This window comes from Centruroides vittatus, unplaced genomic scaffold (assembly GCF_030686945.1).
Source record: "Centruroides vittatus isolate TY-2023 unplaced genomic scaffold, ASM3068694v2 scaffold_861, whole genome shotgun sequence".
Taxonomy (NCBI): domain Eukaryota; kingdom Metazoa; phylum Arthropoda; class Arachnida; order Scorpiones; family Buthidae; genus Centruroides; species Centruroides vittatus.
This window is the reverse complement of record NW_027122718.1, coordinates 1,531,451-1,635,477: the sequence shown is the minus strand read 5'-3', so window position 1 is coordinate 1,635,477 and position 104,027 is coordinate 1,531,451. Positions and strand designations below refer to the sequence as shown.

Here is a 104,027-nt window from a genome sequence, read left to right as displayed (position 1 = left end):
CTCCAGGAACCCTATCCATACACCATTCCTCTTTTATTTTCCTTGTATTCCAGATCATCCTTATCTTCTGCCATTATCACTTGATCATCTGCGAATTGCAGTGTAAATGTCGGCTTACCGTTAATATCTATTCCCTTTTTGCAACATTTCTTTTTCCATATTTTCAATACTCCTTCTACGTAGATTTTAAATAAAGTTGGTGAGATACAACGTTCCTGTCTTAGTCCTTTTGATACCATAAATCCTGATATTTTTTCCAATTTTTATTTTCGTTATGAATTCTCTATATAATTCTTTAACTGCTGTAATAAGTGTGTTATTAATATTTATCTCTTTTAATGTCTCCCATAGTTTTGATGTTGGGACATTATCATATGTCTTCGTTAAATCTATAAACAACAAATGAGTTTCCTGTCCTGTTGCTAATGTTTTCTACATAATCTGTTTAATACAGAAAATTATTGACATCATTTCGTGATGAGAGGAGGAGTTGTAGCGTATCGAGGTAGAATACTTCGGGTTGGAGGCTGTTCGACGTTGTGTAAAGATGGCGCCCAGTTTCGTTTGAATAATCTATTTGTATTATATCGGGAAAAAGTGTAGTTTGTAGGACGATTTCGTTGACGCTATTTGGAGAATATTAAAGGACAGTGTTAAGGAATCCTCAACGGAAATACTGCATAAATCGTAGTGCCATTCGAGTTTCGGTTCATGCGTTAATTTTTTTTTTTTTTTTTTTTTTTTTTTTTGTTACCCTTTTAGTACCCTGTGGGTACTAAAAGGGCCTCTTATAGCAAGCCCATTATGGATTCGGCCAGGACCACAATGGGGCGGCCGGATGGTGAGGGACTGGGACCGACATATCCGGATACACCACCCTCCGAAAAATTCCTAGGGATTTTTCGACCCGTCCGGATTCGATCCCGGGTCCCCCAGGGCAGCAGGCTGCTAACCTTGACCGCTCGGCCATCCGGCCTCATGCGTTAATTTGTACGGGATTGGGTGGAGCGAAACTCGAGATTCAGCCGTCACTTCGTACTGAGTTCTGAGTTGCTGTCTGCAGTAAAGACAAATAGCGAGCGAAGAGCTGCATAATAAATACATTTTTTCTTGCGTTATAGAGTGTCATATGAATCTTTAGCCCTCAGAATCACGGCCAAGACCTATACCAAGCGAGCATCGTGCAGGTCTTGGCCGTGATTCCGGTTTCTTTAGCTTTCCACTAGCTTCAGCCAAGAGTTTAATTTTTAATTACGGAATTTTGAGATACAGCCGATACAGAGGCCATTTTAAACTTTATTTATGTAAAGTAACAGAAATGCTTCTTTTGGTTGTGTGATCGTCATACCTGATTCTAGCATTATTTTTCGGATATATTAAATGTCAATTAACCCTGCGTTAAGCGCGCGGGGGGTTGAACACGGTTGAGCGTGGGGGGTGCACCTGCACCCCGCGCGCCTAAAGTTGTTACTGAAAAAATCAAAATATTTTTTCGCGATTTTTTCGTTTTTGACGTTAGTGAGATTGTGTTTCTGATGTATTAATCAACAATACTACTTAAAATATATCATTTTTGTTTATTTATAACGAAAACCAAAAAGTACAGTCAAACCTGTTTTTATGCGGTCTTTTTATGTGCGATTTTTATTTGTGCGATTTTTTTATGTGAATTTTTAATTTGTGCGATTTTTTATTTGTGCGGTATAGTTGGCGACTAGTCTCGTGCGATTCGTCATGTCTCACATTGACTTATTATAGCTAAATAAACTTATTATAGTAATATTATTGCATGAATATGCGAAAAATGAAATAATTTACTTTTTAAGTCAACAAAACACCACCTGAACAAAAATATGTAAAACAGACGATAGACCAGACGATGCAGTCAAGTGCTGACATCTGTTGTCAATAAATTCTATTTCGTACGGTTTTGAGTTTTTCTATGTGAGACTTTTTTTATGCGGTCCCTGTTGACCGCATTAAAAAAAATATTTTTTTAAATTGTGTTGCGAAAACTATTATTTTCAGCCATTCGTGAAGTTTCGTGAGATTTTTTTATGCGTTTTTTTAATGCGGTCCCTATCCACCGCATAAAAACAGATTTGACTGTATTACGTTTCGCGAATTTTTCGGGGAAAAAATCGTCAACTTCAAAAGTCTATTTTTCAAACTGTAAACAAGTCTGTTGCTATCTAATCGTTGAATCGTATTTCCGTATGTGTTTTTTAACTGTTCCAAGCATTAAATGCTTTGTCACAAACCCCGGGCCAAAATATTTCAGTATTTCCAAAAGTACACCCCCCGAAACTACAGCGACTAGAGATAAAAAGGCGAATTATTGCCAGATAACATCGATAGTTAACTTCTTTTACACTGTAATTGGTTACTTTCTTTGTTTGTTATTAGATCCACCAATAAAAACAATTGTCGGTAAAATTCCCGCGAAATGCCACGCCCCCGCAGACTACCACTTTGACTTATGTAAACAGTCGCTATAAAATCGCTTGTTTTAATCGTTTTTTTTACTTCTATTTTGGTAACGAGAAATTGTTTGACGTTATTTAGACAAATAAACATGTTTTCAAGACAATTTAGCAATAAATATTTCCAAAAACGTCACTTTTCAAACTTTCAATGCTAAGTCTATGGGACACTTTTTTTCCGTTTATTGGCCTTAAAAATCTTATTTACACGCCTTCTATGCTCTTATTCGTCATTTGTATTATGACTGATTCGATATCAGGCAATGACCGTTTTTTCAGTACACTAACTCGGGTCCACTCCCTCCAGTGGTCGCGCTAAAAAAACTTCCTCCGTTAGGCGCGCGGGGTGCAGGTGCACCCCATGCATTTTGCTGTTTTTTTTTTTTGTAAAAAGTTTTTTTTTCCTGGAATTTTAAACATTTTCAGTGCGATCTTCAGTACTTTGAAGGAAGGTACTGAGGGCATTATTTTTGAGCATTCATTACATGAAAAAATACACGCGTTTAAAAGTGTTTGGGGTGCTCCTGCACCCCGCGCGCCTAACGCACGGTCGTATTACCCATAATTAGTGAAATGTTGATATATCCTATAGTATATAACATACAATATTATTATTAATTCTGGTAATGCATTCCATTTTTAACTCTTTGCTCTGTGGGCACGAAGATTTTTTTCCAAGCCCATTATGGGTTCAGCCAAGCCCACACTGGGACAGCCGGATGGTGGGAACGAGGCCGACTGCCCATGACCATAAAATTTGTGACAAAATATTCCTGGGATTCTTTACCCGAATTCGATCCCAGATTCCTCATAGCGGCAGGCTGACGCTTTTACCGCTTCGGTCTCCGCTACACACATACTACGTAAAAACACAGTATGTGTGTATTGAATACAAATACAAATTGTTCTTCTGTAACTACTACTATTCAATCTCACTACTTGGCCACTCCTTCTGTGAGCATGGTCGAATCTACTGGGCCTAGAAGAAAGACCTGAATGTTCATGGGGCGAAAAGTGTTAAGAGAAAACGATTATGTAATAAAGACTCTAGACGAGTAAAAAACTAATCTTAAAAATTCTAAAATATGAAAAAGGAACAAAAGTATAAACAAATGGACAAATTATTTGAAAAGTAACAACATTTAAAATGTCAATAATATAATGTATAATTATACAGGATATTTGGAAAGTAACTAGGTATTGATAAATTGCGATAACTTCTATATTTCTAATCCAACGACGATTAAAATTGTTTGACATGTACCGTATTAAATGGAAATGCGGATGTAAGCCTTAAAATTGAATGTGTATACGACACTTTCCATCAACGATACGTTTTCCTCAGATCGTGATGTAGATGGACAGCCACTTCTCTGTAGTCCTCAACCAAAGCTGTGTTCATTTTAGCTTCGAATGACAATTTTTGATTGTTTCCCGACCGACTGTGGAATGACGTCCCTTCACCGTACGCATCATCTTTGCACAGCAACCACTGATATCCACATCGCACGGCGTGCAGCAATCTGCGATCGTTCCTGACAGACAAGCGATCGATCATTTTTCGTTTTTCCACTGCGCATACAGCCTCTCTCGGTCACTGCCTACACCACTTATGAAGAAATATAATATTCCATTGATCTGTGCGTATACACATAAATTTTATTATGATTACATTATCGTTACAAAAATTATAACTTTTTTTTAATGCCTAGTTACTTTCAACCCACGCTACAAGAAATGTGGTTCGCTTTAGTTTTTCGATATGTCAGTTCATTTTTCTAGTCCCCATTTCGTAGCGCAAGCACACAAACGCCAATAGACAACTCGCACGCGATGTATTGGAGTGCCGGATATATTGTTTTGCCCGGCGCCATATTTGTGACGTTTCCGTTCCGCCGGGTGGATCAAGGAGTCGCGGCATCCTCAAAAATAAAAGGAAAAGAAACACCAGTAAATTTTCCAAAAATATTTTCCTAATTGAAATTCCTTTTTTTTTTTTATTTATATTGTGTAGTGTTCTATTTCCGTATTACTTAAGAATTAGCGGTCGCATAAGATAGTAATTTTGACGGCCGGATGGCCGAGCGGTGAAGGTGGCAGCCTACCGCTCTGGGGGACCCGGGATCGAATCCGAACGGGTCGAAAATCCCCAGGAATTTTCGGGGGGTGGTCCGTTCGGATATGTCGGGCCCCGTCCCTCACCACCCGGTCGCCCCATTGTGGGCCTGGCCGAACCCATAATGGGCCTTCTAAAAGAGGCCCTCTTAGTGCCCACAGGGCGGAAAGAGTTAAAAAAAAAAAAAAAAGATAGTAATTTTATTGAATTCTCATTAAAGATTTTTATCGAATTCTCTCACCAGGTGTCCTTTTATACGTGGCCAAATTAAACCGGGGTAAGTACTCGCACGAGACGGAAAAGCGGCTTAGTTTTAAAGTAAATGTTTAATTTAAATTGTTTCGTTGTGTATTGGCGATTCTATTACGTTCTAACTCGATATCGACAGGTGTCCACGCGGTTTTCTGTTTCCCTTAAGTTTTTCTGAACGATTAATGATATAAAATTGTAGTGGTAAACTTGGTTTCGCATTCTGTGCCACAATAAAAATGAAACAGGAAATTTTTTAAAAATAGAAACCGCGGTTAATAATTACCGAAATGGATGCTGGGTACCAGCTGTTCAAACAATGTGTATTGAAATCGACACATTTTTTTGTTTACATATTTTCAATTTCAAAGTTTAATTTAATTAATTAATTAGATTTTCAGAATTAAATAAAAATTCTATTTCGTAGTTAAACCTTAGCCCTAAGGACATTTTTTGATCGCACAGGGGGGGTCTATCGTTTGGGGGGTTAACCCCCCTTCCCCTCTCCTAGAATATTACCATTTTGTGTTAGCATTTTCAGTATGTAATAACTAATTTAATAAATTGATCGTTGACGTATTTTTCCTTGTTAAAGTATGGTTAAATCTTTTACGGTTTAAAGTAGGCAAACGTTATCGGTTTTTCGTCTTAGTAATTGTATTTAATATAATCCAATTTATGTCGGAATAAAAAACGTGTAAATGAATTCCGAATACCTTATTTTATGGCACGTAAGATGTGACTTTTGTTAAAGAGGGGAGCTCGAAAAATTGCCGCGCGTCTCGTGTGTGAAGTTGCGATCTCGGCTCGATTCGAGCTCCGAACGAGACGGTCGGGCCCTTGTTAGAACCGTGCGGCGTATCCGTGGGAGCAAAAAAGTCGAAGGAACCGTACCTCTACGGGCGACCCTTTGCGAGATACGACCCCTAGAAACTGGGTCGCAGAGATCGCCGGTCGCGTCACTCTGGTAAGACTATCGTCTTTAACTATTTGGCCCACGTGACTATGCCGGCTTCGAGAAGCCCATTTTACTGTTTGTGGAGTACTCGACGTTATATAGTTTCGGAGGGTGTGGGGGCTCGTTCCCGCCGGGCACCGAAGCACGTGACTATGCGTGGAGCGTCGGTCGAGGCTTGCCGTCACTCGCCTCGATGCGGAGCGTGCAGAATAGGTAGTATACCGATACGCGTTAAAAACCGACCTTTGGCAGTGAATATCTCACGAAAGGTCACATGTAGGGGTATGGTTCCTTTAGCTTTTTTGCTTGTATAGGGGTCTACAGTCTTGTTCTTGGGGGCACAAAACTTCTCGTTCGGAGCTTGAATCTTACTGCAATCTCCCAAAGGCTAATGAATTCTCGAAATGGTCTTTGGTAGTCTGTGGATGACCTCTACCTAATCAAACTCTTGAATAAAAATGCTGTTTAATTTAACATATTATTATTATTTGTTTTTTGTTGGAGCTAAGTTGCTATTCGTGTAGACTATTTTCTGTTGTTATATATAAATGACTTCTTTTAAACTCCTGTTTTTCCCTGCTAAATAAATGTGCATTTTAATTTTATGTTTTTCTAACCAGAATACGATTAAAAAAAATGGTGTCGAGTGCCAAAAGTGTGGAATGGCTTAAATATGCTAAATACTTTTATCGTAAATATTTTTTGCCGAAATGGAGGTGCAGTGCATATGCCATAAAATAGAGTAAATAAAATTTTACATTTGCATATTATTTTATTTTTAAAAGTAATGACTAGGTTCACTATACCAAAATATTATCCAATTAAAGAATGAGATAACTGTTAAACTATTTTTATTACATGTAGCATCAGTGCAAGAACTTTCACTATTTTAGAAAAATCATCTTCGGGTGAAGCAGAGATCTTAATTTACGAACATTAGAGTAAAATTTAAATATAAATGCTAATCATTTTAAAAAGGAATATAAATAAAAAATTTTTGAAAAGTGCAGTTACAAAGTGCTTGCAATGATGATATCTATATCTATATTATATATATAAAAATGGACATCTTTGTGCCTATATTTCACTCTGCAGCCAAAACTACACATTGCACATGAATGGTGTTTGTGTGTGGTAGTAGTCCCAAGTCTCTCATCGTGCACTATGGTGGTCGCGTCTCGATAGTTATAAGGGTGTGGGAGATATGGAGTTAAAAGTGGTTGACTTCGAAAATGTGTGACGCTTTAATGAGAATGTTCCAGTTTTTTCTAGAAAGTTCCAGAACCTAGAGGTGAAATTTGGTACGCAGTTAGGGTATGTCATGAAAATGCACACTAAGAAAGAATTTTTCGAAATTTCCCCCACAGGGAGAGGGAGAGCATTAACCTAAAGAACGGCTTTTACTGTACTATTTTAGATGCGATTTTTTGTTTTTAATTATGTTTAGTCTTAATTGAGTACTTAGGGGTATTAAATTGATAACATTTCAGACATTGTTATAAATATTTTTTATATATTTTGATTTTTTAACTAAATGTCTGAATTGTTTTAAATTCGAATTTCTTTTTGCATATTGGTTCGATTATAGAACGAAGTGGGTACTTGCAGCTAAAAGTCAAATTAAAAACAGTTTGTTTGATTCTCAGCAATTCTCATCATTCTTGGTGGTAGGTGTTAAATAACAATTATTATGGTTGTTGAAATATTGAATGTAAATAGGGTTTGCTTGCAAAATCCGTGCGAGCGAAGCCGCAGGTAACAGCTAGTAAGTAATAAAAATCTTTTAATGTCAATAGTGGTTATCTCATTTGTTAATTGTTTTATTTTTATTTTCTGATTGTATTACATTAGAACAATGATTAGCAAATCAATAGAAACTTGACTGTTTGTTACTTACAATAATTTTTATTTATAGATGATATAATGGTAGTAGCAAGTAATTGAATTATACGATACATATCATCAGCACTGGCTCAATGGTAATTTGCATCTGAAGTAAAACTGGTTTTTGCCATCTCCTACTTTTGGAATGATTGCTAATATGTTACAGAACACTGGCACACTCGCTTGAATTGTTTATAAACATCTTTAAAGTATTTTTATGGAACTTCAGTGTATTCAGCTTATTTTTTATTGTTGTTTTTATTTTTTGAATGTTTCCTAACTACTTGTTTTGCTGCTTAAATCAGTTACCTTGTCACCTCATCCATCAAGCTGGTTCCACATATCACTAATTTTACATAAGGTTTAAAAATATCAAGATTAGTGATGATAAAAATCATTAAATTTTAAGTTTATGAATACAGTGAAACAAATATGAAATATGTAAAATAAAATAGTAATATACACTGTATTAGTGATAATATATTGTTACCACTAATCTACCACTAATCATTAATATATATTTATAGCATTTATATATATTAATGACAAAAATAATTAAAAAATTAAATTATTACTTTATCTAATTAAAACAATTATATTTTAGGAATATGGATAACAAAGATTATAAGAATCGTTTTTGGAGTCACACACTCTCAAAAGCAAAGTATATTGTTGCGCCTATGGTTGATATGAGTGAATTAGCATTTCGTCTTTTATGTCGGAAATATAATGCTCAGTTATGTTATACTCCAATGTTAAACAGTGTGCAATATCTACAAGATCCTTTGTATAGAAAAGAAATGTTTACAACGTGTAAAGAAGATAGACCACTTATTGTACAGGTATTTATGGCTGATAAGTTTTTTACTCTGATTATAAGCTACCACCCCGACAAAAACCTCGGACAGCATATTATTTTAATCACTCTAGCTTATCCTTCAATAATATTAAACAGAAAAATTTGTACACTTATAATTATTTTATACTAGTAAACTTTTATTATAACTAAAGATTTTACATAAAAAATTTTCACGTTGATAATACATAAAAAAGTTATGGGAACTTGAAAAAAACAAGTGCGACAAAGAAAAAAGCTTGGACCAGAGCCATTTCTGACAAATAATACCTCGGACAATACATTAAATGATTGTTCCTAAATGTTTAAATGAGCTGGCAGGTGATATTTGCATATTTTTCTTGTTAACATTATTGAGATGTATTTGTTTAATGAAAATGGCACTTGGTAAGACTAAGTGTATATGAAGTAATTATCATCCTCCATAGACAGGGCAAATCCTTAAGAAAAAATTGTAAAGGAATTAAAAATCGGTAATTCCATAGTATAGGGATTTCCACAGTATTGTTTCAAAATATCAGGAAGCTGGTAAAATTCATCTAGAAAAATCAACTGGAAGGCCAGCAACCACAACAAGGACTGATCACAAGCATCTTTATGAAATAATTTAAAAAATTGAGGGGCAGTGAATTAGTTGAACGAATGGAATGAAGTTACTGGAAAGGATGTTACAAAAGAAACTTGTATCCATCAGCACAAACTTGGTTACAGTTTCTACCAGGTAAGAAAGACTTTTTTACTTAACAATTGTGACAGGTGACATTTCTTAGACAAAGGCAAAACCTCCTTTTACCAAAACACAAATAAAAAACCAATTGAAGTAGGCTAAAGAGCACCAATGCTGGACACGACAGTGGAAGCAGGTTGTTTTTGGTGATGAGGCAAAGTTTGATGTCTGCATTGGAGGCAATAGAAAAAGTCATTAGAAAGCAGGAGGCATTCCATCGTGACTGTCTACGGTGCACTGTAAAATTTCCAGCAGTGTTATGATTTGGGGTTGTGTGTCAGCTTAAGGTGTGGGAAACTTGCATTTCATTAAGGGATCAGTAAGTGCAGTAGAATATCAACAAATCCTTGAGGAAACACTATTACCAACATTAGAAAAATTACAATATCACAGATATTTTATTTTTCAGCAGGATGATTCAAGTTGCCTTAGTGCTGAAACCACCAATTCTTGGCTGGTCAAACATAATATTAACACATTAAAATGGCTATTGAGCAGTCTCAACCTTTCCCCTATAGAAAATATGTAGGGTAAAATTTAAAAAAACATTAAGAAAATGTCCTCAACAAACTGTGGATGGTTTAAAGCAAAAAATCAAGCAAATTTGGATGAAATGACTCAAATCGATGCTCTTGTTGATACGACGAATTAGTGTACGAATGCTGTTATACGAGCCAAAGGTTAAATATTAATGTACTGTACCATTCGAGGTATTATTTGTCAGAAATGGCTCTGTCCAAGCTTTTTTCAACTGCACGTAACTTTTTTTTATGTATTATCAACATTAAAACTTTTTGTGTAAAATCTGCAGTTATAATAAAAGTTGACTAATATAAAATAATTATAAGTGTACAAAAGTTTTCTATTTGACATTATTGAAAGATAAGCTAAAGACAGATTAAAATAACATGCTGTTTGAGATTTTTTTTTTTTTTGTTGGGGTTGTATATACTTTATAATCTTTATTTTCGTTTAGTTACAAATAAATTTTATTCTAATCTACTTCCCAACAATACTGGACTTACTTAAAATTAATAATTTTAAATGCTACCTAGGGCAGATGAGTTGTCTGACACTGCTTACAAAAGACAGTGTTACAAAAGTAAATTTTTGTACCTTTTGTTCTCTTCAAAAAATAGAAAATATATAAAATATCAATATCAAATTTATGAGAAGGAAAGACTAAATTCATAACTGGAAATTTTGATAAAATGAAAGAAAAGACATTACCTTGCCCACCAGAAAAATATTTTTATATCTTCTATAATATATTTTTGATTTATTTTTAAAAATTTTCTAAGTGAAATTTGGAAAAGAAATCTTTTGTAAATTTTATGGTAGCCACTTAAAACTGGATATCTGTAAACACTATATTACAAATTGTATGCAGTATCAGATTAGATTATGATTAATCTATCTAATTTTTTCATGCTGTTAACAATATTCAAAAATCATTGAAATTGAAGAGAAATAATTAAGTACATTTTCTAATTAACTTTGTCTAAAAAATAAAATAAAATATAAACTTTGAAAACTAAATTCAAATAGCTTAATTTATGGTAAGTATTTCTAGAAATAATATAAAATCATTTTCTCATGCATTGTGATTAACTAATTGTAGAAATGTAGCACCTATGCTGAAGCAGGTTTGACTGTTTTGGCTAAAACACAATGTCAAAATGGCATCGACCACTTCGTACGTAGGCTCTGTAATCGAGCCAGATCTCGTAGGCCACACCACCTTTTGGATAATTTAGGAAACACCGTTGGGAGTCGTGTATTAACTGCCACGTTATCCAGACCATAGTGACTATTATCTGTTTGAACTCTGATGACTTCTCTATGCTCCACCTACTCCAAATTTGCCAAGCACTAACTAAATTGTGTGAAAAATATGACATTATAAGAATATGCAACGATGGATCACTTCTCGACTTTAAAATTAACCTAAACTTCATCAGCAGAAAAGATGCCCATAAAATTTGTTACTACTTTGTTAAAATCACTGAAAAAAATTCTTGGTAACATCTAATTATTTGTTGTTGTACGTTTGGGCAAATTCTTTATAACAATTTATCTTAAAGGTACTAACAGTGCCTTGCAATAAATTATGTTGGTTAATAATCACTACAAAATTATGTAATATGTATCTTTATCATGTATTAATTCTTTAAGTAATACATGTATTTGTACCACCCCCTTATAGGGAAACTTTCCCTGGCAAATAAAATTAATTAATTAATTATCTGTTTGAACTTCTAAAACAGCATTTCCCAATTTAATTTGTCTTAGAACTGTTTTGAACAAAACAAAATTGCAGAACCCCTCATATGAAGTTAAAATAAAAGCTAGAAAAATATAAGGATAATAGTTTTAAAAAACGACGAAATATGTAATTTTATTGCAAATATTGAGAAAAGACTCAAAAACTCATTTCATTTTAATGTTTCTATATTATAGTATTTGATTTATATAACTACAGAGATTATCTTAGGTAAGGGTTTATCACGTATTAATTCTCATTATTTCATTAATTCATTATATTAATTCATTAATTGTCATTAATTCTCATTATAACACATTTTAAAAATTCTTTATTCCTCTACTGTACACAATTTAAAAATTTTTTTAAATGTGTTAGATTGGTCACTCGGTGTGATAAACCCTTACGTAATATAACCTTTGTAAATATAAATCAAATACTACATAATATAATAGAAAGGTTAGAAGTACAAAATAACTTTTTATTTTTTGCCCGGGCAACGCCGCGCTTACCTGCTAGTTTTTTATAAATGATGCAACTGTTTATACCTACTTTTGAACCATTTAGTAGAATGAGTCTTTTAAAATTTAAATATATTTACAGTATTTATAAATATAACTTATTCTGTTTATAACATTTTTCAGTTTAGTGCTAATGATCCAGATATATTTGTAGCAGCTGCAAAACTTGTAGAACCATATTGTGATGCTGTAGATTTAAATATTGGATGTCCTCAAGCAATTGCAAGAAGAGGTAACATTGAATATCTTATATTCTCTCTCTCTATCTCTCTCTATACTATGTTTTCAGAATGTTCTTATAAATTACAATATTTGTAATGGTATGAAAGTTTCATTTAGCTTCATTTTCATGTCTAGTGTATTACCATTATGACCCATACAAAATTCTTTGAAATTTAATTGAAAACTAAATAGAACATGTTTCTACTTTTCTTTAGCATACAGTAGAAATATCCAGTCGTTAAGTGTCACTAGGTTGTTATTATGATAAGCAAAGTAGTTATATTTGAGTTTGGCTAATTATGATTTTATTTATTGGCTAGTATGAAACTAATTGAAACCAAATGTTTTGAGTTAATTTGGTTCTAGTAAATGAAATAGTTTTCATTTACTAGAACTGTTTGTTAAATGCTAGTTTTGATAAGTAAACTTTACTACTTATCAAAATTTCACAGTTTTTAATGTTTTTTCAAAGATCTAACCAGGACCAAATCAAATATTTTGGCTCGGCTCTAGCTATAACTAGAATGTATTATATAAGTAGAATATTTTTTGTATGTATGATTTAATAAATATTTCATAAAGCTACATAATTTGAAAGAAACATTGAAAATTATAAATGCATTTTCTCTATGTTTGATTTCTCTACTCATTCTCAATCTAAAACAAATAGTTCTGCAATGAGCATATAATTTTATCTGCATATGTTGAGCCTGAGAAATGTTTTGCAAATTCTGAATGTTCTATGTCATGGTCTCCAACTTGTGGTCTATGGGCCAAATTTTACCCCAAAAATGCCAACTGCATGTCATCCAGACATGCAGTTGGCATTTTTTCATTGCACAAAGTTTTTTCAAAGCACTCAAAAAGTATCAAGTGTCTGATGTGTATTTCATTAAAAACTCAGTGGTCTAAATTATAAAATGAAATAGCCATATAATCCAGTAGAAAAATGTGACGTCCCCATCTCAATGTAGTCATTTCCATTATATGTATGCACCAAGTAAGATGCATTGAGAAATGGATGTTTTGTAGCTGACAACCCAATAGATTTTAATGACAAACCCATTGAATCATATATGTTTGTTCTAAAATATTATTCAAACTGTTTTCTGAAAGGTGCAAAATGATATATCACAGTTTTAAATTCAATAATTATCTTTAGGTCAGTATGGTGCTTTTCTTCAAGATAAATGGGATTTATTAAGAAGAATATTACGGCAAGCCTCTACGGAATTATCTGTTCCAGTAACCTGCAAAATAAGGATATTATCTGGTAATGCTCATCATTCGGTGGATTATGCAAGGTGAAATTTAAATATAGACAATACTAAAATTAGTAACTTAATTTTATCTGTATTATTAAATCTTACTTAAATATGCACATGTAATTAATATTTTTTAAATTAAGGATCATTATTATTAGTCAATAATAATTGTTTATGAACTATATTATGTTGTTGTTACTTAAATATGTAAATTTTTATAAATTAGAAATGTCTCCCTTTTTTAAAAGAATGATTATGTATTTTTTATTTGGTGGTTAATGAATTAATGACTTTGTGGTTTTTTTTTTTCTTTAACTCTTTCCACCCTGTGGTCACTAAGGGGGTCTCTTTTAGCAAGCCCATAATGAGGCGGCCAAGCGGCGAGAGACTGGGCCAAACATATCCGGACGGACCACCCCCCGAAAAATTCCTGCCATTTTTTTTGACCCGTTCGGATTTGATCCCGGATCCCCCAGAGTGGTAGGCTACCGCCTCGACCGCTCGCCCGTGACTCGGTGGTTTTATCCGTATCTAGAAATTAAATAATTTATTCAGTAATTTTTTATATTGCTATATAATTTGGTCAATAAATTTCATTTCATAATAGCAACTTCCAAATATAGATTTTAGTTAAACTCTAGATGTATCATTCTGCTCAGTTTTAAAATTTTCATTGATGAAATGGTGAAATAAAATGAGAAGTTAAATATCTTTTAAATGTATTATCTGTTGGTATCAATTAAACAATCACTCAAAAATCCTCATTTCATTTCTATGTCATTGTTTTATATTGAATGAAAATTAAATTAATTTTTATATCAAATATAACTGAAATTGTTATTTATTTTGAATATTGCTATTATTATTTTTTAATACAAAAATTACAAATGGTTTAATGTTCTGACAAACAGAAAACTACTTTCTCCAAATAACACACCTGATAAAAATTACAACAAATAAAAGAAATACATAAAATTCAAAAGATAGATTTATATACCAGGTTATATACCCTTTTGACAACCTGGTATATAAATCTGGAACCCAGGCCTGGAAAAAATTTAGGGGTCCATAATGGTACCTATCTCTATAAATTCTTTATAGTTCTTTTTCTAATAAAAAGTAAAAACTTTAAAACTGCTTTTTATTAATAAAAAAAGAAAATTCTACTCTGTGTGTTTCATTTATTTGCGAAAACAAATTGCAAAATGGGCCCACTAAGCCAAGTGTGAGATCAGATGTTTGTCTCTCATATATTTTGATGGCTTTGTGTTTATATATATATACAGTCAAACCTGTTTTTATGCGGGGGATAGGGACCGCATAAAAAAAAGTCTCGCGTAGAAATAACTCGAAACCATACAAAATAACTAGGAATTGCTTTTTTAACTCCTTGGGCCTTTTTCTGCAACACCTAATGGGGAAAAAATCCTCTAAGAATTTTAATTTTTATATTAATTAATTATTTCCACTTAAATACGAATCTAACTAAAAATTAAAAATCATTAAATAATGATTTTATTTGATAAATATAGCTGCAGGAAGTGTTATTTCATTTAACAAGGCATGAAATTTCACACCCGCAGTCTAAAGTTGGAGGGGAGCTAACTTACAGCATCTGTTCAAATATAACATAATATTTATGGTTTTTATGCTATTAAAATAAGAGGGGACCGAAATAAACGTATGAGAAAAAAATTTTACTGAATAAAAAATGAAAAAACCTGCTGATGTCATAGAAAACAACCAATAGAGTTTTTAAAAATTTTACAGGAGTCAATTATGTTCCAATTTGATTGAAATTTTCGTATACTGCACAAAAAAAATCGCACAGAAAAAGACTGCACAAAAACAGATTTGACTGTATATACATACAGGGTGATTTAAAAGTCACAGAAATTTTTAAAAATTAATAACTCGCAAACTATTTAGAGTAAGATGATGCTGTTTTCACAGAAATGCTTAGAAAGAAGTGAGATTTTTTTTATGTGTAATAAAAATTTTAGTACTAAAATAGTTACATTTCTTGCCATAGATGGTGCTGTAGCATTTGTAAATTTGTTAAAATAAGAATAAAAAATAAAAATGTTTTTAGTGTAAGCTTTAGTAACAACTACACGAATTATGTAATCTTATTAAGTCTATTATTTCTTGCCATCTATGGCAAGAAATGTAACTATTTTGGTACTAAAATTTTTATTACACACAAAAAAATCCCAATTCTTTCTAAGCATTTCTGTGAAAACAGCATCATCTTACTGTAAATAGTTTGAGTTATTAATTTTTTTAAATTTCTGTGACTTTTGAATCACCCTGCATATATATATATATATATCAAAACTTTTATACAAATTTAAATCATTTTTCATTAACTAATTTTGAATTTAATTACCATTTCAAAAGAAGATTGTATATTTTTTCAACTTTTTATATATGCATATATAAAAAGTTGAAAAAATATACAATCTTCTTTTGAAATGGTAATTAAATTCAAAATTAGTTAATGAAAAACGATTTAAATTTGTTTGAAAAGTTTTGATCTAATGTACTTATCATATTTTGAGTTATATATTTACTTATTATCTAACATAGAAAAATAATATAAGAGTTATACAGGAATGTTACTAATTTTAAATGAATAAAGACATTGAAAATTATGTAATAAGATATTACATTTGTCAAACAATAAAACTTCGATTAAAACAAACTCAAAGTATGCATGGAGCAAAGATAATAAGTGTGATGGATAGAAATTAATATGAGAGAGATCCATTTACTTAATTAAGAAGAAATGATTATTATATTTAAATCATAATTATTTCAGTTAATAGAAAAAATTTTTCTTGTTGAGAAATACTGTATGGTTTAGTCTTTCTTACTCGCACGAACACACTTGAACACTATGACTCTAATCCCTTGATTACGCCTTACAGTACAGTTCGTAGCAGGCAGATATGGCTGCATTGAGGAAAAAATCCAGTTGTGTTAAAAAAAACTGGAGTTGAAATACCAAAAAAATAAGAATTAATAGTACTAGTAACAGTAATAAGGTTTAATGGCAAAAGTTAACAAAAAACCAATATTAATGATAACGATGACAATAATTAGTTAAATTGGTACTGCTTTATTGCTATAACACAATGGTTATTACCAAACAAGGTTAAATGCTAATCGATTAAACAAAGATTCAACAATTTCTCACAATACAGAACTCTAACCAAACATCTAGCAAGGCTAGGAAAACTCTTCCACTGAGTACTCATCAATTTATACCCTTTAGTATAACAACAGAAAACTTGCTGCCTATCTCATTTGTATAGTTTCATAGACCAATACTTTTCATGTTCCCTACTGGAAACAACTCTACTCCTAACAATTCTTTAACACCTATTTATTGAGAAAATAAATTACCGTATTTTACGGACTATAAGACGCACCTTAATTTTTAAGCAATTTTTAAAAAAAAATACCTATAAGACGCACCTGAATTTTGGAGGCAATTTTTCGAAGAAAAAAGTGCATCTTATAGTCCGTAAAATACGGTAGTTTTATTTGGTTTGTTTTGAAGTTTTTTCTTTTTGGAAGTTGGAGGTTACATGGTTTATAGTATTTTTCAGGTAGACGAACTGTGGATGGTAACTTTTAGAATTTTCTGTCTTTCTGGTCAAGAGTATGAAGTAGTCTCCATAAATTAAAAACAATTCCCAAAATAAATGTAACTAAACAAAAATACTCAATTTATGAGCTCTATGACGGCGTTTTTTTTTTTTTTTTTTTTTTTTGCTAGATTTATTATACCGTCATTTAGAAACGGGACAAACTTTAGAAAATCACGTTTTTATTTCCTAGAGTGTGCATTTCGTACTTCGAGTCCCTTATCGACTCTTTGTGATGTAATTGGTTATGAGAAGTACAGAAATGGTGACGATTGATAAAATACGGATGACAATTATTAATTTACAGGTATTTGATTAGATATGATGGTACGATACGTAAAGTAGTATTAACAGTGAGAGGCAAACAATATACATAATAAAGTACACTGTTAAAACCATAACATTTAAAACTGTGATATTGCAAACTGTTTTACCATTAAAACAATAAAATAGAATGATGAAGTAAAAAACATGTTCGCCGTTAAAACAACAAGACTATAAACTTATTTACAGTAGAATCGTAACATGATGAAACGATTCACAGAAATAACAAGTAAACAAAAATAATCAAGAATGAAAACAAGTCAGGTTTCCCCTTACAATATCACAACTGAAATTATAAAATGTAATTAATAAATATTTTGGAAGATATGGAATATCAAATTTCATTGCATCAAAGAAGAAATTTATTTTTGTCTTACACTATACAAATATAAACATCTTAAACCCAATAGTTATATATGAAAGCCAAATGATTGCCAGACTATATCTGGCTACTAGCACTAATACCAATACCACTATTATTAATTAAATACTGAATAATTTGGCACTAAAGGCAGCCATTAGCCACTATATCTTGCTAACTTTAATAATTATAATTAAATTAATATTTTGATAACTGTGGTAACAGAGTACAGTTATATCCAAATTACAGCTTTCAGAATCTATAATTTAGATATAACCATTTAATTAATAATAATAGTATCGTATTTTTCCGAAAATAAAACCTAAACGGAAAATAACCCCTAGCACGATTTTTCGGGATGCTCGTAATATAAGCCTACCTCTAAAATAAGTCCCAGTTAAGATTGTCAGCCAGATGGTCATATTTAATACGTCCATTGCAACCCACAATGGGATTGAATTATAAAGTAATAATATATAATTAAATATAAATAAATCTTATTATTGACATTATATTATCATTTATTTTAAGTATTAAAGTATAATTAAGTATTTGTGAATATCCAAGACAGTGCCTTTGGACAAGACATCCCCCGAAAATAAGACTTAATGTGTCTTTTGGAGCAAAAATTAATATAAGACCCGGTCTTATTTTCGGGAAACACCGTAGTAGTTCTGGAGGTGAGGATTGGACGAAGGTTCAGATAGTGTAACTGGCAATGCAACTGCAGAGTCTGATAGAGTTGCAGGTTTCAGTCCTGCTTTGGGTCAATTCTTTACTTTCAGAACCTTCTAAATTAATTATTAAAATATTAATTTAATTATAATTATTAAAGCTAGCAAGATATAGTGGCTAATGCCTGCCTCTGGTCCCAAATTACTTAGTATTTAATTAATAATAGTAGTAGTAATGCAGCCCTATATAATTTGGCAATCTTTTGGTTTTGATATACCAACCACCACCATCTCTAAAATTTAGCACAACATAGTATGCCGTATCATCTGTAGTTATCTATAGTTCATAATTAATCTGTTCAGCCAGTCAATTCATATTCATAAAAATATTATTTTAATAGTAAATTTATATACTTTATCAACGCTTTCTGTTAACACACTGAAATCTATGATGGTGATATTTTTCAATCATGAAAATACATTTTTTCATCAGTCTGGATATTAGATGAAGTTTAAAGGTGTAGATAAAGTTCTTGCTAGTATTGATATTACTTTTTCAGTGTGTTATTGAGAAATTGACTTTATATAATAAAAGAAAAAGCATAGTTCTTGTGGGTGGTAATAGTTATCAACAGAATATCTGTAATTTCTGTACAGACATTCATCTATTCAAGATTTTATAAATAAGAATTAGTAATCTTAAGAGTTATTACTATATTTAATGAAAATGTCAATTTCCCATCTCATGACTTAAAATTATCCTCAGAAATGCAGGAAAAAGATATTGGTCAAACAAGTAAAGTTTTCTTTTTTATTGATATTTTATATAAATGTATGGTTAATTGATAAAGACTGTATATGTGCATGTATTAAAATGTTAGAGCACAAGCTAATGAGTTTGATTAATCATTTTTTTTATGTATCATATTGAAGATGATATATAATAAACTTATTAAATGACTTCCATAATAACCTATGTTCTGAGAAAATGTGATTAAAAATCAATGATAGCTTATAATAGAGATTTCATTGTGACTTATAATTTAATTACAAACTGACATTGTTTTAATATTTCTTATCAGTATTTTATAGCATTTGATAGTAATTTATAATACATTTAAACAGAATGCTGGAAGAAGCTGGGTGTTCATTACTTGCTGTACATGGAAGAACTCGAGATCAGAAGGGTGATTTAACAGGTATTGCTTCTTGGCAAGTTATTAAAGCAATAAAGGAAGGTGTATCTATACCTATTTTTGCCAATGGAAACATACTAAGTTATGAAGATATTCAAAACTGTTTAGATTATACTGGAGTGGAAGGAGTAATGTCTGCTGGTAAATTTGATTATTTCAAATAAATTAAATTACAATAATACTAATAATTATTATTATTATTGTTGTGGTGTTAGAATGTTTCCTACATGGCATATATACAGTGCCTAGGACATAACTACAGAAAAAAATATTTTGTTTATGTGCTGTGTTTATGAGTTTCCTGACTATGACATGTATTTAGTATGGCAACCTTCAGTAGTGTTATATATGTGCTTTTGTTAAGCCCTGTGTTGTGTATGTGGTATGATGTCTGTGCAAGAACTATTGGTACAGTAAGTACTTGTACCGTATCCATTCTTCACAGATACTTTATTTCATGGGTGAGTTCTGGGTATTTATTAATTTTTTCAGCATATGTATTTTGTATGTTGTGAGTACTTGCTACAGTTATGTCTATTATGTATGTAATTTTGTTTTATTTGTCAATGAATGTTGCATCTGGTCTATTGTGAATGTATTGTTTCTTCTATGATTATGGTTTGGTCATAGTATATTTTGTGTTGTTTTCTATGACTGTCTGAGGTGTGTACTTGTTTGGTTTCTGGATGTGTGCAAGCTTTTGATGTATTGTAGTTGCTATTTGGTTATGTCGATGTAAGTGATTAGTTCGTACTAAAAGCTTGCAAGCTGATATGATGTTTTACAGTCTAGTGCATGATTTGGTATTTCCTACAAATGTTGTCTGTGAGTGTTGTCTTTTAAGATGTGCTGTCTGTAATTTCTTGAATTTATTGTCTGGTCTTGTATGGCAATCATAAACCCTTCTATCTCTTCAAAGAGAGATATCCATGAGTCAGCCAGCAGTTTTTATGCAGTTCTGTCTGTGTGATTCTGGTATATGTATTGTGTGTTGAATGTAGCAAATGTGTTTGATGCAGTATCTATACTTAAGTTGGTGTTACATTTGCTACATTTGGTGGCCAAGAGAGACTGTGGCAGTTCTTGAATGCGAGCCTCTGTCTAACCCATAAATAGATTTTGTTAATTCAGGCAATGTCCAAGTAGGTATCATGCTGTGAACATGTGACAAGGAACTATTAAACTCTTTCACTTGACAAGATGGTGACTTGTGAGAGAGTTGTTGTTATTATTATTGTATAACTTATTAAACTTATTAATAGGAGTATGATAAGAAGAGGGCACCTTTTAAAACAGGAAAATATTTTATTTGATTAGTATCTTCAATCCAAATACAAATTATTGTCAGATCTATTCTTTTTTGGATCTGATCTGTATTTGAATTGAAAGTATTAAAATTGGAATGGTGAATCTTACAACATCTTAAAGTTCTCATCCTTTTCCATTTGGGAGTTTTGGGTCCTTTATATCCACCTAGAAATAGCACTGGAAATGTAGATTGTGCCTCAACTTTCCAAATGGAAAAGGATGAGAACTTTAAGACATAAGATTCACCATTCCAATTTTTTTGAAAATTTTTAATTTTAATTAGTATTAGTTAAGTAAAATAATAATTTCTTGCATATGCAGAGAACCTGTGATAAAATATGGATTATTTAATTTGCAATATTTGTTTATCATCAATTAATAAGTAGAATAAAGACAACAGGTTTTATTACATGACACAAATCTTTACCCTTCACCATTTTCAAAATAAGCTTCTCCTGCACCTACATCTGTTAGCATCTTTACACAACATTTGTCAAAGTAGAGACCATTTTTTTTTATAATTTATCTTTCTGCTTCTATTCCATTTTTCAAATATTAACATGTAATCGGTTCAAACACTGTTATTCTCTAGGAATTATCATATCCACAGACTCCAAAGATACTAGCCAATTAACTTTATTTTACCCAGATGTATTTTGGAAATTACAGTATTTCCCTCCTAAGTGAGCTTTCTTTCAAACAAGCTTAACAAAGCACAAACACTTTTTTATACTCTTACACAATATTTTATCCATTTTTTTCTTTTTTCCATAATAAAATCATTTTTTCCTGTGTGTTCTTTCCCTTAACCATACGCATTCTGCACAATCCTTTCTGTCAGTACTTTCATTCGTTGTTTCTCACCGCAGGAGGTGAGAAACAACGAATGAAGGTAATGACATCAAGCTTTTTTTGCCTTGTATATAAGGCAAAAAAGCTGCTGACAGCTAAGCTTATGATCTAAATATTATTTGTTATTGGTTTTTATCATTTTATTATTATTATTTTAATGATATGTGGTTTATGAATGTGTGAGTGTTGTAATGTTGTTAAATATTTTTTGCCTTATATATAACATATGATTACCTAACTGATGAGGACCAATTAACACCAGAGGTTGAAATGCATTTTAGGAGGCATATAAGGCTGCGACTCCACTAGCCGTAAAACCCCTCGTCGTAAAAGCTTTTAATCATGTGACCTATTTGCATTTGCGCTCAGATTGCGGTGGAGGTCCGGCTAGCGAAGCTTTTTACGGCGACAGTACTATTACGGTGTATACGTGATATATCGATATAAAGACAATAATTATATTCTACGAGTTTTCTCTGTACTATAATTACAAATGTAGTAAAAGTAATATCTTTACTTTCATATATTGACTTTTATCATTATATTATTAAGATAATATACAGCACTTATAAGCTTAGCTTTATTATATACTTCTCTAAATTGAAGGATTTTCCTTTGGCCGTTCATATCGCGTGTTTTAGGCATCCATTATTATAATCGGGATACCTCTTGTCGTAGATACATGAATACTTTCGGATGTTTTCGATAAATCTTTCCAGATCTTCTAGAGTAGCCACGAGAGAACGTACACAAAAGCTCATTTTCCGCCATTTTTGCACCATGTCACGATGACCTATATTTCACTGACTTCTGATTGGTGGATGGTACCGGTTTACGATCGTATTCACTTCGAAAGTTGAACACTGCTCGACTCGCTTTTACGTTGGTTTTACGACCTGCTCAGGCGTAAAATATCATGGTCACGTGATTAAAAGCTTTTACGGCGAGGGGTTTTATGGCCCTTTTACGGCTAGTGGAGTCGCAGCCTAAGGCAATAATGGTTTCAATTTGTGATACCCTTCAATAAAATTATGTACTATGTATTTATAGAAAGTATATTGTATTATATATAAAAAGAGATTAAGGGTTAGTTGATAAATAAAACTTTTAATATAACCTTTATTACATTAGTACGAGGTAGTATAAATTTGGTTTATTTTCAATTCTACTCCATATAGGTATATCTATTAAAAGTTTCTATTGATAAAAAGATTATTATTAATATCTAGAATTTAAACTACATTTAAATTTATAACAGGGAAAGAAATTATCTTCTAATAATAAGTTGTATCTAATTAGACCAGGCTTGCACAACATATGGCCCACTTGCAGCTCACCAAAGGATTTCAGGCAGCGCACAAAAATGTAAACAATATAAAAGAAAGTAAAGATGTAATGAGTGCATTAATGTGATTTCATGATAAAAATCTTAAGTAATAAGTGATTAATTGATATTAATTGAAATTTCTCTTTTTTATAATATGATTCATTTGCAAAATAGTTTAATTATTAATTATACCTTTACTTGTAAAGTAAGCTGATAAAAACCTATCAGTGACTCAAATATAGCCTATTTTAATTTTAGCCCTCTACTTACTGTAGGTCTGAGTTAATGATTATATCAGATGAGACATTTTATTAAATAGCACAATTACAATTGTTATTTAATTTCTTTATAGAAGGAATACTTCATAATCCCGCTCTGTTTACTGGTACCAATCCATATGTATGGCAGATGGTAGAAGAATATTTAGATCTTGCCGAATATCATAATACACGTCTTAAGCATGTTCGTACTCATCTTTTTAGACTAATGCAACACAGGTAATTGTGAATTTTATGAGTATTACTTAAGAAAATAACTTATCTGGAAGAATTCTTTATTGAATAATATTACTAATAGTTTTATTTTTCATTATTTTAATAATTCAATAAAAATTAATTTCATTTATTTAGACTGAAACAGATTATTCAAAAGATTTTGAATTTAATTCATTTGTTTTGCTTATTATAATTTTTAATTGGTTAAAATTAGAAAATTCTATAGTATAACAACAATTTATAAATTTTAAATTATAAAATTATAATTGTGTATATGTATAGAATATTATCATGAATAATATTTATCAATTTAATATGCAATATAAAAATATTTGACCCTTTACATAAGTTACAAATATACACATCCAAACCCGATAGTTATATATTAAAGCCAAATGGTTACTGGATTATATCAAAGCCAGGTAGCGACTTGGATGAAGATCCAAGTAGTGTAACTGGACCATAACCACGTGGAACATGGGTTCGAGTCCCACTTTGGGCCAATTTTTTTCTTCCAGAACCTTCTAAATTAATTATTAAAATATTAATTTAATTATAATTATTAAATTTAGCAAGCGATGACACCTAATGCCTGTCTCAAGTGCCAAATTGCTTAGCATTTAATAAGTAATAGTAGTAGTAGTAGTAGTAGTAGTATAGCTCGATATAATCTGGCAATTGTTTGGTTTTAATATTTTTGTTTTTTAATGTAATAACAGAAACCATGCTTATTGAAAGTCAACATCTTTTGTGATTGGTTTTAATTTTAGTATTTTATACTTTGACTCTTGAACCTTGTTGGAGGTCATAAACTGAGAGGTTAGTAAATTCATTCACATGGAAAGGAATTGACTTTCTGCATAAACTTCAAGTTAAATTTGATAAAATGTTGAAAGAAGTTAGATACTTTCTGGTTATTTAGATACTTTCTGGTTAGCAGGACGCCGTTGAAATTCCAACTATTTTTAGCAAATACGAACTTTTATTTTGTGATTTTTAAATAAATCTAATTTTGAACATAAATTAAATAAATACAAAGAGTTTTTTTAATTACAACAGATTAACAAAACTTCTCATTTTTTATGACTCGTGCGTATCATTTAGGTGGCAATGTCGCTTAACATAGCTGAAAAAGCTCCCTGTTTAGAATGTTATCTTTCCACATATATTCAATAAGATAGGACTCTTAAGTGATGATGAGAAGTTCCGTGTTGTACTACAGATAAGACGCATAGCATTTATCAACGATATGCGTGATGCTAACCAGTTGGTGGTTCTACTTCCCTTCTTTTCATGACACGTTCTTATTTGACATCTCCATTTTGGACTTTTTGTTGAACAAAAATACAAAGACATTTGATGTTTATTACTGCACAGCCTTTCCGTATGCCAAATTTCTCATTTTTGAAATAGAGCACTAGCACCTTCTTCATCGTGAGGAATATCCCATAATGTATATTCCATTTTCAAATATTTTTTAAGAAAGCAACTAGAAAAGACACAAACACATTCCACAAACAGCAATCACTAAGAGAGTATGATAAATTACCACTCTTCTCACCAATGCACAAAACCACTTTGCATATTCACGTGTACTCAATGACGTAAATTTGATGACATCACATTGTCAGATTTGTAAAAATTATTTTAAAAAATAATAATAATAAATATAAAATCAAAATTATTCATGTAATAAAGGTTTATAAATAGTTACAACAACAGATGTAGTAAAATATAACAAATTTTCACTCATTCAGCAAAAAAAGCACATGAATATGCTAATTGTTTTGTCAAACTTAGAGTAAAGATAGCATGAGTGTTAAATTCATTCATTTTTCTTAAATTTTTAACTTCTAATAACAGAAATAGTAAGTTTGCTTACTTTTTATCTTAAAACAACTTAGGGTAGATGTACCAGTTTTGGCCAGCGTACCAGTTCTGGCCAGAAAACAAATTTAACTTAAAAATATAATAACCACATATTCAAATCTGTCCAATGAAACAAACTTTTATTGTTAACTGTTCACATAGTTAACAATAAAAGTTTGTTTCATTTGTGATTATATTTTTAATTTAAATTTGTTTTCTGGCCAGAACTGGTACTACACTGGCCAAAACTGGTACATCTACCCTATCTGTTGTAACAGAAAATTTTACACAAATTTGCGATTTTGATCGCAAATGCCCACTGGCGTCCTGCTAACTGGAAAGTACCATTATTTATTTTATGTTTAACCTATAAATTCAGAAATATTTTAATATATAACAACAAAAAATAAACTTCATTAAAAGTATTGAAAATATTTGGTTATATTTATTTATATATTTTACATCTATATTTATATATATAATGTTTGAATAGAATATTATTTGAAAGTAATTCTATTTTTTTTAATCTATAGTTTAGAAGAATACCCTATTCTTCAAAATGAATTGGCTGTGTCGCATAGCTTTACAGAGTTTCGAGATGTGAGCAATAAAATGAAAGAGAACTTATTATCAAGAATTACATCATGTACTAATGAAAATATTGAATCAGTAGGAAAGTTATTGAATAGTATTGATTTTAATGATAAAAATAATTTAAATCAAATAAATGATAAAGATTGTAAATTATTAATAAATGATAATGACGACGATGACGACAACGATAAGGAATATTTTCAAAAAAGAAATAGAGATTATGATTTACCTATTTGGTTATGCCATTCTCGACCAAGAGTAGTTACAGACAGGTAATCTAATTTTGATTGTCCTTTTGGTTTTCTTGTAAAGTATAAATTAATTTGATTTTTCTAAAAGAATTATATATATATTAACAATACACATTCAAACATTCAAGGCATTCACACAATATTCAGAACATTTGAAGAATATTCAGTCAGAATAGAATTCAACTATTTAAATACTAATTTCATTGTGAATATATTATAAACTTAATTTTAAGAACTATTCAATAGTAAAAAAGGTCATTAAAAATGCTTTAATATAAACGTGTACGTAAATAAAACATATATGCATATACTACTAAACAAGAAAAAAAGGAAATTTTAAAATACATTTCTAAATTTCAGATATTTGTAAGATATTGCAGGGATCTTATAAATTGTAATCAATTAAACTAAAAATAAACATTTAATGTTAATTGGAGAAAACAAAATTTTTTAAAACCAGAATAAAATTTTTTTCTTAGACTAATTTAGCTAACTGAATGATACTTTTGTTGAATTCAATCTGTCTTGTGTTCAATTTACCTTTTTTTAATGCTCTTTGTGACATTTATATACTGTAGGACAAAATATTTTTCTAAATTTTTAAAGGATTTTATACAGGGTAGATTTTTCTTCTAAATGCTACAGATTTCTATCATTTGCAATATCCTACATAGTATTGGCAATAAATCTATGGGCAAGTTAAAAGAATATTTATTTACAAGTTTTAATAATTTTTAGCTTAGATTTCCTACAAATGTTACTAGAATTGGGGGAAAACTTAAATTATTTTTATATGGATTCAGTTTAGTACATGAATATAATAAACAGTTTTATACATTTTAACCAAAATAATTTTATTTCTACAGTTTTACTTGTTCTACCTCACAGTTTTTATAATTAGTTATTTTAGTTGTCATTATAATTATTTCTAGTTTTACTGATATACATAATAAAATAAGGACTGAAGAGGGGCATAAAGCCTGAAATGCATAGCCGTTGCAAATTATAGAAAATAAATCTATTTTTTCCATCAGAAGGAGTGTTCCTTTATGCTAAGTTCCAAAGAACATACAATGAATATAATAAATTTCTAACTTTAAATTTATTTTCTTACATAATAGCCTTTTTAAAGCCACTATCTAATATTATTTGTTTAACTATATATAACTGTTGGTTCAAAGATTTAATTGTAGAAGAATAAGTATATTGGGTTGTTCGGAAAGTAATTTCGTTTTTTCCATAGAAAAATAAACGCAATATTCTTATAATAAATAAATATTTTATTGAATTATGTATTGACCACTCTAGTCAAATACCTGTTGTCAATGTTTCTGGTAGTAGCATGATTTCACATTCATAAAAATTTTGATCGTTGTTTACAAAAAACTGATCCAAGTGATTTTTGACATTGTCATTTCAAGTAAATGGAATAAGGAAAAATGAGAAGAAAAGTTTAAAAAAAATTGTATAGACCGGAACAAGTAATAATCTGAGTGTGCCCGATCTGGCGAATACAGTTGGTGCGATAACGCATCCCATCTAAGCTACAACAGTTTCTGACTAGTTACCAAACTCGTGTGAAATTTGGCATTATCATGGTAAAACACTACGCTTTGTTTGTCAATCAATTCTGTCCTTTTCTGTTTGACAATATTACTCAATTTGTTTACTCGATGGCAGTACACTTTCGAATCAATTGTTAAATTGTCTGGTAAAAGCTCAAAAAAAATTTTTTAAAATCCCACCATAGAGAGCATCTCTCGTTAATAATGTGTGGAACCCATATATCGAACTTTGAAACGAAACCAATTCGCTTTAGGTAATAATGAACGGTTCAATTTAACAGATTTAATCTCAGTGATTTCATGTGTTGTTATACGGCAGATCGCTTCAATCGGTACCTTTATTTTGTTTTTGTTGGCTTCAAATGGCCATCCGGAATGAGGTGTATCTTCGATATTAAAATTGCCAGAACGCAATTTTGTAAGCCAGTTTTGTCACTGTCTTTCTCTCAATACATCTTCTCCAAACATGTACCACAATTTTTCTCTTGTTTGAACAGCATTTTGATTTTTTAGTTATAAAAAAGCAAAATATGCCGAAAATTATGCTTTCGATTTTCCGTATTTGATGGGTCATCGAAAAAAAAAATTGTACAGAATCAAACAAAATTTTTTACAAATAAGCCTTAAAATGTCAGCTGTCGAAGTATATAATGAAACTGTGGTTTAAAATAAAATTGGCTGGTAAAAATACATCTAATTCCTCTAGTAATAAAAAAACGAAATTACTTTCCAAACAACCCAATAAACATTATGTAAATCTTTTGTCAACTTGGCCTTTATGGCACATTTACACAGGGCTTATCATTTTCTATCTGTCATTTAGCCATCATCATCCTTTCTTCTCTCATTTTTCCTTATTCCATCTTCTAACCTTTCTTCAAGAGTTTAAGGGCTACACCATTTGAATAATAATCAATCTTTTATATGAAAAAAATGTTTAAAGTGAACACAACTTTCAATTAATTGAATTTCTTTTCTAACTGCATATGTCTGAATGTAGTTAAAAATGAACATTTTTTTAAAACTTTTATATATTATATTATTTATTTATGTAATTTCTTTAGAAATTTTATTCCTTTTTCAGTTTTAAACAAATTATGCTATGTGGTGTTATTAATTTTATTTAAACATAGCCAATTCAATGAAATTAAAAATAAAATCTAGTAAGTGTTGTTACAATTCATTTACAGACAGATTAAAACTTAATTTTGGTTATTACAAAAAACAGGAAAAATTTTTCTTTCAATAAGATGTTATTAGATGGATAGCCCTATCTACCTACCTAATGATGCATGTTCAGATTTGGAATGATGCAAACTGTAGTCTATTAGTTTTGAGTGCTATAAATTCAAAAATTCAGATTTTGAAATTATCATTTTTTTTATGGATTAAATCATTATTTAATGTAAAATATTATAATTTATACAAACAAGGGACCACCTTCCTTACTTTTCCAGCAAACAATTTTATTATAACAAATGTTTTCAGCCTCATTTAGGAGCTTATTCGGGTTTTTAAACAGTAAAAAACTGAGTGTTTCAAACTGCTGAAAATGTGTGTGTGTTATAATAAAATTGTTTGCTGGAAGAGTAAGGAATGTGGTCTCTTGTTTGCTATAAGAAAGTTCCAGCTTTTGAGAGTCTTTACTTATAAATTGATAATTAGATGCATATAAATTATATTATTAAATATCCATAACTTAATATTTGAAATAACTCTTTCTATTTATTAATTCAGATTACTCAAGCTTTATTGTAATTTAATGTCTATCCTAATAATCCTGTATTTTTCTTATTTGCATTGAAAATATAATATTTGATTAGATTCTATCTTGAAACCAAACTATGGTGCAATTGAACTTTTTTCTAAAATAAATGTGAATAAATAATTTTAAAAATGTTGTTTTTATTTTTTCTGTCAATAGCAAAGGAAATAGTTGTTACAGAAAGCATATTGAATTAGGAAGAAATGAAGATGTCGATTGCGAAAGTCAAAATAATGTTTCGGTAAAATTTTTAAAAGTAATATACCCTTAAATAATTCGAATTTCTTTCTAATAGGCTTTCGTTTTACAATTTAGAAAAATGTAGAACGAAAAATCAGAAGACACAAGAGAATAATAGAAGCAAAAAAAGCCAGAAGAAAAAGAAAAAAGGAGTGCAGGAAAGAAAAATTGGCAGAATTAAGAAAAGCAGGTTTGTATAAAATTTTTAATGTAAAGTAATTTAATTTAATTTATTTAAAAAATTTGAGCTTAAAAAATATTACAAGGATTGATTTGATAAATATGGTTTCTGTTTTTATTAATCCGGCATTTCTTGCGGTTGGATTTATAACGCCATTACTTGAGGCTGAGCACTGCACTCACCCTACATATTTTCATATTCTTAGTAATTTGTCTTGAGGAAGTTTTGCTATGAATAATACACATTTAATGTTTACCTTACTTTACTTTAGTTAGAATACATTAAAAGTAATTTTGATATAGAAACAGAAAATTGATATCTGATCAGATCAATAAAAAGAAATATGATATCTGAAATTATTGTTAAAGTTAATTATAATTTCTATTCAAGTTCTGAATCTGTTTAGTCTAGATTTTTAAAACCGTATTGTTTGTGGATTGTTATTATGTGATATCTGTAGATTGGTGCAGTAGGCTACACTCTTGGATATTTTAACCAATGAAATTGTAAAATTTTTGAAAATGCAGAGTACATAATTATAGATCACGTGGCAAGGAAAGCACATGTTCAAATAAAGCATGTAATTTTGATGAAGTTGTTTTTTGTTTTATAACGTTTTTACAGATTATTATATCAATTTGTTTTTTAACAAATAAAAATTTTAATAACCTAAGTTAGAAAAGCATACATACTTAGATATTTTTCGAAATATTACCCCATCTAATTTCTCCTTAACTATCTAAGTAAGATTAACATCATATTCAATAGTTCAGTAATTGATGTAGGATAATAAAAAAAAAAAGAATCGGTGGCATTTCCGAGTAGACACTGGAAAAAAATCTGAAGCCTTTTCTCTCTCAAAATATTCTTTCCCAAGATAGAGAACGTTCTCTAATACAATTGTTCAGTGTGAGTAGCATCCAGTCATCCATATTGGATATAATGAAATCAAGGCAAAAGACAAAAAACAACTATCCACTCGCCGAGAAACGAGAGAATCTTCGAGAGAAAAAGTTGTCCAGAATCGTGTTTGGAGAGAGACAACGATCTCTTGAGATGTAAACAAATGATTAGCCAATCAGCGACCGGCTTGTGAGAGACGATGATCAGAATACGGCTCCTGGTTTCTTTCTCAATACTTTCAGGATTTTTATACAGAGATTATCACTCATCGTCTGCGAGGAAGAAGCCTACATATTCTTTCTCAGACTCTTCATTGAGCCATTTCAGAAATATTTCATCACATTATAAAGTTTTATACTAAAATTTTTAGAAATGTATTTTATTATTGTTTTCTATATTCAGTACAAATAAAATCAAACATGTACGTACAGGAGGGTCTAATGATGTGTTCACTTGTTTATAATCGATCAGCGCCGCCGTAACTTATCCGTTACAATTCCCAGACACACACCTGTTATCAAAGAGTTGACCGTTACGATTTGACCGTTACGAGATTGACGGTTGCGATTTGCGCTGATCGATTATAAACAAGTGAACACATCATTAGACCCTCCTGTACTGTGTATAACATTGTATTTTATAATTATTTTTCATTCTTCTTATTACTTGTAATCATTTAACATATGTCATGTCAATAAATTTATTTTCATTTTATGTTTTCTCATTTTTTCGTTTTTAAATTATTTTTAAAGCTAACCTACGAATGGCAGCTTTCCAGCACAATAAAACACTTATGCAGAGAAGCCACCCGTTGCCCCTGTAGGCCCCTGTAAAGTTGGCTATCCAAAGGGAAAGGTGCCATTTAGGAACCAATTTTTCCATATTGAAAAAAATCGAATGACACGTTTTTCAAATAAAATAGTTTTAAATAAAAATGAAAGATTTTTTCATCTGAAGTCATTTTTTTAAATAATTTGTACTTTGAGAGGTTAATATAATATGTATATACAATATCACTTCACAATTAGAATTATACCACTTCAAATGTGAAAAAAAAGACACTGCATTACTCATGAGTGAGTGCCGTGTAACTTGCTGAACATGACTGAAACAAAAGTGGCACTGAAAGCATTAGCAATAACTATTATTTTCAATTCTGTATCTTGTTGAAGGGTATACTTGGTAAGGAAAATAAACCAGAATTTGGCCACAAAACTTCCAATAAGCCCGAGATACAAGTGTTTTAAAATAAAGGTGAACATTGCGCTCATCCTCAAGTAATGGCAGGTTAAATTGGTTTGAAAAGAGAGAAGATAATGTAATCAGCTTTTAAAAGTGGTAAAAATTATTTATTTTAATCATGTGTGTTCATTTTGCAACATAATTAGACATTGATTTGATGCAAGATTGAGCTGAGCATTGAATTTATGCACATTCTATATAAAAAATTTTACATTTGTAAAAGAAATATGAGTGCTATGAATAACTTAAGATTTTTGTTCACTGAACACAGAAACCTATTGTAAATCTATATATATAATCGAGACGAGTTGATAATAATAATAATCAGTGCAGATCCCAAACAGTTAGGAGTTGAAAGTTGAAATTTGGTACACAGTTAGGGTATGTCACGAGAATGAACACTAAGAAGGGATTTTTCGAAATTCCTCTCTATGGGGGAGAGGGACAGGATTAAGTCTTAACACTTCCATCAATAATGGAAGTGTTAAGTAACAATGAAACTGTTAAGTAACAATGGAAGTCCCGACAATGGAAGCGTTAAGAACGGAAGAGTCAACAATGGAAGTGTTAAGAGAAAGCAATGTGCAAGACACAGATGCAGTTTTTTTCGTTTTTGCAGGAAATCAAAATATCTTTAGACCTACCTAAAAACTTTCTAATTAATCTGGAAACAGGGGGACCCAATTCTTGCATTCTGTGAAAATGGGTAAGGTTGACTATAACGTAATAATCTTAATCTTCACTATTGTTACTTTTGCCCGAGCAACGCCGGGCCTACCTGCTAGTTACTTATAAATTTAAGGATCTTGATAGTGTACAAGTTATAGAAAAAGTTGTGGAGGGCTGCAGGTTGTTATGCCTGTAGTATAGTGTATCCACATAGTGACATGCTTTTCCAAATGTTCAATCTATTTTTATATTCTGTGCATAAAAATTTTTTAGTTTTTCCTTGATCCATTCTCATTCAGAAATTTGAACTTCAACATCCAATGAAAAGCATTGATCATTCAATACTACCTTTATTTTAGAAACAACCATGAGGCTCGATGATGCCAGATCTGGACTGGAAGATGGGTATGGAATAACCCAATTGCTGGTCTTAAGTATCTTTGCCGTTTCCTTACTGCAGTATATTTTTGTATAATGATGGTGCAAGAACAAGATTGTTCTTTTGGCCTTACTTTGCAAATTGTCTCATGAATGCTCAGGTTTCACAATACATCACCAAATTTATTTTTGCCTTTGCCAGATATTCCATATAAACAACTTGTGTACAGTCCCAAAAATTCATTCCTCTACTCAAAATGTCATGCTGAACAGTTTTGAACTTCCTAATGAGTGGAGAATAAGAGTAACAATACCACATTGTCTGTTATTCCATGGGTCATAATAACAAACATATGACTCATCACCACTGATGATTCTATAAGAAATCATCACATGGTTACATATAAAATAATGTATGTATAACCAAGTGATCAAATAATTATTGTGAATTTTAAGAGCACAGTTGTTATTTTCATTTTCTCACAGGAGTTATTTAGGAATTATTGCTGGACAGTATTAATTAAGTACAAACTCAGTTTTATTGATTATTAGTTAGACTATTGCAAACATATAAAATAAAAACTTAAAATAAATTATAATTGTGAAAGAAAGTAAAAATGTAATCACTGTATGCTAAGTCACTAAGACATATTTTGTATTAGACGGTACTGTTGGCAAGCTTCACATTTTTTGGGTCATAGGTCACCGTCTTGTTTGGTCTGCTACGTATCTGTGTGGCATGGTGTCTCCCCTCTCGTCCGGCTTTTATTCGTGTTACATATAACTGTATATTCCTGTGCATCGTTAAATTCGTTTATTTGCTTCATTTTCTGACAGGTTATGGGCCCAGGATTGCTTACAAGGAAAGAATATTAGTATAAGAAGTAAGTAAATGGATTTATTATCTAATATGGTATGGCGGATCCTAAGGATCCTTAGTGGATTCTCAAATATTGAGAAGTTGAATGAGGACAATTACGAACTTTGAAAAATACAGATGAGAAGTGTTCTAGTGTATAATGATCTGTGGAAATATGTTGACGGTACTGAAATTAAACAGAAAGAAGCCCAGAGGAATGGATCAAGCAAGATGCAAAGGTGTTGCTGCTAATAAATCTAAGCCTTAGTCTTGGGCAGTTGGACCACATGAAAAACGCCGAAACATCTAAAGAAGCTTGGGACAGACTTAAGGCAACATTCCAGTCACGAGGCCCCATTAAAAAGGCAATGTTATACAAACAGTTAATACAAATGGAAAAAGGGCAGAAGATGATGATTACGCAGTATGTAAATGAGTTCACAAGTAAAGCTGATCAACTGAAGGAAGCGGGAGTAGAAATCCCAGAAGAATTACTATTAATTATGCTCCTCAGATCACTACCAGATGAATATGAAAATTTTAGTGTAGCCATAGAGTCACGTGATGATATACCATCACTTGAAAATCTCAAAGCGAAATTAAAAGAGGAGGAAGCTAACTGAGAATGAGAGAAGTGATGCATTGTTTTCAAAGGGAAAGCCCAACCATGTAAAGCAGTCACGAATGAACTCAAGGGAAAATAATACAGGATTCAGGGGCCAAAAATTCAACGGAAGATGCTACAACTGTGGTAAAACTGGACATATTTGTAGAACTTGTAAATCGAAAACGAAACGTACAGACATAAAAGTTACTAGCCCTTACTACGATCGCATGCAACGTGGAAGTCACAAACGGATCAAAAAACTGGTATTTAGATAGTGGTGCAACAAGACATACGTGCAACAACAAATACAAATTCTTAACTCTGGATCAAATTGAACAGTCTAAAGTATATACTACCACAGAGAATTATGTGCAAGCAGTTGGTATAGGTGATGTGAATCTCAATTTGAAAGTAAATCAACAAGCAATAAGTTCCATAAAACTACAAAACGTATTATATGTACTGGAATTGCGCCACTACCTTTTATCGGTAGCAAGTGTCACCGACAAAGGATACATTGTTGTATTTAAGGAGAATTATGCTATCATTAAACGTAAAGATGGTACTACGATGCTAACAGCTACAAAATGTGACCACCTATACGTTGTCAATGAAGTGGAAGACCAAACAATGTTTTCAGCAGAAACACCAAAGATATGGGCACATAAATATTAATGATTTAAGAAAAATGAAAATGGAACAACTGGTCAAAGGTATGGACCTTTCAATGAATGCAAGAGAATTAAACTGTGAAATATGCCATAGATCCAAACTACATGTTCAACCATTTAATAAGTTGTATCATCGAGAGGAAGAGATTTTGGGTTTAGTGCATTCCGATATGTGTGGTCCGATGAAAACCATCTGATTAGGAGGTACAAAATACTTTGCAACATTTATTGACTGTACACGCTATATGGAAACTGTAATGCTGAAAAGTTGCTCAGATGTTTTCCAAGCATTCAAATCTTATAAATGAAGAGTCGAAAAACAAACAGGTCATCGAAGCAAAAAGCTACATACAGATAACGGCAGAGAATATTTATCAAATTTAACAAATTCCTCGAAGAAGAAGGAATCATACGACAACTAAGTGTCGAATACACCCCACAACAAAATGGTGTAGCAGAATGTGCAAATCAGACACTTGTCGAAATGGCGAGGTGTATAATGCAGCAAGCAGGTCTACCTCAGTCACTATGGGCAGAAGCAATCAATATGGCCACATTTCTACGAAATAGAAGTGTGACAAAAGCCCTCAATGGGAAAACACCTAATGAGCTATGGTTTAAGCATAAACCTTATGTTGGTTTCTTTAAAATTATCAGAAGTAAAGCTATAGTGCTGGACAAGACTCAAAAATGAGGAAAATTTCATCCGAAAGGTGACGAGTATGTGCTAGTCGGATACTCGAATGAGTCAAAAGTGTATCGACTCTGGAAACCAGACACTAAGATTGCCATCATAGCATGTGACGTTAGATTTCTTGAAATAATCCACACAAGTAACACTTTTCTGAAGAGTATCTCCGCTGAGCCAGATCTTGTTGCTGAAACACCAAATGATGTGCATAATGCCGCTAAATCAGACGACAGAGATGAACAGTGAAGATGATACAAAACTAGATGAAGAGTATGATAATGAATCTAACATGGATGAAAATCTTGAAGAACAACGAGAAATTCAAGGGGAAAGTTGCAAGGGCCAACGAAAACGAGGTTGTCCAAAAATTCAGAGAATGGGAGAACATGGAAGACCGAGAAAAGTTTATCAAATTGTCAAAGGTAAAATTCCAGACCCCGAACATGTATCTGAGAATGACACATGGATCTTAGTACCGAGTCCAAACAAAAAGAAAGTGTTAACAAGTTGGGTGTTTAAAACAAAAACCAACCAACAAGGTGACATAGAAAAATATAAAGCACGACTTGTAGCTCGAGGTCATACCCAAGAAAGAGGTATAGACCATGATGAAGTTTTTGCTCCAGTCGCTAGATACGAAATAATAATAACATTATTAGCTGCCTCCATAAATGAAGAAATGCACGTACATCAAATGGATGTAACTTCTGCTTATGTGCAAGGTGATTTATCCAATGAAATATACATGGAGCAATCTGAGATGTTCATCGTGGGCGAACAAGAAGATAAAGTTTGCAAACTATTGAAACTTTTATATGGATTAAAACAGTCTGGAAGAGAATGGTACAAGAAGTTAGATGGCTTTATCACAAGTATTGAAGGCATGCTCACAGCTGCCGATCCATGCATTTATGTATTTGGGAAGGAAGAAGAACGAGCGATACTCATCATTTATGTAGACGATTTAATATTGGCATCGGAGATTGAAAATTTTGAGACCATTAAATCGAACCTAAAGTCAGCATTCAAGATAGTAGACCCAGGCCTTATAAGTAACATTTTAGGTGTTGAAATAGAAAGAGAAGGGCCAACAGGTAGCATCCATCTGACGCAAACAAAATGATCTGTTAATATTAATGAACTAGTGAAGAGATTCAACTTAGTGGATGCGAAAACTGTCGTTACACCGATAGAGTCAAATGTGAAAATTTTGAAGGAAATGGGTCCAATCTCAGAAAACGAGAGACAAGACACAAGAAATCTGCCTTATAGAGAGCTCATCAGAAGTCTTATCTACCTGGCAAATGCGACACGTCCAGACATCACTTTTGCTGCGAGCACATTGTCATTTTTGTGCCGATCCTGATAAAACACATTGGATGATTGCGAAGCGTGTTTTGATATATCTCAAAGGTACTTCTATGTATGGAATAACATACATCAAGAACAACGAAGAACTTAAAGCCTACACGGATTCCGATTGGGCTGGAGATGTAGACGACAGAAAGTCACGTACAGGTAACATTTTGATATTAGCTGGCGGTCCGATTAGTCAGAAGTCAAAGAAACAGACATCTGTTGCAATGTCGACCACGGAAGCAGAATATTTAACTTTAGCCAAAGCTTCGCGAGAAATAACTTACACGAAAAGACTTTTAGTACATATGGGTTTTAAAATATGTGTAAAGAATCCCACTTGTGTTTACTGCGATAACCAAAGCATGATACAGTTATCGAAGAACGCGGTTTTTTTACAAGTGTAGTAAACATATTGACGTAAGCTATCACGTCACTCGAGAATTAGTCAAAAAGGGGGAAATTATGATTTATTATTAAAGGACGGACCTAATGATCGCAGATGTCCTAACAAAACTGTGCTAACGGGAACTAAGTTTGATAGATTCATGAAAATGTTAAAATTAAATTGAAATAATTGATAATTGTTACGTATGTAGCTCACGGCGATAGAGGGAGTGTGAAAGAAAGTAAAAATGTAATCCCCGCATGCTAAGTCACTAAGACATATTTTGTATTAGACTGCACTATGTTGGCAAGCTTCACATTTTTTTGGTCATAGGTCACCGTCTCGTTTTGTCCGTGTCGTCCCCGTATGGCACGGCGTCTCTCCTCTCGTCCGGCTTTTATTCGTGTTACATATAACTGTATATTTCTGTGCATCATTAGATTCGTTTATTTGCTTCATTTTCTGACAATAATAAATGTTAAAATGGTACGATAAATAGTCTAAAATTTACAATTGACTTGTTCATAAGTAAATTTTGAAATGTACATTAATATGTTCAGAAAATTTTATAAATAATATAAATTTTTTTTTTACTTTTGTATTATTATTTTATCTTTACTCATCTGTATTTTACAATAGGAAAAAGATAGCACTAGTAAAAAAAGAAATGTCATTTAATTTTATTCTATTCTTATTCCTTTTAATATTCAAATAGAAATTTAAACAGCTGTTGGAATTGCAAAATATGTATATGTATTACTAAAATTTTCATTTGCAATATTTTTTCCTGTAATCTTTAAAAGCATATTATTTTAAAAATATTTAAAGATGTAATAAATACAAGATTTTTTTCTATAACTTGTATACTATCAAGATCCTTAAACTTATATCATAAGTAATTTACAATAAGTTTGCGTGTCCGGCGAACAAAATCTAAAATTATAATATTGAAATTTAATATTATTTCTAATAATAATTATATAAATATTAAAATTTATAAAATTGTGATTATTCATCCTAATAGTTGATAAAAGAACTGCGGGAATTTGGGTTTATGGTTGAATCATCATTAGATAAACACAGTTACAGGATAGTATGACTTAACAATCGAAAAAAAAATTGCTAAATGTCTTTGAAATATTAAATAGTAATACAAAAATCATGAAAAGGAATACATTATTTAATATTAAATCCAAATTATTAGACTGACTTGATTATCATTGTAAATTTATTCTTTGTTTAGAATTATTTTATCTAATAAATTTTAACATTGAAAATTCCATTTGATAAATTAAATGAATAAATATATTGTTTTTACTTACTTAATATCAAAAATAACTTAAGGAAAATTTTATTTTGATTATTTAGCAATAAATGAAAAACTACTTATTTAATAACTTTGATATTTTACCATACGTTTTAATAACAGTAAGAACTATTCGTTTATTTTTTTAGGAATAAGTTATGTAACTATTATATAAATAAATCTTATTTATTTAATAAACATAACTTTTATTTTAGGTATTGTGACTCATGTAATTCAAAGAAAAAATAGAAATTTAGCAAGGGAAAGAATGAGGAAAGTTATTGGTCATGCTCCCAGAATTTGTATTGATTTAAGTTTTGGTTCTATGATGTCTGAAAAAGTAAGTAGTATTTATATGCGTAAATAAATTTTAAAATACATACATTTATTCAGTTTGTACAATTAAAAATTTTATTTATATAGGAACTTCATAGATTATCTTCTCAACTTCGACGTTTATACGGTTCGAATCAAAATAGCATTAAACCGGTGCATCTTTATTTTACAAGTTTCGGAGAAGAAAATCCTTTATATAAAGTATGCTGTGATAAAAATGACGGTTTTCTTAATTATGTCGTAAGTATGACAATTTATTCGAAAGAGCTAATTAATTTTAAATGTATTGATAAGGTATTCAAAAATGCTGATTTGGTATTGTTAGTTATATTTTTTATTTATATATCAAAAAATACAATTAAATAATTTAAGTGTGTAAAAAGTTCTTTAGTACCTTAAAAAATTACTCTATACTTGTGATTATCAAATTGTCAAGAATATTACTTACAATAAAATATTTTAGTCAGTTTCAATTGAATTGAATTTTTCCATTGAGTTTCAATATTTAAGAGGAAAAAATTACTGCAAGTATTTTAATGTTGCTTTGATATATTTTATACAGCTTAAGTTTCTCACATAACCTGATAAAGAATCAAACAGGATGTGATCTTTTATCAGTCAGCAGATTTTTGTCATTCTTTTGATTCTGTTGACTTTTGGATTATATCTGTGAATATTCTTATGATTATTCTCTCATTTAAACGCAAATATTTATTAAATTATATTATTTATATCAATAAATTAATCATATAATTATTTTATAATGTTTTACTCATCTTTTTATGAAAATTAATAAGTGAATGGAAGTGACTATACATGCAATATTGTATCTTTAATATTGAAAAACTATTACAGATGTAGTACTTCACGCCATTATGATAATTTTAATTTCTAGAAAGTAATGGAAAATTACTTTATGCCAAAACAAACATTTTCTAATCAATTTGATTTGAAAATTTAGATTCGTGGTTTATACATTTTATATTACATTCTGGATTGTTTTTAAAGAACATTTAAAAAAAATAGAATTGAATAAATGATTGACTTTATAGTAATGAAATCTAAACTTATAATAATTTTGTTTTGATACTAATTATATTTATAAAAATAGAATAATGAGACCTTTGAGTATTCAATATAACTTTAGCTGTTTGTAATCTTGTTTGATACAGTATGTTACTTAGATAGAATTGTATTGAAATGTATTTGCACTCATTTTAATTGAATTTAATTTAATTTGTATTTTTAAGATGAAGAGGAGTTTTAAAATGAAACTCAAAATGCATATGTAAGGATATACATTAATTACAGTTGAAGTTCAAGTCTGTACAGTTGTCCTGTAAGCTATTTGGAATAATAGGAAACAATTTTTTCTCTTCGTGTACTATTCTAATTTCTTCCGAATCCCAATGAGTACTTTAAGGAACGTTTACGAGATGATATATTTATTAGAAGAGCTCTAGCTGATATTTATGAAAACAAAATAGACTAAATACATGTAATATAATTGAAATTTTTTCATATTCAGATTAGATGACTTTTAGACTTTGTTCTCCATCTTCTTTGTCTCATTCATGCTGTGTTGAATGAATGATGACATTTTATTGGAAATGCCATTACTTGTTCATCCAACAAAGACTTGTTTGGGAAAGCAAGTTTAATTGTTACAAATGTTTCTTCCTTTTCTATTAGAAAGGATTATAACTACAGGGTGTCCCAAAAAGATGTACTTACTCTTTGATAAAAAAAACATAGGTTTTAAATTAAATTAGACGATTAATACTATTACTAATGTATTTATTTATTTGTTTATTGATTTAACTTCTTAGGACTGTGTGTTTGTCAAGACACGTCCGACTGTCAAATATATAAATATTTTGTAAATAAAGAGTGAGTACATCTTTTTGGGACACCCTGTATATTGATTAAAACACAACTTTATTTTACTTGTTTTCTGCTTGCTTATTGTCTTAAATTAATATTGCTTTTGCAACATTAATTTAGAAAATATATGTTTTCAGACTTTTTTTTTATGAAGTTCCGTCGGATGTTAAAATGGTGGTCATCTAGGAGAATTTTTTCCGGAACGACTTTTTTTTTTAAAACAATTAAAAAAGACACATAGTCAATGCTCTTGTTTTATTTCACTTAGAATTGTTAGTTGCTAGCTGAATATATGTTTTGTAATATCTTAATGTAGGACTTTCTTTTCGTCTTGTCTCCTACTTTTGTAACTTCGCTTGTGTTTAGTCCAGTAAAGACACTTAATTGCTTACTAAACTAACATTTAATTGTGACACTAGACATTACAATTAACGACATAAACATTGAACATTAAATTTGAATCGTCTCGTCTTAGTGGAAAAGAAAAATGAAGTCCCGTCTGGACTCGTCTTCCGTCTTCTTCCCGCCTTTCCTCTCAAACGTCGTCTGGCTACCCCCAAGTCTCGCCCCGTCCCGCTCTCGCCTTCGTCCCTCGCCGTCCAATGGCGCCCCGCCTCCCACATTAATGTTATTTGGAGAGCATAGGTAAGATAATCAGGTTATGCTGGAATAAAGTACAAATTTCAACCATAAGAAGTAATGGTGAAGCTTCTCCCTATTTACAAGATTTTCATTTACGAGATATTCTAATAAATTGCGATCACACTGTATTTATTAAAACACAAAAACAAAATATTAGACATTTATTAATGAAATAGTTCATTATCATCTTTAGTTGCACTATCACTAAAAAATGACTACACCCAATAATAATAATGACTCAGATCTTTATTTAAAACTTGTTTCTTGGGAATTCTGAAAGAGAGAGAGAGAGAGCATGTCAGATAAAAATTTTACGAAGTAATATATTTTTTGTTTCAACTCTGAATATATGATTTACTGATTTGCCAAATTGATTAACTTCACAAAAAAGTAGAGAAATTTTGAAAAAACTGTAGAATGTATTATTACAGGTGTAGCTTTTATTAAACAACAGAGTATATTCTTGAAATAATCATTATTATTTTCTATTTTGGCATTTTTCACATAACTAAGAGTGCTAATCAATTTGGCACGTGAACAGCTCATATAAAACTTACAAAACTAGAAATATAATTTAGCAATGAATAAAATATCAGAACTATGCTTTAATGGAGTTTATACAATCAAAAGATTTTGTTTAAGAATTTTTAAGTAAGCACTTGTTTTAAAAATAATACAAAGACAAAAATCAAATACTCTGTCATCATGGTAATTATATATTTAAAAAAAAGAGGTCTACATAATGACAATTAGGATGAAAAAACTAATTATTAATATAAAGAAAATATTCTTTAGAATATTCTAGATGTAATACGTTTTCAGGTCAGTTATAGAGAATCTGAATCTCTATAGTTTAAGATGATTTTTAGTAGGGATTTGATCATCAAGATAGCTTTCATTGTAATGTGACTTCTGCTCCTCCCTATTAAAAACTGTGATTTTTGTTTATTGCCTCTTGTGTTAAGCTCCTCATTAGCCTTTTTCCTAAGATCATTTCGGCATTTATCTAATCATTGTTATATGGGTTTCCACGTAATGCCTATAGTCGCATTCAAATTAATCCACCTTTTGGGATCTCGTACTCAGTTACTACTGTTTTTTTTTTCTCTTGATCTTGTCATTTCTGATTAACTAAAATAATATTGCATCTCTTGACTAACTTTTTCTTTCATCAACTGTACTAGAGATTGCAATTCCAGAGTGATTAATCCTGAAATAATGATTGAAAGAATTTGATTTTTCTCATGTCACAGTTCTGTCATTAAAGAAGAGTGATCTATTAGGGGAAACAATACAAAGTTAAAATAAAAACTATTTGATTTAATGTTTCAAGAAATTTAAATTTAAATGCTAGAATAAAGAATTATAATCATATGTTTGTTAGAAAATTAATTTTTATAAGTTTATATATTTTACATGTTAAAAAATAATCTTAACCGGTTAAACATACAAAAAAAGAATTGCTGTAATTATTTTAAGGAAGAAAATAAATTAGAATAGTGATTAATATTCCAAAAATACACTTAAATACAAAAAATTCAAAAGAAATTCTTTTTATTAAGTAAATATTTATACTAAATAAATAATGTATTAATCTCTTATTTGATTTATCTCTTATTTAAAGTAAAGTACTAAAGTTTAATATCATTATAAAAAAATGACTGTATAGGTTTGTAATTCATAAACAGCTTTTAAAAACATCAGGTTTGTATCTATGGCAAGTTTTTAAACAGTAGTGAAAAAAATATATATATTTAAGTTAAAAACAAGACCTACCAATAATAACAAAAAAAAATAAAATCAACTTTTTCTGTTTAATATCATCTACAGAATAAAAAAACAAAATTTAACATTAGTTATAAATAAAGTGGTAAAATAATCATTTAAGAAATTCTGTGATTATCTATTTAACACTGAGCTTTTTTCCTCCCCTTGAAAAGTGAATTTTTTTCTGTTGACTTCAATTGGCTCTGGATATTTTTCTTTTTGTAAATACCATACATACAAAACACAAAATAGACATATATCTTATAAGTATAAAATTACAAGAATAAAGATAATTATATAATTAGTTCTTTCCTTAATTCATAGGTGTTTTTGTTTTTAAATGTACATTTAATGTACTGTACTTGTATTTTTGTGTGTTATTTTAATTCAAAACAAACTAAACTTATCAATAATACAAATCCATCTCATTTGTTAATGAAGTAAAGTTTAATTAATACTATAAATATTTGTTTTAAGCAGAAGTAAATCTCCGTAACACACCGTTAAAGAATAAGTATTTTATTATTAAACTAGCAGGTAGGCCCGGCGTTGCTCGGGCAAAAGTAACAATAGCGAAGATTGAGATTATTACGTTATAGTCACAAAAGAAAAAGAGTAATTTTATCAAAGAACTAAATATTTCTAAAGAAAGGTCGAATTTGAAAATCAAATGTTCTAATATCCTTCGATTTTCATCGAATGTTCTAAAGAAGAAAGGTCGAGAAAAACCGAACTAATCTGTTTAAATTTGAAAATCGAATATGTTCTAACATATTACTGTTTTTCTTTTTTCTTTTTTTCCAGAGCCCGTAAATCTTGCCTGTCGCTTTCTCTTGTTCTCCATTGTTACTTAACACTTTGGTACTTAAATCTGGTACCCTAACTGTGCACCAAATTTTAACTTTCAACTCCTAACCATTTTAGCGAATATTAAGATTATTACATTATAGTTAACCTTAACCGTTTTCACAGAATGCAAGAATTGGGTCCTCCCTGTTTCCAGACTAATTACAGAATTTTTAGATGGGTCTAAAAATATATTCGATTTCCTGCAAAAACGAAAAAAACTGCATCTGCGCCTTGCACGCCGCTTTCTCTTGACACTTCCATTGTTACGTAACACTTCCATCAACGATGGAAGTGTTAAGTCTTAATCCTGTCCCTCTCCCCCGTGGGGAGGAATTTCAAAAAATCCCTTCTTAGTACGCATTCTCGTGACGTACCCTAACTGTGTACCAAATTTCAACTTTCAACCCCTTACCATTTGGGCTCTGCGCTGATTATTATTATTATTATTATTATTATGAAGTGTATCAGTGTGTGTGTCTGTATTCAGGAATTTTCTCACAATATGACATGTATTCAATATAATGGCCTTCTGTAGTGTGATGTATGTGTTTCTATTCAATTGTAATGTGCCCAGGCTTTTGTGTAGTGTGTGTGGTATGACACCTGTAGAGGAGAGAACAACAGGTACAATAAGCACCCTATCCATCCTCCACAGATGCCTTATTTCCTGGGCGAGTTCTGTGTACTTGCTAATTTTTTCAGTGCATGCGTTTTGTATATTGTGAGTGTTTGGAATGGATATGTCTATAATGTATGTGATTTTATTGTGTTTGTCAATGAGTGTGATGTCTGGTCTGTTGTGGTAAATTGTTTTATCTGTGATTATGGCTCTGTCGTAGTACATTTTGTGCGTGTTGTTTTCCAATACTGTCTGTGGAATGTATTTGTAGTATTGCTTGTGGATGTCTGCTAATTTGTGTTTCTTTGCAAGCTCTCGGTGTATTATATTTGCTACTTGATTATGTCACAGACATAACCATCTGTCTGTGCCAAGAGCTTGCAACCAGAGGTGATGTGTTGTATAGTTTCTGGCATAATGTGACATTTTCTGCATGTGTCATTTGTGAGTGTTGCATCTTTGAGTATGTGTTTTCTGTAGTTTTTAGTATTTATGACCTGATCCTGTATGGCAATCATGAATCCTTCCGTCTCCCCAAAGTGGCATCCCCGAGCTAACCAGCTGTTTGACGCAGTTTTGTCAACAAAATCCTGGGCCAGATCATAAGGATGCCTGTCATGGAGTGCCTTTTGAGCCCCGATTGCTTAATGGTGTCTGTACTTTTTTTATGTTGTGTTGTGTCCATATGATGTGAGTGTAAGTTTAATGGTGTGTTATTGGAGTCTGCTAGAGTTACTGCTTTATGTAATTGTGATGGTTCTTCTTTTTTGTAGAAAAACTCTCGCAGTGACTGTATTTGTTTGTAATGAAGGTTAACTATGTCAATCAGGCCACGTTCGCCATCTTTACGTGGAAGGGTTAATCTTTCTGTGGCAGATTTAGGACAATGTTGTTTATGCTTAATAAGTGTTGTTCTTGTTTTCCTTTGGAGTTGCTCGAGATCTGTGCAAGTCCAATGTATAACTCCAAAAGAATATGTGAGTACTGGAATGACATGTGTGTTTATTGCTTTGACTGTATGTTTTGCATTTAACTGTGTTCTAAGAATAGCATTTAACCTACTTTGGTATTCTTTAATCAATCTTTGCTTTATTTGTGTATGATCTGTTAGTTTGGCCTGTTGGAATCCTAAATACTTGTAGAACTCGCCCTCTTCCACGGATTCAATAACATCTCCATTTCCAAGTGCAAAATCTTCTTTCTTCAGCGATTCCTTTTTCTATGTGAAGTGTTTTGCATTTATCTAGGCCAAATTCCATTTGTATGTCCTTGGTGTATGAATGTGTGATTTGTAGGAGTTGACAAAGTTGTTTTTGTGTGGATGCATAAAGTTTTATGTCATCCATGTACATGAGATGTGACAGTGTAAACTGTGTTGTTTTTTCATGTCTGATATTGTAACCATATTGCGTGTTGTTTAACATGTTGGATAATGGGTTCAAGGCTAGGCAGAACCAGAGAGGACTCAAGGAATCTCCTTGAAAAATTCCTCGCCTAATAAAAATTTGGTTTGTTTGTATGGAAGTGTTACGAACCCTGAGATGTAGTGTTGTTCTCCAGTGCTGCATGGTGTTTTGGAAGAATGTAATGAGTGATGGATGTATTTTGTACATGTGTAGAATATGTAGCAGCCAACTGTGTGGAACACTGTCGAATGCTTTTCTGTAGTCTATATATGCCATGTGTATGTTTCTGTGTTGTTTGTGTGCTTGCCGTAGAATGACTGAATCTATGAGTAACTGTTCTTTGCAACCCCTGTGATTTCTACGGCAACCTTTTTGTTGTTCCGTGAGAATGTCGTGTTTTTCAATATGTTTGCGATACAGGATGTCAATAATTTGTACAGTGTTGGAAGACATGTAATTGGTCTGTATTGTGTGGGGTCTGTGGTATTGTTGTTTTTAGGTTTCATGTAGGTGATGCCCTGAGTAAGAAAATTTGGCATGTCTTGTGGATTGATGATGATGTGTGTTAGGTGTTTAGCTAGTTCCTGGTGCAGTGATGTATACTTTTTGTACCAGAAATTGTGAATGTTGTCTACACCAGGTGTCTTCCAGTTGTGTGTTCTGTTAACAGTGTATTGGAAATCATGTATGTTTATTTCAGCACAGGGCATAGTTGGTATGTTGTGCAAGTTTCTGTTCTCCTCCTCGATCCAGCCTGCATCAGCATTGTGCGTGACAGCACTGGACCAAAGAGAAGACCAATAAGTTGTGAGTTCTTCTTCTGTTGGTGTGCCACTGTGCTGTGTATCAGTGTTTGCTTTGTTATTAATTTGTCTGTAAAAGAGTTTTTCATTGTTTGTAAATAATTTATTTTGTTGTTTTCGTAGTGTACATGTTTTGTATCGTTTGAGTCTACGTGCTTTGGCAGCAAGTTTTTGTTTTAGTGTATCGATGTATTCTGTAATGCGTGTGTTGTGACGTTCATGTTTTGTGTGTGTTTTTGTTTCCTTAATTTGGGTGTTATGTTGTTTTTAGTGTATTGTGTCAGCCTGCCTAATTGCTGTCTAATGTCATTTATTTGTGTTTCTATTCTTCTCTGCCAGGCAGGCTTGTGATAGAATTGTGTTTTCTGTGTATTTGTCTGTGATTGAACTTTCAGTCCATGGTGTGTCACCACTGTGACTGCCCCAGCATAAACTAATGAATGAATGTAGTGTGGTAGTGAGTGTTTACATAATTTAATGTTTTTCCAACTTCCTTTGACGTGTTGATTTTTGGTATTCGTGGTCGTCGTGTGGGATCTGTACCTGTATATTTAGTGAGTGTTTCCTGAAATATAAGTGAGAGCGTATTAACTAAATCCATGTCTATGTTATCAGTGATTGACGAGGAAGTGTCTGTAGTATTAGTGGTAATTGTTGTATGTGTGTTATTATCAATGCTTGTTGCTGGATTATCCTGACAGGTTACGTAATCTTTATTAATGTTAGATGTTTCTGTCTGTCGATGTATTTGATCAGCAACCTGTTGTTTGATAAGTTCAAGTGTTGTTTGTGGAATAAGGTTGTTGTGTATAATTGTTCTTTTTTGATCAACAACCCTTTGTTCAGTAGTGACAGTGAGGTGAGGATATTGTTGTGTGAATTTATGGTGTAGTTATTGTCTGTATGCTGTCATGTTTGTTTCAAGTTTTGTGATCGTGTAATTAGTACGGACGATAAACTCGTTCATTTCTACCGTCCATTTCATCCGTTGGCGTGGTTTTCCAGCCTTTGTGGTCTGTGGATGCATTGCGACAGAAACACCAAGGCCGGGTCGGTTCCTCACATCCGTCGAGGGCATTGCAGTAGCCACGCTCGAGCCGGTGCCGCTTTCGTCACCGGTAACCAAGGGAGACCGTGGCCTATTTTTCGAACGCGAGCCTCTGCCCAACCCACGAACGCGGACCTCGTTAACCCGGGCGACGTCCGAGCCGGTATCACACTCTGATCTAGTTATCGCCATAATAAATATCTCCACAGAATGTGGGTGTGGTCACTCTTAGCTTCATTTCTCCCCATAGACCTTACTGGCATGGGTGTCCCTACCAAGAGCTTATGCTCCAGCCTGCATTGCCCTATGGATCAGTAAAATTACTGGGCTCTCCCACCACGACCAGGTGGTGACCACAGGAGAGTTATTATTATTATTATAATAAACTCGTCTCGATTATATATGTAGATAAGTATTTTCCTAAATAAATATTGGTTTTATAGGAAAGTTACTTTTGATATTTCTGTTATTAAATAAATAAATAATTATAATTAATGAAAACCATTTTATGAATATTAAATAAATTTTTAATTCATTTATATAAATTGTATTATTTTTTTAATTGATTAGAGCAAATGCAGACAGGGTAACTACAATATTTATTGGCTGTTTTTATCTAAGATCTCAGTCCTTATAAACAAGAATGGACATTTATTTTTTATTTCTAATAATTCTTATGGAGAAAGAGTTTGCAGTCACAAAAAAATTTGTAGCATTTCCTATTAATAATTCAATGAAAGATTGTTTTCTATTAATTAGTGTTATTAAAATTTTATATATGAGTGTGTATATTACTGCAGCAATAAATTTTTATCAGAGATTTAGTAAGATTAATTAAAGGATAAGTTAGATTGAATATAAATCTTTATCCAGTTAAATATTAGTATCTTTATCAGAAAATTAAAAAACGAGCAATTAATTGCAATTTTTAATTTAAAATAAATGCTCTACACTTCAAATTACTGTACTGTACATCAGTGGCGTGCCGTCCATTTGACGATAGGGAAGCCGTGTTTCTGTAAGAAGCCGACTTTCAGGGGCAATCGATTAATTGCGCGTCGGGGCCCGTTCTTATTCGTTCGTTCGATAAGCCAGTAAAAACCGTATACTTCTTTAAATGTATTTTTAATAGATTATCCGACGTACTTAATAAATAAAAAAGTTCAATATAATTACCTCCGTTATTAGATTCAATAAATTCCCTACGCCCTCTAAATGCCAATTCTCGCTTTGAGAAAAAACACATAACATCTATTAATTTAGATATAATTACGATTAATAGATATCTCGTTATAATTTTCAATATTTATTTTCTATTGTCTACCAATGTTAAATTCTATTCCGCTTCGATTTCCAAATTGCTTCAATTTTACGAAAGAATCGTCATTCGTCATAAATTTTATCGTCAAAATGTCGAAATTTTTTGTCGACGTATTTATATTTAACTTAGGCATCGGTCTTTCTCTTTTAATAATGTTTTCTTTTTCATTATACGATCTCGAACCAAAACTTTTTTAAAATAAATTATTTAATCAGTAGCCACGATATAAGGGCTAAAATTAAAATTATCAGAAAAACTTACTTGGTAAAACAAAATGTGTGACGAATATACGTACCTAGTACAAAAAATTCTTCAATTGTACGAACATACTTTGTTTAATGAAACTTATAATTAAATATAACTTTGTGAAGAAACGTACATATAAATAACAAAATATTCTTTACTTTTTAAATCTTAAAACAATCCACTTAGCGAAATAGCTCCCTACGAGTGGCTAACGAATGGAATCGGAGACGGTCCGGGTAGGTGTGTCCGTGCCAAATCCCGAGAGTGCCGATACCGGTCGATGTCAAATGCCTCTTTTGTCGCGTCACTAGTATATATCAAAGGACGCGACGGGGTTGTAGATTTTAAACGTTTCTCGCCGTAGCCGTAAAAATCTAAATATGTTAAACTTAACAGATTGTCCGTCGTTCGTTTTCTAACTAATTCGTTTTAGGATCGAGTGTTCGCGGAAATTTCCAAAATTTACAACTTTTCGGTCACTCTCATTGAACTAGAGAAATTTCTGTCTTTATTACGTCTAATATTACGAAGAGATCAGACCCCCACTGTACTCGGCAAGAGATTGGTTCGGTTAAGCTTCTGTTTAAGTAAAATTTCGGCTCTTTCGTCGGGGTTTTATTTATGTTTCTAATTCCCTAAACGCTTAATTATTTAACTACTACTTAAGTAGAAATAAGTCGAAACCGGTTACTTCGTACTCTAATATCTGTAGTCTCGGGAAAGAAGTGGAAAGAAATTTTTATGACAACGGATAAATAAATCGTAAATTTAAGGAAAATAAATTCTAGGGCTTTTTTTTTGTACCATTGTACGTCTCGTTCATTAAATTTGGTTGTAAATGATGCAGCCAAAGTAACAGTTAATTTTTTATCACTGTACTAGAATTGTACACGTTTTTTTCTCCATCCTCTTACAGATGGGACGTACTAAATCGTAATATCACCGGTTTAACATCGAAATCCGTAAGTAATATAAGATGGGAGAGCGGAATAAACGCGGAATAAATGTATCAAATATTTTAATGGATTTTTTTAAAACTCCTGTTAACTATACAGAACTATCGTAAAAACGTGCCAGTAAACTCCTATCGGTTGGGTTAAGTTATAAATCTAGTCTACGGTGGGCAACCTTTTTTATAACGTGGGCCAGAATAAATTTTACGTTTTTTTTCCGCGGGCCGTAGTAGTTAATTGACGCTTTCTTGTGACTCGTAATTTTTTTAGTCTGCAAATATGAAATAAATAAATAAAAAGTTAATTACTACATTTATTTCTCTTATCGTTTTCGAAAATTACAAAGAATTGGAAAAATAACTATTAACTATTTATTAAATTGGAAAAATAACTAATTACCTATTAAAGATCTCGCGGGCCGGATAGAAACTTTTCGCCAGCCGTAGCTGGCCCGCGGGCCGGGGGTTGTCCGCCGTTGATCTAGTCTGCTCGTGATTCGCATAATTGGGCGAGGGTGGCCGAATATCTAGCAGGCGGCTAACAGCCCACAACCGCTCCGGGATTATAAAGTCGGACTCTACGCGTGTGTGTCTTCTACCGGCTAAACCGGGTGAGGTTGGTGCTCCGTAAACCGCGTGTGACAATGCCTATATAATCTGGCCGATTGGAAACTGACCCGGTTTCGACACTCCTTCCGCCACCGAATCATTCGAATATACAATAGCAATCTTATCGTTTTTTTTTTCACACGTAGTATAGAAATTTGTAAAAGATACATAATGCAGTTATAATAAAATATTAATTTTAATTAATGCAAAGTACGTTAAAATATGAAAATTTATATTTTATAAAATACGAGGGAAGGTCGTTGGAAGGTGGAATCGGCGCTTCCATCGCTTCCAATGACGGCACGCCACTGCTGTACTGTACATCACATTTTTCCTTTAACAATAGATAGATGACGGGCACGACTCTAACTTTAAAAAAACACACGACGGACTCTCAATTATAATTCAACAAAATATTTATTTATTTAGATAAAAATCTCTAAGTAAAAAGAAAAGCTTATCGTACTTCCTAATGGTCCCTTTTTCTTATTCGAGTGCCAAAAAAGTCGAGCAAAAGTCCTGGCCAGCTTTTTTAAAGTTCAAACTAGTAAATGTCAACTGCTACTGTTGCATGTTAACCTTTCAGCAGTGGGAGAGTCAGGTATGGTTCTATCCCTTAGTAGTGGAGAATATACCCGAAAAATTTTTAAAGTATTTTTTCACACAATTTTTCTCATTTCCGTTTTAGAAAAAGTATTTGTAAACAGTTATGTCTAGTAAAGAAAAGTCTTTTTTTATTGCTACATAATTCATTTTTTATGCGGTAGTTTTTGGCTAGATTTTGGTGATACCCTCAAAAGAATTTAACGTATATATACGTCCCTCACCACTGCCACACGATCGCCCTCGACGTATATATACGTCCCTCACTGCTGAGTGGTTAATCGTTTAAATGAACAAATATAGTCGTTTGGTAAAGAGTACAATAAAATTTAGCTTTACGTAAAGCATGCTTTTTGTTCGGCTATTGCAACGCGATCTGGCGAGAGGGGAATGCATCCCGGAAACTGGCTCTGTTTAGGTGTTAACGTAAACTCCACGTGGCCAGGCGCGAACCCATTAACGGTGTTTAGTGGTTTTTATCCACTTTGGCACTGGTGAGCGCGTGCTTTTTGGACTATACAGTTTCGTTCGAGTAAAAATTTTGCTACTGTTTATTCTTATTTTATGTCTAAATCATTGAAATTAAACGTTAAATGAAAATAGCAGTCAATAATTTGATTTTAAATTTTATAGAGACTTTGTATATTTAATGATGCTTTTTAATTATTATTATTTTGAATAACACGAAATGAGTCCAAAAACAATTTTTAGATTCGTTATGTAATGTGTTTATGACGTTAGAAAAAAATTATAAACTTATCAAAAAAAACATTATTTAAATATTTAATGAAGGAAATTTTTTACGAATTTTATAGCATAAAAATTTATCTATCAACTTGCTTAAATAATAAACGATATTCTTTAGAAAGCTTCATAAAAATTTCAGGATAGAACTTTTTTAAATAAAAAAAATACTTTAAAAAAGTTCTGAAACTTTACTAAGCAAAATCGTTAAATAAAATTCAGTTTTGGTGTATAAATGATCCGAGGATTAAAATTTTGCCTGTTAGGTCATTTCTGCTGGACTTGATCAAATTCGTGCAGATTGGAATGTATAAAATTTTTATCCGGCAACTTCTCAAAAATAAATGTAATGTAACTACTTCATATTATCTGTTGCCAGAAATTACATCATTACAAACCATTGATATAAACAGCAGTTTCCAAGAAGAAAAAACTTTGTAATTTCAGCTTACAATTGTTGATTTTCATAAAAATAGTATATCTTGATTCAAATTGCTGGTTTTTCCCAAATTTCTACGCGAGTGGTCGTGATAAGTTTGGGGAAAACAGCATTATTGGGTTGCTGATATCATAATTTAATACAGATGTAAACAAGAAGCTAAATGAATCTTGATTACTTTAATTTATTTATTTATTTAATACAGCATTTTAATTAATTCTGCAATAATTATCAGACTATATTATCAAAATAATCTAAAATGATTATTAAATGTTTATATTTTATCAAGGTTTGGCGTGAAATCAGTCATCACAGAGCGAATTTTATCGTTCTAAAGTCAACATCCTTTTTTTCTATCGCTCGATAGAAACATTAATGTATCTTATTTATAATTTATATATAGATATGCAAATTTATATGGTGGAAGCTCTGCGGCGTACATTATAAGTTGTAGGTAGCTCGTACTTAATATCGAATCCAAAATGCTATTATCTCTACACTTAATGTGTCCATTAAATGCTCTTCTGCCGGATTGATGAGCCAATTCTTATTAGCCGTCAATGCCGTATAATTCATTTTGATAGACAATCCAGATAAAAACAAAGTTAGAAATCTCCTTTCTCATCCGATGTTGTTAAATTCAAATTTACCTCGGAAAATTCTCTAACTTCGCTTAATTCGCTGCCAGTGCCCGTAAAAGTTCGAGTTTTGGTTACGATAACTGCTTTTATTATTCTGTGTCCGGATGCTTGTTGTTGTGAACATCAAATTCATTTAATTATCCGGCAAGATAATCGTTTATAGAATTTAATAGCGTTTTAATTAACGTTAAAATGTACAACGGAGTTATGTATTGGGATTATCCTTTTGAGTTTAATCTTCATAAATTTTCATTGTAATTAACTGAAATAGCATCCGAGAATATCGAATTTAATGATGATTTCGGTGGGGGAAAATTAAATTTTAGGGATATTCTGATCAGAATTTAAAAGTATTTTATTCTTTTGTTTCTTCATTCAAAGTATTGATTTACAGACCAATAATAGTCTAAAGAAGCAAAACTTGTTTTTTAGGTGGACATGACGGATAAATACTTTCTGGACGTGTTCGATCCCGAAGAAGTTGTATACCTTACCCCAGACTCGACAAATGTCCTGGAGCGGGTGGAAAGTGATAAAGTGTATATTATAGGAGGGTTGGTGGATGAAAACATCAACAAGGTACGCCATCTATCGGTTATGCGCGGTAAGTGTGTGTTTCTCCGGACACGTGTTTAACCAGTCGGATAAGGAAGGAAGGAGGTCGGAATCAGCTTCCCTCCAGGTAAAGGTGGCTTTCGTTGACAGTTTATCAATATACGATTTTGACAAGTTGTCGCAGATAATTAGAGTAAATTATTCAAATTGCGAGAAACAATTCAAACAGCTATCGGAGCGTATCAGCTGTAAATATGACCTTTAACTTCGTATACAGTTTAGTTTTAGTAAATGTATGCACGATAACGTAGTTTATACAATAATATCTCGTTTGATTACCGGATTCGAAAGCGATATCGAGGGGAATTTAATGTGTCGAAAACAAAGGATTCGAGGTACAGTACGTATTTTAAAGGGGGGAGAAGCTTTATTATTATTATTTCTGTCTGTTTCAATTGTGGGTAATCGAATTGTGAAAGATTCCTTATCCGTGACAGCTATTGGATTATTCGTACTATATTTCTATGGTAATTTCCTCTAAGTCGTGGAGTTTTCAATTTAAAGTTGCAACGAATTACGGGATTTCTGTATTTAATTTCTTATAAATTTTATACTGACTCCGTTTATTTATAAATTAGTACGTCTAATTATCTGATAAGATATCGGGAATGTCAATATTCGTCTGTATTATGTTTATGGAAGAACTTTCTATACTGTTGTCCGAAAGGGTGTGCTGTTGGTAATTAGAAACCCTTTTTAAAATATTAGACAATTACGTAGGCATGGTTATTCGTGGTTACATTGTTTTAAGATATTCTCTCGTCCGAATTACACAAGTTTTCATTTTTAATTATGTAAGACGGTAGTAAAATATGTTAATGTATGCAAAGAATAATGAAGTTTCGCTGCCATTTTTAAAAATTTAAATGCCAGGAGGAGATGTTTTATATCTTTACAAAAGATATAAAACATATATTTGCGTATTTGATGTTTAATTTCGTTTAAAAACAATACATTTTAGACAGACTTAATTCGCAGTTTTGTTTTTTTTTAATTTAAAATATAGTAGGCTTAAAGAAAAATAAAATTAATCTATATTAAAATTAAAATCATGATTAGGAGTAAGATTATTTCCATTAGAAATGGAGAAAAATTTTAGTTTTAGAGCTTAAGTTTACAAAAATTTATTAATTTGATTTCTGAAGTATTTATTTAATTGAAAAATTTTAAGACATTTCTTCATTTATAGATAAATATTAGAAAAATTTTAATGAACTGTTTTTCTATTCTTTGTCTCTATTTTACACCCTTCCTTTGCCCGAGTATAACGTAAAATCTAATTTTAAAAAATTCCTATTTTCTAATTTAATATTGATTATTTTACGAAACATCTTCCCCATTTTATCTTGGGTGCCATTGCATAACGACGACAAAAATTTCTATAAGAATGAATAGTAAGATGAGAGAAAAGTCGTTTCGATAGTATTGCATTAACTGCTTTATAGCAGAAATTTAATATTTTTAATCAGAATTTAATCGGATCAACTCATATTGATTAAATTTAAAAACATTTTTGTTGTTGGGATGGGTAGTGTTTATTAATTAGAAATTATAAAATTTACTTTACATAGGAATGATAAATTATCATATAAAAACAAGAGAGATTTTTAAAAAATTTTTATATTTAATAATTATTACACACACAATATACACAGTAGTAGTAATAAAATTTTCTTTAATTGGAAAAACCAATTAGCTTATAAATTTTTAAAAATCTTAACAAGATATTTCTGTAGAATAAAATAATATTTTAACTATTCTCTTTGATAATGAGAGCTTGAGTTTTCTATTAATTTTAAATAAGGTTTTTAGTAATTATATAGAATTAGAATATCACCAAATTAAACTGGCGAACTTTATAATTATAATGAAAAAGACAAAAATGCTCTCTGATATACTAAAACGTGTACAATCGTCCCTTTTTATATGTTTGGAAATCTAAAATAATGGACAGTTTCGTTATGCTCGAATATTCAGCCAATTCTTTAAATTTATCTTTGTATACTAGTACATTTAAGTTATGATAAAGGACACAAAGGCATAATAATTGAATATATACAGTATTTCTCGAACGTGCTTTCGTATATACGGGCATAAGAAATTTTTCTAAAAAAGAAAATAATAGTTTTGGAGTAATTTATTAATATTATAATTGTTTCTGGAACTATTGTAATATTTCTAAACAGAATCGTGTAATTAAATAACACATACACGTCCACAAAAATTTTTACAAGGGGAACAAAGCTTGGAGACAAATAATTACGTCATTAAATTTTTATTTAATTTTTTTCCCCCACAAGTAGCTTGTATTAATGTAGTACTGTATTCTATAAATAGAAAACAAGTAACCTTACACCCTCAACTGTGGGACACTTTGTCTCGATCACTTTAAAAAATTCTACAAATTATAATCATAACTCTCGTTGGAGGGGCGAGTTTCTCATTTCCCCCCTCTACAGATTCGTGAGGGCGCACACTTTTCTTTACCGACGAGCGTGTGTATCTGTATTTATATAAATGTAATTATTATTATTATTTTCATTTTGTATTAAAGTAAAACAAAATGCTGTTTAAATAAATTATTTAAAATATTTTAAATTTAATTGATTGAGTTTAGAAATTTCCAAAGGATTATGAATTTTTTACATTGTTATTGACGTAAATATACGATTTAATTTCGTAGGTAGTGCAATAATGAATACCAGGAGATTATTCCTGTCAAATATTGAAAATTTGCCAAAATTTAAAATTCCTACTCTTTGGTTAATGAATATTTAGTTTCGTGTATCATTTAAATTAAAGCATAAATTAATTTCAATTCGTATTTGTCGTCGACAGTCGATTTCGAGATTTAATAATAATAAATAATTAGTTAGTTAAATTAAGTAGAAAAAGCCATTTTGAATAGTTAAATATTGAAAATTAACATACGAATTTAAACTCGATTAATTCTTAATTTAAAAAGCAGTGCCGGCAGAACCATACAACAAAATAGTTACAGGGATAAAAGAATTGTAATTCAATTGTTGTAAGGTAACTCGAATTCAACCAAGCAGTTTCAAATAGCCCTTAGGAATAATGTTTGAAAGATTGATCCAGTCAAAAAAATAAACTGGAAATTTATTAATCATTTCAATTTCATTCAATTTTAAATAAAATATAACTTAACACACGCTGAAACAGTGTTATTTGTAATTTTTTCAAATGAATTTTTAATGGTAACAGTAATGGAATGTAAAGTTTTTGAGAATAATTCTATAAAATTTGAAAAATTATTGGCATATATTTTGATGAACGAAAAAAATGCTAGTGCTAAAATTATAAAAAGTTTATATCACTTTCAATTAATATCTCTAACCATTCATTTTTTAAAAATTGTTGCTAAACTTAGATTAATAGCAACAATGGAATGATTTATTTCCCATAAGTCTTAATGTCTTAAATAAGTGAAGGGAACAGGAGGAATAAATTTATCCTTACAACCAATCAACTGTATCGTCATATAATAGATCTTTCGTTATCAAACAGTTGGCCAGAAAAAGGTCAAATTAATATACCGGTATGTTTTGACAATTATTTATAACAAATAATATAACAACACATTGTTCTAATTGATTTAACCCACTTGTCTATTCTAAATTAATTGAGAAAATTCTGATATAAATGAATACTGACATATATATACACAAATTTCAATGTGTTTTTGAGTGTAGATATTTTACAGGCTTATTTTTGCTTAAATAATTTTAATTTCTAGGGTGTGAGACAAATAGTCTAGTAGTTAATCTTTTATCTTTTTGTTTTCCGATTTGTTATTCCCGAAGGGAATTAATCCGTCATTGGTTCCTGTTTTATGTTTTATTGATTTCGTTAGTGTTGGAAGAAGGAAAAACAAAGTAGATAGAAAATGGAATATTTACTTTTTTACAAGCAAGGGTGGTGCGCACATTTTTTAAAATAAATAAATCCGTAATTGCAAGTTTTAATTATTTATTCGGTAAAAAAAATTTTGTTATTATTATTATTGACATAAAATAGAAAATTCAATGTTGTTGCCATTAATTGCTTTTGTTTCACCCGATGAATACATTAATTTAAATGTTTTCTTTTCTGACGAGCTCTCTCCATTTGTTTACTGGTAACGGTTATGGAATTTAATAGAGCTTTAAGTTAGCGCGATTAGCGAACATTCGTCGTCTTTAAACAAATTTTTATGATTATTATTTCGGGAAATCTCCGAATACATGGTTAAAAATCATTTAAGTTTCACAACGTCGTTTGTTGAACTAATTTACAATGCGTGCAGATAAGAAAAATTAGCATTTTTATACCACTAAAAATGTTCAATTTTGAAATTGAGGTCATAATTCCGGTTCGCAGTTGTGTGTTGCTGCACGAGCAACAGATTCCTGAAGTGACAGAGATGAGTCCCATCGATTTTCGCCTGCAAGTGTCGTGTCTACTTTTGTTGATGGTTTTATTGGCATTCTTACACGAATAAACACGGCAGAGAAACAATTTCGAATTTTCTTTTTCACCGCATTGGCATTTTTACTGTTGGTAAGCAATTATTCATCTCTCGTTTGCCATCCGGCGAACCTACGTAGTTTATTGAAGGCAGAAGAGGGACAATTATTCTCGAACCACTAATTATTCTTTAAAAACTCGGCTCACGTCTAACGTAATTAATTTTTTAAAATCGTAGACGTGACGTTTACAACATTTATACCGCGTTACGCGAAATGGATACCCATACAAATTACGTTTTTATAGACGTAATGCTTAAAGATTTAATGATAAAATTTTTATAATGCGATTAGTGTGTTATTACTTTTGGAAACTTTTATGTTCGAGTGTTTTAAAAATTGGGATATTAATAAATAAATTTTATTTTGTTAGATCATAAAAGTCAAAATCGGTGGCAGTATGTAGAGGAATGGCTCTTGTCTTCTCCTCCTTTGCAGTATCGCTGTCGCCACTTTTTTAAAAGAAAAACGAATTTCTCCGCAGAGAATTATATTTTTATCAAAACCTTCAACTATTCAGTTGTTATTTTAATTCTTGAAAGATAATTGTGTTGTATTTACTAGTTTAACATTTGAGAGAAGAATCTCTTATTCTCTTTTTTACAACGTCAGTCGATATTTAGTCATGATTATTTTTGCACGATCATTTTACAATCGCACGAGACGTTCGCACAGTGTACAAAAATAATTAAAAATCTTTTGCCATAATTTTATTAAGTCGATAAGTAATTTGCATCATATGTAAAGGAAACGAATTATATATTTTAGAACGTAACCTTGAATAAAGCCGAAAGCAGAAATCTGGCCACTGCTCGATTGCCTATAGAAGAATATATGAAACGTGCCAATCGAGGATCCTACTGTAAGGTCTTAGCCATCAATCAAGGTACAAATTTAATAGTATTTATTTATACGAATGATTTTTTTATAAAATTATCTGAGAAAAAAGCTTCCAGTCTTAGATATTTTACTACAATATTATATTACTGGAGAGTGGAGCGAAGCATTGATTGCCAGAGTACCCAGTAGAAAAGGATTTCTACCAAACGAGCGAAGTAAAGCAACTTGACAGGTTTGTAAGTGTATATCGATTTAAATTTCATTTTCAGTTTCAGTTTTAATTGACATAAATTTTATTTTTTGCCAGATATTTGAAAATGTGAATCGAATTCGGCATGGAGTGCCCCAAGATTTTGTCGGGAATATTTAATGTTCGGGAGGAATATTTAAATGCGACGGTCAATCGAACTAACTTTACGTTGGAAGATCACGAATATAACATGAGAAAACTAAAATTTATCGCTTACGGGATTATCGGATCGATAATCATTTGTATGGGAGTGTTGGGTAACATTATTAATCTAGCCGTGTTGACCAGACCTAATTTGAAGGGTGTCACTTTCGTGTACTTGACGTGGCTGGCCATTTCGGATCTGATGACGCTCGTCTTAGGCATTACTTCCATGCTGCGACTTCAGGGTATTCAATCGACTACTTATTCCGCCTCCTTATATTACGCCTATGCCGAATTACCCTTAGTCAATGCGTTTATGGCCAGCAGCGTGTTTTTGGTGGTTGCTTTGACCGTGGACAGATACTTCTCCGTCTGCCTTCCTACTAAGTTCAAAGATATCCACAACAAGAGGCGTGCCAAGCGCTCCATCGCCATGGCGTACGTAATTTCTTTCCTCATTTATATTCCCATCTGTTTCCAGAAGATTCCAGTCGAATTTGTCAACAGCGAGAACGAGACTGTGTACGTGGCCTGCGAGAATCCATCCGTTTTTAAGCATCCGGCTTTTAAGATTTACTTGCTAGTTAAAGAACTGACGGTTCGTCTCGGGCCGGTCGTCATCTTGGCCATATTGAACGTGACCATCATCGTGACCTTCGGCAAAATATTGAGGAGGAGGAAGGAAATGTTCGGAAACGCTTCTCTTAGACGAGAAGGAAGCAGAAAATATACGGAGGAGAAACGCCTGATTGTTCTGTTGTGCGGCATCGTGGTGCTATTCTTCGTGTGTATGACTCCCGCCGCTCTTCTCACCTTGCTGAACAGCGACGATAAGGAGGCCAACTTTAGTTTTCAGGTTTTTAGGTCCTTGGCCAACGTCATAGAATTGGCTAACTTCTCCATGAACTTTTACGTCTACTGTTTCTGCAGTTCGGATATCAGAAGAACGTTTGTAGGTTTGATACTTCGCAGGAACAAAACTACCGACAATAACTTTCGGACAAGAAAGGGGTCGCTGTTGAAAAGCACTAAACTCTAATTAGGGTTTTGAGGTATTTTTGTCGATCGGATAATTTAATAGAAATATACTACGATAATGTTGTTAATATTATTGGTGTGTTTATTAATTAAAATTTTATTTGATTTGAATGTTGATTTTCTTGATAATAGGATAACGTGCCACCGATACAGCGTGGGAATATAACTGTAAAAGGGCAATTGCCGGGCCCAATCTTTTATAAGAAAATATTCCCCCAAGAAAAATGTTTGAAATGAATTAGAGGGTTCCCACGTATAGTATTGAACTGTAAAGCGCCACTGCGCTATATATAAGGGGAAGACGATTGTAAAATCAGATTATATAACGTTTGTTTCCCCCTCCAATCTGCGGAAATTAGGAGAACCTTTTTCCTCCATATCCATCGTGGGTTCAGACGGGCCTCAAAAATTGGCAGTTTTTCGACCTACCAGAATTCCCCAGAGCGGTAGGTTGGCATCTCGACCTTTCCGATATTTTACTATAAAACTCAGTATAACGCTGAATTTTTGAGCGAGATTAAAAACTTAAATGATTTTTGTTTTTTGTTAAATTTGCAATTGAAAACAACTACATCCAGTGATTAATAGCCTACTTATTTTAAGATTAACCTGGCTTTTTGTACTGTACATGTTACCTTAGGTAGCCAAGATGGCGGCTCGTCTCTGATTCCAGCAAGGAAACAGTGGGACGCACGTTCTAACCTAACCTAACCTAACCTATTTAATAAATTACCATAATTATTAGCAACCAAATTATTAGGTTAGGTTAGGTTAGAACGTGCGTCCCACTGTTTCCTTGCTGGAATCAGAGACGAGCCGCCATCTTGGCTACCTAAGGTAACATTAACCAAAAGCCACCAGTGGCCGAGTGGATGAAACCACCGAACACTGATAGTTGATCATGGTTTTTTTTTAACTGCCCTGTGGACACTAAGAGGGTCTCGTTTAGCCTATTTTGGATTCGGCCGGGTGGTGAGGGACGGGGGCCGACATATCGTCGGACCACCACCGAAAAATTCCAGGATTTTTTTGACCCAAATGATCACGGGTTTGCGCCTGGCCAACAGGCTGACCATTGGAGTTTTATGGGGTTTCTTCGCGTCAATAACGCTTAAATATGGGCTGGTTATCCATAAACTGCCCCGGGAGGCATTTTTCACCTCGGCAGTTCGTCCGTAGGTCGTGTTTCCTTAATCGAATAAAATCAATACAGATATACTTTCTGAAGAAACTGACCGATCTAAAAGATTTTAAATACTACTAGTAATTTAATCTCGTGGATTTATACTAAATCCACGAGATTGCAATTCGTTAAACTTGATTAAAAATTCATTTGGATAGCTCGACCTTTACTAAAAAAAATAACGCGAGTGTCCGATGCCTAATTTTTACTAATTAGGCATCGGACACTCGCGTTATTTTTCCCTATATCCTTTAAGAACTGTAACATTAGCAGCATTTACGAAATACAGTAGACTCGTTAATCGGAATGGCCGGTAATCGGAACGATTTTCAGTCGGACGGTGTCGTGCCGAATCGAACGTTTTTGATACTAGATTTACTTCTAAAGTATAATTTTCATGTTTTTATATTCTTCAATATATTTATTTTGCTTGTACAAAATGAAGAAATAATTTTTAACGATACGATAGCCTCGATTATTATTATAAAAATTTTCGTTAGGCTTAAAATCGACGAAAATTCGACACGCAACGGAGAAAAATTTGAACATCGGACAGGTTAATATATTTTTTCGTACATACTCGGTAATCGGAACAAATCACTAATCCGAACAACCCCAGTCCCCAATTGATTCCGATTTTCGGTTCTCTACTGTATTTCAGGATTGTGACAATATGACGACATCACTTTTCGTCTAACAACGTATGGAGAATCGGTTTAAAGGGCGCGAGTAGTGTAAGATTAAAATTCTTTAAACACTGGGATGAATTTTTAATACTAAAAATTCTAAATTAAAGTATTTTACGAGTATATTTAAACGTGATAAATATATAATAATTATTAAGAATATCGATCGATTGCAATTGGTAACACTATCACAGTATTTTCATAATTGTGTTGTGGCTCGTTACCACACTAATCATACAAGAAATAAATAATAATCTGATAAAGTACTACTACTGTCCTTTTAGCTTTCACCCGCTAATTCGGAGCTTAATAATTATTATTGAATTAGCACGTAACACATCAAAAATATCGATTTGGTCACAGGAAAAAAATTTAATATTTATCATTACAACGAACCTAAGCGAAATCAAAATCTTTTGGATTACTGAAAGTATCGCCTGTACAGTACAGTAGTAGATTATGCCGTTCGGATATATCGGGCCCCGTCCCTCACCATCCGGCCGCCCCATTGCGGGCCTGCTAAAAGAGGCCCTCTTAGTGCCCACAGGGCGGAGAGAGTTTTAAAAAAATAGAATATTTACCAAATCCACTACTAAGGACTTAAATAAGGAAAGCATTTCTTAAAAATAAAAAAAAAGAGTCACGTTGAGGAAGAAAAAAATCACAATAAAAAGAAATCCAGAACGAGTTGTGTAACTTTCCCGGCGAAAAACATTAAGACGTACTATCGCAAAGTTAGAATTGCCTGTGGCGCCATCTGTTACGCGATTTCATTATTTTTTGTTAATAAAGACATACCAGATTGGTAAAAGGAAAATGGAAAAAGAAGTGAGAAAAGAATACGAAAGAACTTACAAAAATGTTGGCAAAACGAAGATCGATTTCAATGAAAAAAGCAAATAATTGGGTAAGCTTTGTACGAGAGGGGCGTAAACCCGTATCGGTAAACAAATAATAAAAGATACGGTACCGAAAAAAGTGGATGCTTTAAATCATCACTTCATTATGAAATAAAACCACGGGCGGATCTAGGTTTTTCGGGGCCTGGGGCTTATCGAAGTTCAATGGGGCCCCATTTTGTTAATACAAATAATTATCGTCATTTTATAGTATTATTATTATTATTATTGTTATAACTATTTTTTACTATACGATACGTGCTCACTGTTAATGAAAAAGTATTAAAAATTAATAATTCAATTTTCGGGGGCCTAGAGCTTAAGACCCGTTAGTCCCTACGTAGATCCGCCCCTGTATAAAACGTGTATTATAAAATGGCTAAAGCCTAATTTCGAGGGAGACGAGTTTTATTTAAAGAAAACAATTGTAAATGCTAACAACGTATAAAATCATTAAGGCCGATCCCGTTCGAGATACGACACGCGATTCCTCCGTATAGCCTCACCCCGTCGACTTTTAACCCAGGCCCGTCTTTGGTACGCGCGAGGTCCCGGGCCAAGAAAAGCTCGGAGGGCCCCCCTTAAGGAATTCGTAACGGAGGGTTAACGTTCGTCATTTTTTTCAATTAGCTTTCTCCGCTAAACATATCGTTATGTTTACGTTTAATAAAATTTATCAAAACATATCTTTTGATCGTTTACTGTTTATAATAATTTTATTACTCGTCGATCTATTCAATTTCGCATATTTTCGAGGTCCCCAACGTCCGGAGGCCGCGGAGCCCGGGCCCGGTAGGCCCGCGGGTAAAGACCACCAAAATTTAAGAGCATCGACGCCCCTTGCGTAAAAGCTACCACGCCAAATCCCGTTTCTTAACCATTACTCCATCCCGAGGTATTAAACGAAAAAAATTCCGCGCGTACGTAACTTTTTCGGGTTCGAGTTCTCGATACGCGGAGATTTGCAAAACACCGGGAGGGCCGTAACGACACCGCGGCAATACTTTTCCCCGGTTACGTATTACGTGTAAAATCAACTTTGTAAAATATTTCGACGACGTTAATTAAGACCGGAATTTTTTCGTTAAATCCTGGCATTTACAAAGTCGACTTTTAACGAGGACGAACTCGATGATTTAGTTTAGTTTATTTATTTAAAAAGAAATTGTTGACGCTTTCAATGAGATAGAAGAACGAAAAGAACGTTGGGGAAGAAAAACGATAACAGATTTTCAATTAGTTTATTATTTTTTATTTATTTAATGCGATTTGGCAAATTCATCTGGTCTAAAATCTAAGGTAATTTTTTCCCGCTGGCAGAATTTTCTTTTTTTAACAGAATTACGAATTAAATTCCGTTTCATTTGTAAGAAGGAAGAAAAAAAGCTATTTATGGCGTAAATATCTTTTTCGGAAAACTTTTAAGGAATCTTTACAGTTTCCTTCTACGGAAATTTGCGTAATCGTTATATTAAAACGTCGTATCGACGTAAATTAACGGGATATTCTCTAAAGGCGGCCGTCGGTCGTCCTTTTCCGATTCCCGAGTTCGGCTCCAAAGCCGCGTTAAATACCGGCACGCCATTTTTATAGCTAGAAATCGCATATTTTAACATACTAGAAAATATACTTGGCGTAACTTCTAAAGTATATTTATCTCGTAACGTTAAAATCGAATCGTCGCTCGTTCGTAATTCGCAAATTATTCAAATAGAAAGGATGGTTTTAAAATAAAATCCGGCAACGAGTCGCCTAACTTTCCCGATCAAAAAAGTTAAAATTGCGTGCGGCGCCATCCGTTGAAATTTTGTCGAAAAACTTTTCGTACTATTAATTATTACGAAATGGCAAAAAAGAGCGTAATTTCGAAGGTAGAGAAAAGTTTTAGAAAGCCGTAAATGCCAATAACGAGTAAAATCTTCGTTAATCTTCGACCCTCTCGACCTATAACCACCAATTCCCCGATAAGCAAACCCGCCCGTAAAATTTCAGAAATTTTCGACCAGAGACGTGGGAATTATTAAGCTTCGAAACGGATCGACAAAATCGTGCCCCCCACACACGAACATCCGTCCGCGCAGAAAAATCCCCGAATTTTATATATTTCTCCGCCTTTCGAGGTCCCCCGGTCCAAAAATGTGAAAATTCGGACGGGACCCGCGGCCACACTTTCCCCTCCGTTATTTGTAACGGCGAGGAAAGTAAAACCGATTTGCGCGGTAACTCGTAAACGAGAGTCGTGGCTACGATAATTATTTTAAAATAATTAACTACGATTTTAATCGACAATTTCGAGTTTGTTTTAAATTTACCAAATAATTTGATATCCTTACCCTAAAAATGACAATCGCTTTTATCCATCGATACTTGTAGCGAGGAAAAACCTCGTTACGGGGGTTAGTATTATAAATAGCTTTAAGTTTACAAATATAGTTCGTACGTTATTCCGTTAGCCAAATCTATAAACGCGACGGTAAAATTATACAATTTTTCGATAACGAATACGAACGTATAAATACATCATCGTCCCTACGTAGTACAGTACATCTAGATAACAAAATATCGAATTAACGAATCGGCAATAATTTTCCATCATCTTTTTGCCTGTCCCGGCTCCGTACTTTAAGTCTGGGTCGGTGCGGATTATTTCGACCGTTCGATACTTTTTACGGTCGTTTTCTAACGCGGCGCAGTCCTTAAACGAAGTAACGAAAAGTCCCCGGATTTGCACCAATAACGGAATTGTTTAGAAAAATCAATACAAGTATTATTGATAAATAAAGAGAATTTGTTAAGTCCGATTCGAATCGGTAAACGTTTATATTAGCAGATCGGAACGTCTTTAGAGGGCGACAAATCGACCGCGATCGGGCCGATTCCGTCATTAGCAATAGCCGCGTTTCCGACCGTCCGCCGAATTATCAAATATTCTGCCGGACACGCCGAACGATCGAAGTACTTTATTAAATTTGTATCGGCCCGCGTTTGTTTTTGAATTCGAACGGTCGATGGGGTAGGCGTAATTTGACGTATAAATCTCGTATGGTTAATCTGTAGTGGAATTCGATGGGTCTGTTCGGTCTCCGTTCGTTTCCGCTCTTACGGCGTATCCCGGGACTGTTCTTTCGGTTTGAAATAGTTTTCCAGACCGTAAAGCCGTATCGGACTAGCGTAGAAAAACGAAGGAGTAATTAGTACTTTAAATATTTTCGTCCCGAGTTTTAGGTCCGTAATTTTTGAAGCCCAACGTAAATAAATGACGTCGTCGATAAGCGGATTAATTTTTGTGGCCGGGGCTTTCGAACGTAACCGAAAGTTTCCATTTCGATTGAAGGTAATACCCGGACCGACCGATTCCGGAGGTTGCCCGTTAGAAGCGAGAAGATTAATATTATTTCCAAAAGTAATTATTTTTGATTCGGATACGTTAGTCGATAAATATAGAGAGTTCGACCGTCTCGTTTAAAAATAGATTCGGTTCCCTCGGATTTAATAAAGGCCAATTGCAATTTCCCGGTCGGGTTTCGCTCTTTTATCCGACGTCGAAAACGTGCCGCTAGAGTCGTCGTTTCCCTTTTTGTAAATCCTAAGTATTTTAGCGGATGCGGATTTTAGTTTTTTGTAGCCATCGAACGAATCGTTTGTACGGAATTTTCCGAATAGCGACGAGGCTTTGTTCTTCTTAATTTTTAACATAACGGTCCGAGTCCAACTCCGGGCTTTTTAAATATACCAGAACTTTTATAAATCGTTTTATCCAATTTTCCGTCTTCTAGTCCACTACTCGGTACGTATTTAATTCTTTCGCTAATTTCTAATCGATATTGTCCATAGTTATAATAAGTTACTCGGTAGGGTAGGGCTTTGTTCTCGCCAGACTGATTTTTCGTCACTCGGATAGAAGTTCTTGCGGGAAAATGATCCGGCGAGTCGCGGTTTAAAACTCGTATATCCGTACGCGGATCTGCCAATAATTCGATTAGCGAACGTCCGGAATTAGTCATACGAGTTATTTCCGACGGATAATGGTTTTTTTCTTCTTCCGTTCGATATATATAACTGTAGTCGGCGAGTATAATCTAGTAACCGCATTCCTAATTTGTTACGTTTTTTATCCTTAGACTCTCGCGTGTTTCGAATTAGCGCATTCGGTCCCCCGTATTTTGCGCAATTCCGGCGTTAGACCGGGGGGAAATATTTTTCCATTTTTCGAAATCTTTAAAAGTATCGTTTAGAGTCCGTAGTTGTTCCGGTGGTCGTCAATTTTTTTTCTAGAAACTTTATATCCGGATTAGCGATTTGTAACGGTACTGTTACGTAATTAGTGGTTTTCCGATATTTCTTCTTACTACTAAACTTAGTCCTCCGTACGGACGTCCCGGGCAGTCTGGATTTTGCGCTATCGTCGATATAAATTTGTATTCTTCGTTACTTTTAATTAAATCTTCGATTGCGGGGGTCGTCCGGGTTTCCGTAATACCCGGTATATCGGTGTTTCTTAATCGTTACTAGTAGTTTTCCTGGTTAATCCTCGACAGTTGCAGTTTGTTAATTTTAGTTGTACGTTTTCTTTCGTTTTTATCGTGGTTCTCCGATCTATTAATTTTCTTGTAGGGTATATTCTAAAAACTAATTGATTTCGCATAAAACTATGTAATTTTTTGCCCATTTATTAGCGGATAATCGTCTCGTTTTTTAAATCCATATAACAGTGATTTTTCTTCTATTACGTGAGTTTTTAACTAAATCGTGTCGCTACTCTCCCGGTAATTTGTGGTTAAAATATTATTTCTCGGTTGTTCCGATTTCGGAGTTAAACGTTTAATATTAATTTTAGATAGATTTTGTCTTCGTTTTCGTCGCCTGTAATCTTCGATAATTCTTTACGATTTGCGTAATCGTATATCGTTAATTTATTATTATTTATTGCATTATTCCAAGTATCTATCTTAAACCGCGTTAGTTCTTTATCGTCTTTTCGTTAATAAATCGCAATTTTTTAAAATTAATTATTTCGCTGCGAACTACGTTAATTTCCTCTCGGATAAATAAAAACTGTTTCTCCGTTCTTTTATTACCGATAGTATTAAGTTCTACCGTCTTCGACCGTAGGTCCGTAGTTGTTAGCTGTATCGACTACGGGTTTGAATTAGATTTCTCGCCGTCCGAGTTGGTACTCCGTTCTTATTTCGGTAATCGGGTTTGTCTCTAATTCCGACGATATCGCTTTAGACGATTTATCGGTGTCCGCCTCTCTTCGTCGGTGTTTTCCGCGACGGTCCGGGATTCCATTCGATTCCGGAGATTGATAACGGTAGTAGGATTAGCCGGAGATTCTTCGCTTTTGTCGAAAATATTACGCAGTTTCCAATTATTAACAATTATATCGAAGTCGGACGAAGCGAGGGAAAAAGTCACCGGCCGCAGTGACGATCCGAGCGCTCCGTTGCTTTTATTATATTATTACTTAGAAATAAAGTTTTCTACTTAAATTACTCGCAAACTAATCGTTATTTAAAATCGAGTCGAACGAAGGCCGAGTTGGCTCGCGTCTCCGAATGATCGATTTGTTACGTCGGCAGTTGTCTGGTTACATATACGCGTGTAAAGTTTGCGAACACGACGATACGAACAGAATGAGAAATAAAAACTAAATAACTGTCTCGAATTATCTAAAGGATGGGGAATTTTATTAACCGAATATAATTCGAAAGCTTTACGATTAACGCCATTGTTATCCGCTATTAAAGAAATAACTTTAAACCCTATTTTTTCCGATTCTTCTAAAACTTTAAAACTCGTATTTTAAAAACTTTTTAGGAGTGAAATTATATATTGTCATTATACTAACAACATTTTTCTATTTAGATACGATGCTAGATATCGAATACCTGTGCCGTTTTTGCCAGTTCTAGCGGTTCGTTCTCACTACATCGCCGCTCGATACATGTTTCGTCAAATAATAAATTTACAATACATTCTCGACTTTTTAAATACCTTTAAATATTCTAAGCTACTTCCGATATTATTATCGGTAACGCTAAACCTTCGCGTCAATTTCCTTACGTTCCTCGGGTGGGGAAGGTGTAAGCGTTTACTTTGATACGAAGCATCGTATGCGGACGAATGAATGTAATTTGTAGCAACAAATGTAAGCGCGTTTCCATAATATCTCCTACTATTACGTGTCTTTTTTAAACTAATTCTAACCGTTCGCGAACAAATGATGCGGCTAAAATATATGGTGAATCGACAGAAATGTTAATATAGTACAACGGTAATTTTTGTTCATTTTGTAATAAAGATGCGGGAAAAAAATAATTGGACATTATTTTGTAACGCGCTACGATGTCTTGGAGATTTGTAATTGTCCCGTCTTCTTTGTATTTTTTATATTCGAAAAGATTTTGTTTTATTGTTTCTTCGAGATTTCTTTCCGAGTCTATCGATGCGCCGTAGTGACGTATACGGTGGGGTCGGTCCCACTTCCGCCATCCGTCGCCTCAAATCTCGACAAACGCGACCGGCTTTTTTAATAAGTTAAGATTTAGTTGATTATAAATCACTTATTTGAGCTATTGGCATATTTTAACACTTTCGAAGATGTCGGAATTTGCCAAATTTATAACGCGACACGAACTCCCCGTAATCTCTTTACGCGCGTTACGAGTAATCTTAATTCGCAGTGGAAGCGGTCTGCATAGATAAGGGATAACGAATAACGAACAACCGGTGGAAGACTGGTAAAAGTTACGAGTGCGCGCATCTAAAAATTTCATAATTTAAGCGCGTGCTCGACCCAATCTCTGGAAGATGCAAATATTTTTGGATAAAAATTTCGATCCGTATTAATAACACCGGATCTTAATCTCGGGTAGGTTTGCCATTTTAAAGGGCCGATAGCGCGTCGTAACTTCGTGGGGTCCGTTGTACGGTGTTGACTTTAGACATTTTTCTAAGGGGGAACTTTAGGGGAATCCACCGGTATCCTCGTTCGTTTTCTTAACGCAAACTCTGGCGGGCCTGTGCCACACGGTCGGTACGGTCCAAATTTAAATTTCGATATTCTTATTACAGTAATGAATTTTAAAAAGATCGGTTTGGGATCCCCTGTTGGTGGGGGCCCCGGGCAATTTCCCTTTACGCGGCACTGCAGAGGACAATCGTTAAGGAAAATTAGCTAAATAGCCCTTTACCGAAACAAAAAGGACACAATTTGTCCTTTATTTTCGTTTTTCAGCGCTGTTTCGTAATGGCAACGGCGGATACTTAACAATCAATCCGTATCCTTCCCCGTAGAAAGCTACGGTTTTCCATTAAATATGACACCGCAAAGTTGTTTTTGAGGTGTCTTCGTACAGATAAATGCGCGTGATAAATACAGGGAGATTACTCAGGAACGGGTATGCGGACGGGTCCTTCACCACAGGAAGTCGATCAAAATTTCAATTAGTAAATTACTGTAAAATACACGACGGCTGTTAGACAAATATTTTGTTTATGGAAAACAAATTATTAATATAAAATGGTAAAATTGCAATTATCACGCCTAACAAACAAGCGTAGGCCGATAGACTACTTTCGTGTCACGTGCCAGACACCTTACATAAATAAGTGCGCCCTCTTCATTAAAAGACAAGTGAATATTTATATTTACTCTTAGTAAATAAAGGAAGAATAAACATCTCTATTCGTATTGTAATTAAAATTTTAGTGAAAATAACTACATGTTGCTAGTTAAGGATAATTGTGTGTAATTTCTTCTATAAATGGCGATTTTAATGGAATTACGTGCATCGTAGGAACCGCCAGTAAGTAAATATTCGTAGCGTCGTCTACGACGTACTCAAATTAAGGGCCACCGCCTTCAAATTCCATCCAATATCCCTTTGTAAAAAATATTTGGTCTCTACCTCAAATTAGTATTGTCGTGCTCCCGTACATCGCACTTTTCCTTCAATGGAGTCCCGCCGGTCATTAACTCCTTTCGGGGGAAATATATAGTCCCTACGCTTTCTAAATCTGGTGGCGACTTTAACCTATCTAACTACGTTCTCGAGATTAAGGAAGGACAGACGGAGGACGACAGCGGGATTTTTGAAAAATGCAGCCCAATTAAGATCGTATCGAGTTTCTATAATAAAAAAGCAAGAAGAGTTGCGCAAAGTCAATTTTATCGAGTGAAAATACCTTCGAACAAACTATAAACACATTAAAATTATTAGGCACTTAAAAGTTACGATACGACGCTTCTTGCTAAAAGCCAAGTTTATTATTCTTTGCAAATTTATTTAACTTGAAGAAAATTAACTTTTAGTTTTAGTTACTTTATCGCTCTCGCCAACTTTGTCGGCCATCGGCTGGAAACGTAGATATTTATTTAATAACCAGGTCCGAGAATGCTTAAGTAGATCCACGAAATTAAACAAACCTTAAATAAAAATATTAAATATTTAACATTTAAAAGCTATAACGTTTTTTATTTATTCGCGTTTACTTTTGCGGAATATTATATATGGAATTTATATGAAGAAAACTCGGTCTCTACAAAATCGATGCGCTTCGCTCGTTGATTCCAAGCAAAGTAACAGTAATATAAAGATTTTCTGTAACATTAATACTTTATTTAGTACTTCGGCTTTGGGGAAAGGTCGTGTCTTTAATGTTCTACTCTAAAATATAATGTAATATATAATCTATGTTATATTAATTGAGAGAGTGTTTCGGTTCGTTCAACTTAGTACGAGTAAACGGCCGGAGCTAAAAATACGGTTCGGGTATTAAATTAAAGCTCTCGTCCCGTAAACCGTGCGGCCGAAGAGAGATTTGAGAAAGGTGCGATGGTTCGGACGTGACGAAGAGACGAAGGTACAATGTTAAATCTATCTTAAATCTTATCCCGAGTCTTTCGGTGTTTCGCAGTTTCATTAATGTAAATACCGAGGTCGATAAATGTACATTTTAGTTACTAGATCGTTATTTTTATCACCCTTTCCCGACTCGACCTCGCCAATCCCCACTCCCTCGAAAGCCCGAGCAACTAGTTTAATGTAAATTATAAAATATTATCTTCGCGATTAGATCGGCTTAATTCCGCGTGTATATAAGCCAGGATTTTATTTTGCTGTTACGCATTAAACACGCGATCGTCATATATTTCGGTATCGCCACGTGAAACATTAATGCATCTTCCGCCATCTTTAATACATATATATATTTTTTCGGGTACCGATCTTCCGTTATACCTCGAACGTTTTTACTGAATATCTAAGAATATTCTCGGGAATTTTTTGATACATAGGCCTATTGACAGTTCTTCGTAATTAATATTTTTGTATCTCTAAATTGTCTCCAATGATCAAACGAAACTTCGTGTGTGAAATACGGCTATCCGGCCTCTCGATTATCCGGCACACTCTCCAGTCGATCGCTTACGCTCCTATTTTCATCTGTGTACAGTACCGTAGGGCACTGGCTAATTCGACACACCTACCCGGGGGGCGGATTAGCGAGTGTGTCTAGAGCGTGTAAAATTTCAATTAATTTACTCGATCGTTTTTAGATATTACGAGTTCTGGCGACATTTTTAATCTCGGTTCGTGTAACTCTGTTCTATACTTTCTACGGTTAATTCTTTTTAATATTCTAAATCTGTTCTGTATTTTTAATCTCGCAACAGAAGCCTTATTACATTCGTCTCTCCTTTAGATATTCGATAATCCGTTCTCTCATTTCCTCGACGTTAAGCTTTCCGAACAGTTCAATTCCCGAAATCCATTCATCAAATTTATTTAATCTGCGACCAGTGGATTAATCGAATCAATATTATAATGATCTAATTCTCTTACGTGCACGTAATTAAAATTATTGGCCGGTTTATAATTAAAAAAATATGCACACAATATAAAAGCTTGCTTTGAAAATTTCTCCATTAATATTTTCATAATTTAGAATATGCTAGAAAGGAACAAGCCGGTATTTAATAAATACAAATTCTTATTTTCTCTAAACGAACAAAATAATTATTATTAAGAAAATACAAATTTAAATAATTAATTTCTTAAAAACTCCTTTAACATAATTGCACCGTTCAAAAATTGTAGACCTATAAATTCCACTGTCGTCCGTCCGTCCGTCCTTAATCTCGAGAACGGAGTTAGATAAAAGTCGAGACCAGACATAGAAAGATTAGGGACGGGAAGCCCCGGTTTACTACATACGAACTTCCGTTCGAGACCGAAAGTCGCGCTATTTCGATTCAATACTGTTCTCCCGAACGGAGTTCGATAGACTATTGTTAACGGGAAAAGTACGACGTACTGTACAGGGGCAAGACGCTACTTCATTGTAACGAAAAATTGCAGCCCGGCATCGTAACGACGTCGGAATAATTGCTCGTCTCTCTTTAAATTCCTATCGAAGGGTGTAAAATGACGAGTTTATATCAAAAACATTTTTCACGCGCTATACCTTTTGTGTATTGTGTATCTGTTGTCTGTGTGTGCGCGTGTTATAAATAAGTAATTGTGTCAAATTTTTAAATTGGTAATTAAATTATTTATTTATTTATAAAATTTATCTTTCCTCGATCGTCATACAACTAATTTTAATTATATCAATTTAAGAATATAATAATAATTACTTACTTAACTAAACATTTGTTTTAAACACGTACAGTACATTTCTGCGTATTCACATTTAATAACGATTATTTAAAAAATGCGTTTAATCTGTTTTGATAAGATAAATTGCCGTAAGATAATTTTATTTGTGCGAACAAAATTTCATTTCCTTCTTACAAAATATCACATTTTATAACAATTAAATTATTTACTTTTATTTTCTTTAAAAAATTGCAGTTAACGAAGAAAGATATATTTAATTAAAACGTTATAAATTAAATCATTACATTTACGTGCAGAAGAAAATGAAATCTCTTTGTCTCGAGATGAAAATGACATTTTTCCAGAACAACCAGAGAAAAGAATACGCAGAATATAATATTTAAATTGACAACTATTCGTAGTAATACAACTTTTTTCTTAATCGGAAAAAGTTGTATTTAAATATTTATCGTCTCCTTTATCTCAGACATTTATTATTTTAAAAATATATATACATATTGATATTTATAAACTAGAAAGGAAGTTGATAACGATTTTACGGAAAGGACTTTAGATGCAATATCTTTGTAATGATAAATAGGAGACTCGTCGAAAAAATAATTTCAAGTGACAGTTTGATATTATTAATAATAAAGAATTACTCTTAAAAATAATAAATGAGAAAAGTTTTCTATTTTTATTATTATTAGATATAAAGAAAGTGATTTAAAATTCTGATTTCTTTCTTTTCTCGTTAAAATAGAGCAGGAAATTTGGAATTTTCATAAAATTCCATTCTACGTCGATGTCAATTCGAAACAAGGGGGAAGGTTGGATGTTAGAGCAATGAAATCATAAATATGGAGAGTCGATGGTTTAAAAATCGATGTGTGTGTTAAATAAATAATAATAAACTTGCTTCGTGTCGGGTCCTCAAATCCTGCAATTCAAATTTATTCCGTTTTTATCGATAACTAAGATAGAAAGTCGAAACTTTCGGTGGCCGACAGACCGAGCGGATAAACTACCGAACATTGGTAAAGTCGATCGTAGGTTCGCGCCTGGCCACCCGGAGTTTACCGGAGTTTCTTCGTTTGTAAGACCTAAATAGGGTCCAGTTTTGCATAAAAGTCTTCCCGGGAGTCATCCCCCTCGGCAGATCGCCCACGTATTCAACTAATCCAATCCATCCGAAACTTGGACGGACGACAATGGAGAATTTATAAGTCCGCAATTTGAAAATTGCAACTCAAAAAAGGATTTTATATTATTATATATTAGAGAATTAATCGTCGGGAAAAGAAGCAACTTATAAACTTTTAAGAATATAATCAGCCCGCACACTATAAATCATTCGTAAGGCCTTGTATTGTAAAGAGAAGAAAGGTGGGTGGGGGTTAAAACGGTTATGTTGCAATAAACCTTTTGTATTGCGAATGATGATAAAGATCCGACGAGATATTTAAGTGGCTTCGAAGGATGTCTACTCTATTATCTTATTCAACAGTAAGCCTCAATGCCCCTTGTCTCGTCTCTTCATTATTAAAATCTGTAATTAATTATTCATAATAATTATCTTGCACGTGGCGGAATATAATAAAAGTCGATATTTGATTGAGGATATTCGATGTTTTGACTCCTCGAATATTTTATTTACGTCTTTCGTTTCCGATTATTTTTAACGGGCGAAGAAACGTAATAAATACCCGAAAAGTTGTATCTTTCATCACTACAGAAATTCAAAACCTTAATGTTGTAGGGGTTTTCCTTCTTTCTAGGAATTTATCAAACCTCCGAAACGTCTTAAGTCTAAGTTTTTATCTCGTAACAGATGGCGCCACACGCAATTTTAAATTCTTTTGCCGGGAAAGTCACGCACCTCGTTGCTGGCTTTTGTTTTCTTTCTGAATTACGAATTTCGAACTATCCACGGAGGTTGGGTAACAAAATAAATTACTGAAATGAATATTAAAAGAAATAAATAAGTGAATGCTCGTGACAAAAGAAATAGGAGTTGGTGGCATCACAAATTGAAGACCAAACTGAAGCTCATTTGATAATGTTTGCTGACGAGTTCGATTCCAGAAAAATTAAAAAATAATTACAGAAAAGAGAAAAGAAAAATATTGGAAAGTAATTTAATCTTTTCTACTCCCAATTAAACTCTTATGATCTAGAGAGAAAACAAAATAACTGTTGTGACTTCAATGCCGGATCTATCAAAAATACAGAGATTAATAGATTAATACGTTTATCACATACATACACACACATTTATCTGAACAAATCCCAATAAACGTTTCAAAATACAGAAGACAGTACCAATAAAAATTTTAAATATGCTTTCGTATTGCATATTTTAGTATAGGCCCTAAATTTGGTTAGCGATTATTCGATATGACTCACCACTGGCCTAGTGGATAAAACCACTGAATTCTGGTAGTTAGTCACGGGTTCACACCTCACCAATGTGTACAGTTTTCCGGGTTTTCTTGACGTTGGTAGCACCTACACAGGGTCCAGTTTCCTATTTTCACACACGGCTGCCATCGCATCTTGTGATAGCGCTAGTGAAATGTAAACAATACGGCTACGAATCGAGGATAACGCGTGTGGATATCTTTTAGACGTGGTACTACGCCCACGTGTTGCACCGCATTATGCAAATAAATCGAATATTAAAATATAAAATTTATATCAATGAAAAATGATAGACAATAAATCTTTTTAAAGCAAGATACACGAAGATCCTTAAAAAAATTTATATGTACTTGTAGTGTCAATGGCCCATACATAAAATATATAACTTTAAGGTAGTTCAGTTAAATTGGATAGCATTTGATACCAAGAAGTATGCTGGAATGATGGTGTCAAGTGGAGGAAAAGGAAGATAAAAAGCTTTGTTGAAGAGGTTATATATAATAAGCAGCAAAAGATTGAAAGAGGCGATACTTTAAATCAAAATGAATGACAAGACAAAAGTATTCCCCTATTTCACTTTAAAAGGAAAAATACATATTAATTTAATCGATGTCCTTAAAAATTTTCAAAAAAATCCTTTCTTTGACCATGTTTTTCGAGATTGGTGGTGGGTGGTCCCACCACATACATCGCTAAAGTGCATTTACCGACACATTTACCCAGTTGTGAGAATTCGAGAGTAGAGAAGAATTTTATTTCATTTATTCAATTCATCAACATTTTAAAATAACATTTTTAGCGTTAAAAATGACACATTTTTGTCACTTTTCGTGGGAAAAGGAAAATCGAACTTCCCTTCACAAAATTAGAGATAAGCTATCTAATTTTGACGAACATTTGGACGTCTAACTCATTAGTACGTCCCGTCAGCTGATACAAACTCCAATTTTCTATTGGAAGAAACTTGCGCATAAAAAGGGCGATTTCCCACGATTCGGGGCAGTCATGGATAGTAAGAATCTGCTATAATATAATAGGCAGTCAAATAATTAGAACCTGCCCGACAGTGGCAGCCGATGATCAAAGAGGACTGCCATAGAGACGGCCATATAGAAGCCATAGGAAGAGCCTAGTCCCGCTCCGGCTCCTCATCACTAGTCTCCAAACCCACCCACATCTCCATTTGCCGGATATCGCTAATTAACCTCCCCATAAGAAGTCTATTAATCAAGCTCCGATTGTGCGACAGTGTGTCGAATAGATCAACAGTTGTCAATCGAGGTAGTGCGTTTTATTGATGTAAACTCTCTCCGTGTTTAGAGGTGTACGTAGTTAGGCATCAATATAACGATAGATTGTTCTATTCATTAAACCTTTGTTAGTTATTTGTTAACCCGTCTGTTTCCTTGGCTAAATACGGACATTCGAACCGCCTACCATAGGAACTTACCCGCGGCTTCCCTCCCCACTCGCATTTGAGACCCTCCTATATTTTAACGCCCGGTGAGCAGAACTAACGGTTCCGACGATTAATCTCGAACACCGTATTCTCACACAGTTATGGGATTTCGGGGTGGGAATGATGACGGGGTAGGAAATACCCCTAAAACACCATTAAAATGGCATTGTCATCGGAGTGAGAGAGCCGAAACTTTGAAGATTACTATCTTAATTAGGAATGGTCGAAATTTGAGTAGATAGATTTATTTAACTTGAGCTGTGTAGTGTTAGTAAAGGCGTTTAATAATTAATAATAATAAAGTATTCATACGTATTAGACAATTAATTTAAACTTATATTTAAATTAATTACAATGCTTGGCGATATTTCGATTCGTATTACAGTATAAACTCGGTGAAACATTATCCTGTAGGCGAAAAGACATTATCCTGGGGGCCCCTCAAACCAATCTTTTATAAAGAAAATATTTCTCTCGGAGAAAAATGTCACGAGGTCCCCTAATTCAAATTCGCCTGGGCCCCACTGTATACACCGGTAGGGTGGTAATTAAAGTACCCTTACTCGACGTTGTCTAGAGAGATATTAGCAGTCCGAATGACAGATACACCGTAAACTACAACAAGACATTCCAGTTGAAAGCATCGATCAATCTGAAAAAAATTGTAGCTACGATTTCCGTTTACAATACAAATGATTATCATCATCGATTGGAGAATTTAGACGTTTTTAAAGAATATTTTAATGACATTCTTCTGAAATTTTTGGATGTATTACTGAAATAATTCTTCATTTAAAATTATTAAAAGGTTATTTCTCTAGAGAGATTATTTATTTATATTTTATTTCTTAATAATAATAGAAATTTAAATTTTATCGTAGTTTTATTTTTAATATCCTATTCAAATAAAAACGATTTTCTGATCAGAACTGCCTTTGTATAAGAAAGACCTTTTAATAACTTTATGTATTGATATAACGGTAAATAAATCGTTAGAAAGGTGAAGTCTGCTTAAATATTCTGTCATATAAGCTCAAATCATTTATATTTTGCCCGAAAAACAGTCAAACTTTCATTTACTGTATGGCAAATTTCGGCATTTGTATCGCTTAAGATCCAGAGCATTAACTTGACTTTGTAAAACTTAATTATTTGATTTTTTTACCTGCTAAAATCTTGAATTAGCATATATATTATTAACAACAATAGTTCGATTCTGCCTGCATATAAGTAAATATAAACATACACAGTCAAACTTCGATATAGCGCCCTTCTATAGGCTACAGCGCCACCCTCATTGTAAGTATCCGTTGGCACTAATTAAATGCTTTGCATCGCTACCATAAATATCACGTGGCTATATTGAGGTTTAACTGTATACAATTACAGTACATACAGGCATTTAACTTGCGTATCATTTTCCTTTAAACATCAGATCCACCGTATTTATTCCCTCGTCCAAAGAATCAACTCTTGTGGTCAGAAAAGTACACAAATAAATGGCATCCCATTACTATTTAAACAATAATTTATCGAATAAAACCAATTTTTTAACTCAAAATTATAGTGTCAAAAAATTAGTCATTTTAATTAGTAATAAAAACTCTTTATTTAGTGAGAAATTCTTCATTATATTCCGTACAAACATATAAAATTTGTTTGCTCTTGAATAACAAAATCATTAAAACCATTGCTACGTAAATTTAAATCTACGATAAAACTCTTCAGATATGTTTTAGAATTTATGTTACATCCTATTAAATTTCTGCTCATTGAAAGCTTACATAACGACAGTAATCTTTTTTGATGGTCTAGCATTATTTCCCATCGACCGCATTGCATAAAATCTTGATTTATAATCAATTGCTTGTATTTTAATTGGGTTTTTCTTGTGTCGTTCTGAACTGACGAACACTATCAAAATCAGATACTTTTAAATAATCCCTAAAACCCTCGGGGTAGGAAAAAATCCCTTACTTTCTCATGATCGCGATAGAAATCTTTCGTCTCGGTAGGTTGCTTGGGAATTTATTCACTGCTCGAGTATAAAATAAGGTAAAAGTACTTCCTTTCTGACCAATAACTAAGAATTTTCTGACAGAAAAAAAGAGCAGATTCTACTTTTTTACGTGTATAAAAGTCAAAAAATAAAACTAAAATATGATCTTTACGAGCCTGTTATGGCCGCCATCTTGTTAATTGTTGTAAACGAGCGTTAAAACTACTCACCTAGCATATTTTATGTTCCTGACCAGGGATTATATTTAAGAGAATTTTAAAAATATATTCTAATATTACGTAGTGAGGAGAAACACGTGAAATCCTCGCTACTGTCATTTTTCTTATCGATCTAGAATTCCAGAATCGTGAATGTTTCCGTTGCGTTACAGTGTCATTTATACCCCACATTCGCAAATTTACAAATCAGAGTGTTATTTAAGATTCGAGACTTTCGTGAACTTGTAAACTCGAAGCCACCGCCGTCTTCTTATAATTCAATTCTCTAAAAGACAGATATTACCTCGTCCCACGTCATTCCTACTGAATAGAAGGGTTTGTTCCCTTCCCGAAGTGTTTGTTTTACTCCCTTCTATAAGTAACATCGAGTAGTTTCGATTGATACCAGGATCATTTCTTTTGTTCTTTAATTGTTACTCGTTCCTCTGACGGATTCTTTAGTGATAGGCTTCAGCAAAATTTATGCTTTTGCTAAATCACACAGGGAACACACTAATAATTGACTATGCCTACTTTATTATACAAGGAATTATACAAAGAATTAAGAAATACAAGGAGTTACGCAAGATTTAAGGAATAAAAGAAATTATAAGAAGAAATGCCCGAAATGTATAATAAAATTGGCATAGTCGATTACTGGTTTGTTCCCAGTTGATTGGTTCTCTTCGGCAAAATTTATGCTTATCACTAAAGAAAGAGGATTATTTCTAGTAAGGAAGCTGAATGAAAGCTGAGATTGGAAGGATATTAAAATAATTTAGAAATTCGATGCCGTTTCAATAGAAAAAGAAAAGGTTAAGCGTGTGTGTAATCTTCAAAAAATTACGTTTACCGAAGGCTTACGTGATAAGAATTAAAAGTTGATAGAAGGGAAAAAATTACTTCGGAAAATTAATAACAATTAATTTCGACCGTGTCAATGAGAATTAATGAAATTTTTCAAATTAACCGTTACAGGGATTTAATACTGTATCTCACCACTGTTGACAGATTAATAACACTTCGAAGACGTGTTTTCTCTCTTCAAAGTGTTTTTGTCTTTAGTTTTCTCCCCCAAAAAAATATACTTTTGAAGTGAAAGGTGCGGCATTTAAGAGGAAAATAATTTCTTAATATATTTTAAAAGCAAGTTCCCTCTTATCTATTAGTATTAAAAATTAATTAACATTTTTATTTGGCTATAACGGAGTGTCAAATGTAGCCTATATGCATATACAATTAACCCTATATTTTAAGGCTTAATTATATGTAATGGTGTAAAGGTTGATATATGAATAGCCTACGCACCGACAGTATATTTAACGACACAGTTTGGAATTTAATTCTTTATGTAATAATAGTACGGTAATAATTAGTAGCTACCAGGAAACCCCTCACCTTTATAAGTAAATAATTAAAGAAAAAAATGAAATAAGTACTGTGTAGTACACGAAAACGGTACGTGCGAGCGTGGTGACAACCGCACTTATACAAGCATATTCGGTAAAACTTGTCCAAAACGGAAAAATACTCTGTACCGTACGATTTCGATTTTCTCAGGTGTCACTGTATAACGTACAGTAACACCTGTCCCCCTTCTAATTACGCTACCGATAGTAACAATGCGTTATAATTATTACGTATGCGTGTTTATACAGATATGATCTATATAATAAGTTGTATTATATATAGGATAGGATATACATATACATACAAAACATTACATTGTTACTTATCCTTTTACTGACGTAGTTCTCATCTTTTGCGCTTTATCATAATTTACATCTTCAGTTTAAAATGCGAAAGTATAATTCTCCATATTCAAATTTTTATTTCAGATGGAATCATTGTATTGTTAAAAAGTTGTATCTGTAACAATTTAATTATAATTAAAAAGATAAAACAATTGAAGAAGTAGGATTCAAGAGAGGTTATTTTTAAAATACGTGAAATATTTTAAGAGGAAACCTAATTGTCATCATTCCCGTCGTCCATTTTAATTTCGACTTAAAAATTAAAAAGGATACCGAAAGGCAATTTCCGTAAACAAAAATTCTTCAAATGGCAAATAAAAGTTTGCGATCTTCTACAGATCGATACGTTTGTCTTCCCGGATCAAGTATATTGTCTTTAGTTGAAAAACACAATAAGATAAAAATACAACTTATCCATGAAACATTTCTTGAATTTCTTACTCTTTTTTTCTTTCTGTAAAACCGTTCTTATATATAGGTTATCTTTCGAATGTAACGTCGGCAACGTCGTACATTTATTGAATATGAGATAAAGTGGTCCCTGGTAGACTTTTCAATGCAATAAAGTCACGGAAACGTCTCTCGAAAAATATATCATACGTGACATTGTCTATTAAATAAATGCATTGCGAAAGGATCGTCCGATCCGCTTTCTAGTAGCAACCAGATTTGGCTTTCTTCCAAAAGTAAAGCTGACATTAAAGCAAAAATACCCCCGCATCACCAATACTTTTTATAATAATATGCCTTAAATCGCAAAAAATTTAAATAATTTTACCGCATCTACATCTACAGTTTAATTTGACAGTATCGGCAAATCATTATTTACTATAACTTACACTCGCCGAGACTCTAAACTATAACAGGCCCTTCTGTACTAAATGATACGTGTAAAAATGTGATGCCCCGAGCTATGGATTAATAACGCCAGGTCCTAATCTGCAGTTTGTTTAGCACGTGTCTATGCCCTCCGTATTCGGGGCCGGATTGACACGTAAGGCAAAACGGTAGTTTAGGGCCCGGCTTTATTAATCTATAACCCGGGGCATCACATTTTTACACGTATCGTTTAGTAGAGAAGGGCCTGTTATATACTATAGTTTAGGATCTCATCGAGTCTAAAATCGGGTACACACGTACCGGTATACCTGAACAGGCGCACCTGTTCGGTATATCTGAACGTGTGGATGCGGAGGTATTAATTTTTTTCCATTCACACGGGGATACCGATACTTGCGTATCTGGCTTAATTCTGTATTGTAAGTTACTAGGTTTTAATAAAAGAAAACACTGCGCCTACACGTTAAAAATATCTAATATAAACCTGTAATATTTGCTTGTTATATAAAATTCAATGCTTTTAAATTAAAATTACATCTTAAAATTATCATTTTACACATTCTTAGGAGGAGATTAAAGTTACTCTTCGATAAATCGTCAAGAGAGTAATCGTTAGCAATCTAATGTAACTAACTTTTATATTAATGGATAATATACGCTGATGTTATCTACTTAAGAACAAATTACTAAAATATTAATTAAGTTACACTAAAAGCAAGTTAAAATTTTCAATAATAAATCCCGATTCTCGACCGCAGATTTTTCTTTTTTTAAATGACGAAACAAGAAACTCGAGTTAAATTATTATTTGCCGTGTCAATTTAGCGAGAATATTAAAAGGAATTACGGGAAAAAAGAAGCCATTGTTCTAGCAAGCATCAAAATTTATTTGGCATCACGTCTGTTGTTCTTGCTCCTTAACGATTTCTCTTGTACAAATAAATAAGAAACCGAAATTACTTCTGCCGGTTTAAGCGATACTTTGGCATCTTTTAAACTATTTATAACTCAACCGCCGGTGACATTTTGATTTTGCGAAATTAAATAACTTATTTAATCGTTTTTGGATGAATTACGCCCGAAACACCGTAGAAAGCGTTACGTGCGAGTCGAGTTTTCTATTTATACACCGATATAATATTACGATTATTCGGTGGCCTATCCAGGATTTGGAGAATGGTGCTGCTGGAACAGATTCGCCGGGCAGGCGAAACACGTGCTTCCTGTCGTTTTAAGAGAATGTTACTCGATTACCTTAAAATTACTTTAATTATAAGAACTGAAGAAACAAAGCCGACTCCGTTTTCTTTGACTCTCTCCGCCCCGTGGGCACTAAGAGGGTCTTTTTCTTTTAGCAAACCCATTAGGGGTTCGGCCAGGCCCGCAATGGGAGGCCCGGTAGCGAGAGACGGGGCGACGGACCACCCCCGAAAAATTTCTGGGTTCAGAGCGGTACCATCGGGGTTGCAGCTTCTTAGACTATTCTTAGTAGGCTTTATACTGTATTTTAATGCAAATCCATCATTATTAGTCCCATATATGCTACGTTTCTGCCGTTTTTCTTTCAAAAAAATACACAGTATTCTCAACAATTTTCTATGGCGAATATCGGGTTTCAAAGCAAATTTCTTTGAATATAATAAAATATTCTAATGCCGACTGTATGATGATATCTATACGCTTGAAAGATGTAAATTCGGTTAGAAAGAACGAAAAGCTTTCGGCGGAAAATAAGGGTCACATTTTAAAGTTTCGGCAGGAAATTTTCCGCCGCAGCTGCCAGAAAAAGTAGGAAAGTTGTCAACAGATTGTCATCTCTCTTCTCAGACAGAATTACATTTAAACACTGCAATCCAAATCGATAGTAACGGGCAATCTGCCGATAAAAGTAACAGCACTTGACACTTTTGTACTTTTTAGATTTAAAGACTCGTTTAAAGAACGGAAATAAAAAATAAATTAATCTCCGAATAAAGCTCTTAAAACTTCGTTCTTCGAATTTCTTTTCAAAACGTCCGATTCGTTCATTCAATTTTTAAAGTTCGCGCACGTCATAAAAATCCAACATTCTTATTGGACGTAACGGTGACCGGATAAAAATAATCGACAAATGGTCGTCGATGACGGGTCATTGATATTTTATATTTAATTAAAGAAAAAAATATTTATATTTCATATAAAAATCGTATTGACAGTGAAAACAATCTAAGAATGTAATTTTTAATTAAAGCCAGTAAAACATTTTAATAGTGACATTTTAGTTTCCGAAACAAAAATATTTGAGTAACGACAAGAGCAATTTACAAGCGCACTTACACGTGGCCCGGCTAGCTCAGTCGGTAGAGCATGAGACTCTTAATCTCAGGGTCGTGGGTTCGAGCCCCACGTTGGGCGCTTTCATTTTTTTCCCTCTATATTTTTTTTTAAATTTATTTATTAAAATTTGATGTTTAAATCGTAATTTATATAGAAATAGATGGAAAATGTTAAAAATTTATACCGAAAAACAGTATTATCTTCGCGCCAAATTTAATATTTCCCATTTTACTTTCAATAGGATATTACTTTTCCTAAAAATTAAAAACTAATATACAGGAATCAAATCGCAATATCGAAGTTACGATGGAATAAAAGTTGTTAAAATGAAATATTTTGCGCTTTTTGATTTTGAACCGCTTTAAAACGAAAATTTATTTTTCTCGTTTTAAACATAAAAATCATTTTACAGCAGGCGGGAATAACTTTTAAAAATATAACTTTTATCAATAGTGTTTAAACTTCCACCATCGAAAAAAGAAAGAAAAACCAAAAAAAATTGCAGTTAAATAATTATTATAACACACTCTAGATGGCGCCGCGTATTCCAACTCGGAGACCGGAAGTAAAATCCTACTTACTGTTACTTAAATTTTAATTCCAAGTTTATTTCCCCAGTTACTATTTTTTCACTTATTTTTTTAAATTTTAATAATATATATTATATTTTTTCAAACAACTTATCGAGATTACTCGCCTAGAGGAGTAATAATATTTTACGAGTGTTCCATTCAATTAATTTGAAATTGTTTTAAACAAAACTAATTTCGTTTCTAAAAGTTTCTAACGTTAAAAAGTAATAATAATATATATATATACGAGACAGACAAGTACATCACGTGGCAGAAAACCTTCCAATCAGAATATCTCTACAAATAAATGTTAAACAGTTCTATACAACTTATTATTTACTGAATAAATAGCATCATACATTTAACAGTTTATGTTGCGTAAACGTGAGACTAATATTTAACATTAACACGAACTACGTGAATTAGTTAAATTGATTGGAAACGCGTCAAAACATAATGCGATAAAACTACGGACGAAAAGTAAAAGGATCAAATCAAATATTCGTTTATTCTTACAAGTTGAATCTAGCGGGCCACGGTTATGGGGCACGTGCCCGGGGCCGCAAAAATCCCAAAATTGTTACGGGGGAGACACACGAAAGGCGCCGTATTTAAGTTTGCTCCCGGTGCCAAATGCTCTAACCGACTCTGCCAACTAGTAATCTTACTTAAAAATAAATACTGTACATAAGAAGCAATATAGATATTTTTCGTTTATTCCGCAATATAGTTTTTTATATAATTTAATTAATTAAGTTATTAAAAATATCCACGGCCGAATGGTTTCATTGTATCCGAATACCGAAACAGGGCGTTAAGAGTTATACTAATAAATATATAAAATTCTTGTCAAGAATTTTATATATTTATTAGTAGAAATCTTAATGTCGAAGAATAGTGGCAACAATTTAACGTTTACGGACACAGATTACAGACAAAGACGCCGCTTAAAAATATAAACACGTTAACTTTAGTGTGGGAGTTACTTAGTACAATGCCATCGGACTCTTCTTTAGACATCGAGGTAAGGCGGCGAATTTATTTATTTATTGGTCTATTTTTAAAAATTATTCTTGCCTTAGCAGGAAATACCAATAAATTAATATACTCTAGATGTGTTTTACAGAAATGCTCCAACTTAATGTCAAAAGGTGGCAGATCGAGCGCATCTAAAAGTCTAAAAGGCATCTAAAAGTCGGCGACAAAACGTGACGGGGAGGCGGTAGATAGTCAAAACCACTTAAAATTGGTATCATCGTATACGAACGATCCCGTACAAGAACGTGCCCCGATAATTCATACCGCCGATCAGACTAATACGGTAGGTGCGCGCCCGTAATTAGTTTCCGGAAACGTTTAAACAAATAATAAATTCAATAATCGTAAAAAAAAATAATAATAGATTCGTGTATAAATTATAAAACTGCTAGGTGATATTTATGATTAGCGTTAAAATACTACCGAGAACGGAAATTACTCTTTTCAAAGTCGTTACCTGCTTCGGATCCCGCTAAGTTTTCGTCGGTCGTTTTCGAGAGCCATTCAAGTCCGGGTCGACCGCGTGTCGGACCCGTTCCTCGTCTTCCAACCCAACCAAAACTGCAATGCGTAAAGATTCTCCGATTTTCTACATTTTCTTTCCTCTCCTCTCTCCTAAGCGGATAGAGTACAAAATTTAAATAAATATACACGTAAATCTATTTTTAATATTAAATTCGATCCTTTATATTCATTAATAAATCGACATTAAAAAATTATTATTATTTCTTATATAAGGATAAATGATAAAGATAAAAAGTAATTTAGAGCTGAACTCGGCAGGAATTACAAATTTCGTTTGATAAACCTCGAATATTTTTCATTTTCTAATTTTCATAAAAGTTTAAAAAGAAAATAAGCATTAGTAATCGATTTGCCGGAATATTTATTGGATTATATTAAGGCAAATTAACAATCCGATACACAGCAATTTGGCAATGCATCCGCACAGAGAGGAGTTGCGGGTTCGAGTGCCGCTGCGGACCATTCTTCCAGATTATTATAAATTTATTTATTTATAATTATTACATTTACTACGAGATGGCGGCTTAACCACCCACTTGTAGCCAAACTGCTTCGTACCCGATTATTAATTAGCCTTAATATAGTTCGATAGATAATCCGGCAGATCATTTGATAATACTAGTATATCGGGTTGTTGTATATGTTAATAAGAATAAAATAGAATACTTAAAAATTAATACAAACATATACAGTAACTTATTTTTTAAAATAATGCTTAATTTTATCTGCAGTTTTACAGTCTAAATCATACTTCGTCTATACCGTATTTATAAGATATAGTTTAGTCTGTATATAATATATATAGTATGTTATACCATAGGGCCACAAGATATTATTTGGGTGGAAAACGGTCTAACACAAAGATGCGAGGCCCTAAGCTATAGAGTGATAATGCAAGACCCAAGTTGCAGCTTGTTTAACTAATGACTTTCCTTTTACTCGATGAAGGCTGACACTTTGAGGACATAAAATTCATTGTCATCGAAATTAGGTAATGTTTAAGGGATAGCTATACCCCTAGCGTCCTCCCCACCGAAACCCGACAAACAACCAAATGTACAGTTTAATCGTGAGAGTGTACATCGTAGCGATGTATGTAGCGGGGCTGAATATAGAGTCTCCCCCATTATAACCCGCTCTAATCTCGAAAAAATTACTAATAAAAACGCTATTGAAAAGTTCTATATATATATAGAATTAAAAATAAACGGCCAAATTTGTTTTTTCTAAAAATTTATTAACAACAAGAAAAGTGATATGTTCATTTAATATTCAGTGTATGCTTATATTTTTCCAAGTTTATTTGCTATTTTAATTTTAATTTAAAAATCAAACGAAAAATGATTGATGTATCGATTATGACATTTGAATTCAAAAGTTTGACATTTTGAAACGAATTTTCCTCCCCCCTTAGAACAGATCGATCGAATTCAATTTCATGGCGCACGAAATTCTCTCTCTCTTGCATTATAAAATCATAAGGAGCCCCATTGACATTTTTATGTATAGGCCTACGTGTAAAACGTATCTTGAGAAAAGTAATTTAAAATGAACGCTATTTTTATAATAATTTAAAATCCCGTTATATTTATAACCCTGTGATCGGTCAAACTTTAACCCTCCTTTATGCATTTAGCAATCCGGGTGCCGAAAAATGCAAGATAAAACCTTTACAAAACTGTTTATTTGTTAAGCGTTTGCACGTGTGTAGGTTTGTTTGTTTGGCATCGTATTGTATTTCGGAATTGGATAAACCAAAAACTTTGAAACTTGGCGAGATTGTTTTTTTTTTGTATGGTGCATTAATGCTATTAAATTTTGGTGGTTATAGTTCGAGGAGGTGAGGAGATAGAGGAGAGTTTCTTGTGTCACTCTCGTTCTTTTCGTTTTAATACCCGGCCAATTTATATTATCGTTACTTTGTTTTCAGAACGGCAAACAATAGCGAAAGCAATCCTAACAGTACATTAATAATACAGTAACGTCAATATATATATATATATATAATATATATATATTTGTTGAGAAAAAAAATATATATATATAACTGTCGGAACGTGAACGAATTCCATAGTAAATTGTTTCATTCGATTCAATCAACTAATAAAACAGTATTCAATTTTATATATCGAATTTATTAAATTGATAAAAGAAAAAATTTGATTTTATTTTCGCTTCCAACTTATAGAATTCGCTTCCAGAATAATACACGAGGTTAGAGACGTGATAGATGCTAGGCGACTTTACTTCAAAGACGACTCTACCAAGTGTTTTATTCCGGAGACAAAGCCACCTTTTTTACAGGAAGTTGGACCGGAAATCTTCGATATCCCTGTTAAACAGCGTATACTTTACAGAAAGGAAAAAAACTTGTCACTAATTTAAATTAATTTAAATCGATAGTCAGAGTATATTCGATATTGATACACAGAACAGCAATGTTCGACTTTTGAGGGGTGAGGATTGGTGATGCGAGGTTGTACGGGAGAGAAAACAAGAATATAGATGTACAGACTCGCGTATTTATAATAATGAAACTGCAAAACACAAAAAATTGCTCGAACCAACGTTAATTAGGGAATGAGCTTTAGGAGTGTTTGGGTGGGTGGGACCCCACAATTTTTCTAGGCTGTAGAATATACGTGCCAAATTTGGTACGGATACGTTGAACGGCACAGAAACTTTTACCTAAGAAACATACAAAATAACTTTAGGGGTGGTTGGGAAACCGGAGACCCCCACAATTTCTTTAGTGCCAAAGAATATTCATAAGTTACCAAATTTAGTGAGGATAGTTGAGCAGTATAATACTCTGCCTTACATACAATACGTATACATTTTGATTTTTATATTTAGATATATCAAATAAAATCTCTTATTTCTCCAGGAATTTTTTTCGTTATATAGTGAGCGTAATATTTAATTTTCTCCACCAGATAACAACTTTTTACAAAGTAATGGCGTCAACATCATTCGTACTAACGACGGGAATAATTTAAAAACAGAAAACAGAGTAAGATAACGGCGATCTTTAGCATTTTGACGTAGCGATTTATTAAAATTCATTTTTCATATACTTCGACATTAGTCGATAGTATCTTGTCTTTTTTAATAATTTGTAAAATTATATATATCTGTATCTCTATAACAAAATATTCTATGTCGAGTACCAACAGATACACAGACAAGTAACTTGTCTATCGAGCACGACCATTTAAATAGATACGAATAAAAAAACTGTATACTTTTATTTAGAATTAACGAATAAAAAACGAGTTGGGTGACTTTTCCGGAAAGAGCGAAGAATGCGAGTAGCGCCATTTGTTATTACGAGATTTTATTTAAAAACTTTTTATATTATTAATTATTATAAAATGGCAAAAATCTTGATTGAGGGTAAAGATGGGTTTTATTTTTAAAAAATTGTAAATTCTAATAACGAAAAGTGTCTCCAAAAAGTCCGACCCTACTCGAGATACGACACCCGACCATCCTTTATCTCCCCACCCCGTCGACCTTTAATCACCAAAATTTAATAGATTCGATCTCCCTAATAAACAAACCTCCGTGCAAAATGTCAGAAAATTTCGACGAAAGCGCAGGAGTTAAATTTCGAGGAGAGTGAATAAAATCGTGCCTTCCCACCCACACATACAGAAAAAAAACCCGAATTTTTTCCACTTCTCAACATTTCAAAGTCCCTAGTCCAAAAATGTAGAAATTTTGGGGGTCTTTTTTGACCGATCGCCATACTTTCCCTCTGTTAGGTGTAACAGAGCCGGGAAAGTAATGACAGAAGTGAAAAATTCATTTAGAATTTAATATTAAATACAGTACTTATAAATATAATTCTTTTTATTCATTAAGTTTCGTAGACAATAACTTTATAATACCAGTTCTATTCCTCATAAAACGAATTCTGCAATAATCTTTGCTTTTGATACTATGAAAATAATTGAAAATATTTTCTGACGTGGAAATTTAAAGTAGTTTTATATAAAATTTATAAATTTAATTTGATACATGGATTTATTTTTAATATCAATAACACAAATTTGTTTTATTTGTCGAGAACCATAATGACTGGAAGCTTTTATAATTGAATATCTACATTATTATTATCTGATTACATATTGATTAAATATATTAAATTCTTATCGAAATACACTTGACTAAGTATAATTATCTTAACATACTAGGATTTTTATACAGGGATGAAGAACTGTTTGGTGCGAAGACCATTTTAAAGCCCCCTTCGGAGACCTTGCTTACAGAAAAACAATGATATTGAAGTAGAAAAATAATTAGCCCGTGGCCAATTCAACTTGGAAAAAATAATCAGAAGATGGACAATTTTTAAATTTTTTCTCTCCGATGGTCCACCAAAGCTCGTGGATCTCGGGGCGATGTCCCATCTGCACTCCCTCTCGTAGGATCTGTTTTATAATGAAGTTTTATGCGTAAGTGGGGAAAACATCGAAGAAAAATCGTTGTAACGAGCCTATTTATATACACTTGGGTAAAATTTTGATTTCATTTGCTCTGTTAACTTTATTTTTCTATTCCATAATATCGAACCGGGTTCTCCCGATACCTGTTCGCTTCCGTCAGAACGTTCGAAAGGAACGAGAACGCGAGGCATGTCCTGGCTTATGACGTGGCCGAGGAAAGATACATTTGTTATCACTTACAATGATCGCTGGCGAATTTTCGTTACAAACAGTAAAATTGATTACATCGAGGTGGGGAATAAATGCTGCCGGTTGCAAACGCTATCCAATTAGAATAATATTAACTTGTTTATATTAAACCTACGGTATAGTTAAATACTGGATTAAATATTTATCGTTGGAATAGAGGATAATTTTTACTTTCGTTGCCAGATCTTATTCCTGTTAAGCATTAATAATTATTCTAATCTCAGCCTAATTGTAACATGATTTTAACACGATTACACTCGAATCAATAAGTATTCATTAAGTATATTAATTTCGGAATTAATTACAATAATATGGAACGAGTTTAAATCCAAAATTTGACTAATCCAACGTTAAATTATTTAAGTTTTATTTTAGAATAACTTAGTTTAAGGGGAAATTCGTCTCTCTTAAATTTTTAATGAAGTTGCTGTTAATAAAATATAGATTGCATTAATACCCTCGAGCAAGATTATTATTAACCTTGCTTAAGGGGTAGTTTACTACCTTGCAGCAGGAGACGAGTGGGTAAAAACAAAGAAATTCTTTAATTTTTCCCAACTATTCACACCATTTATTGACTGTATTTACGGGTTACAGCTACAGCATTTGAAAGATTAGCGTTATCATAGTTAATCCCGATTTAGCGCCTTCCAATTCGGTTATTACTTTGCCATTCGTGTCTGCTTTCCAAAACAGATGGCGAGTTTGAACCAGAGTTTTCCTAAGCTCTCGACATGTGAACTCGATCGCGACTTTCCCACGCTCAAAATTATAAAGATTGCCGAATATTATTTCCAAAAATGTTTCCGTAAACCCTGGAATAGAAATTGCTGTTCGAAGCTAGACAATTTAAAGGGGTATAATTTCAGTTAAACTTCTTACCTGCCATCTACATACCCTAAACAGTGCAGTAATTCGTGTTTCACACGTTCCACCCGGGGTTTAAATTAGTTATCGTATTTCCAGAATCACAGCAGGGCCTAAACTTCATCCCATAGAGTTGTTCAACAGGTACTCTCATCTCGCAGGCAAGCAATACAGGTCGATTTAAATGGTACCTCTTATCACGTGGTCCGCTATATAGAAAGAGCGCTGTGGTGCGATTTGTTTGAACGAAAGGGCGAAAACTAATCACAAATCCATGCCCGAATATTGGATTGGTTTAGTTTGTTTTACTTGGTTACGTGGGCGATCTGCCGAGGGGATCCCCCGATAAATTTAGTTTAAATTTTATTCCTAAAGCCTCTAGGAGATCCAACACGTACGGACATCACCCCCATAATACGCCACTTATTTCGTTTATATTCAGTTTGAATAAAATACATTATCTGAAAAACTAAAATGGCGTTACTCTCCGAAGACCCTCGTATGTGCTTTTACGTGAAGATTTTTTAAAAATTATTAATCAATGTTTACAGGAAAAAAACTGTTTCAGACTTGAAGTCTAGCAATCTTGTCTTTGATATCTTTTCATATCTTCATTCGAATTTTAAAAAATTCTGATTTATGTCCGCTAAACATTTGATGAAAATAGCTTTTCTTCTAACTTCGTGGATTATTCCACAATATTTACTGCTCCCTAAACTTCAAGAATTGGAACTGTCATGCAGTTTGTTTTGCTCCTCGACAGTACTAAACATTAGTAAAAACAACTTATCAGCGTGAAAAGTGGGAGGGAAAGTATAGTGTTGCCAACCGTCCTCCGACCATCTTTATCATGCTCGGCTTTCATAGTACACATTCCGCTATAACTTAAAAATATTAAATTTTCAAAATTATTTTACATGTTATAAATATCCTTAAATATATTCCCTAAATATTAAGTGGAATCGTAAGAGATTCCAACGATATCAATAGCGCCCACCAGTACCGAGTGGATAACATACCGAACACTGGTCGTGGGTTCGCGCCTGGCCACGTGGAGTTTTCTGGGTTTTCTTCACGTATCTAACACCTAAATAGGAGCCAGTTTCCCTTGGAATGTCCTTCCGGGAGGCATCTCCCTCGGCAGATGGCCCACGTATCGTATTGCTTTATACAGACAAACAATACTAATGCATTGTCTTAAATTGATTATTTGGTTATTTGATTTTATTTTACGTTAGATCAATCGAGTCAGCTCAGAGGAGGTATACGAATTTCCCCTTCAATGTTTTACAATTGGCATTAGATACAAGTAACTGTTCGTTTTCTTCTAAAAATAAAGTGTTCAGTTATTTAAAATTTAAAAAACGAATCCTTTATGCTGTCTGCTTATTCAAAAAATCATGCGTAATGTTTCTATAGAGAAAAACATAAGAAACACGGTGTAAAACGCTAGTATCCACGGCCTTTGAGAGCTTGTAGGGGGCCCGGGGTGGAGAGGGGCCCTTTTGCCATTTATTTATTTTAACGAGTGAAATATGTAGAATGCTTCTTTACGATCTTAAAGGTTTTATTTTTTGTTAGTAACAAAAAATTAAATTTGTAGGGGTAGGAACCGCTACGGGCCTTAAGTTTTCTCCGAACTTGGGAAAAATTTCCCAATCCCCTCCCTTCGAAGTCCCTACAGTAGCGTAACTAGAACAGATATTACGAAGGATCCGAATGAAAACGTGCAAATATACCTACACCCCTGTATCACTGTGGATGTAGACACTAGTACTGCAAACGAAGAGTCAACTAGATATTGTATATGCACGCATATCAGCGCATTCGTCTTCCTCTTGCACTTATTTTTCTCAATCATTTATTAATGTTTATGCAGGTAAGGGGAGACCCCTTACCTGCATAAATAAATAAACGAGGGATGCTCCCTAAACACCTTTTTACTCTACTGAATACCGCCGTAAACACTTCATATTTTAAAAGGACCTGTACGAATCATTACATGGAAGAAAGTTTAATTTATATTATAAATTAATCACTTTTGATTCATAAATTTAGAAAAATAAGGATTCGGACTTGTTAATTTTCTGAAAAAATTCGTAATCGTCATAACGCTTCCATATTAATCATATTCAAACAATATTATCATTGTCCGATTGTTGAGCATAATACAAGCATTTTAAATTGGATATCGGAGGATATATTAATAAAGCTTCGAAAATGTGTTTACGATTATTATTCAACTTAGGATGTATTAAGTTTACTAAAATCACGTTTCAATGGGACAGGAATTGATTGGTTGCAAACTCCAGCTTCAAATCTATTAAGTTATTAGTTTATGCAAACACACAGCAAATATTATATACTCTATATTTTGATTAAAATTTTCTGTAATAATTATTAAGGTATGAAGCAGTTTGACCTTTATATATCGATTTACAGCCAGTGGAAAAAGCGGGGAAGTGCCAGAGCGCCAAAATTCCAAAATTGTTACATGGGCCAACTGATATATTCATAGAAAACTGCCACCTACGAGTGTGAAAAATTTAATTATGAATATAACGTGCATTATAAAGAGTGCATTTTTATGAGTTTTAAATTTGTAACAGACTAATGAATGGTTTATCCAAAAGGCGCCATATTTAAGTTTGCTCCTAGTACCAAATGCTCTAGCCACGACCCTGTTGATTTACTGATAATATATTAATTATATATACATTCTTGTCTTCGATTCTTCCCCATCTTTATAGGACGTCCATATAGGCGTTTCCATCTTTGATCCGTTTTCTCCATTTCTCCCGATTCAGAGCTTCATCTCTCTTCCATTCCTCCTCTCAAATCTCCTTCCACCTTGCACCTCCTCCTCATCATCTTTTCCCCAATCTTCTTTCCAACGTATGTTATGATTATATATATATATATATATATATATATATATAGGCCTATATATATAATTTTTTTCTGCTTTATACCTTAATATTATAACATTAAGGTATCATAAAGGTAATGTATATTAATTAATAATAATTTATACGTAAAGGTGGAATTGCTTCATAACCATTAAAATATTAAAAATTAAATCGCAGTTATTAATATTAAATTAATCTAGAGATCAAGAAAGTCAGCTTTGATGATGCAAGTTTTAATTTATTAGTAATAAAATAATCCCGTGGACAGTGTATTTAATTTAGTGTTTAAAGTGGCTAAATTTATAGTTAGCAACATTTATATATATATAAAAATCTTTGAAAATCAGTTAAAATTCCTTAACAATAAACTGTGACACAGTTAAGTGATAAATCAAGGACGACGAAAGCAACATCCTACACTAATTGTTTTGAATTTCACCTTCTAAAAGTGAAATCAATGTAAGATAAAGTATCAAAAAATTTAAATTTTTCTGTCGTTAAATCTACATTTACGTGTAATATCGAGTTTAGACACTTTAAATGATAATTCACTAAAATCTCTCTAGTATTTTACTTCCCGGCTGTTATATAGGCCTATAACAGAGAAAGTATAGCGATCGGTCAATGAATGACCCCCCAAAATTTTTACATTTTTGGACTCAAGGCACCTTGAAACGTCGAGGGGAATGAATAAATAAATAATCTAGCATCGAGTTGCATTACTTTCCCGGTAACAACATTCAAAATTGTGTACGGCGCCATCCGTTATATTTTATTTAAAAGTTTTTTATATAATTAATTATTATAAAACAACAAAAAGCTTAATTTTGAGAGTAGGGATGAGTTATATGTATATATATATTTTTTATAAATGCTAATAACGAGTAAAGTCTTCATTAAGTGCGACCTCACTCGAAATACGACACACGACCACGTCTATCTCTCCATCCACCCACTCGACTTTTAGCCACCAAAATTTAATAGCCTAGATCCCCTTAATACAAACCTTCCGGCAAAATTTTCGAAATTTTCGACAGAAAGCGCAGGAGTTATTAAGCTTCAAAATGAATGGACGAAACCATACCCTCCCCACACACTAGCATCCATATGTACTGAAAAACTCCAAATTTAGTTGCACTTCTCGATGTTTGATGGTTCTTCGAGTCCAAAAATAAAAAATCTTGGAGGGGTGATTTTTTGACCGATCGCTGTATGTTTCCTCCGTTACATATAACAGCGGGGTTCGCGTATCACAACTAAGATTAGGTATATTAAAATTTATCAAACTTGGAAATATAATTAATATTTAAGATAAATTTCCAGTTATTTCAGTGCAGAGAAATCTTCGTGTTAAAGTTTAGTATGAATTTGTAGAAAGATTAAATAGAACTGCTTATACTCATACTGGTAAAAGCCCTCAAAATCGGTTAACCATTCTGTATATGTTCTAGGCACGCGTGGTTAAGCGGGCTTTTGGACCACCCTGTGTATTTTAATTATTTTTTAATTTTGTTAAATGAAATTTAAACTTCAATTATTCCAGAGATAAATTTAAATCGCTGGATTTGTTAACAATATTTAAAGTAAAATCGTTTTCCTTATTAATACGAGAGGAAATCGTCAAGAAAGGAACAAATATCACCTTTGAAATGCGATCGAATTAATTTTCACGGGCAAAAAGCCTAAATTAAATGTACGATGCAAAAACAGGCAAATCTGCTCGACTATTGAGGCAGGATCTAACGCTGCAAGAGCTAAATATCACGCAAGATTTACGTTTGAAATGGCGATAGAACATTAAAATTTTAATGATATTAACTTGAATGATTTAATGAGCTTGCAAGTGCTGCACTGGGAGAAATTATTTAAGCTTAGACCGCGCTGCCTTAAAAATATACCCGTAATTAAGCAACCGTTACGAGTGACTAGCGTGTAGCAAATTACATTTTTACTACAGTCGACATATTGCAGATATCTGACCTTCTATCTAAAATCAATATAATGAAGTACATCCTCGACTTTTAATTCAATATCCTGTTTTGGATATAAAAATTCACGTGTATATATATTTAAATTTATAAAAATAGTTTTAAATTAATTTATATATTATCTTACTTTTATCGAATCATTTACTGTAGACGCTTTCGCTTTCAAAAGTTTTAAATTTAAAACCAGCCATACGTCACTAATTATCGACCAATCAGTTATCTTCGCAGTAAATTGTTCTATTTATTTATTCGAGGTGTGGAGACGATTTAAGTAGATATTCGTTTATATGTATTGTGGTCGCATTTGTAAAACCCGCAGAATATGAAACATTTGGCATTATTTTCGGTGAGTATACGTTTTATTTTGCGCATTAACCAGTACAAGAACGTTGTTCGTTTATCCGGGAAGACACGTTTTTTTAATGGCGGATAATGTTTATTTTCGCGAACAGATTTCTATGTGTTTTCTTTGGGATGTTATTCAGGTACGATTAAACAATTCTATTCTATATTTAGAAGATTACGCAAGTTTATAGTGTGTATACAACCTGTATATATTCATTTAGGGTGGATTTTACGTGCCGGAATACGAAGTACTTTCCAAAAACTTATTAATGGTAAGCTAAAATTATAAATAAGTACGTCGAATAAGTCGTATCGAGAAGAAACGTCGTTTATATCGAACAAAAATACTGAAAAATCTTTGGCGTGCGCTTACTTTCAAAGTCCTACTCGCCATTTTTGAAATTAAAATATTCGTTTATTTAAGCAGAAGCTTCTTTAAGAATGAAAAACGTTAAAAAATTCTTTTTAATAAATAATTCGGACCTTTACACATTACGAAACATACCCGAGTAACGCACGAAGGAATTTCCCAATTACAAAAAGAAAAATACAAGGAAATGCAAACTGTAAAGCCATTTAAATTAATTGACGCCATATTTTTTTTAAAAATACGACTAAATATAATTGGTGTATCGTAGCGAGTAGTGTTATTCGGTGGGTTAATATACCTACTGAATAACACGGTAAAACCTGTGGAAACTGGTATCGCGCTGTACCGGACATTTCTTCCGGTTTCCGTTTTGAACGGGCTTTACTGTATATACTTTCATAAGGTGTATTATATAAGGTTGAATGATAGATTATTATCTTTATCGATTAGAATTACGAAGAGAGATTATATCCTAAACTAAACTGGGTGACGGTGACTTACAATGGATCCGACGAAGAAGCTTACAGATTGTTAAACAGAGGAACGATTGATAAAGGTAGCTGTGGTCGCTTCAATTTCGCTTCTTTCTCTTGTCGTCTGCCATTAAAAAAATTAATTGCTCCTGTTCTAGCTCCACGAAACATGCCCCTAACTCGTAACAGAAAAGCTGGACAATTAACAGCTTTGCTGTTTCGCAAGACGTGTAAATATTACGAAAACAAAGAGAAATGTCTTTGGTTCTCCGTCGCTTTGCCTTCTTCGGCAGACGTCACTCTGGAAGCCCACATGAAAGGCATGAGAGAAAATTCCACCGTTTATTATGTCAGGTAGGAAGCTCTTTCATCGAAGTTTACCTTTTCTGGCAATCTTACGCGCGGTCTAATCTTTTAACTTGCCGTTGCTTTACAGAAATTTGTGTAAGGAGTTCGGAATAAACGATCCTTTCAGCGTTTTCAAGATGGAGGACTTCTTGTCGGAGGGAATAGAATATTCCGGCGACTCTTTCGATGACAAATCTTTAAATTCGGTCTACAGATATTACGTCAGCAATATGAAAGACGACCCCAAATCCACTTTCAAACCGTTCTGCGAAATTTGGAAGAAGAAAGAATAAAATATTTACTACAATATTTTGTGTGTAAGAGTAAGTTACAATGTAGCTCAAATTTATAAATAAATTCGATTTTCGAGTCTAAATACCGATCGAATTTAATTAATTCCTCTGTTAAAAAAAATTCCTCTAATCCTCCCGACTTAACACCGGATGTCGCCCCTTTAGAAAGGCCGGAAGTTCCTATCTGCGCATGTGTAAAAAGGTATAGTATCTTAGGAAGATGCGATAATCTTCAGAAAGGGGAGATACGTTTCTAGTGGGAATCTTTTTTTTCTTCTTCTTCTTTTTATCTAATATTCGTTCTTATGGGTATTATTAGAACTACTTTTACTTCGGTTACGTGAATTATCGAGTCTTTGAATACAGTAGACCGCATGACGTGCAAACGATGGGAGGTCCCGGTTCCGAGTGAATAAATGACGACAATAAATCTCACGAATTAAAGAAAGCGTAACAACGGAGAGGGGGTTTAACTGGAAGATTATCAGATGGCGCGCGCTTTTGTGTGAAATCTTAGTTGATACACAAATGCTTCCTTCGTGCGAAGAAATATCTGTTTCGCACGAATCTGGGGACAGAAAAAGACATTCCGCCAATTAATGCCCATTTTTCTCAAAAATAACAAGTGTTTTCGTTTAAAACGTTGCTTTATGAAAATTACAACCGAGAAATTTTACTAGAACGAAAACAATTTCACACATGGGTACATTTACTAATAGAAATGACATTATATTTCTTTATTTCGGGATAATTATTAACAGATATTTCGAAGTAACACACAAATAATACTGCACATACGGTACTAATTGATATATTATAGTATGTCGTTACTGAATATACATTAACACGTACTGCGTATACAGTAACAACGTACAACAACCTGTAAGTGTAGTGTATAAAGTATACTTAACAATTTTAATATATTAAAAAATAAATTTGAAAAAATGCTTTTATTGGTCGTTTTTCGAGACTGGGATGGGGGATGGTGGGCTGACCTCACCTTGCCATATAGTCTGTCACTACAGTGCATTTACACAATTATCAATAAAGTCTACATTTAGTTACACTTCGGGTGTAGAGGTGGGGAAACATTAAAATGCATTGTCACAGGCATGTCCTCAAAATTATCTTATAGATAAGGTGAATAATATATAGACATACATACATACATAATGTAGTTTAATAATAATAATAATAGTCCGGAAACAGGGGGACCCAATCCTTGCATTCTGAGGAAACGGGTAAGGTTGACTATAACGTAATAATCTTAATCTTCGCTATCGTTACTTTTGCCCGAGCAACGCCGGGCCTACCTGCTAGTAATAATAATAATAATCCTCTTTCGTGTTTTATACTTTTAAATTAAAAAAAAATTTACGAGTAATTTTGGTTTCCTCGTGTTAATGGAAACTACTGTTAGATATATTGTGCATTTAACTTACTTATTTGTTATTTGTGTATTTGGTGGTAAATTAAATAATATATCGTAAGTGATCCTTTAACATTTGGCTAAGGAAACTTGAATTAGGTCATACATTACTTGTAAGAGTACTTTAGTTAACAATAGTCAAATCAAAATTGCATAATTAAACAGTAATCGTTGGTGGTAAAAATTGAATAAATGAGATTAATATTTAGATAAAGAAATATTTAAGATAAAATTTATATTCATTTGTGGTCCTATCATGTTTAAAAGAAATGGGCAAGAAGTGCAGTTGGCTGGGGACACCCCACTAACAAGGTGGTCCCAAACCAATCTTTTATAAGGAAATATTTTCCCGAAGAAAAATGTCTGAAGTCAACGCAGTATGTGGGCCCTCTAATTCAAATTCACCTGGGTCTCGTGAAACTATAAAGCGTCACTGTTACAGTATTTACAGTACATTAATTTTTATATTTTTGTTATATAGTATGCGAAGGCATCAGTTTTGGAAGAATATATCTTATATATTTAAAAATTTGCTTTAAAAAATCATTTTTCTATCTAACAAATAGGCAACACTTGCAGTTTTTATAATCAAATGTCCACAAAAATAAACATTTCGACGTACTCTCAATTGACTAAGTAAATATTTATAGCACTCTTTCCGTTCGTACTTGTTAGATTCGTTTATTTGTATGTTGAGTGGAATTGAGAATGAACAAATAGATTGATTTAGGAATGAATAAACTCTTAGAAAGGAGAACGAATAGTTTTTATTCGCAGATAACAACAAGCTACATTTGTTTGTTACTAGAGTTTGCCTGTTCTTCTGGCAAACTTTTAGAAATTTAATAAAAATATGATTACAGATTTTTAAGTAGAAAAATCCTTAATTTAAATACCCAAGAATTAAATTATTCCAAGAACAAAATAAATCTAAAAAGCCATTCTATTAATTTAAGTACAGTAGTCTCTCTGTAATCCGACATATCGGCCGGCGGGTGTCAGATTACTGGATTTTGTCTTTATGTATGTATGTATGTAGGGTATGTACAGTAAAAATGCACTTGGTTTACAGGTTAGTTTAACGAATTAATCACAATTGTAACTCTTGCCGACCGCACATGCAATAAACTAGCGACTGACAATACACACGTAATATACCGTAGTGTACACCAGTATCTTCGTCATATACATAATTGTGTTACTCAAAATACGGTACATTTTACATTCATGTTTTTGCATAATTATATATAAATAAAAACTTTTACAGTTTGATCTGTTTCTGCAATTAGGGCTGTCGATAGCTTGTTTAGGACCCGGGATAGAGGGGGCTCCCTTTTACCTATTAGCGGGCCCCATTTTTCTTAAAAACAAATGAAATACGTGGAATGTTTCTTTATTAATAAAAATGAATCTTAAAGATTTTATTTTCTGTTAGTTAAAGCAATATTAATTTTATAGGGGTAAGAACCAATAAGTGTCTATAAGCTTTCAACCAATAAGAGTCCATAAGCCCGAGAAAAATCCCACTTCCTTCTCCTCTCGACGGCCCTATCTACAATAAGTCACATAATAAACTTAAAGTATATATAATAATAATTACTTAGGATGAAGCGTTGGTCATCAGTATAACTGATTTGCAATGATACCATTGGGTAACAATATTACCGTTGATTAATACGGAATCTATCAATTAGAGGCTACTGGAATATCAGTGAGCATTTCAAAGTTATATCAATTATCCATATTTGAATAATACTCGACAGTTGTTTAGTCTCTTGACGATTATCGAATAAATGTGATAAACTTCGTACATAAATTTTGACACTAGCTCGAGTAAAAGGCTTCTGTGATGAAACAAAAGTGTCAAAATATATTCAAATCCCAATAATATAATAAAGATCACTATATTTCCAATTAAATTTTGAGATTTTTCGACTCGGGACCTCGAAACGTCAAGAAATGCAAACATTTGGGAGTTTTTTCTGTACGTATGGATGTTGGTGTGTGGGGGCTCTATTTTCTTCACCCTTTTTGACGTTTAATAATTCCTGCGCTTTTGGTCGAAAATTTCTGAAACTTTGCAGGGAGTTTTGTGTATTAGATGGATCGATGCTATTAAATTTTGGTGGTTAAAGGTAGAGGAGGTGGGAAGATACAAAGAGGTCGAGTGTCATATCTCGAGTGGGGTCAAACTTGATGAA

At 32.7% G+C, this 104,027-nt stretch overlaps 3 protein-coding genes and 1 non-coding gene across 6 annotated transcripts; all 4 read left to right on the top strand.

The window, feature by feature from the left end:
* Nucleotides 1–4,804: 4,804 nt before the first annotated feature.
* On the top strand, nucleotides 4,805–60,542 carry LOC136990023 (uncharacterized). Of its 3 annotated transcripts, none has more exons than XM_067288346.1 (15): nucleotides 4,805–4,876; nucleotides 8,295–8,532; nucleotides 12,181–12,289; nucleotides 13,442–13,583; nucleotides 19,682–19,893; nucleotides 23,592–23,736; nucleotides 26,136–26,468; nucleotides 29,937–30,018; nucleotides 30,093–30,207; nucleotides 39,484–39,608; nucleotides 39,692–39,844; nucleotides 54,610–54,756; nucleotides 60,087–60,204; nucleotides 60,275–60,390; nucleotides 60,466–60,542. In XM_067288346.1, the coding sequence occupies exons 2-14, from the start codon at nucleotides 8,299–8,301 to the stop codon at nucleotides 60,385–60,387; spliced, it is 2,028 nt and encodes a 675-aa protein (XP_067144447.1). In that variant the 5' UTR covers nucleotides 4,805–4,876; nucleotides 8,295–8,298; the 3' UTR covers nucleotides 60,388–60,390; nucleotides 60,466–60,542. The 3 variants fall into 3 exon arrangements, with proteins under 3 accessions (XP_067144447.1, XP_067144446.1, XP_067144448.1); XM_067288345.1 differs by having other exon boundaries at nucleotides 4,857–4,917; XM_067288347.1 differs by lacking the exon at nucleotides 54,610–54,756 and having other exon boundaries at nucleotides 4,857–4,917.
* On the top strand, nucleotides 60,494–61,591 carry LOC136990132 (probable G-protein coupled receptor B0563.6). The gene has a single exon (XM_067288503.1). The coding sequence runs from the start codon at nucleotides 60,494–60,496 to the stop codon at nucleotides 61,589–61,591; it is 1,098 nt and encodes a 365-aa protein (XP_067144604.1).
* A 24,383-nt stretch (nucleotides 61,592–85,974) lies between these two features.
* Nucleotides 85,975–86,047, top strand: TRNAK-CUU (transfer RNA lysine (anticodon CUU)). Its single transcript has one exon. It is a non-coding gene; the product is annotated as a tRNA-Lys (tRNA).
* A 12,735-nt stretch (nucleotides 86,048–98,782) lies between these two features.
* On the top strand, nucleotides 98,783–100,480 carry LOC136990226 (uncharacterized). The gene is made up of 6 exons (XM_067288609.1): nucleotides 98,783–98,914; nucleotides 99,021–99,053; nucleotides 99,135–99,185; nucleotides 99,734–99,839; nucleotides 99,915–100,110; nucleotides 100,193–100,480. Exons 1-6 carry the CDS (start codon nucleotides 98,891–98,893, stop codon nucleotides 100,395–100,397), a joined length of 615 nt encoding a protein of 204 aa, XP_067144710.1. The 5' UTR covers nucleotides 98,783–98,890; the 3' UTR covers nucleotides 100,398–100,480.
* The last annotated feature ends 3,547 nt before the right edge of the window (nucleotides 100,481–104,027 follow it).

Coding starts and splice junctions, on each gene's coding strand:
- LOC136990023 (XM_067288346.1), top strand. CDS start 8,299: ATGGATAACAAAGATTATAAGAATCGTTTTTGGAGTCACACACTCTCA. Junction 8,533..12,180: donor ATAGACCACTTATTGTACAG/GTATTTATGGCT, acceptor AACATTTTTCAG/TTTAGTGCTAATGATCCAGA. Junction 23,737..26,135: donor TTTAGACTAATGCAACACAG/GTAATTGTGAAT, acceptor TTTAATCTATAG/TTTAGAAGAATACCCTATTC.
- LOC136990132 (XM_067288503.1), top strand. CDS start 60,494: ATGGAGTGCCCCAAGATTTTGTCGGGAATATTTAATGTTCGGGAGGAA.
- LOC136990226 (XM_067288609.1), top strand. CDS start 98,891: ATGAAACATTTGGCATTATTTTCG. Junction 99,186..99,733: donor TTTCCAAAAACTTATTAATG/GTAAGCTAAAAT, acceptor TTTATCGATTAG/AATTACGAAGAGAGATTATA. Junction 99,840..99,914: donor CAGAGGAACGATTGATAAAG/GTAGCTGTGGTC, acceptor CTCCTGTTCTAG/CTCCACGAAACATGCCCCTA.